This window comes from Phalacrocorax aristotelis, chromosome 1 (genome assembly GCF_949628215.1).
Source record: "Phalacrocorax aristotelis chromosome 1, bGulAri2.1, whole genome shotgun sequence".
Taxonomy (NCBI): domain Eukaryota; kingdom Metazoa; phylum Chordata; class Aves; order Suliformes; family Phalacrocoracidae; genus Phalacrocorax; species Phalacrocorax aristotelis.
Window position 1 is genome coordinate 157,011,167 of NC_134276.1, and position 144,179 is coordinate 157,155,345.

The window sequence follows — 144,179 nt, forward strand, 5'->3', positions numbered from 1 at the left end:
TCCACATTTTAGCTATTAGCCTGCTCAACAGAAATTTTGCTGTTGATTCAGAGTCTGTAAGTGGGATCAGTCGAACTGGCTTCACTAAAATCAACAGTGTATCCTGCTTTATTGAACACCATGCTAAAGCTCCAGAACTTCAGCAACAGCTGAAATAGGCCACATAATTGTAAATGGTATCCAAAGCTGTTACAAAGCAGCCAGTTCAGATACTGATCTTCCAAACTGGAGGATTTTCCTAGTTACTGATTCTGACAGGTGTTATGTGCTACATTTTATATTTAGCAGTTTATGTTTAAATCTGTCATGGGTAATTTTGTGAAGGATGTACCTTGAAGACTGGAACTACTGGTTGTGGATAGGAGAAGAGATTTGGTTTGGACACATCAAGTGGTAGCTGTCACCTTTTACCCAAATGTAACCACTTTGCCAAGTCTTCATTGCCTTCAACAAGGGCCAGATTTAAGTTTAAGAGGGTCCATTTCTCGCACAAGTTCCACCCAAAACCCTGGGAAAATAATGCTGAACTTTCTCATGCTCAGTGAGTTTGTTTTCCCCATTTGCAAACACAAGTCAAAGGGAGCAATAAATAACATTTTAAACACAGGGAAAAAAGAAAACACTTGACAAAATGCTTAAGTATGCTAAAAACCAGCAGCTAGCATAAGGCTATAGCAATAACAATTTTATAGTCTTCTGCTGGAGATGCAGTGCTTGGCCAGCTGCTCGCTTTCCCCTCCTAAGGTAACCTTCACTCAAAATTTAGGACTTTTGTGTCTTGCAGGGCAGCAAGGCCTGCTCAGCTTCAGATTTCCCACACACCATGTAAAAAACTCTTTCCCAAAGACCCCTTTTCTACTTTCTAACCTTTGTCCCCCTTGCTGAAAGTAAATGCCTTAGCTAAGGCCAACATTCCTCAGGCACAGTTAAAAAGTCTTAACTGACCTTAACTCCTCTACACTCCTACATGTATGAACTTTCCTCCTTTATGCTAAAATGCCCCCTTACAAACAGAAATGTTTCTCAAATATAATGAAACAACATACTCAAAGCAAACATGTTTCAGCCCTATCTACCAGTCCTTTCCATTCCTTGTCCCTCTGCTCTGCCAGTTGTCAGCCAGATTCCTTTTCTAGTCTGACTTTCTTTCCCCTGAGGAATTCTTGTGGTGGGAGAGAGTGCCAGAGATTTGCTTTCACTTTGGGCCTCAGCCACCAGTGTTACCCAAAGTTAATGTATATTTAATACGATATAGCCAGTAACCCTTTCTGCCAATCTCTGATCATACACCAGCTGAGGAATGCTGCGAAGTAACGTCCTCTAAATCTCAAAGCCTACGTATAAACTCCTGATTAGTGGTGGGTGAGATTGCTGGGGATGTATGTATATGCCCCTCAGTTTCTTTGCCAGCTGGAACTTCTCCATGCTGTAGGATATCTACGGAAGCAGGCTCCAGAGAACCTTCTGTTTTTGCAGTATGTGCATAAGGCAAAGCTACCAGAGGGTTTTTCCTGGTAGCTTCATTTCCTGCCTCAAACAGTCATGTAACACTTCTGTGCGTGGTTAATTGATGTTCATGATTTACTGGGTGAGTTACGGTGTTTCGATGATGGCTGTAAGATGATCTTCATGTGTGTAGTTTTACATGGAACAATTTCGTGGTTTAGGTTTCTTCAGGAATACACTACCATTTCCATGGAAGTTTGATCTTTTTTGTTTGCTTATTCCTTCATAGATCAGCAGAGAGAATGAAGACTGAGTGTGATGAAGCTTCCTGTCTTGGGAGGTCTCTTTTTTTCTCTCTCTCTTTCTTTTTTCTCTCTTTTTTTCCCCCTCTGGTATTTCTTTAATCGGTTAAGTAAGGTTTACATTCACCAGGTAGTATAAAGGTCAAAATGTTAAGGGAACCAGAGGGAAGTGACTGAGAAGGTCTTTCTGAGGATGACATCTCTGCCTTGTAACACAATACTGTTTCTCATGGGAGTGGGTGGGAGGCCTGCCTAAATCTCCTCCTCCTGTCCTGCCAAATTCCCCAAATTGCATAACTGTGTATTCTCCTTACACAGTGGTACCCTTGGCATCCCTAGTAAATCTGCAGGGAAGCAGTCAAGCAGCTGGAGGCTTGAAGGTGGACCAAAATTGGTAGAGGACAGACTTGGTTAGCCAAAAAAACAAAACAAACCTAAACCCACGAACTGAATTTACTAACTCTCCCATGTATAATGGAACAACATAGTACAGATTTAATAACATACACTATTTTGTTCTAAATGCACTCCATCTAGGAAAAATAAGTTTATCGGGATAAGCAAAGGACCCATAGGGAGTTCATCAGTTCAGTTTCAAGTCACAAGACATGTTTTACTTGGCTTTGGAGCCTTCTTGTGCAAGATTAATGTGAAACTGCTGAAATGCAAACTGACAAAAAGACATATTTTTACTGGTTGGTGCTTTTTCCTCTGTGCCATTATTTTCATTGGGAGGCCCCATCACAGCCTTCCCTGTTACCCCTGCCTTAGACTGACAGGAGTATGAGGTACTTCTTGGCTTCTGTGAGGAAATGAAAGAATGACTATTGGAAGAGCAGCATAATCAGTGTACCTCATAAGGATGTAACCCTGAAGGCTTTTGCTTTGTCACTACACTGAATCAGAAGAGAAGAATTTGGACCTCCTTAGAGGGAAGTGTCAAACATGGCTATCTTGGGGTAGGTTCTGCCTGAGTAAGGAGGGAAAGATTTGCCTCCTTTGGAAAAATGTTTACGCTTCTTAAATGTTCAAGTAGCCAAATTCATTACTTTTGAAGGTTTGCTAAGCCCCACTGGAGCCTACCCTAGCCGTGTATGCTACCTGACTGTCATTAAGACAACAAAAGAGCAAGACCAACAGACGTTTTGATAATCCTGCTCTTATTGTCTGTGTCCAGCACCTTAAAGAGGTTCAGCACTGTCGCTGGGATTGCTCGAGAGATTGGGTACTGCTCAGCGTGTGTAAGGGTGGGAAAATCTGGCTCCAAATGGTTTCTTTTTCTCTCCTTGTTACAGGAACTGGAAAAGACAAGGGTGTGTGGGCGGGCCTGGAGTCCCTCCAAGGAAAGTGTGAGGCCTTGGGCAAAACAAATCCATCAGGTCTCTCATTTCTTCCAAATATAGGTCTGTTCTGAGCAACAGCCAAACTCAAGTCTAAACTCCACATTCAACCATTTCAGAGGGAATGCATGAAAAAGATCCTATGGCCTACAGAGTCCATCTATAGAAAATATTTTGATAGCTCTTCCACTCTGGTATTATCTTCCACTTAAAAAGAAAGAAAAAGAAAACACACAACACTGAAGCACATAGTTCAGTTTTCACTGTAAAACAACTGTTTGATGAAAATAATACTTCTGAAAAAAAAATCTGTTGTGAGCTATCAAACATTTTTGCCTATGCACCAATTGGCAGGAAGTAGACAGATAAATTATTACAATATGTAAGAAAACAAATTTCTCTGAAGAGAAATGGTATTTGTGTGTATGTGTATGAGCAGGATAAGTAGAACTCTATCCATAAATGTATGCTGAGAGGTTATCCTCATTGCAGCAGAAATATACTGTAAGCAAAGGAAGTCCCTTCAGCTCTGGCCCTGTCTGAATCTCTAGCAAAACAGGGTTTATGATATGCAAGTGTTCTCCTGGAGTAGAACAGAAGAATCCTAGACTTAAATGAAAAAAAAAAGAAAGAACTTGGGATGTTCCTGCTGTTCAGAGGAAGGGGTCTTATAGCCATTTTTGCCAAGATACTTCCAAATTTTTCAGGCATCACCACATTTTAATAAAATGGAGCAGTTGCAGCAGCTCCCCAGACCTTGAATGTTCTATTACTGCCAATGGGAAAATTTTCTGAAGTGCTTATAGACATGAAGATTTAAGAGGCAAAATCCCATAACTTTCAGTAAGACAGTTTCTTTAGAGCCTGGCACATGGATAAATTACAGTGAGATAAGTTCTGTATGAAGTAACAGCATGTGAATTGCTCTGTTGCGACTTTCTGTGTACATGCTTCCATCCCACAGTGACCAGTTAAGGCAAAGATGATGACTCTTTTTCCACCAAGAGCCAAACCACCTCACATTTACCTCAGAGTTCAGACCATGTACACTGGCATTTAGTAGACAGCAGTGGACAAGCTTGGTGTCTGCCATGTGCTAAACATACTTCTGAAAAAATATGTAGAGCTTCTAAGCTGCACGGGATACATCTACCATGACATTTGTGGACCACTGTCACCCAGATTGAGCCATGAGATCCACATTGCCCCTGCTTATGCTATACCTGTAACAGGCATCGACCCTGTCTGTTTGCACTGTGGCTGAGAGGGAATACTTCTAGGCATGAGCCTTGTCTTCTTTTTCTGAACTAGTCGTTACTTGTGGATAGTAGAGGGAGAAAGGGGACACAAAGAACATGAAGTCTGGAAAAGGCAATTATGGGATTCACTCTGGGAAACATGACCTGCATGGTATAGATAAATTTCAGACACATCTCAGAGAGGGACTGGAGAGGGACAGAAGATGAGTTGGAGCACATATCTGATATTTTTTCCACAGCAAGGTTATATGGCTGCTAGTGATTGCTCTTAGGTTTTACACTAGATGTCCTGTAGATTTGGAGTTTTGGTTATTACTACAGTCATCATGACATCAATAAGAAATAAAGATTTTTAAAGGTCTCCAGGAGTACCTGTATCCCATGAAAAACCAATGGGACTATATTCCTTAAAGTCTTCTTTGAAAATCCTTCCTTACACCCAAATTTCCTTCCCAGAATTCAAATTTCCCTTTCAAATTGAGCATTCTTGTATGTGACAGAGCCAACGGGACAAATATTCTGTGTTCTCAAATATGACAGGAAATTATTTTGCCATATTTGAGGGCTATTGAGTAAGTGTCTAAAGGATAAATAATAAGCAGAAGTAAAGGGTTCCTCTTACAAACTCTTGCATTTGCACATTGTAAGGGAACCATTCATAGTTTGCGAGCACAATAGCTGATAGTAATTGCTAGCAGAAATGAGCTAGCTGCAAGGACTGCTAACTGTAGGCAGCTAGCCAGCCTAAAAGATTGTGATCATGTCATTTAAGCAGCAAGTAAAAGACTGTGTGGCTGAAGAGCTGCTGTGCTATTTTGTGACAGATAACTTAAAAAGGTCACAGGTAAATAAAAAAAACTTTTAAGAGTCCAATAATACCAAATATATATACTCCAAACAGCTGTAGCTCATATCACCTACCAAAAAATTGGAGTAATTTGGTCTTGTTTGTCATTGAAACATACTCAATAGGAACTCTTCAATGTGGCTAAGTCGGCAGCCTAAATTACAGTGGAAAGATTAGCTTGACAGATGTTTTGTGGGTTAAAGATTTTTTACATGCAACTACAACTTCATCACTAAATCTTCAAGTGCTGGAACTGTCTACAAGTATCTCAGAGCCAGGTGAGATGTACTGCTGTAGTTTTAAGAGAGGTTTTCAAGGGCCAAGCAGAGGTTTTTCAGTTCCTCTTTCATTTGATGGAGTGCCCTCTTGACTTTCTGAGGTGTGTTCATAACCTCTATGCTGCTGGTGAATGGGTCATAGTGCAGAGAAAAAGGCTTCTTGATCTTCATCATGTAGTTTCTGTGGGGGAAGAAGACAGAGCTGCTAGTTCAGAAGCCACTTCTCTAAGTGTAAAACCTGCAGGACTTGATTTCTCACTATGTAGGCATGGACTTATTGGGGAGCAGAAGCTGCTGTGACACCTCCTCACTGTTACTCCTTAACATAGTCTGGTGCAGTACACCCTCCCCGTGGCTGAACTACTTGCAGCCCAAAAGATCCACAGTGCCTGGCTGGCTCAGACCTGTCCATGCTCTTACAGCTCTACTTGAACACCATTCAGAGTTATTACAACCACAAGCTGAGGAATGCAGGAACACAGCATGTCTGCTGCCTTCACTTCCAAGAAATAACCTGGAGTAGCTCTTTCTGCATAAAATTCTAAAAACCTGTTGATACTAGGCATCCTGGGCTATTTTACTGTCTCTATTAAAAGAAAAAAACATGATTGCTTGCCATTTTTGACAATGTTTCCATTAAGTAGATGCTGGTAGGAACCCCCTGTACTACTGTTGCCTTATGTTTTCCGTTCCGACAGATTCTTGTGTCTTTGGTTATTTTGAGCAGCTTTGGCTACACAACTATCTTGAAAAAATGTATGAAAAACCTTCAAGTCTGAGAATAGTGTATTGCTTGTCCTTGTAAGCTCTTTTCATGTTTGCCTGAGTCAAATGCTCTTGCAAGTCGTCTCTTTTCTGCCAGTGAGTTCTCAGCCACAGTTTTATACACATTAATAATTTAACGTGAACCTTCAGATTTAAGGTGAGGGGCCTAATTTGCCATTGCTATAACCCCAGCAGGCAGTGCTTCTGGGGAAGAGGTAGGGGTAGTAGGGAAGAAGTCTGGCCCAGGTTCTCTTCCTCTAATAAATTCCTCACTTCTGCTCCTACATGTTCCCCAGTAGCTCCACAACCAGCCTCCTGCCTCCAGCCAGAATTGGTTGTGTTATTCTAACTGTTGGAGATGAAGGCCAGAATGTGAACCCTGCTTACTTAAAAGAAAATAGTTTTTTTTAAAAAAAATCCTTTACTGCATAACCTAATACAGCCAAAGAAATGTATTCAGAAACACCTCAAGCCAATTTGAAATAATGTTATTTAGGTTGCAGTCAGCTACTTTGTAGAAATTAGATTGTCTGTGAATGCTGATTCCGCATTCTTGTGCAGATATAATCAGAGGAGAAAGGCAATCTTGTTTTTAAGCCCCCTGCTGATCCATGTTAATTCCTGAGTCTGCTATAAAATTTCTGTGTGACCTTGGGTAAATCAGTTCTTCATGACCTCTTATTTGTATGGACTAGCACCTAGGCACCCCAAGTGTGGGATTGCACTCTACTCTCACTATTCAGTTACAGAATTTACTTCAGAAGTTGTTAATATGAGGCATTGCTAAGATGAAGCATGGGACAGGGCGTAACAATATGTAATTACGATTTCCTATGACGCTTTTCTGAGATAAACAATCTTATGTTTAACTCTGTTGCAAAAAAGCCACTGTGCAGATGCAGTGTGCAATGAGATAGCCTGGCATGTTATTGCAGAAGTGGTAGATGCATTTGAGATTACGATTCAAGCCACTGTACCCCCCTTAATGAAAATATGTACAAACACTTTACTTACTGAAGCTTGGCCTTGGCATCTTCCAAATTTTCTGCTATGAAGTAGACAGGCTGGAAGGCTTGATCTTGATAAGGATGAACTGCAGTCACTTCTGGGTCAAAAGGCTTGTACTCTGGCTTGTTTGATAAAGCATACTTTGTAATGGGAACAACATAGGTTAGAGCAAGCGAATGAACATAGCAAGAATTAGTGCCTACTGGGCTGTGAAATGCTCTTTGTGGAATAATTATAGGTAATAATTATAGGTAATATAATTACCTGTTCTTTCACAGGTGAAAGATGCTTTTCATAATTAGAAGTTAATAAAAGAAATAATAAATAATTTTTAAAATTAAGGAAAAAAAAGAAATATGTATTTCCTCTATTGCAGCAATGTACAATTGGGTACCATAGCCGTGTTCTCAGACAGGGAGGGGAAAGTCTATGCCACTGCCCAAAATCTGAATATCTAGAAGAAAAAAATATCATGCTGCTTTTTCAACCAGTATCATAGAAGATTCACAGTCCTGTGCAGCACTCTTTTGAAGTCCCCAGCCCATGGCACAAATCTCACATTTTCTGCTGCACTGAGGAGCAGACAGAATACTCCTGGTATTTTCTGCACAGCTCCCATGCCAAGCAAGCAGCCTAAGATCTTCCCTGAAACCTAAGATATAAATATGCACTATATTCTGTGTGTGTGTGTTTGTGTTTTGGGCCCACGGAGGTTCTTTTCAGGTTCTTCTACATTGACCTCTCAGGCAGACAGAAGGATTATAGGCAACACTTATGTACACGCTGCAGTCCATAGGCATATCTATCATTTGTTTACACATACTGGAGATACCTTTAAACCAGCCAGCAGAAGAGCTGGTGACAGTGTGATTGCATAGGTGTTGGTTGCTTAGTACCTGCACAGGGTCCTGGGAAGGCAGCACAGCTCAGGCTTAAAGTGAGTTCCTGCACAGTTTGTCTGCCCCTGAAACCCAAGTGAGGTAGTTTAAAGCTAGCTCAGCTCCCGTGGCATTTGAACTGCACTGTAGATGTGCCTAAAAGCTGGTTTGGCCTCCAATTTACCAGGCTGGTGAGTGCCATGGCCACTTCGGTGAAGTGTCCTGGGTACAAACAAAAAGGAAAAAGGCAGGTCATCCCAGTCAACATCGAGACCTTTCTTTCCACCCCCAGCTTGGACAGTGGGCCCCATCCACCTAGGGACAGTCTTTTAGTACCCACCCCTTCTCTGAGATCTGCCTGTTTGTCTTTCTTCTCCCCCAGTCTTCAGAAGGCTCCCTTCACTATTTTATGATCCACATGCCAACTCCCACAGTACTTGCAAATAACTGGTAAGAGTGGGTGACACTGCACAAGACTTTCAGCTTAATCTGCTAACTGGAAAAATTCAGACAGCATGCTTAAGCACATTTTTAGATATTTCACTGAACTGAGCCTGAACTCTCCATCACTGGAGGCCTGCCTTAACCAGTAGGCCAATTTGCTGCAGAACTGGTGCAGAAATTAATACACAAACAAGACTATAAAATGCTAAAAGGTGGTGGTTTTCCTGTTCTTAATTTGCAGTGTGTAATTGAAGAATAAACCTTGGAGAGCACTCATACAATCTAAGATGGATGGTATATACAAACATGAGGCTGCTCTTATAATCTTAGAAGCTCTGGGGACTAATGGAAAAAGGTTTCAGAAACTCAAAACCTGACAGGGGTCCCGCTATGCTGTCAGTGTTAAAGCAGAACTGAAATCACATTGATTTCAGTGGAAGTTCAGCTTGAAGCTGGATGGCCTTAAAGGCCTCTACGAGTTAAGTACTTGTTGAGCTGCAAAAAAAAGCATATGTAACATTGAGTGCTGCCAGAAGTGTGGTATGAGCCATAAGGTTTTACAGTATGGAGGACAGAGTCCAGCTGAGTGTTAACAGGAGAAGCATTTTGGATAATGTGGAACAGCTGACAGAATATAGTGAAATAAACAGTGCAATGCCGAGAGCTGTTGGGAAGGAATTCTTACAGTTCAGAGGAGGCAAGGCTGGCCAGCAGTCAGACCCATTACAACTGTTCAGTTTAGACTTGGGTATGGTTATCCTGTCCCTTCTGACACCTAGCTGCTGTCACTAAATTATTTGTTAGATAACATGAATTCAAGTAGAAGCCTTATGCAGAGAGCATCTAGCTCTACCTCTCATCCCCTACCCTTCTCCCAAGTTATGCCCTGAGTTTGGGCAGGATCAGCTCATCCACAGAAAACGACTACCTGAAGCTGAGTTCAGACTGGTCAGAGTGGGTGCTGTGAAGAGGAAAATGCTTTGAAGATTGTCAGGATATGATTCCCTGTCAGGATATGATTCCCTGGGTCACAGTCACATACCCGCAGTCAGTCCAGAGTGCAGTTCAGGGATATTCCCAGGCTCCTTGCTGATGCTAAGTTCTCACATAACTTTAGCTGGACATACTACTGCTCACCCTCTCCAGCTGGTTAGATGTTATCTTCTTGTAGCCAACCACCTAGCCATACTAATATACTAACATACTAACTCATGTCTTTATTGTCTCCTCAGTGACCAAATTGTCCTGGCTATTCCTCGTTCAGAAGCCTTCAGTGATGAGGAAACCCTTCCTTTGCAGAGATTGCTGCAACATGTCTCCTCTGTCACATGAGCCGCAGTGAGTCTGTCTGTGCTAAATATGCCGAACAGATAAATGAAATGGAATTGAGTTTGGGGTCTCCATGCACAAGCCCACATTGGGGCCTATAATGAGAAGACTGGCAGATAATTATCACGATGGATAACGGTTTTCTCCCAAGCAGTACCAAAACTTTTCCAGAGCTTTCTCAAGAGCCAGTCTAAGACTAAAAAATGAGCTTTGCAGGAAACTGAAGGCTATCATGAGCCTCACTATCTTCCAATCTTCATCTTCTCTAACAAAACTGCCTAGCCACAGCTGTATTTCTAAAAAGATCCCTTCTACAATGTAGATGCTGCCCTACATATATTTTGTCTCTTCAGCTGTGAAAGAAACAGTTGGTATACATTTTCAAGTTGCTAGCAGGTGCTGAGGCATAGGACCTCAGCACTTTACTCACAGTGCCACTGTGTATACTGAAGTTAGAATCAGATGCTTATGCAGACTAGAGTGATTAAATGGAAACGTTTCTGTATTTCAGTTTTGTTCCAAATAAAAATCCGTGAGATCAGTCAGCCATAAAAGGAAACTTCAGCACTTAAGGCCATAGATATAATTAATTTGTGTACAAGAAGTTTCAGATGTTCAAGGTGAAGTGCACAGAACCCACTAAGCTGCTGTCCCAAAAGCTACATGATGATGAACTTGCAGAGCTCATGTAGGGATTGTATAGGACACATAGGAGCATTGCTGGTCAACTACTTGCCCATCTTCAGACTATCTTAGGTGCTACATGCAAAATGAACACACTTTTGGAAGGGGGTTAAATTTTCTTCATTACCTACTGAACACAAATGGTATCACATCTACATGTAATTTCAGTAATACAATGGATGAAGGCCTATGTGGACCCAGCTGTATCAAAAGTTTACCCAGCAGCATTACCCAACAACTACTGATAATAAAAGTAATGACAAGAATATGCCATTTATCAACTCAAGGACAGTCACTACTTCCATTGTCAACCTTAGAGGCAGGGAATGTGAGATACAGTTACGTTTTTGTGTTATATAGCAGTTTTGTGAAGAAGTAGTTCTTGCAACTACTTTAATTAAAAGCAGAAGAGCTTGCTGGTGTCTGGTGAAGAAAAGGGTAAAAGAAAGGAGAGAGAGCACAAGTCTGATACACTCAACTCCAGCCACCAAAAGTCAGCATTTCTGACGCAACTTGTACCTTCATCTGTGTCAAAACTGAATAGAAAAAGGAGGTAACATCATGCAGATAGATTCTGTGGTGCATATTACTATGAAAGCTACATAAGTATTGGACACAGGATTACTTCTGCCCTTTAGTACCCTGTTTAACACGTAAATGCATTTGATTTAAAACTATAAAGTATTGAGGCAGGCAGAGTAGAATAAATGTTTCCTTGAACTGTGCTTTGACATTGGACATTTTTGGTTTCACCAGGTAAATAAGAGCAGGCCTAGGTTTCCTGTTTGTTGGCTGTGAACATAGCAAGGGCTAAACCATACTCAGAAAAACAGTAACTTCAGCCTTATCCTAGAACAGACATATGTGTAAACCTAACGCATTGCACTGCATTGTAGGGGAGCTCATTGATCTGCTTTCCAAAACGATATGTTTCACTGTTCTGCAGATCAGTGCTGTGATAGCTCGAGCACACTTCTGCTCATTTTCATGAGCAGTCAGGCACAAGATCAGGTTGCCGTGTAGAAAGGAAGGTATGTTTATTTCTCTAGAGGGCTAATGAACTTGCAGATCTCTCAACTTATCAAAAGAGAAAGTTCTGCAAATCATGTACCATAGAGTTTTCTCACAAAAGTCTCCAAATTGCAAGTGTTGGGAAAAAATCAATTCTAAACTTGGCAGGTGGCAAAATGCAGGTTGATGTCTGGGAAGGTTCCCTTTTCTGTATGTTAACTCTCAACTGCCTCTCTGTTGGGATTCCTAAATGTCTTGAGATATTTTAACATGCTGTTTCTTGCTTCTGTCAATTGACTGGGAAGTGGGCTGACCTGTATACCATTAGGAGAGTTTTGCAACATGTCTTTTGTCATAACAATGCAACTACCTCCTGTTATGAGAGTCCAAGCTGTGCTAATTCAGCCATGGTTCCATATGAATGTATCGTAGCTGGCTGTTAGGCCATCGTGTTTATGTGTTAAGCTTAAAATATATCTCTCATGAAAAAATTGATTTCTGGTTTATAAAAATGCTTGAAAAGAGTGCTTATTATTTTCCTTCTTACTAATTCCAAAAAATCATCCAATATCTGGAGAACCTGAAGCAATTGAAACCTACAGATAGCAGTTTAGAGCTTTTGCACTTAGAAACTGTTCATCTGCTTCAGTGCTCTGTGAAACTGAGGAGAAATTAATATGTCTCAATCAGCTGTTTGTCCAAAGGAGGGAAAACCCATAAGTTTTCTGTAAAGGTGTCAGTCCCTCTTTCCACAGTTAATCTGTCCAGGCAGCACAGTGTCAAACCTGTGTATACAGATATTCATCTACATAAAACTCAAGCTGGGATTAGTTTTGAAATGTATTTAGGAATGTAAAATACTAATGCATCTTCTTTTTGTCAGTGTCTATGCTATTTACATTTTCTTTGCACTTTAATAGGCCCAGTTAGTCAATGCCTTTTTGATTCATATGTGCATGAATGCCAATGGCATGGACGAAGTAGCAGAGTTCATAATAGGCATAATATTGCCCTCTAGTGCATAATTCAGAAAGGTACATAAGTTTTATGTTAAAGTCAACTGTATTACTAGTGGCCAGGAGCAGTAAGAAGCAAATCTAATACTTTATAGGGTGGTTGCTGTCGTTGCATTTCACCTCTTTAGGTGGAAGACAGGTACAATCCTACAGTAGTTTTTCCCCTACTCAGTAGCTTCTGGGAAGGGATAATGAATATTTTTACAAAAGAAAAATCAGTATTTTAAATCATATTGTTTTATATAAGGAAACAATATTTTGCTTTTACCAGAGAGTTCAGAAAACTGGATTATAGAAATCTTTCAATACCGTATGTTTGACACATACCATAAGTTCCCCATAAGACGAAAGCAGTCCTGCCCCATAAGCTTTGATTGATCCATTTTGCTTGCAGAGACCAAACTCCACAGTGAACCAATAAAGCTGGTAATAAGAACAACTTGTGAAAAACAGTCTCAACAGGCAGTTCATTTTTAAGCTTCTCATTTTTCCTTTCATTTTCTTTTATACTTACTCCCTAATGTCTCTGTGCCTTCAAATTTTATAGTTGTGTGTTTTAAGAAAATTATTTTTTCTCTCAACTTATATAACACACAGAGATTATAACACACAATTTTTCAGAACTTGCCATCCTTCCCAGTCTCAGTCCCCAAAAGAAAAAACAAAACTGCTAATGATAATTGCATGGGTAAATAAAGTCATAAAGCCCTATCCCTCCTTTCTTTGGAAGATGTTACAAATTACCCTGCAACCTCTTAGCCCTGAGCTTCTTTATAATCAGTGGAAGCTGACCCATAGTCCCCAGAAGGACAAGTAAACTCCCATAGAGGGTTCACGACCCTAGGAAAGGTGCTCGAAAGGACAGTTTCCCTCCTCCTTTGTCTGTGTGATAGCATTCAGAAGAATTGATGAATGACTTATCCCTTAGCAGCAATGTACCCTTTAAGATTATGCCAACTACATCTTTATCATGCTCCATCAGAAAATAAAGATGTATCTCTCTGGGCTTTTCTTGCAATAAAGCATGCTTAGGACCATACTACCTTTACATGCTGGACAGTAGTGGGATAAAAGCAACTCTTGAATCTGCCAACCTGTTAGCCCTCCCCTTATTATAGCATCTTAGGAAATGGACAGTGGAGAACCAAGTCTGGACACAGCCTGACCCCTGAGCAGCTGGATAGGTGTTGTGCCAAAGAAAGACATGGAAAACATGAGCCATTGCAAGAATATAGCTTTGTGTCACAGCTTTTCAAGGTTCCTTCAGGAGCACATAGCTCTTTGCTGCCTCATACATAGGGATGGACCTGGGCTTCAGTTTAGCCATAAGTATTGCATTCTCAGCACTCTTCTTAAAGAACTACAGGCAGTTTGTAAAATAATGTGAAACTTTATGTTATTCTGTCTATTCTGCCTCTTTCTTTCTTTCTCCCACCCTTTTATGTGTCTTATAATTTTGATTACTTGGGTTTAGCCTGCCAAGAAACAGCATGCCAGGATCTTTCTTTCTGCAGAATCCCAAGCTGCTTTCTCTACAGTTCAGCTAATAACTCTGCATTCTTATTGTGTTAATAATCTTGATTCTTATTATTTTACAGTGAAAAGTCTTTTGAGTATCTCCTCATTTTGCAGGTCTTTTTGACTGGAGAATGACATGAGAGGAGGAGGAATTCTTTTTAGTGTTTCCTTAGATATCCTGTATTTGGCCTTCAGTTAGTGAGGTTCTTTCAGCTCTCACTGTTTTAACAGGGTACAAGACATGGTACTAGTGGCACTAAGTGGACAACGTGAATTTCCCATCTCTTGTGTACAGATCCACCTGCTTAGAGAAGTCCAGGGACTGAATGAAATAATGGCATTTCGAAGTTTGTCTTACAAATGTTATAGACCATAGCAACAAAGTTGAGATTCTTTCAGTAGACTTTAATTAGCTTAAATGTTGTCATATCATCTAAGATAGTTACCTACATTGTCTTTATAATGAACAGAGAATGACAGGGACTTCCAGAGAGAAAAAAGAATTTATGTTAGACATCTATGTCAGGATAGCAGCTATGCTACAAGTTCTTCTCTATCTTGAATTCCTAGTGAAGGAACCCAAATAATAATCTTAGATTAGATGTCTAACTTTTAAACAATTGAAGACTGAGATGTTAATCCAAAATATGTTTGCTGTTCAGAATACTTGAATGGTGCTTAGAAAACTGTATTCTCACAGATGCTGAACTGCAGGTAGCCCTTTCAAAAAGGTGCCCTTATTCTACCTCCCCAAACCCTAGATGATACTACGACAATTTCAGATATGAGACCCATCATTTTTCTAACCTTAACCCTATCTCTAATCTAGTCCTAGACAGTGCAGGGTCAGGGAGGGATGCTTGCAGAGGAACATTATGTAAACCACTGGCCTTCACCCAGTCTCACCAAGACCTGGGTAATGATGCAAAATGTCTCTCCAGGACTCCTAATTCTTTTAACCCTAGCAAAGACATGGATCTTAATCTTACTCTAGTCTCTCTAGACCCAGAGAGGGGAAATTGCAGTGGAAATGTGGATGCATCACTGCTTCTTCCCGCATACTCCCCTTATATCACCAGCTTAGGGCCCGGATCACGCTACAAAAAATTCAGGACTGGTACTTTTTGCTCTCTGAACTCTAAAAATACTGCTTATCTTACCTAGTCCTGACCCAAGGATGGATACATGCAGATAGATTTTAGGTAAGCGATAATCTCCTTCACACAGTGCCTTGTTCCACTTCACTGTGAGTGGGCTGTGGGCTGGGTGAGGAATATCAGGAGTGACAGTCTCCTCCCATCCAACCCCTTTCCTGAACAATCCTCATCCAGCTGGGTGAGGGTAAGGCTCCTCTCTTCCCCAGAAAAAATGATCAAGACCGGGAAATAGCTGTCATTATCAGAAAGAAAAATTATCTGGCCTCCAGCCCACATTAGGAACAGGGTAAGATGGCAGCAAGGGGCTGTATGAGTTGTTTTGGCAGATGCATACAACCTAGTGACTCAGAACTGAATGACAGTACCTCTCAAATTGCCTTTAAGCACTCACCTATTTTATGAGATTAATGAATACAGGGTGAATCTAATTCTGATGGTTCCCTGCACACTTTAACTTGTGTAGGGGAAAATGCAGGAATCACATTGGGTATCCAGTCTGTTAGGTAAATCTGGAAAGTGAGTTGGGACCCTCCTGTGGCTGAAATTGTGGAAACTCAATTTCAGCAATATATTCGCATAGAAGCAAAAAGAACAAGCATTTCCTCAGGTAGAATCACATGCTTCTGGGATCTCCCAGAGGGACTGCAGACACTGCTCCAGCACCTCTCTAACCTGTGGATGAGGAGAAGAGACAGTCCTGCTGATGCTCCCATTTTTGTAGCTAATCTGAGACACTGGAGAAGAGCCTTCCCTGCACAGTAAGGGATATGCAGCTAAAGGTTTGGGTTTTGCCTCCGATATTATGCCATCTGTACTTACTGTGGCCAGTTTCTCAATCTCTGCTTCAGATGATCCAAGAGAAGCCAGTCCAATATCCTAAAGCAAGTAAGCAAGCAGGCAGTGTTACACGAGTGTGATTATTCAGCCCAAGGGAGAGAAAGAGGGGAAGGGGGAGGACCGCATCATTTCTAGCATGAATAGCATGAACTATTCATTGTTTTTGTCACCCAAAATGACCTTCCATGGCTTCCAGGATGCCTACCTCTCCCTGGCCCCCAGCTACATACCACTGGGAGCCACATTAGATGAGTGTTTAATCCTCAGTGTTCTCTGTGTAAAGTTAACCATCTCTTGGTTTAATGCTAGACTATCACTGGCAGAGATTTATAGGGAGGTGTGAGAAAGAAGGACAGCAATGTGGGTTTTATGTTTGCCATTACCTTTCTGTCTCTCACTCTCTTTCTGACGACCCTTATGAGTGGGTCAGATCCCTGCAGGGAGGATTCTGTTTACTCTCATCTGTGCTCCCAGTTAATTGTTATTCTCACAATAGGAATCTGTAGATGGCTCTTCCTAGCTATCCCGGGAGCCATATCATGCAGCAAACAAACAAAATTAAGGCATTTTCACCATTCATCGTCTCATGTTGAATGGAACAAAAAAGAAATTTCATGGGCTGAATTTTGACTGTGAAAATACTTTGGGAAAAAAAAAAAAAGAAATGTGAAAATTCATTTAAAGTGGTCCCATGTTGTATAATCTGCATTATAGACGGGGAAAAAGGAAAGCTGAAAGTTTTGAAATTGCTAAAATCTCTTATTTCTAATGTATCTTCAGTTCTGAACTGAACTGAAGAGATTTCTTCCAGACTAAATTATAGTCCACTAGGATATTTTAAATACTACTCATGTGAATCTGATAAAACCCAACATTTATGACCAAAATGGAAACTGGCATGTATCCAAGTTGATACAACTGGCAACCACATTACATGATGTGAACTGGTTTTCTTTTTAAGATATTCTCACAGGGACCTACATCACGTAACTCCTCTGCTTTTATTGCCAGTTTCCACACTGGCCACTGATTGATAAGCCTAGAATATGAGTTATCTTCTTCCCTCTGCTCTGGTTTTGAGGCACATTCATAGTTCTGAAGTCTTTAATTATACGAGGTCATTGAGTTCACTTGGGTCTGACACTGACTGCTCATACTAAATAGCCCCTTATTGTACAAAGAAGCCCTGTTTGCTTTTTGGAGCCTTCTCACCAGTGTGAGCAATGCTATGAGAATCTGGTGAGTTGTAAAAGAAAAAACAACTCTAATGAATGACAGGGTGATGGACACAATTAAAGTATCATGTGAGATAAAAATGTACATCCAGAGACAGAACCAGCCTGGGGGCTCGATAGCTGTTGCTGGTTAGGTTCATGTGGTGTAGGACAGGAAGCCAGGGGACCAGCGTAGTCAATACAACTCAAACACGCAGCACCACAGAGGCTCCACTGGCACCCTTCTGCAGACTGACACGGCCCTCCCACAAAGAAGTCCCACAAGAACTGCCTGCCCTTCCTCTTACATGATGGCCATAGAGAGCAGTGCTACCACTCCCTTGGAGTAAATGTCTGCTGGGGCACCACTAGCCCAACACCTATGGACGTTACACCCCCGACACAATCAAGTCTTAAAATAGTGTTTCAGGCACAGTGAGCTGCATGACTTTGAGGCACATCTGGCCTGCTATCCAGAGCAGCTGGTTAAACAGCCAGCAGAGCAAGCTTCTTACCTGTGAGAACTGGGCAAACTCTTTGTCAGCTAGCATGGGAACATGACCCAATAACTCATGGCAGCAGTCTCTGGAAAACAAGTGACCTTCATGCTTAATAAAGGCTTCTTTTCCTGCCCTACATGAGCTTCCCATTAAGAACTTTAGCTGATAGACACCCAAAGGGGAGCTAGTGTGAGGGCTAGTCCACAGTAGCTACCTCCATACGTGGCCTGGCAGGGAGCGTGACAGAGCATTCCCTTCTGCCATGGGGAACCAGCTGCCACCCAGTACCTTGGCTATTGTCTCACTTGGGGTGGCACGGGCACTGGTCTCCCATGTCACAACATCTTTGAAAGGCCCCTGTTTTGTCCCAGCATACAACAAAAGCGTCTGTGTGAACTTGTAATTTCTCATGAAATGTAATTGCTGTTGTCTGGCCAGCACTTACTGGGAGAGTTTCACAGCAGGGAATCAAACCCCAACAGATGGTAACTGAAGGCAGGATGAAAAGATTAAACCAGATATTCTGCAGTCTTTTCCTTCCCCAGACAACTTTGCAAGAGAGACAGAGACCCACACCCTCTCATGCATGACTTCCCCTTCTAACTGTCCAGCTACCAGTTTCTCAAATTGTTTCGTTCTGTGGACTACTGGGTAGAGCTCCAGAGCTGTTCCCAAGAGAATCGTCCCCAACACATTTTAGGAGGATGGGATTGTGCCAGGGCATCAAACTTACGGTTCTGGGGAATGCATAGGAGAAGAGAAATGTCTTATATACTGTGTGCTCTGGAAGACGCGAAATGCCAGGCTGGCAAGGAAGTCACGAGCAGACAGTAGTCCTGCAGCTGGTCTCAGCTGGAAACCTGTTCTCTCTGCAAAGAGAAGAGAGGCTGAATTTAGGCCTTTCTAGGGTTAACTACATAGCACACTTCCTTCAGGTAAGCCGTTTCAGAGGACCTTCGTGTTCTGTTGCAGTAACTCCCTCCACCTAAGCATAGTAGCAACATCCTGGCTTACCATCATCGACATGGCCCTGTTCTGTTATGGGTCCAAATCTGCAACGTCAAACCATTTAGCCATGCATCCTACATATATTCACACAGCAATCATATGAGCTATGGGAGTACTGCCTACCCCAGTTTACATTTTTAGCACATTTACACACATTTATCTACTAAGTCCCACAGGTCAGTGATGTGTCTGAGGTCACATATGATTCTTATAATCAAGCAGGGGACAGAACCTGCATTTTCAGTCCTGCCTAGTCTATTAATTATTGGATTATCTCTCTCACGTATAGTGTATGTAAAAGAAAAACAGAAGTTAGATAAGGGATACACACATCCCGCTACCTTTTTCTGAGAGCTCCTGGCTCTTCCCTGATGCTAGGTTACTGTCTAGCCTCCTCCTGCAGACATTCTTATTCCCTGCACTGAAACCCCTGGTTCCTTGCTCTGTGAAGACAGAAGTAGGTGGACCATAGGTCTGCTCCAGCCTGGGCAATTCTGTTCCTCAATGGGTCTCGTTCAAGATATCCCAGTGGCAGAATTGGAGCATAGTATTCAACTTCATTTCCCTTTGTCAGGGCATGCTCCACAAGTATAAACTAGCTCAGCACTGGCAAAACTTGCTATCAATTTTATCTTTCTGCCCCAACTTTGTTAGAATGGGAACACACAGGAGAAAGAGCAAACAGGTCCTTGTCAGAGAGAAGGGTACTGGAATTTGGCACTTAACCATTTAACATCAGAGTTTCCATCAGTGTTCTCACCTATTCTTAATTTCTGGATATTTTTTTTAACATTATATTTGTCTAGAACTAAATACACAGCCTCCCAGTGATGTGTTGTATGCATTTTGCTTTGCACATGTCCACAGAACAGGACAGAAGAATGCAATAATTTTGCACCATGATTTCAGCTTGTGCTATCAGTGTTAGCCAGGACACCCTGTACTACTACGAAAGGTCTGTGAGAGACGACTAACAAAATAACCAGTCTTATGGTCAGCAGAATACAAAATCTACATTTCCATGGGAAACATGTTGGTGGTCTGCAAAGCTAAGAAAATTGAAAATCACTGCTTTAAAAGAGAGCCAATGATAATCTTTTTGAAGTCCTATATTCAAAATCTGTGTTGCATTCTCAGCTCCCATAAATGACATTTCATTTTCTTTAAAGCACAAAAGTACATTTTAAAAAAAATCAGAAATGTCTTTTTTCTCCCTTCTCAATCCATATTCTATTGTGTCATGAAGCCTGGAACTTAATTTATTTTATGTAAACAAACAAAAAAAAAATCCCACCCAGAAACCAAGCCATTTACAAGATTTGTTTTGGTTTGGTTTTTAATGTTTCTTCCAGCATTTCTTGTCTTGCTCTGTCCGGTTATTAGCACTTTTCTCATTTAAAAGAGAGAGAGAGAGAAGAAAAGGGGGGAAAAAAGCTTCACTGGAAGAATTAGAAGTGACAAAACATCTGAAGCTATAGAGGACAAAAATGAGTGGACAGCAAAGAATGTTTTACCTGACAATGTGAGGGACTAGGTGGTTAGCATTTGCCATGGTTATCTTCCATTGCTCCACTGAATTCAAAGCTAATGGGTACAGAACTGCCTCAAAGCTGAACAACAACAACAACAAAAAAAACAAACCCGTAGAGCTTATTTGTTTCTCTTTTTCTATATCTGAGCAAAGGCATCAGAGTTAACCAGGGAATCAGAAGTCATTGTAAAGCATTTTACTATTCTTCCCGCTCCCCAGTTAAGCAAGCAGGGTATTTGGGGGAAGAGACAGACCATCAGCTATGTCTCCTTAGGCACTGGCCAGGACCTGGCACATGAAGGGTACTCCCTTGCTGCTGATGCCATAGTAAGCCAATCCAGAGGAATGTGAAAATCTCAGAATCCGGTCATCTTTGGACTAAATTCTGAGTCTGAGTGAAGTGAAAACTGCACCAGCTGAAAAATATATCAGACAAGGACCAAGCCCTAAGTAACTCAGTTTTGGAAGGACTATGAAAGAGTCTAGGGAAATTTATATTGCTTTAGCATCCATGTTGGAGGAGCAGGAGGGAAAATGAAAATTACAGTTTATGTTCCCTGAGATGCCCTTTTAAATATAGGCCAGTGAATCAGACTGTCTGCTGACGGGACAGACTTGGCCAGTTGCCTTGAAAAGCCATAGGAAAAAGTTATCTGCTGAAGGTAATATCTGCAAAATCTGAACTTCTATTTCATTACTGCACAGTAAAACCAGCAATCAGTAGAGAATTGGGGGTGTGGCTAATTGGACCTGTTGCCCAAAGATGTCTGAAACCAAAATGAGTTGAAGAGAAAGCCTTTAGCAGTTGACCTAAAGTGATCTGTCAGGCTTAATTCTTGGCCTAAAAACTCATGTATACAGGCCTGTGCGTTGTAGTGTGAGCTTGAGTTCACTGGCTGTAATTTCTTCCAGCTGTGGAGGACAATGAATGCCTAAATCCAAACATCTTTCCTAGAAAGAAAGATGTGCCTAGGTTCATCCAGTTAACCCTTTAGAAAAACACTTTTCATGTTAAACGGTCACATGTTTAACCATTTAAACTCCCTTTAAGTAACTGTGAAATACTTATGATGCAGAGTTCCTTTCTGTTCAAACCAGCCTCACTATCAGGCCAGGTAAGACTAGACACATCTTGTAGTTCAACTTGTATTGAAGTCAAAGGGAATTGCTTGCTTGAGTTCATAGATACTGCTGGGTAGAAGAGAAGATGGAATTTTATCTGGCTGTGTGGGATGGTTATAACATGATCATTTTCTTTCCAGGATATCCCTCTCTCTCTCTCTGCAACCCTATAGTTTATTATACTCAAAGCTGTGCCAGCGGAGGTTTTCCAAAGCTGCACCAGGGGAGGTTCAGATTGGACATTAGGAAGCATTTCTTTACCAAGGGGGTGGTCAAACACTGGAACAGGCTTCCTAGAGAAGCCATCGATGCCCCAAGCCTGTCAGTATTTAAGAGGCATTTGGACAATGCCCTTAACAACATGCTTTAACTTTTGGTAAGTGCTGAATTGGTCAGGCAGTTGGACTAGGTGATCATTGTAGGTCCCTTCCCACTGAAATAGTCTGGTCTGGTCTGGTCTATATGAAGTCTTATCACCACATAGGCAAAAGAATGGTCCAGTCCTCAGTGGTAGTATTTAGCAAAGATATGTGCTGGGATTTATGGCCTAAATGGGAGAGTGGGACAGTTCAGGCCTCACCCAGAGATAACCACTGACAGGAGGAACTGCAATATGCATCTCCACATAGGCTGTAGTTGAAATACATCCACTGTATGCTACAGAACTTTGGGAGGCACATCACAGCCTATAGTTTGGTTGAGGTTTGGTTGGTTGAGAACTGCACACCTGTAATGGAGGAAAGAACCTAAACACACAGTTGATTGATGAGTTGTAAGGAGTAAAAATACTGGCCTTGTGCTAAAAGCCACCCAAATTAGAAACAAATCACAAGAACTCCTTATAAATCATACCCCTCACCCAGTGGCTGCTTGGCATGAGGCTGTCTTTAACACAGATTTTACAGACCTTGCAGATGCTTCTGACTCAGACTGAGTTTGTTACAAAGGAACCTTACAATAACGTCAGTCTTCATGCTGTTCTAGAAAGTATTCTGCATAGTGAAATTACCTTATTAGAGGGAATCATTGAAGATAAATAAGATATCAGTTCAAAGCCCCACATAATGGGACTAAAATAGCTTACTCACTCCTAATTGTGTCTAGCTGTAAACACAGTTCTTTTGAACAAACTTTGTTCCATCTATGCATAATCTTTCACAAAGCCTGTAGCCTGGAGGCTAAACTAATCCAGGTTTTATCTACAGTTTAAGGAGGGTGGGGCCAGTGGTCCCAAGAGCCATTCTTTCCATTTTCCTCAGACACTCATTCCAGATGGAATAAAATGCCTCTGAAGTGCCTGATTCTCATTCTCAGTCAGAATAGTTCAGACAATTAGCTTACACTAAACACTCCATGTTTACAGTAGATGAGTTGAAACTTACTGTGAACATCATCTTAACCATTATTAGCAGAATTTTCAGAATTACCCTTTTTACTTTTTTTTTTTTTTTTTTTTTTTGCTTAGGACAATTTGTATGGCACAGAGAAAATGTAGAACTAGAGCCAACAAAAGAAGTGAGCAGGCGAGCAGGCCCAAATTCCAGGCAATCAAATCCTTTCAACCACCATAGGCAATACAAATAGTATTATGACTGGGTGTTCTTACATTATCCTAAATTCTCCCGCTTTGAAACCACCAGATTCACTTATAGAATATGAATATCTGTGGTAATCAAATCAGCATCACATGATTTCTGGAGCTCTCTGCTGTCAGCTACTGTGTAAATGAGATAAGATTTGATCAACTACTTCATGAGAAAAAATAATTATCAGCCCAGTTACTGAAGGAGGGAAGTAAGATGAGCAGTTGAATACAGGGCAAAATACATGAGAAAATACATAACACATCCACGAAAAAAATTCATACAGCTGGATGTGATGGTCTCATGAGAGATGTTTTTCATATGCCAACCCTCCATTCCCTTACACTAAAGGTGCAATAAAAACTTTGTCATTGAACAGCTTAATCTTCCCTAAATATGGCAATGTCTTAGAAAACTTTTCAGCAACAGAAGGCTTATTCAAGCTCACTAGCATCACCTACTGATATATGGAGCAGGTCACTTGATTTCCTGAATACTGTACTTAAATTGAATTTATTTAAAGTTAAGCCATACTTTTTATTATCTATTTCATCATAGTGATCAGCTGTCCTCCTCTCTCTGGTACATCTTGTCACTGAGAAGAAGCAAGGAGGCTTTAAAGACCACCTTTCTTTATTCATTCTTGATAAAGGTAGGCAATCAGCTGGTTGACACAACACTTGGACTTGGGAATCCGTGCAGCCTGTGGCTGCATAAAAATAATGCAGGCTCAGTTCCCCTCCCACCCCTTGCTAGTCAGCCCCCGGCTAACAGCAGGTAGGTCAGCCTAGCAATCTTACGTGTCCTTTCATCTAAGGCTACATCTTCATGCATTTACAGAGTAGCACCACTGCCTTTCTGCTCTCCTGTCAGCCTCACGGTAGGTACCAAAAAGTGTGGCAAGTGGGGCCATGGAAACAGAAAGAAGCAGTGTTGTTTCAAGACAGCTGATGACTGACTAGCAGGACCTCCTGGAAATAATTTCCTCTAGGACACATTGCTATCCTGTCTCATGCATCAGAAAAAAGTGGATTTGAGAGCTATGTGTGTTTGTACTTGTGTTTGGGTCTTACTAGCAACATAGCTATAGAAGCATAAAATACAGCCAAACCCATAGAAAACCTGTGTGTGGAAGTCATGCTAAGCAGTGTGTTACTGTGGCTGTACTGCTGCTAGTACTGGAATTAGCTGGTTAGCGCTACACAACTGCAGCCACTCACAGAGCAAACACAAACTTACTTACGGCTTGGTCCCTAGATATGCCTGGTATTAATGACCTGCGCTACAGCTCATCTTACACAAGGGAACTCTACAGCTAATCCGCTCTGCTGACCAGCTTGGGTCCTACGAAATGGTTAATGTGTGTATGTGGTGTACAAACATATGCAGGAAGCACTAGAATAAACCACAGTTCATAATGACTGACCTTTTAAAAATCTGGAGACATCCTGGAGTTGAGGTATATTATCCTCTTGGTAGCCACAGTATTTCTCCAGCTGCTGGAAAGCATCCAGGTACTGCATACAGGCATGAGTAGGGTAAAGGCTACTCAGCTTCCTGTAGACTTCTCTCCTGAAAAGCAAAAGCCATATAGCATGACCCACCTCAGTAAAGCAGTACTTATCTGCCCTATCTAGAGACCCACAGAGAAGCATAAACACCTAGCATAGGCCACAGTCTAAAAACCTGAACTCAGGACGCCTGGTGCTTGGAAGCTGATGCTTGGGGGGATGTACCAAAGCATAAGGGGTTTTTGTTTCGATTTTTCTTCAGAAGGTGGGTTCTGTTCAGCAAATCTGTTTTATCACTTCCTACACCCTCCTTTAATGTAACAGGGCTCTAATCCTGATTCAGAAGTGTTTCTTGTTTAGGTATAAGGGTGTTGAAGATATCAAGGAAATCCCAGGGAAAAAGCTGAGGCTGTGGCCCTCCCTATGTTGTACAGTTTAGGGATGGAATGAGTTGGGTACTCCCTCCTTCTCTACATTGGGGTACAACTTGAAATGCCGGTCCCTCCATCTCCATGCTGAAACATAGCCTATATTAGACTCTTATAAAGCTCCTCCTAAAAAAGCACATTTTCTGATACTGAAGAGTAGCATCTGGACAAGCAAAGAGGTTCATACTTTTGCAGTTCAAAATGCCTGGCACGGGCTATGTATTTGAAAGACATGCCAACTTCTTGAAGCATTTAGCCCATTATACAAAAAGACACCAGCTGAAGAAAAATATATATAACCAGATTTGGGCACAGGCTTCAAGCTTCTCCCAAACTTGATGGTGCTTGGATTTAGAGCTGTGGTTTGGAATATATTTAGCTGTTGCAAAATAAACAAGTAGTAATAGGATGGCAAAGAACCTTATAGAAACGGTTATTTTTGTTCAGACATGGCCCTAGGGTGTTAACAATTTTATAAACATTGTTTTATGAAAATTGAGATCATTCTTGGAAATGCTGGCTACGGAAAATGACCTTTTGTTGTTTTTGTATTGTATTTTTTTTTGTGATGCTATTGTTGCTATGGAGGTGATAGCCAGTCCCTGGTAATGGCTCTCTTCATTTGTATGAATGTCTTACACAGTGTGGGAGTAATGAACCAGAATGAAGGGGGGGAGGAAAACCTTAGGAGGAAAAAAAACTAAAAGAACAGAGGGAAACAGTGGCTGCTGTCACTATTGCAAAAGCCGCAGGAGACTGGGCCATTTCCATAGAAGAATTAGGAAAAAATGAGGACTAGAGTTCAAGTGTTGCCCTGGCTTATTTCCCCATAGAATACTACTGACTTCAGCGGGATTGCATAGGATCTGAACCAGTACACAGTTCTTCCCCAGACTGGAGTCTAGAGAGAGCAGGCTTGTTTACACTTCTGCACGTATGGTCTTTTTTATGAAAGTATCATTCTACTGTGTGTCCAAACATTGACTACCACAGAAACATAGGCAGTCTTAGAGACTAGTGATGAATTATCCAAAGCGAAGTGTTCCTCCTCTCTAAGTACCTCTAAGGCAATCGTCTAAGTTCACTCCAAAGTAAACAGAGTAGCAGATATTTCCAGACAACCATTTATCTTGCTCTAATGTAGTGTCTCAAATAGATGTAATGCCTCACCCTATGGAGGTGCTATGACTCAAAGGACCATTGAGCTGCTACTCGATGGTACTTCAGTCCAGAGATGGAAAGAGAAACTGCTGAAAGTGCGGTTTTTTAAATACTGTAGGAAGGAGCCTCGTAATGAAGGATGGAGCCAGCCACTTGAAAGACTTTAAAACCAATGACCTCATTTTACATAAATTTCCTTATTCTTCTAGAAAAAAGTGGCATTATTCAGCTTTATTATGAAGATACGACAGGTGCAGCCCCATAATTTTGTCCTAGATTAGCCCTTTTTCTTCTATTGCTTTTACCCATAAGACATTTTTTGTGACTACTTAGTTTCAGGGCCTTCCAAGAAGCCTGCTTGAAAACAGAAACTCAGATCATCTGTACCCTCTGTTTTCAGAAAGTCATATTTCTTCACTTGATTAGTTTTCATTTTTATAACTGTGTTGCTACAAACTGAAGGCATCCAACAACTCTTCAGAGTGAACACCAAGGGAATTTAGTCCGTGCTACAAATTTCCCATTCAATTGCACAGTGCTCAATTAAGTTGTGCTGTAATGCAGCTGACCTCAGGGCACAGCCCCAGGGGGCTGTGATAACCATTGGGAGGTCTAATTTTGGAAACAGCTTTACAGAAGAAGACAACCTGTTTTGCTGGGGCTGGCTGTTTGGGGAAATGGGTAGATACTCCTTTAAAGGTCTATTCCATTACCACAGTGGGACTAATTCTAGGTGGAGAAGGGCTGGAATGACGGAGGTTGGCAACAAAAAGGAAAAACAGGAAAGAACACAAAATTAAATTTGTTCAAATATGACATTCCCACACGCCATCCCATGCCAAGATTGTTGGCTGGTGGTAGCAATCATGAGCATGACACCGACCATCAATCTTTGACAATTGAAAGATGCTATAAAATCCTATTTGAGCTTTATAAAAATGTGACTGCCTGGATGAGTTGGATGCAAAGTTTCTGTGTGATTGTGGGCAACACCCCTCAAGCTTTCTATGGTACAGTAGATTTTATTTAAAATAAAACAATCACTGAATAAGGTGGGATGGTCCTGTGGTTGAGGTTCTGGCATGAGACATCTAGTGTATGGATTTAATTCCTGGTATTGACATAAAATTTGTGCAAAATTTTGGGCAAATCACTTAAGCTCTAACTTTTTTTGTTCCACAGTTATAAAATGTGGTCATCATCTTTCCTTTTTCCCACCTTTAGGCTGTCTTTCTATTTAAACTGTAAACTTTTCTAAACAAGGATTCTTTCTTATTATGTGCACATGTGGCACCTTGCACAATCCCAGGACTCTGCTCTTAGCTGGGACATGTGACCGTATTTATGTTTGTATTATCATACAAATTTGTAATTATTGCTTCTTACTGAGATTTGTTAAAGTTAGTGGGAGAAAGTGGAAATACAGGTATATGAAATAAGAACCCTGCGTTCCTTCCAGCCTGCCACATGGTTCACATAAAGTCTGCAAACACACTTTAGTTGAATTAAGTTTGTTTCTTTGGTTTTTGAGTGGCAAATCTTCAGGAGAAACAAAGCCCCAGTGAAGAAATGCTGCACCCATGTAAAAGTAACTTGTCTTAATTTCATATGACATCAAAGGCCTTTTTACAGCGTAAATAATGTATCCTGGAAGAGCACTCCAAAATGTCCTTTATGTTCAGTTTGAGAGAATGATACCTATTCACGTTAACAGCAATGAATACTTGGAGGAGAACAAGCAAGGCTGGTCTGTCCTATGAACATTGGATTAGCCACATCCTATGAGTGAACTTCCATCCTGTGAGTGGGCATTTTCTCCTGGTAACAGATCTGGAAATGCGATATTTCTGTCACCACCATATCTGTGGTTAATTAGAGGTCACTTAGAAGAAGTTATGCTATAGGCTTCAGGTGTTTTCTGGCTTCTGATATCTTGATGGGATTAGCAGGCCGGGAGATGGTCAGGAAAATGCATTTTGCTCTAGAAAGTAAATAGTTAAGAACAGCCCTGATAATGCTTTTCTGCAAAACGTATGACCAAAGGGTGACAACTGGAGTAAAATCTGAGATGGATAAATATGGTTTTAAAATGTTAAAAGTCTCACATTGCCAGTCTTTCCTGGGACAGCAGTGAGAAGGCCCAGGAATCAGAGTGTAAGTAACAAACTCACCAAGTTGCAGTCTCCTGCGCTGTGTACTCAATGAGAGGCAAAGGGTCTCCTCTGTAATGAAAAGAGAAAATAATGCATGTATCTAAAGCAGATTTCAAGTTCAGTTTCCAAGTATTATTTTCTTTGCCCGCACCATGAATATTTGCTGTAATGAAGACAGAAACAGCAAAATAGCATGTAACTGAGGTTTTTTGTCTTCGTAGGCTCTAATGTGTGCATTTTGTCCTCTCTTCCAATGCATGGAGGAAACAGAGGGATATGGTAAGTAAGGGAGCCATGTTCTGCTTTACAGAAGAAAAAAGAGGCCTTCAGGCTTATTCTTACCTCTGCTGAAGGCAACCTAGAAACCAAAACACAGTGTGTGCCTTCATAGAAAGTATTCATAAACTCCTCAGCAGACAGCTGCCCAGGTATACACTGCATGGTTATCACTAACTTCTGTGATGGGTGGTCTTCTCTCCATTTCCTCACTGTGGCCTTCTCTCCTCTTCCTCACTGTTGCTTCTTTGGTAGCTTTGTGTTGCTTTTGTGCTGTTTTGTGCTGCATTGTGGTATATGGTGGCAGTGAGAAAACTGTGCTCAGTAGAAGTCTCTCAAGGTTTGGTAGATTTCACCAGTTCTTGGACACCACGAGGCTGACAATCCGTAACCAATTCTACCTATTCACCTGATTGACTCTGTCAGGTGGCAGTCTGATTCTGGTGAAGTTTTACACATTAAGGCAGAAACATTTTCAATCACCCACATGAGACCTGAGAAGTTTTTAGGTTTTTAAGAAGCTAATATACATGGCTAGAGATATTTTGTCAAACAAGTAACAAAAATAGTAAATTGCTTTTCTTTGTCAAAAATACGTTCCTAAAGATTGTTCCTTATAGTTCCCTGAAAAAGATTAGCCTCAGCTCAGGAGCTAGTCCTAAAAGAATTGCAAAACTGAAATGAAAGAGTCATTCTGAGAAATCATCTCTGCTAAGATAAAATACAGCACTAAATAAGATATGAATGCAATTGTAAGATTTTTATCTTAAGGCATCTTTGCTGTGTTGTGGGAAAAGTCTATTTCATAGAGAGTGAAAGATTCTGTGGATAAATTCTATTTTCTAAAAGATAGTCCTATTGATACATTGACAGAAGATTAAGATTCTCGTATTTTTTGTACACGAAGATTTCTGAAAGTGTATGTAGACTGCTGAAGTGTCTTTTAAGCAGCTTATACTTACGCTCTGTAATTAAAGGCAAGGTCAGCAAAGAATGCCCTCCGTTTCTTATACTCCAGGTCGGCGTATCCCTGAGTTAGAAAATAATTCAAAAAAAGTTTTACATTAAGGAAGATCTGTGGGCATAAATAAATTTGCTAACAGAAGCATTTAGAAAACCTAGGCCTCAAACATGTTATTTTCTCTGAGGCAATAAATCTTGAGCCTTATGAACGGGGTAAGCCAAAGTCAGTTACATCTGTGAACTTTTGATGAAAACTTGGAGCCTGTGACCAGAATGGAAAGTAACATAGATTGGTGGGAAGGTTTTGGAGATGTTCATAAATGCTACATCACAGACCATTACACTTACAGTCAAATTTAAATGCCTATCACATTAAAAACTGAATTGAAATAGGGGTGTCACTTCTGCTAGGAAAGATCTGAATCTCTGAATCATTTCTTTCCTGCGCTAAGCATGAAGGTTGCAGTATAGGGCTGTGATGGACATGGTGGTACCAAGCCTAGTAACACCTCGCCAGAGAAAGTACACTGCACCTGCACCATACCCTGCCCTTTGGGTGAAGAAGGGGTCCTCCCTGGCTAGAAATCATTAGAACCACCACTGAACCTGTAGAAAGTACAAGCTTTCAGCTCAATCCCCCCTTGGCCATTTACTACCACGTTATGATAAAGACAGATTCAGCGGTATCTGTTTAAAGGGGCAGTTTACTTATTAAATACCAGATTTTTCTTTTCACCTCCTCAGTGTTTACTAGAAGCTGAGCTTCAAGCAGGCTTCTCCAGATATTCAATATGAATAGAGATGTGGAATCAAATTCCTTTGAATTTTACATCATTCATAATAGGAATAAAATCTGAAATCTGGCACTGTGTTACTAATATAACTCATAAAGCAGCGTTGATCAGCATCACTGTACAAATATTTATTATTCTAAAATATTCAGAATTTACTGGAACCACTTTGCATACTGCAAGCCAAATTTCTCCCTTAGGTTTATTCACATAATTTTCAGTGTAGCAATAATACCAGTAACACTGCAGTTAATGAGTATTGTGTGCGTGAATCTGAGGAAAGAACTGGATCCCGAGAGCATGTTTATTTTTGTCATGTGTTATGGATAATATGTTCATTCAGATGCCTCCCTTGCTTGTCAGTAGCTGTAACAAGTCCATGCAAAACACATGGAAAAGCCATCGGGCCAGACTAGGGTTGATGTTGTGACCTGTCAGCTTTGTCCCCATTGTTCCCAGGGCTCTGTACCCACCCTCTGAGCAGCAGGAGCCTCCTGGGGGACCGCTACAGCCAGTGTCAGGATGCCCCTGAGACTGGTGTCACAGTGTCATCGGTTTGCTTTTCTGGCTATTAATGAGGCAGTAAAGAACAAAGTGAAGCTGTTGAGCTGGACAGACCAAATTACCCATTCAGTAGTAAATGTGTATGCAAAATCTCTGCTGAGCCATCCGTGTATTTGATACTTTCCTCCAAAGTGTCTACTTATGAGCCACGCTTAGCAGTATAGTAAATGAGCCCATATTGTGCTCCTTCCTGCCACAGGCAAATGATTTTCAGTGCCTGAGCTAACTTGTTTCAAGTTAGTTTAGGTATCTCTACATTCCACTGCATTCTGCAGTGTAGATTTATCCCCACTCAATGCTTCCGTAACTCTACACCATTGGTGCTTTCTCTCACCCTCTTCAGTGCTCATACTTCCTATTTAGCAAAGTCGGAAGGGAACTTAGTCCAATACAAAGAGTTCCCAATGTGCATTCATTTATCTCATGATAAATGGCCTCAGAGCTAGCTTAGAAAAATGACAAATACTTGGATTGTTTCTATCAGAAAGATGTGAGCAAGAATGAAAGATGTTCTGATTAAGGAGGATATGAAGCCCTCCTAGGGCATTATAGTTTAATAAGTGATTCTCAGAAATAGAGGATAGAATTGGGAAGTTTTTTGTACCACACAGAACTGTACATAGCTAACAACATTAACATTATGTAGGTTAATAAAAGGATCTAAACAGAATTCAGACATTTAGAAAAGGGAGTGGCAAAATCTTGTAAGTTCTGTTAACATCTATCTAAATTTTCCTTGCATTTCTCAATGCAAAGTCTGTCCTTTTTTTCTCCTTTTCATGCATCACTTCTATGTGATGTTTGGCAGAATGCTTCACAACAGTTCTGTGACCTACCCTGTCAGTCAGCAAATGGCCCTTTGGATTCCCTTATTTGTCTATACCTAACTCATATCTCATCTGTACTAAAGTGAGAAAGCTTTGATGAGAAACAAGTGTGTGTTTGTTTGTTCCCAGTACTTTGCCTTAATATTATCATCACTAGAGCAGGACTCTACAGTGTGTTTTTCCTCTTCCTTCTCTTGGAGTTTCTGCTTATGCCAAGGCTAAGAGTACGCACACAAAACTGTTAGGAGTAAAGCCCTTTTTGAAGCCCACGCATAACCCAGACCTGAATCCAAGGGAAACCCCATCACAAATTGTCTAACAATATTTTGCAGAGTAAGATCAATAAATACTGCCAAAATCCTGGCTCCAAAGACCTTGTGAAAAGTCAGATGCAAATTAGGATTATAATCTTTCCAGTTTGCTTCCTATTTAAACTTTAGATGCTTACCTCAGCCGAAATCACTAGACCTCCTGAGCTTCCCCAGTCACAGTTTTATCTCCATTCAGGTATTATATCCATTAATCAGCGCTGCCATGTATTTATCTTATTTTCTGTCTAGACAATTTTTGCAAGGTTAAGCATAATACTCCCCTCTGTGGGATCTGAGGATCTGGTATTTATTAGTGACTAGCTCTTTGCCCCTTGTTCTCATTACCATCCTCTGTACATTTGCACTTGAATGAGATTCCTGGCATATGCAAAACTAAGAATGCAGATATGAACTATCTGAAAGGTCAAAACATAAAAAACACAAAGAGCAGAAGGCTGGGGAACTTGACTGTTATGTGGACTGGCTAGTATGAAGTAAACACACTTCAAATATATCGGGTGAAATAAAAACCAACAGGTTGTTTGTTTTTTTTTTTAACTAAACAATGAAACGTAAACTCAGTCTAAAGAATATTTTAAATAGGAATTACTTCAGCCTGTGTCTGATGTTGATCATATGTACCTTGATAAATCAGGACCCATAAGCTTTTCTCATTATTAAGTTATTCATTCTATAGTCCCTAATTCCACTGAAGATCAGCCTTTATCCAACCCTTCGTTTTTTCTGCCTTTTCATGAGTATTTCTTTACTCCTGAAATTCTCCTTACAAAAATTTCCCTACAGAGAATTTCTTTTTTAAAAATGAAATAACAGTGATGTCAAACTTACAGGGTGACCATGGTCCAAAATGGGATCATACTTAGTGACCAGGTGGTGACACTTGTCCAGATCTTGGATTTTTCTAGGGAACCAGGGCACTGGAGAGAAAGCAGCAAGAGCTGATTGACATTGGATCAAAAAATTTTTAAAAGACACAGAAATTAAAAATTGTGTTGAAGATTACAAGCTTTCTTTTCATCAATATCTAAGAATATTCATATCTACATGTCACCATATGTCAGCAGTTGAATTAATTTGCTGACCGAACCGGCAGACTGGATGAAAAATGATCTGAAACTAATTTGCAGTTATAGTCTCTCACTTTTAATTAGTAGAAACAATTTCTAAAGGCAAAATTATTTATTTTTGGTCCAAATGAGCTGTTCTGTTTTACACAGCACAACAAATTTATTTTTACATTTTGGATTTAAGAAAACACTTTGATCATGTCTAAAAAGTAGTCTTAAATTTTCATATCTTTAAAAGTGAAAGCAAAATTTTAAAAGGAAAACATGAAATTTCTAGAAACAAACAGGCCAAGAAGTATCCTGACTTCAAGTTTTTTCCTTTTGGCTTTTTTTTTTTTTAGCAAAATTTTTCTAGCATTAGCTGAATTTCCAAAGAGTTTCACTCCCCTGAAGTAGGGACCTTTTCTGGTGAAAGGAGGTTGTAGTCAGGAGGGTGTCAATCTCTTCTATCAAGTAACAAGTGGAAGGACAAGAGGAAATCGCCTCAAGTTGCACCAGGGGAGGTTTTGATTGGATATTAGAAAAAATCTTTCTACTGAAAGGTTTGTCAAGCATTGGAACAGGCTGCCCAGGAAAGTGGTTGAGTCACTGTCCCTCGAGGTATTTAAAAGACATGTAGTTGTGATGTTTAGGGCCATGGTTTGGTGGTGGACTTGGCATTGTTACGTTAATGGTTGGACTTGATAATCTTAAAGGTCTTTTCCAACCTAAACAATTCTATTATTCTGTGATTCTCTGAATAAAATAAAAATAAAGTGTGCTCATTTTAATTTAAGTTCCAGCATTTATAACCAATTAATTAAGGAAACACTGAGCAAAGACAAAACTGATACTGCTTTCTGAGGTCAGACTGATGCTGTGATCCAACTTAGTGTGTTAAAGCTCAGAAAAGGTCCATTTGTGGTCACGTTAATCTCATACTTGACAAGAGACCAGGCATCTGTACTGAATGGCAATTTAGCTTTAGCCCTATTATATTATATCCAGGCACAGCCAGTTCACAAAGGCACAAGGCTACAAATACACAGTAATTTGGGGAAATTCCAGTTCTTTGATACATTTATGGCCAATTCTGTGATAAGAAGGGAGAAATATTAGTCTAACAGGTGTCTTACATCACCCCAGAATTATTTGCTGAGCCATTGTCTTTGGCTGTACTAATAGTTCTGCATGCAAGGTGCCTGTTCTGACATTTATGGCCATATCGCCTCAAAATCTGTACCTGATCATAAGTCCTCCAGTGTATGTCCTCCGTACACATCTTGCCTATCCCTTACTGAGTCCTGGGAGAGTGCAGAGAGGCTAAAGGAGAGGGGAGGAAGGACCATGGCAGAACCCTCGGCCCAGTTGCAGAAATGGATGCAGCCAATAAAGCAGGGATGGTGCTTAATTTGGGTAAAGGCACCTATGGGCAGGACATTGTCTCATCACTGTCTGTCAGCAAAGTGCTTGGGAAGGGCTATCTGGTTCACCTAGAAACTCTGAAGAAACAAATAAAAAGTCCATGTGGGAAAAAAAATAGATTAATCCAGGAGCTTGAGCCTCAGGTGACAGGGATAGCCGGAACGTACATATTTGCATCTTCCGAGGAAAATAATTGGTGACCAGTAAGCATGTTTATACAACTTAGATGTCTCCTAGTTACCAATGTGCTCTCACAGGCATCTGCAAACCCCACTAGAAAGTGAAACTACGGCTAGCCTCTTTGAATAAGATGCACTACCACTTTCAATAAGATATATCAGTGAAATGGCCGCTAGCCAATCTTAGACCTAGGGACTAGCTAAGCTGAAAATGCTCTGACGCTTTAGCACCCCTAAATTCACCTCAGTTGGACCAAAACTATGAAGAGCTTTACGGCCAAAACCTCCAAATCCCCAGTTCTTGCTGGTGCCCACAAGTAAGGTGTCTCTGTGGGCCATGAATAACAACTCTGACCTTTTCATCTTGAAGTCAAATGAACTGCTTAGGGCATTACTGAATTCTGGGGTCTAAAACACCCAGAGAAGACTGTTTACAAACTAAGGAGTGTTGTGTGTAAGTCTGAGCTACCTTAGAAACAGAAAGACTCTGGCCATTTTCATACCAGTTATGTTAATTCTAGCATCATTACATCCAAAATAAGACTGATTATTTTTAAGGTTGTTGTTCAAAACCATAAGAAAAAGGAAAATGTGAAGAAAACTAAGTCCCTAATATTCCTCTGCTTTAACCATAAAAACATTGTCTTTTAACAGTCCCTTGTTTTTATTGTAGATCCCAGTCTCAGTAGTCCCAGTCCCTGAAACTAACTGCTAATTCTGAGCATAAACCTCTCAACTCCCAAGGAAATCTTAAAGAAATACTTCTTCTGCTCCAAAACCCTCTTTGGCTCTCCACTTTCCCTGATGAGAGCGATATATCCTTTTGGTATCCCCACAGTTCCTGAGAGCAGCTTGGCACGTTCTGTCTCTAATCACTAGCCTGAAGGTGAATTTCAAGCAATAACCAAAGGCATTCAAACAGGGCTGTATTAGCTAAAGGGGCCCTGGGGACTTCTGCCTGGCCTTGTCAAGGGTGGGAAACCTCATGGCAATTCTGTATTCAGAGAATTCAACCTATGAGATGGACCCTCCTTCATCTCATCTGTCAGGGACACCTCTGGCATCCTTGGGATTGTATTAAAGGTCTCTAACAGCTTGTTGTATTTACCAATCCCCTACCTGCCTGTAAACAGGAAAAATACTGATCTACGTCTGGCAAACTCACTTTCCATCCTGATGACTGATAGGGATTGTGACTCAAATACAGCACAGGCAGTGGAGGAGCCACTTGCAGCACTTTGTCAGCTGAAAAACTGTTCCTAAAGTGCAACCTTTGAAGCTGCACAACTGCCAAAGAGGCTTTTCAGGTGCCTGGCAAAATGTCTGAAGCTCTGTTACTCCAGATTTGGCAGTGGGTCTGTTCTCTACAAGAGCTCATCCCCTGGTTCTCCCAGCCTGCCCTGCAGGCCTTCTGCTGACCATCTCTCCCTCTTGTACTCTGGACACTTCTTTGAGCTGGTTGCATTTAGCTCTTCTCAGTGAAGGAGCAATCTAGCTACAGACAATACTGCAGGATCCAGATGTTTATGGACACCATAAACAGAGAGCTACTGCTTCTTTTAATAAAACTGACACAATACACTACAAGTAAATGAAACATTCAGACCCTCTGCTATACCATTGTGTTCCTGTCAAGTGTCTGTGTTCACCTCGGGGTGGTCAGTTCTCTGCACAGCTCTCAGCTCTCAGCCCATGATCTTCCTGTCATTGAGGAGTTTCCAGTTTCTCCTCAGCTTCCTGTTTTACTCTATCCCTCTCATCTCCCTTTTTGCTGGAATGATTTCCTCACCTCAGTTCCACTGGCTATATGATGAAATGCCTCCCTTTCCATAAAAATGGGAATGGTTCCAATTCAGGGAAAACTGTCATACAGTGAAGAAAAATGGATGTGTGCTCACCTGATTCCCAGACTAATTCAATTACTATTATGAAGCTAATGCTAAAAAAGTTACTACAAAAATAAACAAAACATCACTAACAGATGCATAGGTTTCTTACCTTTGTCTTCTCCGCTAGTTTTCACATCCTCTGCTACTCTCTTTAAGGAGTTGATGAGGACACTAGCATCAGCACTGTCAACTTCACATTCAACAAAAATGTCAAGATTATCAGCAGAGTTCTTGGGCTTTCTGGCTTGTCTGGTTTCAAAGTGATGGATCTGAGTTTCAAACATCTGCAAGAGCCCGATGTTCATATGATGAAGCTTCTCCAAACACTAAAAATCCAGGTAAGTCTGGATACACTTCTACAATGTCTTTAAAAGGTGACTAAAAGAGATCTTAACAAGAAGTGCATGTTAAGCAATGAAGCCTAATAATGCCCTGTTTAGAAGGAGATAAAATATAGGCAGAGGTAAAGATTAAACACTGTAGAATTAGGTAGAGATAGATGGAGATGAAAGATGAGATACTGTTGACTGTAGCATTTCATTTGTGCCAAAATAACGAATGAGTGCCTGGGTAACTCTTAAGACCCTGACAGAATGAAAAAAGATCTATTGATCTATATTAACACCATAATCATTATATAATTGCAAACGATTAAAAATAACAAATGTAATACTTTCATTTTCACAGATGAGAGTGAGCACCTGGTAGGGATACTTCAAGTGCCCTGAATATATAATGCCTCTATGGTTTACAGCTCTTGTGTTCTCTGTATCTCCTGCCCAATATGCAGAGAAAATTCATTAGCTTCTAACATCCCCACAGTCTGAGTACTTGAAATGCTCACATGTTGTTTAGTCATGGCTGGCCACTACAACTACTGGAAAGAAATAATGGATTGGTATATGCTCTAAACAGCCCTTTAATAAAATGATGATTCTTCTAAATTACTATGTCCAACTGCTCCCTCCCTCCAGAGCACTCTCATTCTTCACCTGGAGAGGTCAGCCAACCTCTCTGAGCAGCTGTAGCAAAACAAGGACAATGAGAAAGCGGGAAAGCAGGTGGAGGCATAAGTTAGGCAGGGAGCCGAAGAACAGTGAGAGAGAGGGACATGCAAAGTGGGAGAGATTAAGGCAATAGGGACAGAAGAGAGGGCTCAGGGGAGGAAGGGAATGGTGAGGTCTGTACCTCAAAGACTTTGGCTGCCTTAGAGAGCTCAATCTTCCTCACGTTGCAGAGGGTGAAGGTCAGGATGAGAGTGGTTCTGTCATCCTCCCTGTTGGAGTCCAGGCTGCCTCGCCTGTTCAATGACTCTATGCCATGCATCTCCTTCCTGCTGGCCTCTGACTTTCGGCCTGAGATCCCCACAAAGTCAGTCTTCATTGGGAGACAGGGCAATGAATTGCAATTGCCAGATGTTGAGTAGAAACTGCCTGAGGATGTGAGTGCTTCTTCCTGAGCAATGGACAGGGATGTGGTAAACTGGAGATGCTGTGTTTGTATGTGGGTGGTGAGATCAGAGCTGCCAGACAGCAGCAAAACAAGCTGGTTTCTACTGTGTTAGGTGTAGGGACATTTATGTTGGCCATGCCAGACACATCAAGGGAAACCGCCTGTGTAGGATATGCGCAAGAGCCCAAGATAACCCTCCTCCTCTGGGTAACTTCAAAGCGGGGCCCTCCTGTTCTGTTTGAAGGTGTCTGCAAACCGTTCAACCCTGGAGATGGGCTCCTTTGTGGAGAGGCAATTAGCCTGACCCCCATTTACATCTCCCACTGTGGAGTGCCCAGCACAATGTTTGAGACTGTCCTTCCTCCCCACCCTCTTACCTCACTGGGGCCCCCTCTGCATTAACCATGCCCCCAGGGAACCAAAGGAGCTCTAAGTGGTGTCCCCTCTACACAGACACAATTGTGGGAGTGGCAGAGAGACCTGAGCCAAAGCCAAAGTTCATTGCCTAATTCTGAGCTTTTCCCACCCAAAGGAGCTGACCTGTTCTACTTTAGACCTACAAGAGCTGAGTGCGGCCTCAAGTCTAAGTTCCTCTGCTGGAACTTGTTTCTGTCATTATTTTATCTCCAGTGAGGCAGAGTCTCAAAAAGCCCAGGGTCACATCTTTCTCACAGCTGGCAGGGCAAGCTTAGTGGGGATTCAGGTCTGCTTCTGCCAGGGCATGGCATCCCTTGACATCCACAAACATGTTTCTGGGTATGAGCACCTGTGTCTTCATACCCCAAGTTACAGCGTACTGGAACCCCTGTGAAGGTAATCTTGCAGGCTCACAGAGGAGCCAACCCCTCTGACCTCCCTTTGCAGATGGATCCATTTCTAATATGCCCTTGCTGATCCTGGCTGGGTCACATATCCCAGTGCTGTTGCCCCCTCCCTGGCCAAGGAAGACAAAGACAGTGCCAACAAATTTTTTTCTCCAGAGACCATGACAGCACCATGTTTCCCCTTGGCCCATGACAGAGCACTAGGAAGGTCTGGATTTCCCCACCTATTGCCTGGTGAGACAGAAAACCCAAGGCGAATCTTGAAGCACCGTGCCTAGTAGGCAGGAGCCAGCGTCCTGAGGAACAATGGCCCATCCAGACCTCGGGCACTGCAGGTTTGCACAGCGTGGCAAGTGCCAGCCCGGGAAGAGGTGTCCCCCCGACGCTCCCCAGCCCGGCCCCGGGCCGGGGCGCGGCGGGAGCCGGCGCCGCCCCCGGGCAGGGCAGGGCCGGCCGCTGTCCGCGGTGCTGAACCCGGCCCGGCTCCGGGCCGCCGCAGCCTCCGCCCCGTGGGCTGCCCCGGGCTCCCACCCCCGCCGCCTCACGTCCCGGGGGGCTCCGGGAGGGCAAGGGCACACTTCAGAGGCGGCTGAGTTGCAGCTGCAAACTGCAATTCAGTTTTCAGAAGAAGTGGGCTTTAAGGGGGCAAAAGGCTTTTCCCCCAGCAGTAGTGGCAAGGCTGGGCACAGGAGAACAAGCTGAGCTGAGTCTGACTATCTGAGTCCAAACTGGGCCTTTCCCATGAAGAGTGGGTGCAGGCACCCCCACGTCCACACCACAGGCATGGAACAAACAACAAATGGCACAAGGTCGCCTACTCCAGCTACATGTGGAAAGCCCTTGGGCACAAGATGCACATTTATGGCACTGATCACAAATACTGGCAGAGCAGGGACATCAGAGTCCTACGGCTGTCTTTGTACTCCAGTGTCAGAGCCCCATTTCTGTATGTTTGTACAACACTAGTCATAGTTCTATGTATGAATTGAGGTTTCTTCATAGAGCTAAACTGGACTCATCAGCCAGTGTGACAGTTTAAGCAGCATAGGCAGAACTTACATCACAGCTTTGCAGCCCACTGAGAAACCAGCATAGAAAGCCCTAGCTCTCCAGCTGGTGAAATGTCCTTGCCCAGACAGCGGACACTCCAATACCACCCTGAATCCATGCTTGGGGCAGGCCCAGGAAGGCCTCACCCATGGTGTCATGGTGTAAGTCAGATCTGAAAGCATCCCAGAGTCCTGCTTTCAGCACTTTTGGGGACTTCTAGGACTGCAGGAGGAGAGGTCTCAGGCTGGGTGCTGCCATTTAAAGGGCTATGCAAGGTCTGGACCACAGCGTATCATCCTTTCCCATCAGGACAGGCAGCCTTTCCCTGCAGAAGGTGGAGATCTCCCACCCAAAAGTAGGGTCAGGTCCTCTTCTGCAGCCTCTGGGGTGGGTGCTTTAAAAGGCACTGGATGGTCACCACAAACAACCTGTCCATTTTTTATGAGTTCCCATTGCAAATATCTCTACCCTGTATGATCACAACACTATTCATTTGAGACTGATGCAGCATTAATATTTCTTTTTATTTAGGTTAGTTTAAATGGTTACATTTGAACATGAAGAAAGCCTTCTCTGTCAACTGCCAAAATGGTTTGAAGCAGCAAAAAAACAGGCTTGAAAAGAACTCACTCCTGTGGGCTCATCTTGTGCTTAATCCCTCTTCAACAATTTCTGCATTCTTTGGGGAATAAAGCCTCCCTAGTCCTGTCATATCTAGGCATCTTAAGACACCCAGAGGAGACCACTTCCCTGTGTAACCTGTGCTGACATCTCCCCCTTCCATCACCATCACTGACTCTGGTCAAGGTCCCTGCAAAGGAAAGGGGCCTCACGAGATGGCTTCTTTGGTCACCTGAAAGAGGTGGGGACATCAAAAACTGTGATCATAGTGGGGTGGAAGAGAGGAAGGTTACTTAAAAGAGTAGCTTTTGCTTTTGCTCTGCAGCTTTTTATGTAGAGAAGCATACAATGATGTACAGGGCATGCAAAGGTAGAGCAATCAAGGCTTTGCTGAACATTTATACGTAATTACATACATCCAGAGAATTTTTTTTTAATATCAGTCTCATGATTTTGTCTGGATGAGGTATACTGAGCTCAGTTGGAATCTGCCTCTAATGGGCATTCCCCCTACCCAGGAATTTAATTTGGATCGACCCATGTGGTTACCTTACAGAGAGGAGCTGCACTGGCCAGATAACTTGCCAGTTTGCTATACAACTTTAATTGTCTTTAGCATAGAAATAAGAAGTCACCTATTAAGAAGTACTATTTAAAATGCAACTTATTTGTACTATTTAAAGCACATATGTGCAAGTTAATTTGTTCTGCAAGAAAATGTACTTTCAGTACATTTAAAATATTGAGCATTTAACTTTTTCTCATCTCTCAGTCTTGCTGAACAGCTATGTGAATCTTCTTTGGCTGGAGTTATTGCTTATTTAAACCTTCATTAAGGGACGCAGAATCAGACGTGTGGCATCAATACTGTTCAACCATTCCACCTGCACATAAAAGGCAACCATGAATCCTGGGTTCTCAGAACACTGTAGATTTACTGCTGCTGTCACTCATAACAACAGCCAGAAGCAGGGGAGCTTGGAAAGCTGTCTGAGGATTAGTTTGAAAGACTTCACCCTTGAAATGAAATTGTCTCTTTGTGGTACAGTTACCTTATGGGTCCTGTTATATTAAGCGAGAAAAACATGGGCTACTTTCACAAAGAAAATACATGCCAAACAGGACTGAAAGATCTACACAGGCATTGTCATGAGAAAAAAAGGAAGAAAAAAGAGAGATAAAAAAGCTTACTTCAAAGCACCAAAATGATACCATTTTGCATAAGTATATGTCTATTGAAAAGGGTTCCAGCTGGTATGCTTAGATTAATGTTATTACCCACCATAAATATAAAGGAAACAGCTGTACTTTCTATCTTCCTAAAGGATGATGCTTACATTAAAGCTCCATTGATTTTCAGACTATAAATACAAGAGTAGTACAACAGTAGGTATGAGACTTGTGGACTTTCAAATCCCTCTCCATCTTTGGATCTCTAACAGAAATGTGACTCCTGAATCATGTTAGTAACATCATGCAGAATTGTTGCAACCTGGAAATACTGTTCTGCTTAGCTTTGCTCCATTCTATTCCAATGTACAAGTGCTGATCTCCTTCCTCCTTCAACTAGGGAGCTACAGGGAGGCATTATACAATGTGGACCAGTCCAGGAGGGCATTTAGCTGCTTTGAATGAAAGTTATTGGATAGAAGAATATGGAAATGGCTTTCTGAACAGCCAAGCTTTTCTCTCTTCATGGCTCAGCCGTTGAGTTAAGCTGAACTCACCCTTGCTTCCTTTTGCTGCCTCAGTTGAGCTACAATCCAGGAAGAATAAAACAGCTTCAACCAAAAAAGGGGGATTAAAGCTCAAGTGGGAGAAGGAACGAGACCCCCAAGAAGTATCATGACTTAGGAGCTGTCTTGAAAGATATCATGTTTGGGTTTAAATGCACTCAGACTGGGACACAGCTAACCCAGGCCTTCCATAGCTTTGGTGGGGACTCTAGCCACAGATACAATGAGTTAGAATTTGGAAGACTCTGATGTCTTCACCTGCATTGTAAGAACTGCTTCTCTTCCATTTCCAAGGTGCTGGTATCCACCTCCCGGATTCTGAGTCGAGAAAGTTAGGAGACAGCTTGTAGCAGTGCTGAATAAAGCACTCTCAGAGAAGGACACACACAATACAAGGTAGCCTTCACACATCAGCCTTCTACAGTGAGTAGCTGATTATGTCTATTAAGAGAGGTCTCCCTTTTCTGCAAGATGGCCTGTCCTGAATCAGCTCTGAATCCATGATGTTACACAATATTACAGCCAGCACAGCTCTGAGACTGGACTAATAAGGCCTTGATGGCCTGTTAAAACATCTGCACAGTTCCTTGCTTGCTATTTGATATTGACAAACTGACCTCACATCCAACTGCAAAAAGCCACACAGACTTGCCTTTAGATAACTCTCCTCCAAAGGGATGTTTTATGGGTAGTGTATTGAGGCACAGACTCCATGCTCTGGATAGGCAGTCGCAGTGCCTTGCTTAGGGACTCTGCTCCACAAATCAATGACACACCATGGCATACAGTGCTCTTGACTTGCACAGACATTTTTGGGATTGGTGCTCATGAATATACAGTATATTTATACATGGTGATAAATATTTGTTAATGAGGCTACAGCACACTTGCTGTCTTTTCTGCTAGCATTTGTGCTTTGGGTCAATGGCAACACCACACTCTTAGGGGAAAAAAAAAATTGTTTTAGGATAGAGGTGTGTAAAAGTAGAGATACAAAGGATCAAGTAGTATATGTACACCCCCTGAAAAGTGTAGAGTTTTGGACTCCATGGGAACCTTGCACAAATATGAGGGACTGAGTGGAGAATGACTGTAAGAGAAAGCAAGATGGATTAGTCTGTTAGTCATTACCATCCTGTGTTTGGGCCCAGGGTGGTAATGCAACATCACAGGTGCAGCAGACTAGTTCTAAACAGTGGAGATCTCCTGCTTCTGCTGAACTTTGGCACAAGAAATATGATGGCTTTCCTCAGATTCCCAGAACCGGGATTTTTTGCATTAGTGAGAAAAAATGGATTAGTGTCTGAAGGCCAAAAGAGTCAAGGGTCACCTGTAGGTGTCTCTTTCTCTGCTAATCTGTAGTAAATAAGATATATAACATAAGCATTCATGCAATACACAGGAATATAATAGAGTGAGACTAGATGAAGACTGGTATTTGCACATGGCAGCTTCTAGTCAGTAGCCAGCAATTAACAAGTTATAGTGAATCTTCATTTTATCTTCTGGAGGGCATTGCAAAGGATCCCCATCTCACCTGCAAAGGAAAGAATCAGAGCACTTAATCCTACAGCTAGCACATTTCTAACACTCCTGTATATATTTATCCTTTATATCCATTCCCTGAAAGAATAAGGTGAACAAATAAGTGCTGGATCACACACATTTATTAGGGTCTTACTGGAGTAAGTTTTGCAGAGCCAGCCCTTGGCCTTCATCAGCCACACAAGAATGGCTCACAGAATAAGGGGTTCTGGCTTTTAGGAGGCTAGCCAATGTTAAGGGGAAAACATATCAGGAAAAAATGCTAGAATGGCAAAAGGAAATGTGATTAAAGCCAAGCTTTTCCTTTTCTTCCTTACTGAGAACAGCTAAAGCCACACATTGGAATCCATCACAAGGCCCTCTGGCCTTTCCTAGCACCTCCACTAAAACTGGATATTTCAGATGTAACAAACTAGTCAAGTGGAAATGCTGTTCTGAAGCTTGACTAGAATTGCAAAGCAGTTTTTGAACTAGAAAGGAGATGTGTGCTGCTTGAACTTGGTCAGGTTCAGAACATTACATGCAACCAGGCAAAACCTGCTTTGTGGTTGCTATTTCTGATCCAATTTTTGAGGAATTCAAAGTAAGAAATCTGTAGTTCCTTACTATTGATAGTGTCGGCTAAGTTCTTCAGCTGCTTTGCATTGTCCAAGACTTCAATCCTCTGGGTGTAGGGATTGTACCGAACAGAGAAAGGACGAGGGATCGTTTGAGCAAATTTCCTGAAGCAAAAATACAAAAACACACACAAACTTGAAAAGCTCCTTTTCTCAGTACCTCAGTCTTTTCTTGGTGTTTGCATTTGATGAGGAGAATAAGAAAATCTGTGAGAGGAAATAACTTAAATTCCTGCAGAGTGATCTGAGACCTACAGCATTCTGTAACACTCTTGAATCTGCATTTGTCCTTACCTTTGGTTTTTTCCAAACAATTATGCTATTGGCATGGCAACACTGCTCCTGGTATAGGCCAACTATGAAGCTATTGAGATTTGCCAAACTTGAAAACCTCATTTTCCTTTCAGTAATGCAAAATATAGGATCCCTGATCCAAGTCTGCAGTTTCTGGGAAAGTAAGTTCAAGTACCTATGCCATCCTGGCATACCAAGGAGCAAGCAGATTGCTAACTTCTGGCATGGTTGGTAGTGGCTTCCAGGTTATTGCAAAGATAGGAGCTAGTCAACGGAGTGAAGCATCATTCTTGCAATCCCTTATTTGCAGCTTTCCCTTCTGCAAAATAGTTAATTTCATGGCAGAAACATTAAGATGTTGGTATCTTGGGAAAACATGAATTTACATGACCACAGAACTGTGGAAAGTAGGACTCTGAATGGGATGAGATGGTCAGAGCTATTGTTCCAGGCTCTTTGTAGACCCCAGCAGGATACTGGCTTATATATCTGCTTTGGATTACTGAAGTTATTGCTGAAAGAGGAAGGAAAGCACGCAGGAGTTGATTATGGAGTCCCACAATACAGGCGGTGACTCAGCATGGTAAATCTCATTTGCCCAGAACAGCGGAATATGCCATCACCACATTGCTCCTTCAGTTTAGTCCTAATTATTATCAGCTAAGGCCATTGTCTCAAATAGAGTTCAGTCTGAGCAGGCCACAAGGTGTGACAGTGGAAAAAAAATATCTTGGCTAGGATGAAAGTGTTTAGTGGCATCAGTCTGGTTTTTGTAAGGGGAGAGTTCCACATTAGAAGACAGTCTTCCTAAATCTCAGCTGAAAGTAAGATCCTAGTTAGAAGACGAATGCAATAAGCTGAAATATTTCAGGTCAGCCTCAGAATAATTTTTCAGGGAGGTTTTCCGTTACACACAAACACACATCTCCAGGTGCAAGCCATGAACACAGGCAGTGGACCAACCCCCAGACCTCTATGTCAATGTTACCAGTTTTCCAATTTGATCATCGAAACAATTAAATGAAGCACCTTATAGAGTAAGGCAGCATCTTTCATTTTCTCAAGAAACTTGCTACTCAGTTAGAGAAGTATACAGAGAAGATAGAAGCTGTGGGCAGGGTATTAATGGCACAAACCAGAAGAGAAGGTCATCTTTCTCAGGTATTACCCCAAAGAAAAGGGCAGAAAGAGAGGCTGCAGGTTTATGACAACTGAGGACGTAGCACGGGAGGTAGCTAGGAAGACTATGGAGCTGGGGACCCTAGGGCAGCAGAATATCTTGGGTCTTGGTATGTGTTTACCTGTGGATGAGAGAGAGACAGAGAGAGGAGACTGCTGGTCTGGGACAAGTCCCTGTGTGGCATCTCCAAGTGAAAATTTTGTTGAGTGTGAACCAAGGCTAACCCCCAGTGGCTTGGCTAACATCCAGAGATATGGTGGGGTGGGGTTTAAACAGAAATAGAACCCAAGATGAATCCCAACACAATCTGAGCCATTTCTGTTTCAAGAACCAGAACTGAACCTGGACCACTATTTCAAAGTCTTGTTGAACTGGAACTGAATCTGTATTTCAGTCACAGATGACTGAAAGATTTACTGTGTAGCCTTGTAGACTTGTAAACACACTGCTGGTAACAAGCTGGAGGCTTTGTGTTAAGCTAACCACACGGGCCTCAGGATTGCTTTTATTAGACTTGCTTGCAGTTTTGTTTAGCTGTAAGAGCGGTTGTCTAATGACCATGCAGCTATTACCTAATTTGTTTTAGTTTTGCTTAATTCTGAATAACTGTGCTATAATGCCTATCATTAATAATTTTTATATAGGCAGGAACAACAAGTAGTTACACTGTGCAGAGTGAACTAAGTCTGTGTCTAAGTAAGGCAATGATGCAGTATAACGGAGTACCAGGATGGGCTGATAACAAAGGTCTTAAAGGTGCAAGCACAGCATGATGCTGGTTGTCCCTGGACTATCAACAGCACCGCACTGGTCAGTTATTCATAGTAAAGCTAACTTAGGAGCTGAGGGAAAAATAAACAGTTTTAGGGTGGGAAAAAGGGACAAAGGAAAAAAATATTTAACATAAATAGTAAAGTTAGAAGTAACACAGACTTGCAGATCAATGTAGAAAGATCAAGATGTAAAGCATGTTAAAAAACATAAAAATGGCCCTGAGGAAACCTTGGGCTGAGGAGGAAGAAAGGAAGTATCAACACCATCCACCTTCTCACAAAAAAAAAGGACGAAGCTCCATTCATTAACATCACAGCCTTGCTCCAAAGACCTCAAGATGCCCATTACTTGACGACTCTGACCCCCACCACCAGACTGAAACTTAAGACAAAAAAGAAAGTGTAAGGGTGAGCATAACTTCAGAGGAAAAGGAGTAGATAGCAGGGGATTTCTTTGTACAAGAACTTATAACTACTGTACTATCAAACAGCCTTGTTTTGCATTAATTAGCTATCTTTCACCCTGAGTGTTAGTATCATTGCAGCTGGACGAACAATAATTTTTGCATTTTGGTTATACAGATGATACTCTTAGTTAGACTAACCACGAATTCTTGGCCTCATGTATAAGGTATGTTCCCCTTATTGCCCATAACAAGATTTTGAGAGTAAGAACTCCTTAGTCTCTTTAAGCGTTGCACAAATTTTTCTAATGCCTCTCAAATCATTACTGTCAATCCAAGACTTATTATGGCAATGGGATCCATTGTATTGGCAGTGGACAAGAAACTCGATATTATATGGAATGACTGGATTACCTTAGCTTTTCTTTTGCATCTTTAAAACTTTCAGCAACATAGTAGACAGGCTGGAACTCAGTAACAGGGTATTTCTGCACAGCAGTCTTCTCCAGGACAAGAGGCTGAATCTCAGGCTTACTTGATAAACAGTACTATGAGCAAAGGATAAGATATTCATTTTAGCTAAAAAGTGCTTGAATTTGCTGTAAAAGAAAGACAGAGATACTGAATGCCACCCAGTTTCAGATAGGAAAGAGATGCTCTTGTGGAATACAATGACAATGTCACTTACTAGGAAAGAAGCAGGTATGAGTCCCCTGTATGCGTATACAAGGAGACATTTATTAGACCTCTTCAGTGAAGTATGACGTTTCATGCTAATTTTATGCACAAGTATGAAGCAAAATAAGGATCTGAAGACATTCAGAAGAGAAGTTTGAGTGATTATAAACACCTTTGAAATGTTGATTCATAGAACACACCTGCAGCTCCCCAAATGAAGACAGCAGTCCTGCACCATACGCCTTAAGTGAATTGCCTTCCTTACATAGTCCAAACTCCACTGTAAACCAATAAACCTAGGAAGTAAATTAGACAGAAACATACGATTCCTTGATCAAAAAGAGCAGGCGTACATCATTGATTTAAATATATCTGGAGTTTACATTTCTATTTAAAATGTTGCCATGTATCAAATATCAACTGCATAAATACGATAAATGTCCCCACAGAATGGAATTCTTCACCTGTAATGCTAGACACAGTGCTAGGTTCAATGTGACTGCAAGTCAGTTCAGTTCCCTGAAAAAACAGTTGTGTTTTATTGCGCTTACTTTTGTCAGCAGAACAGAGACAATGAAACTATAGCAATAAAATTCGATTTTGGTTGGCCAACCAAGTTGAAGTTTGAACCTTAGTTGATAGGAGTTTGTGTCCTGTTTCATACAGAGGGTGTCTAGGTGCAGCAGCAAGAGAGGGAATGGGCTGTTAGTGCAACACTGAATGAAGTTGGTGTGTGGTTTGGCTTGACTTCTTGGTCTGTCATTTTGAAGGGATACCTGCTCTGACTCAGAAGAACCTGCTCTGGCTCATCTATCAGAAACAGGAAAGATAGTACAATGCTTTGGCCCAGGTGAGTTGGCACTGAGGACACTAATCTCAGAGGCATATCCTTGTTTTTGTTTGAAGTTTGCAATTCTGAGTCTCAGTAGCCTCAGAACAGGATTCAGGTGAGCCACACTGACTGCAGAGGACGTTATCTGCCTGGCAGGTTTGAAGAGAAGGGACAGTCACAGGTAGAACAACTACTGAAGCTGCCTCCTGAAATTTCTTGTGGGGATCTAGTAATATGTAATCTCTTCTTGCCCAATATGTTTGTGCTGGAGGAAATCTTGCCTGGGCTTCTGTGTTTAATCACAACTGACACTTTGGATAAGGGGTGCCAAAGTTATTTTCCTTTAATGCAACCATTTCAGGGTGGGGTTTTCCAACCATAGACTTCACTCTGTTCCCATTCAACTCTATGGGAGTTCTATCAGTGACTTCAGTGGCAGCAGAATTAAGACAACACAGGGTGCTTTGGAAAATTGAGCCCTCATTTATTAAATTACCGTAGCGAGTTTCTCGATGAAATCATCTGGAGCTCCCAGAGATGCCAGTCCAATTTCCTGTAACAATAAACCATTATTCTTCACGCTGTTTATTGCAAACATTCTTCCTGTCTCGTCTTATGTAATTTCTCACATTTTAAATGTTACCATCACTTACTACCACACACAAATGTTTACAGGACATGTTCCTATCGTGCAACATCAATTTTAAACCAGAAATCTCTCCAGAAACGAACAAAGGGTCCTGTCCAAATGTCATTTACAAGGCATGATCGTTTGTGCTTGGTACAAAGCCCACTGAGGTCAAATAAAATTCTCCTCTTGCTTCGACAGGCTTTTGATCAAGTCTACAATGCACACCCGAGAGAATGATATGGTCAAAAGGAGGTAAATCAGCCATACCCACGCACCTTAAATATTTCTCTTTGTTTAGATGGGCCCTGGTTGCAGGAGTTTTCCTGGAGTCTTGAATGAGTTATTTTTTCTAAATGGCAGGGTGTGATTTGAAAGAACTTACTCATACCTTAGGAGCTAACGGAGACTTTCCTGGGAGGTATGCAACAGCTGGATTCAGAAGACAGCCACACAAGACTGTACATAACGAGGTACCTTTCTTGGTTTGCTCCAGTGAGGACTGTGCAGTGCAAAATCAGAGCCCCATACACAGCCACACCAAGAACATGGGAGCAGCCATCACCATGTCAAATCCTAATAAACCAAGATGTAGTAGGGCTTATCTTGAAGGAAACCCCAGTTTTGGGAAAAGGCAGAGCCTGAGGGCAATACTGAGCACTTACTAACTACATCAAGTCATCTTTTGACTTGTGAGCAGGATGTTACATCAAGTCCATTTTCCCTTCCTTCCTTCCTTCCTTCCTTCCTTCCTTCCTTCCTTCCTTCCTTCCTTCCTTCCTTCCTTCCTTCCTTCCACCATTCTGTCCTCCATCCTTCTTTCCATCCTTCTTTGTCTCTCTCTTTCTTTCTCTTCTTGTCTTTCCTTTTCTTTCCTTTTTTCCTTCTTTCCTTTTTCCTTTCTTTCTTTCTGTCTGTCTGTCTTTCCTTCTTTCTCTTTCTGTCTCTTTCTGCCTTTTCATGTTTTCTGGTAAGACACAGCCAAAAGTTTACTCCTTCACTGAGGTTTGGCTTCTTTTCCAGAGACATTAACACTACCAAAGAAACAGCTCCTCTCCAGCCTTCTCCCATGCTTGCAGCTGGGACAGTTCTCCACGTTATTCAGCCTTCTCTGTGGCTTCAATAGAAAACAACAAAAAATCTTCACTTTCCCTAACATTCAGACTGCAGGGTGGGGCAGTAATTCATCTGACTCATGAACCATTTAATTTTGCTCAGAAGGATCAGCATCTACAAAAAGGTTTTAGATGATGGCTTCACAAAGGGTTTGCCTGTAAAAAAAACAACTCACACAAGGAGTTTGGGTGTATGAGTTCACAGAAGTGATTTGTGTCAAGATTTCAAGCAATAAATAAATCAGCCTCAGCCACTCTTAAACAATATGTTAATAAACACCCCACCCCTCATAGCTCTTGGTTCATCCTCTGAGTTACCTAGTCTCTGGTGTGTTCAATTATAAAAATAGTACAACCACTGAGCAGCTTACCTGGGAAAATTGAGCAAAACTGGGATCAGCAAAAAGAGGCACATGTCCTAGCAGCTCATGGCAAATATCACTGCAGGAAAACATGACATCTGAATAAATTTAACTTAGGAACAGTCCATCAATGCTGGATGAATGCCCCACAGTCAGCACATAGTCAGGAGTGCTGTGCATTTGCTCCCACCAGCAAATAATGCTCCAGACTCATGGGAAAACATTTTTCTCTGAAATTACTCTTGTGATGGAAAGACTTGCACATGCCAGGGTTTTCAGTGCTTTTATCATCATACATCCCTCAGAGGAAGGATTATACATTACTTGTTTTTCCTTACGGAAGAAAACCATCCATTCAACTGCCCACCCAGCTCAGGAAAGCCCAGGAAGAGATCACCCCACCAAAGGGGACATGGAGACTTTTCAGTCTGAAGGACAAGAAACTTCTTTACATGAAGCTCAGGCTACTAAGACAATTCACTATGGTGTCAATATGCACCTCAGAAGGTCAACTCCAGTCCATGTTCAGGCCCACAGCCTCCCACTGACAGGTGGAAGCTCACCCTTCCTCAGGTAGGACTATTTTCATCACAATCTGAAGCTGGCAGATGGACAGGCATATTTGGGGAAGAACTCACCTAAGGATTGCTAAATTTTTCAAAGACAGAAGTCATTTGGTGAGATGGAAAGGGGAGAGGGATGTGCTCCCAGAAGGGCAAGGTGGAACATATCTCAGCCTGGCTTTGTGCACAATGAGAATAGGGTGAGGAGAAGCAGGGAGGAAAATCAGAAGAATGAGGGATAGAAAAATGGAAGGGAAAAGGCCATTGTGTGAAGAAGTAAGAAGCAAAGAAATGGTAAGGGAGAGGAGAAAGAGTTGCAATATGAAGCAGAGGAAGAAAACTGTTTTGGAAACAGCAAGTGGAAAAGGACAATGGACAGGGACAGAGAGAAACATTACAATATAAAACTGAAAAAGAGAAGGGATCAATGATCTGGGCTTCCTCTATCTTACTGCCAGAAGCTTGCTTGTAACATATTGAGTCATTCCTGCACTAGATTTCACACCAGTGTTCGGGTGTTAATAACTAAGCTAAATGCCTTTGTACTCTGCTCTCTTGCCTCCCAGCCACCACACAAGCATGTCTTCAGTAGCAAAACTGTCTGATCGGTCCCATAAGAACTTGCAGAAGAGGATGCCACTTGTTAAAAAGGCTAAAAATCTTCTGAAAATGTTTTCAGAAGAGAGGAATTGCTTGGCCACTCTCCATTAGCTCTGTTCCCAGGAGTGTCCTGGAGTCCCACATGGTCATTATTGGTTGGGCTGACTGTGCTGTTAGTCTGCTGCAACTTTGCATGCCTTCTGTGCCAAAGTACTTACGGCTCTGGTGTGTACATGGGTTTGGACGCATGGCGAATATACTGCGTAGAGTGAAACACTCGGAACGCCAGCCCAGCCAAGAAATCCCGAGAGGAGAGCAAGCCTGCAACAGGACGCAGGCGAAATCCAGTGCAGCCTGAAGGGACCAAAAAAAATGGCATCTTAAAAACAACTAGTGTGCTTGATTTATCCTTATCCAGACTCCTCACAGTTTAGCTGTGAAAGAGCAGGGAATTTTCTTCCCATGTGTACCACCATCACAGTACCTGAGAGTACCATCATACCCCTGGAAGTTTTAGATAGGGACCTGGGCCACAGGCTAAGTGACATGCCCAAGCACCACAGGGACTCTGTGATAAAGCAGGGACTGTTTTTCCATCTCAGGAAGCACCACCTCCACTGACAGCTGAGGCCTTTCATTTGATTTGGTCCTTTTATAAGTTTCAAACTTACTCTGCAAGAATTTTGAAACATCTTCAAGCTGGGGAACATTGTCCTCCCGGTAGCCACAGTACTTCTCCAGCAGTGGGAACACATGGTTGTGTTCATAACAAGCATGAGTTGGATAGAGACTCTTCAGCTCCCTGAAGACTGTGCCCCATGTTTTCTTTTCTTCTTCTGTGTAGGTGACTCGAGGAATAGGTTGGCCACTGTAAAGAAAATGGATACCCTCCATAGGAGTGACAGAGAAAATGTCTGATGCCACCAGCATCATACTCAGGAGCTTTACATGGGCTAGCCAGAAGCTGCTAGTGCAGGAGGGGAGATGCCTTTCATCCGATAGGCAGGTGCAAAAGGAGCCTCACTTGCCCCTAGGTTCAGGCTGGGAGGGACTTTACTGACCTCAGCTGAGATACTGGCCTTTAGAAAACTTCATGCATTAGTGTGGTAAAAATAAATGAGTGCTTATTTGTCTTATCAAAATATTCTTCTACAAATATTTGCTGGCTGTTGGTTTAAATTTATTTGCATTTCTAGATTTGGAGCAGCTGTTGTATTTCTTGATCTAATACACATTATATTAATTGCTTTGGTTACAACACAGAAACCATCAGCTCCAGAAAACTCTGTTTCTTGGAGGGACAGAGAAATTCTGATCTGTGCTTTATGCTGTAACAGATGCAGACTCCAGCCAGTTTGACGTTTTATAATTGCAATGAGTAATTTTGAGTCAAATCCCACCCTCAGGCCTCCATGTGCTTAGCTCATGTTGAAGCTAGCAGGAATAAGACAATCACAAGCAATGTAGTTTGGCCTCCTGTGAATAGTCAATTCCTTAGCAATAATGATAGGGCCATAGGTGAATCCACCAGCTTTGAAAAATCAAAGGGTTTTAAGTAACTTAATAGGGTTAACATCACTGCTGGAATAATGCTGGAGCTTTCCAGGCCCCAGAGACCCATTGTTAAACTGTTGATGACACTCCACTATCTCCCACTCCCTCATTTCTTTCCTTGAGCCCCAGGGCAGCTCCTCTGGAGCACTGTGGTTTTCTGTCTTTCTGTATCAGCCCTCCTTGATCTGTGGAGCTTTAAACATCATGTTGAATTATGAGGATTGCTGGGGGATTGTTGTCCCTATAGCACTCCTAAGTAATCCTCAACCACCTTCCAGGGCTACAGGGGGAAGCTATGGCTTAAAAACCTTTCAAATGTCATTTAAAAAATCTCAGGGATCAACAGGGCCAGAAGCAAAGGAAGGCAGAGGGAAGAAGCAAGCTAAAAGCAAAGAAAAGAGAAGTCAGGGGAATTAAGCATTCAAGAAAATCAATGGGTAAACGTGTCAGGACAGAAGGCAAAAGAGCAAAGGCAGAGTAGAGAGGCAAACAGCAGGAGGAAAAAGGACAAAGCAGGTGCAAAAGTGGGGACACAGAAGAGGATGAAGTTGACGGTGGGAAGAAGAGCACAAGACAAGCAGCCACAGACCCACCTCACCTTTGTAGCTGGGTAGCACCTTCACAAGCCAAACACATTTGCCTTTTCATATACTTCCCATGAAGCCTCATAACTTTGGTTGTCCCTCTCTTCCTGCATCTCTGTATCCCCATACTGGAGACACCCCCTTGACCTCTCCTCCCCACTGTAGACCCTGAAAGGCATGTCCACCAGGTGTAGCACCCAGGGCAAAGACATCACAGATCCATCTAGGCCTTCCCAAATCAACACCCAAAGTCACAAAAAACACATGCCTTCTTTCCACGAGCCCCAGAACTCCAGACATGGGCTTCCACACTCTACTTACTGTTCAGTAACTGAAAAACCTAATTGGAAAGTCCAAGAATGTCACATAAAAGGTGCTTTTCAGACATAGGTCCAGGTCTGTATAGGTTCTGTTTCTGATGTGTCTGAGGATCTGGATAAAAGACTAAATATTAATTAGCTACATTTTGGAATAGAATGGTTTTGCCTTCATAAGATGGTTACAATTTGAATCTTGGGGGACAGGGTGGTTAAGATGTTTTTTGTTTTATTTCTATGTATGGTGAAAGCCTGCAATTATGCAGGAAAGGCAAATCTTCTGTGGGATACCTATAAAAGGGCATTAGATTCATCCATGTCTGGCCACAAAGTCTTACCCATCTTCTTATCTCCTAGCTATAAACTGGGCTCCTGACTTTTTTCACCTGAATGTTTTCACTTTCCATCAATCAGACCAATTTTGTCTCTCATTTTGTGATTAGATTATTAGCTTTTTGGCTCAGGGACTATCTTTTCATCCCAGTCTTGCGCAAAGTACAGCCCTAAATGTACAACATATGTTACCTTATCCTTTGCAATCACAATTTTTACTAGTCTCAGCAAGAATCAGGCCCAGTAGTATTGATGTAAGTGTGTGAGTGGCTCTGGGAACAGAGTTTTATCTCCTCCGGATTTGTTCACTGAAAGCAATCAAGCAAGCCTGTTCTAACTGAATTTATCATCTCTATTCATTTATTTTTCTTGGGAAATGAGAGCCCAGATTGCTGATTGCAGCTGGGTCAGACATGATAAAAGTAGAGTATCAGACGCTGGATTAGCATCAGAACCAGAAGTTATTCATTATTTTAATATTGTATGCAGCTCCTGCTTTAATGTAAATGACAGGCACTCCTCCCCCAGCCTTGGTTTAATGGGGAGAATACCAGAAGCGGCTTTATTCAATGCTCAGGTCTTTGTAGTAGAAACGGAGTCTACTGCTCAATTAGACAACAAAGCCAGGGAAGAGGGGTGTTGTGGGGAAAGAAGGGAGGCGACATTCTCTTCTGAACGTGTGCCTGGAACAATTTACTTTTCTTTTACTGTGATTTGAGGATAAATGCATAAACAGGAATATTTAAACACATGACAGAGAAAAGTCAACAGCATGAGGACGCTTGTGGAAAAATAGGGATTGCCAGCCAGGTGAGAGCCCTAGGAGAGGTCAGGCTTGCTTTCTGCCCACACACTGAGCACTCACTGCCTGTAGTTGTAGGCGATATCTGCAAACTCCTTCCTCCGTGCCCGGTACACAGGATCTTTGAACCCCTAAAGAGAAACAGCAATGGTCAGTCCCTGTGTAAGTGCAAGTGGTGAACAGTCTTCCTCTCACAGAGTGCCCTCGGGCATGGCTGGTGCAGTCCAGGAAGTGCAGGAGGGTGAGTGGGGAAGCTGTGTCCAACCTGCTCAGCTCCTCTCACACAGAGCACTGCTCCTTCCCAGTCTGCAGGGCCGCTAGAGCAGCCGTGCAGCCACAGCCTCCCAACACCTCTCACCCTCCAAATCCTTTCATTTTCTCATATACACTTGCTACAAAAAGGGGAAACATACTCTTTTACAGTGCCAGCAACATGTTCCTGTCAGAGCAATACACCTCATTAATGGCACTCAGATAACCAGGTCCTTCTAGTTTCTTATGAGCTTGTTGCAGTTCCCAACAGAGCTGGGCTGCTTTAGAGGAGCAAGGTGAAACCACATTAGAAACACACTCATCAACTCAGTCAGGCTTTTTAGGTGGGTTTTCAGCATGAACCACATTTGAAGGTGCTCATTTTCAAACTGTTAGAAGAACAGTAGGCACTTAGCAGGCCCAAAAGCCCTATTTGCACTATGAATTCAACCATTTGAAGGGATTTAGTTACTACAGAGAATGTCTAATAGACTTTGTGGTTGGGAGCTTGACCTTTGCAGTTTATTACCAATAAAACCAGGGATAAGAAATATAATCTCTAAATCTTCATCTAGGATAACCTTTCTCCTATCCCAGTGTGCCTGCTTTTTAGACTAAAAGTTTCTCAGGGCTAGGAGTGTCTTCACCACCTGAAGCAGAGAAACGTCCTTCCAAGCTAGGACTCACTTCTGCAGGGCAAAGAGCAACAACTCACTGGCCACTGCAGCAGTTCATTAATCCACCTCTTAGTGGTGCATGACACAACTGGACTGAGTGGCCACAAAATGCAACAAGGTACAGGAGGCAGCTGAAGCAGAGTGGAGATCTAAGAGTGTGAGTCAAAAAAAGTAACCAATGGCCTAAAAAAATGCACTGTCCATGATTAACCTGGCATAGAGGTATCTGTGATTACATCCCATATCACTTAACTACCAAAAACACAGGCTCCTTTACTTTGTCTTTTTCTGCACTCTATGTAATGTCACACCTATTTAGCCCAGCAGTTGGGTTTCCTTTTTAAAGGCATAAACTGCTCACTAAATAATTCTAGGAACTGGAGCAGAGAAGCTTCTTTCCTTTCAATATCTTTTTGTGTGTGTGTGTCTTTTTTCAAATACAATCTTGGTCTATTCCCACATGACACACAAGGGGGCCATTGACTCAGTGTATCTCCTTTCATTCTGCCTTTCATATGACTACACTGAACATCATGAATCATTGTACGTGATACATAACACATCTCGAATTAAGCAATAGGTACTGAATGACTAATCACCCCATCTCAATTAAACTAATAGCAGCAATTTTTGTTGCGCTGCATGTAATTTATTTATAATCACCCTATCTCAATTAAACTAATAGCAGCAATTTCTGTTGCACTGCATGGAACTCAGTGTGTTTTGACAAATGAAAATAAGTTGTTGTTTGCTTGGAGAGGGAATAGAGGCAGAAAGTACTCTTGTATCTAGAAGAGCTGAAAAACCGCTGAATTTTTTTTTTAATCAGCTAAGCCAATGAGCAAAACTTTTTGACTCTATCATTTAAACCACAAACTTTTTGAAACAGACACCCTTTTTTTGTTCTGTCTCACCATACAAGAATCGTGTGAGATTTAACAACCGTGTAACAAGGCACTAAGCTCAATCGTGTGTATGTGATCAAGGATGAAAAAAACAGTCTTCCTATCTCTAGGCTATGATATGCTGCTTCTGAAGTTTTTGTTGCTAGTGATTCACAAAATAAGTCTGAAGTCACTATATCAGAGCCACTCAGGAAAAACAGAGGTGTCCCTCTGGTGGTTCTGTGCTCTGATGACCTCTGTGACTTTTAAGGTCTCCTGGTATTTCTCCAAATTAAAGCAAGCTTTGGTCTGATTTTTTTCATACTAGGGATTGCACTGGTTCTAACTCTAGAAATGTGGTACGTTTCTTGTCCTAAACCATGTGAGACTTATTCTACTAGATTTGTCTTAAAGCAGAGCAAATGTAAATGAGAGAAACATCTGTCCCAATAACTAGAAACGTGGTAAAAAAATAAAGCTCTGTTTCTTACAGGATGGTCAGCGTCCAGTTCTGCTCCATAGCTTAGGATCTGATTGGCAAACCTGTCCAGCTCCTGGATACTTCTTGGGAACCATGGCACTGCAAAACAGAAAAGAAATAGAGACCGGTATGCTTCTTCATTACTTGGTTTGGGGTCTTCTTCTGGTCTTTCCACATTCTTATCATAAATATAAAGAAACATACGCAAGGGGCTAAACTGTTTGGGCAGCAATGGCCTTTCCCTGTAGCAAGAGGCAAAAGCAAACCCTGCAAGTCATCTTGAATTTGTGGCTGTTTTGCACTGTTGGAAGAATACAGAGCATCAGGAATGTCTAGCCCTTGGCACAGAGCTGGCTTGTAATGTTTATGATTTTCTGTTTATTATTCTGGTTTATTGGCTTACCAAAATGTAGGATTTTTTCCAGAGTAGTCTTCCTTTCACAGCAGCTAGAATCAGCCATTTCAAAGGAACAGCAAGAAACCCCACCGCAAGAAGGATACAGTATTATTTCACCCTCTGCAAATCTAAGACCTACTTGGTGGCATCAGTTAAGCTAGGATGCTGAAATAAAATGATAAATGGCACCCTTATACCTCAGACTATCATTGTATTACTGCAGTCATTATACAGTAATGCATTCATTTAATAAACGTTCTGGGCCTGGTTCTCTGTTGCCTTGCAACTCACTATACACACTGCCTATGGCGCAGCCAGGATATGAAATGGGACCACACCGACTACACAGCATGTGATACCCATGTGGCCCTCCCTTTACAGATGGGCATAAGGTGGAGGGCAAGGAAGAATCACAGGGCTTTCCACATGCAATATATTCCGACAGGGGAAAGTGTCTTCATAGCAATTGCACTACGAGGAGACCCTCTTTGCATCTTGTGAGGTACATGGAGCAGTCATCCCAGGTCAGACCTCCTTCCTGGAGCCACGAGTGTATTCACCCAGTGGTCCAGGCAGTCCCCTGCCACATGTCACCTCACCAGCAAGAGGCCTGGCACACATGTGCAGTGGCTGTACCAGGCTGCAGCCCTCTCTTCCATCTCCTCCAGAAGGATTCAGCTGCATACGAAGCAAGGGACCTCCTTGTCAGCCATCACTGGACCCAGCCACCCCAGCCTTCAGAAACACTGAGACAGGGAAGCTTAGTGAAGGGAGTACAGGGATCGTGGGCCCATTCCTCTCCCTTGTCCTGTCATCACTTTGGGAAACTCATCTGTAGGTACCACCATGAGGTACCACTGGCAGCTGGGCATATCCTAGGACCTGCCAGTGCTGCTGGGTTCAACTTGTTTGGCTGTCCATTCTGCTGCCCCATTCTTACATATTTGGCCCTTTGACCCTAGCTGCCTGCCTCTTTTCTTTTTCCCTTCCCTTCCCTTCTGTCTGAGTCAGAGGATACAGCCATGCCTGAATTTAAAAACCTGTGACAAACTACTCACAAATAAAACTAATTGCTCTTTGAATCCATGTACACATCTGTCTCTAGGAAACTCTGAAGCACTGAGCTCTATCATTTCTTTACATGTGATATGAAAATTTACTCCCTTTTATTTTGAACTTGATCATTTGATTTGAGGTTCATTAGTTCCTGCATACAAACATCATTTGTTGTTATTCATCTTTTCCAGGTCACCTGGGATTTTATAGCTCCCTGTCAGATCCTCCAACTACCATCCATCGTCCTGGCTGAGACTGCCTGTGTATTTCAGGCACAGAATCTGTGGGCTGTCTTTAAGCACTCACATCAATTCCCTCTGCACCACTTCCAGTTCTACCATGTTTTTTTTTCTGAGGAAAGGGCACAGGACCTCCATCTATAGATGCACCCCATGCTCAGTCCCTGCAATCATATCCTATACGATCCCCACGCTGAGTACAAGTCAGCTCCATGGACTCTGAGGCAAATGTCACCCAAAGATTTGCTGCTCCAAGCTCAGGGGCTCTGAGCAGTCTCTCTATCAGTAAAACGTTGCATTTCACTTAGTGACTTTCTTGCACGAATAGGTGTCACCTGCTCAGTCAGTGCTCAGAAAACAGCTCGTTCCCCTGTGTGGCTCTCTGCTCAGCTGGGGGCACTGCCTCTCAGCCATACCTCCCCATTTGATTTGGGGTTTTGTGCCAAGTGAACCTGATCCCCAGCCGGCAGCTGCTGCATGAGCTCCCTGCAGCGCCTCGCTGGCGGGGTTTATCCCAGACCTGGATGGAGCACTCTGTTTCCAGGACTATTCAGCCTTGCTTTCTGCTAAGCCTAACAAAAATGGAAGGCGCTTGTGGTGCTAGATTTCTGCGAGGCATCTGCACAAAGGGGCCGGCACAACAACAGCGGATTTACAGGGCACACTTTGGGTGACTGCAGCTCAGCCCCACGCGGAGTGCTCGCTCCCCCTGACCTGCTGTCCCACCACCAGCCTGGCTCCAGCCAACGCTCTCACAGGGAGCCCTCAGATTTATTTTAGGCAGCCCAGGGAAAGCAGGCGGGTGGTGGCTGCCAGCCGGGGGATGTCCCGGGCTCCCCGGGCTGCAGAGACCCTGTCGGGCGGCTCGGCACTGCTCCCAGCTGTGCCTCCCCTTCCACCCCCCAGCAGAAGTGGGTTTTGCCCCCCCCCCCCCCCTTTCCGAGCTGCACGCCGCCTGCTTTGCCCTAAAAACCCAGACCTGAACAAGTCACTAGATGGCAGCAGCAGCTCCAGGAAGATCTTCCCAAAATGACTTTATTTGCCGGGTGTACCACTAGCTCTCGAGTTTCTCCAGGAGTACTCTCTCACCTTGCTGTTAGCAACCATCCTGCACCTCCAGCCCCCTGAGTTAAAACGGTCAGAGGCGGGGAGTAGAAAAAGGTGTGCCTGAGTCCTACAGAGGAGTCACCACTCACACCATGCGAAGGCTGAGCACACGCAGCCATCCTGCCCGTTTTCTATATGGGCAGCTGAGCATTGGGTTTACCTCCCAGCTCTGCCACTGAGCTTTGTGTGATGGTGGGGGAATCACTTCACTGTTTTGTGCTTCAGACTCCCCATTATCAGGCTGGAGGGAAGCACACTGATAAATGTTTTGGGATTAGGCACTGGAAAAAAAAGCTGTCTGGCAGCCCCACAGCAAAGGATTTGTCAGTGTTAGAGTGAATAACCACTATTATCAGGGACACACCATGACCTGAAGGGTCCGGGCTGTGCAGACAGACTGGTAGGGGCTGAAGTCTACAGTGGATTTCAGCAGCAATGTCTGTAGCACTTTGCTGCCCTGAATCAGAAAGTTCTAGGTGGGCACGGTTTGAATCATTGTAACTTTAAGAGGGATAAAACAAATATAAATTAGTGACTTACTTTCATTAAATACATTTTATTCTCAAGATCCCCAAAGTACTTCGTGCAGAGCTCATGACAAACTCTGGGACAGACTGACTCCCAGGCTGATGTGGTGTCAGTCCCATGCATGGAGATGGGTGTCTTGTTTTTCCCCTACACAGGAGCAGCACCTTATCTTTCAGACATGGAGCCCTCATAGGTGCCTGGCCTGTTTTCAGCAAATCTCTGCCCTCTACCCAGGCACCAGTGATAGCTAAGAGAGAACCACTCTGAGCTTGCAGAGCCAGATGAAATAGGCAGGCTGAGAAATGGAAATCCTGAGGATTCTTAGCACTATTTGCACTAGAATAGCTGGTGTTAAGTCAGGTCCTGGAAAGTCCTGAGCTTTCTCAGCTCTCATGGAAACAAGAATTGAAGGTGCTGAGTACAGCCCCAGGGCAGGCACTGCACCAAGTGCATACAGCCCTCACATCAGGAACCAAGGCGCAAAAGGGCTACTAGGTCTTCTGCGTAGCTGTGGTGTGCCAGGAGGCTGTTCCAAGCGCTCCCAGCATCTATTTAAAAGACCAAATCAAATTACCCCCTGGCTGAATCTATCCCATATTTTGTTTGTGACATTCTCCTCCAGCCCCGTTCACCAGACTTGCTGTCTGTCTGCACGGTCATTAATGAATTGCCAGGGCAAGCTGTTGCAACACTGGGCCTCTGTGAAGGTCCGAGGAGCAAATGTGGGCTGATCAGTAATAAATATTGATTTGTCTGTAAGTGAAACAGCAGCATTTATGGGACTGTGCTGGACACCCAAGTGGTGACCAAATTACCATGGGGTCAAATGCTTAGCAGAATGCTAATAAGCCATTTATATGAGGGGCAGCAAAGCAGGGGCAGCGAGGACTTCTGCAGAACTCCTCCATTTGGACCATTGTGAGGAGGGTCAAAGACAGGTCTATGCAATTTATAGCAGTTTGAGGGCCAGGTTTAGCCCTTTTTTAAACAGTCCCAAACTCTTTGGCCAGCCTCAGGGTTTAGCAAACAAGGCCCCTACAGAACTGCAGCCTCCAGCCTGTCTCAGAAATGCAATAAATTGTCTGCATTTCCCTAATGCTGCAACAGAATAATATTTAATTCTTTCTATTCATGGGCTCTGAGTGGTCTGCAGATACTCAGCTTGTTTCCAGAAAGGCCCATGAAGAGATGCCCTGTATTTTCACAACAAATCTTCCCATCTCTGCAAAGGACTTTTGGCCCAGTGACTGCTAGTCCACCTCACCTGAAGTTCTAAAACTACCTTTGGATTTATAGTATTTTCCTGGCTTGCTTTCTGCTAAAATTACACTGTTAATCCAAATTTGGTATTTGTAACAATTTTGGTGTGTAAATGGGAAGCCAAAATTACATTTTGCATTTAAGAGAGGAAAGACCCTAAAAATGGTTAGAGTGCTCAGACAAAACAAGAAGCACTGTTCATTTATACCTTGCCCAATAAAGCACACGCACACATGTTTAACGCTGAAATATAGAAAAGGGGCAAAGAAAGAGCACTGTCCCAAGAATGGCACTGTGTGCTTCCTATAGGAAACTGAGTAAAGCAGGGGGTTTTTGCTCAAATCATGAGCATAAGCAAAGTGAAGCCTTAGCAAAGAAGGGCTAAGAGCATCTTCAGCCAGTGATAAAAGAATCAGTCCCACAGAAGCTTGGACTGCCTTCAGACTAAAACCTTCCCAGCCTTTACCTGCCAGCTGAGAAGAGTGTGACAATGTCCCCATAAACCATATTACTGAGATTTTGCTCCCTGGAGGCATTTAGTGTTTTAGGAATAAAATATCACAAAATCATGCCTGTGGATTATGACCAGATTTGCCAGGGCTCTGCCCTTGCAGCTACCTCAGCCCAGAATTTGCCGCCCGTAGTTCATACCCTAAACAGGGCTGTTTGACCCTTCAAAAGATGGCTTTTTGAGGATTTCAGTTCAACTGGACCCTTACTACTCATGAGAAAAGTTGAAATTGGGGGGGGGGGGGGAAGGGAAAAGTAAACAGCAAAAAGAAATATCAATCTTTCTCTCTTTCCTTGGCAATAAATTATTCCATCTTATACTATTTCCAAATTACTGAAACCAACAAACACAAGTTATCCACTCAAACAGAAGGGAAACAAGTCCCTTTCTACAGCACTGACAGGATAATCTAGCTCAAAAAATCCTTTGATCAACACAGTAACATGCAGTGAAATCCTAATCCTACAGCTGACCATGGGAGTTTTGACTTCTGTGAGGTCAGAATTTCACTCACAAGCCTTTCTTGGCTGATACTTAGAGCTGTATCTCTATCTGACTCTGACCTATGCTTATACAGAAGTTCATTATTTAATAAATTTTATTATTAACTTCTTAATAATAATTAGAAAAGCAAAAGTAATGGCAAGCCCCGCTGGGCCCTGTAGCCCCCAAAAGAGAACATCCTGCATTTGACGTGATCGTACATCACCTAATCAGCCTTTTGTCCCTCTGTCTCATGAATGGAGAGAACTGACTCCAAAGAGTATCTGCCTTCTTCTTTTTCATCTTCAAATGTAATGTCATGGGTAGGACACAAAGGAAATGGTAAAAGGATTACCAGCACTGATCTCAAGAAGGTATTAATGTCCTTTCATGTTGTTCCTAGAAAGGAAGAGGAAGACCCAGGCCTAAAGTATTTAAAGTCTGAAATCCTATTAAAATCACATCTGTTATCTGAAGAGGCATTTAAGTATGTCTCAGACTGGATGTTGGGCAACCACCACTGTATTGAGCAGACTCAACTCCCACAAAAATCTCTAACAATTAGGAGCATGGACAATTCACAAAATCTTTCCTTATTTCCCTCTGAAGTCTGAACTGCGACTGACTTCCCTGGGGTTTCTTCCAGGAACAGAGTTATTCCTGCTCCCACCAGCGTGGGTGGCAGACCCTTTCCAGTTTCAATAGCAGGAGTGAGGGGCATCCAGAAGCCCAAAACATGGAAAGGCAGATGGATGGTGTCAGACTCACATGTACCTGTGTAAGGGACAGTGGGGAGCAGTGGGGATGGTCACCCTGGGGGACTTTTCCTCCCTTACTCTCATCTCAGCCCAGAGGTTCAAGGGTCCTGCAAGGATGGGGCTGCAGCAGCCAGAGTCCACGAGACCAAACTCAGAAAGTAAATCCAGGTGTTTAAAGGGGCATGCCAGCCCAGGAGCACAGGAAGGCAACAACTCCTCCTGCCCCATAAGGATGCCACCGCTTCATGCCAAGCTCTTGGCACATCCAATACACCTCAAGAATTGTGCCAGGTTGATTTGTGAGGTCCCAGAGATATTTGGCAAGGGCAAAGGCATTGCAACAGCACTTCACTGTCATTTTTTTGCTTTATTATGCTGCCCTTTACCAGCAGTTACTACCTGAAAAAGGAGAATCTGGAAGGCAGCTGGACTTTGTGTGAAGGATCTATTGAATAAACAGTTTATAAAGAGTCAGCAAATGAGCAACAACTAGTTTAATAAATAGTTAATTAATTGCTCACCAGAGCAATAGAAACCTTATAGATCATAGTTATACCTAAGTTTTATCTAATTTACTAGAGACACTTCCAAAACGAGCAACAAGACTGGTCACAAGCCCAGAAACCAGGTGCCATGAGAAGAGAGGATGAAGTTGCGCAGGATACATCACCAGACACCAAAAAGACTGGTCTAAAGAGGAAGAGTATCTTCTGTTCCCAGTGTCAAAGGCAGGCAGGAGGGGAAGTCATCATCTCTGTGAGGCAAGTGAGACTGGGTCAGACCAGGGCAGCCCTGCAGTGCAGAGTTGCTGTACAAGACAGTGAAGTCTGACTGGGTTCAGAGGGTCTGTGTATCACATAAAAGTTAAAGAACAGCTGGTTTTCACCTGAGTGCCCTCTGAGAGAAGTGTTCAGGATAGGACAGTTCTACATCTGGAACACACAAGGCACAGGCATTGTAGATGTCTTGAGGGCTCTCTCTTAGTGACCGCCGTTGGGACTCCAGGCAGCCATCCTTCCTTAGGAATCACAGAATCACAGAATGGTAGAGATTGGAAGGGACCTCTGGAGATCATCTTGTCCAACCCCCCTGCTTGAGCAGGGACACCCAGAGCAGAGGGCACAGGAACGCATCCAGGCGGGTTTTGAATGTCTCCAGAGAAGGAGACTCCACAACCTCCCTGGGCAGCCTCTTCCACTGCTCTGTCACCCTCACAGGAAAGAAGTTTTTTCTCATACTGAGGTGGAACTTCCTGTGTTCCAACTTGTGCCCATCGCCCCTTGTCCTGTCATTGGGCACTATTGAAAAGAGTCCAGTCCCATCCTTTTGACACCCACCCTTTAGATATTTATAGGTATTTATTCGATCTCCCCTCAGTCTTCTCTTCCCCAGGCTGAACAAACCCAGGTCTCTCAGCCTTTCCTCATAAGGGAGATGCTCCAGTCCCCTGATCATGTTGGTAGCTCTCCAGTGGGCTTGCTTGAGCAGTTCCCTGTCCTTCCTGAACAGGGGTGCCCAAAGCTGGGCTCAGTACTCCAAGCCAAAAGGAAGTCTTCAATAGATTACATTTTTCCACAAAATGGCATTGTAGAGGCTTGACAGTACTGGGTACTGAACAGGCATAGATTTATTATGAGGATGGGGTGGGAGAGAAAAGGAGGCAGATCAAGGCCTGGATTTCTCAGGGGAATTGATTTACCATCTACAAGCCAAGTCCATGCATGCACCTGCAGATTTTGCTGGAACTGTTTGCTCTTTTAAATTGTGATTGAGTTTATGTGGGCTTTTTGACTCAGGGCAGACAGTAACTAGACAGATGTAGTGCATCCCACATGGAGATCCTTGTCTCTTTTCTTCTAAGTTCTTATGTGGGCAGAGAACATAGGAAAAGGCTAAAAGTGTACAGGCCCTGCAGTGGCTTTCAGTGCTCAGTGGTCCAAAAGCTATGGGATGGTAGTCAGAGATTCAGGGGATATGTCTTTGGGCTTGATAAGCTAATGTATCTGTGTTAAACATGGCAGCTTGCAACCCACCTGCACCCTTGTTATTCCTTCATATTACAGATGTGTGTTAAGAACAAAAGTTGCCACCCTGCATGACTTACCAAAAGCTGTGTATATAAATGCTGCCTGTTTTAAAACAGAGCAGAGACCAGGAGCAGAAAATAGATGTACCTGCAGCTTCCTGCACCATTGCTTAGGGATTTACAAGTTGAGCCCTTATACTGTAATTCCAATTATTATTTGATCCCCATTAACTTCTGCACATAGTGTAACAGGCTACTGCAACAAGGCTGTCTTTAAGAGACTGTGAGTTCTGCCAACCAACCAGACAGATGGCAACATAGCACCTATTCCCAGGAGACCTAGTCAGAACCACGGCAAAAGATGGAGCGTGGCAGTTTACACTGAGAGAAGACCTTCATATGAAAAGGCTTACAACATAGGCAAAATAGGCAGAGGGAGGGAAACGCGGCCATATCAATCCAAGAGAAACGCCTTTGCTACAGGAAAAAGAAGTCATTTAAGTATATGACATAAATATTCCTTGTCAATATTATCTTTGTCAGTGTATCCTTACCAGTGTCCTTCTTCTTCGTTCGTGACAGCTCGTGGACCGTTGCTCCAATATCATTTCTCAAGGACTTGATGATCTTGTCCAGCGCTGGAACATTCTTCCCTTCCAAGTTAATGAAGAATTCATACTCATCTTTGTTGAGACGGGAAGGTCGAGACTCAATGTGGGTCAGGTTTATACCTTTCTCCTATAAGAAAGAGAGATTTTGGTGACACAGGTTTTGGGGGAAGAAATATGACATAAAAACTGGCTAAAATTCATGTGTTAGTCAACAACCCGTACTATACAATACAAATAACTCAGAAGTAGAGACTTGCCTCTGGTGGCCAGTGGATCGAGGACTTCGTAACATGGAGAGAGACAAAAAGGAAGAATGAGAAGGATGTGGGATTCACCCTTGTGCAGAGCACCAACCTAAAGACTATGCACTACATAAAACTTTGAAAAAGCTGGAAGCAGGATACAAGTTTTAAACGGGCTTTGTATTGTAAATGGTGACACCAGTACCACAAGTACATAATGGCAGCTTGTCTGGGTTGACAAGAACATTTCCCCGGGATCAACATAAGGAGTAGGCATTCCACCTGTAGAGAACCCTCTCATAAGAAAGCAAGTGTTATATTTATGAGCATCTTGAAAGGAGGTTGGAAAAGCAAGCAGCTGGGTGCCCTGTGAGATAAGCTTCTGCCAAGCTACTGCACAGTCACCTGCAAAACCACCTGCACAGTTTCCAGGGCTGTGAGCAGGTGTTGGGCAGAGATCCAATGGGAAACATGGATCTGCACCAAAAAGGTAGCCAAAAAGGTTTGTGTAAATAAAAACATGTGTGTAAAACACAATCACAGAATCACAAAATCACAGAATTGCAGTCACTGAGGTTGGACCAGGCCTCTGGAGATCATCTAGTCCAACAGTCTGCTCAGGCAGGGTCCACTAAAGCAGATTGCTCAGGACTCTGTCCAGTTGGGTTTAGAGTATCTGAGTATCTCCACAGACTGAGATTCCACAACCTCTCTGGGTAACCTGCTTCGGAGTCTGATCACTGTCACAGCAAATAAATCTTTTTTTTAGCATGGAAATTCAAATTCCATCTCACCAAATATCTTCACTGATGACCAGCAGCATCTCCTAGCTCTGAAGAAAAGTATCATTGGCAACTGTAGTCTTGATGACTATGGCCAATGGGTACCTGACCTCAGACCACCATCATGTCAATGTGTAAAGAAACAGATAGCTAAAACTCCTCTTTTTCCAGTCACTTAATCACAAGTCCGGGAAAATCTACCTCAGCTTAGCTGAACTCAAATGTTTTCCTGGGCACTGTAATTTGAATATGAAAATTTTACTTTTTTTTTTTTTTTTGAGAGAAACCTTTTAAACAGGTTTCAGTTGGTACTGACTTGAACCACCTGACCTTCCTGTCAGGCTCACACTGGAGCCACGGTCATGGCACGCTGAGGCTAAGTCTGGCCTTCTGTCCCCTGGGAGGAATAGACAAAAACCCTGGAGGAAATTTGGGCCTGAAGATCAATGGCAGAAGAGTCAGAGGAGCTGATCCACAGTGCTCAGCAGCCCTGGAGAGGCTGTTGGTTTGCTGCTTTCAGGCTTAAGAAGACCCCAAACTACATGGGGTGAAATGATAGCCCCCCTGGTGTCAGTGTCAAAATCCTTACTGCACTGGGGTCAGGATTTCATCCCTGAAGAAACACTGCAGGGATCTACTTGTGACCTACAGGAAAGAAAGAGGGAAGCATTTTTCTGTACCTCCCTCTACTTTGAGCTTCTCAAGCCCTTTAAGGTTTTCTTTTCTCCTTTCAGTGCTTGCACAGCACAGGGGGGCATCTGGCCATCAGTGGCAAAGGCCTCATTCACTCCACCACAAAAGGCAGTTTATTACTTGGTAGGAAAGAGCGTGCATGTCATTCCTCTGTTTCCTGAGTGTCACACGCTACAGATGAACTTAAATTGTTTGGCTAGATACCAATACAATAAGTTGAAAAGGTCAAAAGCACATTCGCCAACTGCTGCTCTTGAGAGATGGTGTCCTCATGGGGCCGTCTGGGGGACAGAATGGCTACCACTGTCCTGGACCCCAAGGACAATTTGTTTTAGGCCTCCAAAACCCTGTTTCACAAACAGACTGCACATTGTACTCTCCACTTGGTGAGGCGCTGGGAGATGAGACGGCCTAGGTCTGGAAGTTCAGATGTCTTGGGGCTGGAAAGCTTTTGACAGAGAGCTGGCACAGAGGGGTGCCGGCCCCTTTGTCGAGGCCACACCATGAAGAGCAGTGCAGCAACTTGGGGCTGGCACCTGGAGCCCGGGGCCATGTGGCTGCTCTGCAGAGCCACTCACAAAGGTGGAGAGTGGACCTAAAACCTCCCCCTGTGCAAGGGCTTGGCTCAGGCACACTGGGGTGCTGCTTTACTTTCACCTTGCACTGATGTGTTGGGTTGTTGTATTCCGTTTCTGTATAGATTTACAGAGGAATGGGGTCCCAGACCCTGTTTGGGCTTTCTGTTTTGCAGAGGCTGTGACAACATGGACATCTCTTCAGTGGCCGGTTAGCCCCTGCTTCCCTCCCCCACCCACAAATGTTCATCACTGCCTCAACAACCCTCCCTGGAGATAGCAGAGCTGTTTGACAGATCACACAGATACCTCAACTATATCTTTTTTTTTTTTTTTGGCCAGGTGTCTTTTCCACTGTACCAGGTCTCCAACCTGGCTCAGTGAGCAGCAGTGCAAACCTCAGTGCCCACAAAATGAAGGGAATGGTGCAGGGGTTGGGAATGATGAGACAAGCTGCAGGGTGGGCACAAGGCATGCTTAAGGCAGCAGGAGCATCAATGCCTCCTAAAGTATTACCACAACCTAAGAGAAGACAGGGAGGAAATAGCTCATGGAGAGAGTCATCTTCTTTCTTACACCTGGGATAGGCAAAACAGCCTCCTGCAGAGTGTGAAGCTGGTTTGCTGTTTATTTGAGGGGTGCCTGCAGCTCGGCAATGTGCAGAGCCAACCTGTTACTTTCTTGTGCCAAGGCTCCAGGACCTCACGGCAGAGAAGCTGAAGGGAGAACCCTTCTGGTCACCTGTTTTCTAAGCAAGAATTCAGCAGCATACCTCCAACTCCCTGAGCTGGCGTTCCTGTAGAAACATGCTCTCATACACTGTGCCTTGCTACTAAGCTCCTGATTTCAAAATATTTACAATGGCTCTGTTACTAGAGTTGCTTTACAAATCTCAATTTCATTCTAGTCCAACTACTCCATCTAGTGTTTAATCTTCATAGTTTCACATTGTTCAAAACTTTATTGCATCCTCAGTATTGCCAAACTTTGCAATTGCATCGGATTTCTCACACTAGTTGATGCTTTATTTAAATCTCCAACTTCTGGAGACAAATGGTTACCTGAGAAAGGACAATGGGGGCATTTTTTGGTTTAGTTGTTTATTTTGAGCTGTTTTCAATCTGTCTGTGTTTTTTAGTAGAGCTTGAAACCTTGGCAACGTATGCCCTCAAAAGACAGGTAATAAAAATTTCGTATTTATTTTATGGGACTTGATGATTTCTGAGCTATTTTTTGTGGATGGAACCTAACTCCTAACCTAACTGGTTTTGGAAGACCTGGGCTGTCACATGTTTGGGGCTGAATTCACACCTGAACTATTAACATTGGTCTCTTCTGCCTTTCCTGTTTTAAAGCTGGTATGAATCAGATGAGCTTATGGCTTGACGTTAGATGTGCCTTTGATGAATTTGACCCAACATATATTGCAGCTGCAAAGAACTTGCAGCAGGTTGATGCTTCCCTACTTCTCCTCAGGTTTATGACCAGCATAGAGGTTGAGTCTCTCCTACATGGACACATGCTATCATACAACCACATACCTGCTGGAGTGCTTCTGTGTTGGTAGAGGAGGGGCACCTGTTCACCTTGCATTTATTTCAAAGCAGTGCACTAGGCCATTTCTACTATACTTTTTAGCAAGTATTAACAATTCAGAACAGATTTTGCCTTGAGGACTGATGGTACCATTAGGTTTAACACCTAATGGAGATCACAGGGGTATAGTATTGCCAGATCCCTTGAAGTTAGCAGAAGTCACTCCAAATTTCTTGCATTTTTTTGGTAAAACCTCCACTTCTGGCGTTGAAAGATCTCAGCTTTCATTATTTGAATATCCAAATTAACTGTACCTCTATTAGAGAAAGAAGTCTCAAGATGTTCTCAGAGCTCAAAAATCAAGTTAGAACTAAGTCCATTTTGTGTAAGTCATGATTTTTAATGACAGGGTTTAGTGATACAGATACCAGTTAGCAACAGAGGCAATGGGGGATGCAAGAGGAGATTATCCATCTCCCTGCCTTCCTTACCCCATGGTGCTGGATCTCAGCCTTGGCTCCCTCTCAGAAGCCATGAAGCAGCTCCAGCCCCTTCCCCAGCTTATTCCAGTTATGCCAACCCATGGAGTATCTCCTATGATGCAGCTGTCCCACACAGGCAGGATCAAACCAGCCTGGTGTTGCACTGCATTGGCAGTCTTGCAGAGGCCATTGCCAGGATAATTTAGTCCCACCCTCAGAGAGTTTAGTTGCTGATCATTGGAAAAGAAAAGTTGTGTTTTCATAGCTACATGAGGAAGCTTTCAGTGGGGATAGATACTTTCTGGGAATGTTATGAGCTACTGCTTCCCATGGCGTTCATATGTCCTTCTGTTGACACATTACTAAATGCTCCTGTATACGGTTGCTAAAACTAAGTACAGCTGTGAAATCTGTCTGCAGCTTGTTTTCATGACTGTTGTCATTAAGTAAGTTTGGCTTCAACAGGAGACCCCACACTTACCAGATGAAGAACCGTCGACAGCGCTATGGTGCTGCTAATAAACATTGAGTGAGAACTTGGGTGAAATATCCCAAAACAAGGATTTACTTGCACTTTCCTAATACAAAAGAAAAAAAAAAGTGACATATTCTTTTAACCCTTGTCATTGGCTAGTTCAGGGCTTCCTGAAGGAAGACACTTTCAGAAGTAGAAACTCAGTGCCTAATTTTCACAGGAGATCAAGGGAGTTAGGAAGTTACAGTGATGCCTTCAGCCATAGTTTCCCAAAGTGAAGGCGAAGGCAGCCATCTGGTTCACTTCACTGTCCAAGGGCCTGCTTCTCAGCTGAAGCCTGTGCTTCCTCATTTCCTCTTCATATCTGCTAGTGTCTTCCTCGCATGACAAGGTCATGGAAGCAAGGGGAACCAGAGCTGGCCCATGGCAGCAAAGAGCTCCAAAGGGCAGCTGGCCCTGGAGAAGCCCCTGGTGTCCGTCACTTGGCACTTTTGCTCCAACCCTAAAGTTTTGCATGAGGTGTTCGGCACAATCTAGCCACAAAACATGTGGAGCAGGACAAACCCAAAAGCATATGAGACAGCAAGTGGCACTGCATGAGCACCTAGCAAGAGGGCACTCCTCTCTTTAAACTCATGTTGGTTTACTAGCTCAAGGAGTCCTGCCCTCCTGGCCCTGGAAAGAGAGCTTAGACTGAGGACACAGACTTGGAGCAGTGAGTTCAGGTGTAATAAAATGATTGTAGCTGTGTATATACATATTGTGATGAAAAAAACAAGCCTCTTGGGAGAGGCATGCCTGAGCTGTTCACCTATCACTGCAGGCACCTCCAACACACCCCCTGGCCAAAGTGAATGCTTGTTTCTGCTGATTTGGAAACAATCCAAAACACTGCAGAGCCAGTATCTTTCCAAGGGACAAAGAGATAACAGTCATTTTGGACTTTCTGCTGAATAAATTAAGCCTCTAAACAGAAAAAGAGCAGTCTTCTTTGCTGGCTTTGGAAGTGCAGGGTCTCATTTAGTGCAGCCCATTGCTCTCATCCAGTCCTCCCATGGGGCAGTAACATACTCCAGGAGCAAAATTAATGCGGCTGCTTTTCACGTAGAGCCCTACCCACTGTAAGTAACACCAGTGATGGCTGGACCTTGTACTGAAGTCCTGCTCTGCATTTGGGAAGACCATGTCAGTGAAGAAAAGATGGAAGATTCCTCTCTGAGAATGGGCTGAGCAACCTTGTGACATATTCCAACCCAATGTTTGCCACATACTACAGCTGACATCCTATACCACTTCCAAATCCATCAGGGAAAGAACTTCAGCAGAGATTAATACATTCACAAATTCATGTGGAAAATTTTCAATTAAAACTGAGGGCAATCCTTTTTGCATATTGAAATGCTTAGTTCTGATATTTTTTAATGATCAAACTTTGGAAATGCCAATCTTTGAGGGGGACAAGTTTTTTTCACTTTTTTTCTTTCAGAATGAACTTTGTTGTTGTTTAAAAACTTATCTCAATTTCAATAGGCTTTTGTCACTACGGAGAAAAATAAACCTTTCCATCAAGTGTAACATTTGGTTTAACCCAAAATTCTCTGCATTGCTTATTCAGTTTTGATAAGAAACCTGGAAGATTTCTGTCTTTTTCTGGCCTGGAATTATATACTGCGACTTTTTGATTTGTCTAGAGAATCAAAAAAAGAAACATAACTCCACGATAACTATTCTGTCTTCCTGATTTCAAGCATGATATTCTGTTTGTGTGTGATGTTCTGTTTCAGACTAAGGTATTTTTCCAAGTTTTGGCTTCCTAGTTATCATCTCCTGCAATAGCATGAGACAAATAAACAGCATATGGCTGCACCAAGCAGTACCTTAGCGTATAGCAGGTCCTATTAAAATGAAGTTGGTGTAAAGACTTTGCTGGTGGGTTTATGCTGTCTTGACAGCCACTCTCAATGCCTGCAATGAGGACAGAGGTGTTGCCCAAGCAGAACCTATAAGGAAGTTGTATGCGCACTAGGACAAATAAAGATTATGGACAAACAGGCTTTTCAAGTGCAACATAATTGGGTTTGATGAGCAGAAAGTGAATCTTTACCACATCCCAATATACACACAGAGCAACTAGTGTGGAAGCAAAGTGAATTCAGTTTTAACAATCTGCTTATTGCTGGACACGGTCGAGGTGCTATTACTTTACAGCACATGTCAGAGGGTGAATATGGCCCTATGGATGCTGCCTCACAACGAGGAAGGTGTAGAAGGGAATGCAGGGACTCTACTGTCAGCAGTGGCATAGGGCATCCTGGATACAGAGCAGTCCAGGACGAGCAGAATCACGCAGCCAGGCAAGGATATGCAAAACAGAGGGGAGACAAGAACCAAGGGTCATAAGAGCTTAGGAGAGGGCTGAGGTCTGGTGTTGGGAGGGGTCTTCCTGAGTGCTGCTTATTTTTTGTGTGTAAGACTGGGAAAGGACTCTCCTCCTACCCAAAGTGTTTTTTAACCCCTCCATAGACATGGTCCGGGTTTGATTTTAAAGACAGAAATGCTTTCAACTTAAAAAGTGATATAGTCTTTCTTTTAAAATGTGCCTCCCCTTCTGCGGGTCCAGCCCTTCTTCCATGCAGACTGCTTGCTCTTTTTGGACATTGTGCATTGGCCCAGCACTGAAACGCATTACAGAGCATATGAATCAAGAGTAAACATAAGAAAAAAGTGGATATAATGAAGTACACTTTGGACATAAAACCAGCAGACATAAGGAGCTGAGTACGTAGAGATTGCTCAGAAAAAAAGCCTTCAAGCTATATAGGAGGAATAACAGTTGGTCACTGTAGCCACGTACTTGTGTGTAACTGGGATCTGAACAGAAAACAAGAGTTTGGGTCCTTGAGCAAAAAAACAAATGCGAGAGCATGCAGCACTCTGTCAACTGCACAAGGGATGTTTGAGTAGGACAAACATTAATGTTTCCCCAAAACACATTGACATTCTCTTAAACTTGGTGTCTCGGTTACAGGATGTAATTCTGTGTTGTGAACTCTCTCTCTGTAGCCGCTGGCCTTGTGCCTTCACCTACCCAGATACAAGGCTCCTCTACCTTCTGTCCACCTTGGCCCACAATGGGGCCTCACCCAGTTCATCTGGGTCATGTTTGGACTACTGTGTTTGGAAGGACTACTTCCTTCCCTGGGAGCTTTGGCTGCTGGGCAAGTGCAGATTAGGTCTGGACTGGGGAGTAGCCATGGTGCTTGATTTGCCATCAGTCCTGGACCTCCTGATATCCAGGCACAGGGTCAGGCTGGAGGACAGCGGGGCTCCCTTTGGGCTCTTTCTCCCCATGGACACCAGGTTGTGGTGGGGGCTGGCTGGCCAAGTTCCACCCCAGCACAGAAGTAGAACATGGGCAGGATGTGAACCTGCATTCTGCATTCCAGGCAGGGACACAAAAGTAACTGAACAGCCCTCCCAGAGTAAAAGAAATTTTTTTTCCAGCTTTTAAACCAAGATGATGATGAACCTCCCCAGGTCCACACAGACACCTCCTTTACAGAAAGGCAGTCTGGCTGCTGACAGCACCGTAAGATCTCTCCTTTCTTTAGGCATCCCCTTAATTCCCTGTGTCTCAGTCTGGATCTTGCTTCCACACTTTCTTCCCTTTCTTGAGAGAGGTTTTTTTTTCAAGACTTTCATATTTACAGCTCTCAGTCCTCCTCCTCCCTTCTTCGTGTCCCAGAGTAGTTTTATAAATTGGCTAGAGAAGAGGCAAAATCCTCAAAACCGGTGCTGGAGGCACTGTCCCTTAATCACTTCCAAGCACATGCTGGGAGAAGGAGAGGGTTGAGCTGTGCTCTCCGCCTGCATTCCCACATGTGAGTGCCCAGAGAGACAGACCCTGGCAGCCTGGGCAATCTGCAGCCCCAGCAAGGATCAGAGTGGGTCTGAACATGCCATGCATGACCATCAGCACAAGCAGCCACGCCAGGTCTAGCCCTCTGCAGGGGCCAGCGGCTGCAGTGCCACATCTGCTCCAGGGAAGAGTCTGATCATATTTTGTGGCTTTTGTGTTTTCCTTTTTCCTACTTTATGTGGTTGTGTGAGGCAGCAACAGCCAGAGCAGTGATCCCCATATCTCCTCCCTGTGCCACCCCTCTAAGACAAGCCCTCTGTGTTTCCCCAGGCCAGCACTGAACCAGCAACGGAAATCTTGAAGACAAGGGAATGGATCTCCCTGCCCAGAGGAGCCTGCCAACAGAAACCAACTTCTGTAACTAACCTACACCTCACAGTTGATTTTATCAAGCAGGGAAGGGGTACAAAAGAAAAAAAACCTTTTCGAGGTCATCCTCCTTGTCCCCACCCTCCACCTTCCCCATCTGAGGAAACTGTGTCACTGAGCACAAAGTCCATGTCTCTGAGGCATATGGCCTGGGTGGGAAAGGGTGGGGGGCTGTCTCAGCTATGCATGTCCACAAGTCTTACACAGCTGTACACAGGGCGAGGTTGTTTGCACTGAGTTAGAACAGGCCAAGGGCTGATCTGGTTTACACATCCCAGCACTCATGAATTCATTAATGAAAGCCCTGAGGAGCTGAAGCTGCAGGTCAGGCTTGTACCATTAAATCCCTTCCCTGCAGGCCTACTACACTGCCAAGAGCATGCAAAACTGGCGTAAGAGCTCCAATGCCCGCTCTCTTGTCAAGCCTTGGTGATGGGAGAGGCTGCAAGTTTGCACAGAAAGAATTGGCCTCATTGCAAAGGGAAACCACCGCAGTGCAGACATCTTTAGCTGAGCCCATCCCCTGAACCACGATTCAGCCAGTCTAGTTTAGGTACCTGTTTTGGAGCAAGAAGAGTCATGTGCAAGCAGCAGCTATCTTTGTCCTTCCTATACTAGCTCCCCTGCAGTTTTTCCTTTAAGGCTGATAGCAAATTGGTTAGTAGACAGCAATGAATTTAACAAGACAATATCAACTGGCCTCCTTAGTTCACCTACAGGTATGGACACTGCTGACATACAGACATTTCGCAGGACTGTATTAGAGTGGTCAATTCAGAGATTTAGACTAGCTCTGCTGCTGTTGGTATGAATTTCCTTTCATCTTAATGAATCAAATATGTCCTTTAACTCATAACTATTTTTCATTTGTACTAATACCACACAAACCTTTCATTCCCTAGCCAATTCAGTTTATGAATGGAAAGTATGCAGGCCACAACTTTTACAGTGTTCTATAGAAAAAGCTGCTTTCAGGCACAACTATTACATGATGATGTTCTTAAAAAAAAACACAAAACCAATATAACAGAGTGTATTTGCTTGGGAGCGCAGAGTACACAGCTGTGTGTGTTGCAATGTAGCCATCCTGAATTTCAAGGATTTCGTGCTTTTTAAACAGCATCCATGACATCTGGGAAATATTTTTGGAAGAATAAATAGGCACACAATGTCCTGAAAGGTAAACGGCTCCTTGTTTCTCCAAAAGTTTTCCAAATCAGTCAGCACAAGCTGCTGAGTTCATTTGGAGTGAACAAAGTGCAAAATGCTGCCGTTTTTATGCTGTTTTGTAGGTACCAACCTTCTCTGTAGAAGTACCTAAAATGGGACATGGTGAGCTTATTTATATCAGATTTACTGAGGTAAATAAGGGCTAAGAGGATGGTGGCTGCACCCAGTAGAAATACTGCATGCAACATGTGCACTGCGAGTCACACAGCTCACATGCAGGTTATATTTGCCTTTCTACACACATACACATATCTATATATGCACACACATATACATATAAAATATATATACACACATACATGCATATATACACATATACATACTCAGACATCAATCTCAGGTTATGGCCCAATTCACTTCTACCACTTACTCAAGCAGTTACAGTGGAATATCTCCTTCTTAAATGGGAAAACCAGGACTTTTAACCCCAGAAAAGAAATACACTCTGGTTTCCCCCTTTATGGCAATGAAATGGAATTACAAACGTGACCACAAATACCCTGAGCAAATGTTGCCAAAATGCAAAAATGTAGAGACCTGGACAGGTCTCCTGAAGGAAAATATTTACCTCAAATGTGCGCAGAACTTTAGCCAATGCCCCAACTTCTTCTTTCAAAGAGAATATCAAAGAGATCACACCATTTTTATTTGAGGACTCTTCAATGTACATAGATTCCTGAAAGAAAAGAAAGCAAACGAACAAAAAAAATGTGCACTCACCCTAGGAGTCAGTTTTGCTTTGCTCCATTTCCCTTTTGCATGGCATCATCAATGTAAAGAGGGTATAAAGTTGCTTTAAGTGGGAATCAAGGGAATCTGTTGCTGCCAGAAGTAGAGCAGCTCTGGGGCTGCTCTGATTTATGATGGTACAGACGTAAATCCCTTCTCTCAAACTAGGCCCCATGTGGGACTGAGGTAGTCAAAAGGGCATGAAAATAGCCTAATATCATCTCTGTCTTGCTTCACCTCTCAAGTGTATCAAGCTCAGGGATGACTGGAAATATTACTGCACTTTGGTTTCAGCTACAGTGCAAAGACCTTCCCTCAGGCTCTCTTTTCATTAGCGCTCAGGATTGAGCAGAGCAATGCAGATGAACTCTGTGCAGAGATGCAGGCCATGATCTATGTTTCCCTTTAGTTGGGCTTGTACCTTCTAGGTAGCTCCAGGAGAGGTAGTATTCACAAGAGGGAGATGAACGATGTTTTAAAAATAAAGTAACAACAATAAGGAACAAAAGAAAAGGGGAAAAAATGTTGCAGCGAACATTTCGATCTTCCCTAAATCCCACAGTGAGTAAAGACTCAGTTAGAGCAAGATATGTTTTCATTTATGTTTGTTCCCTTTCTCTTACTGATTTTCTGCTCTGCAAATTCCAAAAGGCAATTTCCAGTATTCCCGAGCAAGGAGAATGTTTATTTTAACTATTCTGATGGTTCTTATTACCAGAATGTCTTAGTATGTCTCAATACATGTACTTCTTTCTACAAAACCCCTGATAAGTAGGAAAGATTTATTCCACCACTTCAGAAACAGGAAACTGAGTCCTGGAGTGGGGCCAGAGTTTCAAAACAAGCTAAGTAATTGATATGGCAGGTAAGTGCCTGCTGAGATTTCCAGAATAGCTTAATTTTTCTGATGTCAGAGTGAATGTGATACACAAACTTTTGGAAGTCACATCAATGCCTTATTTGTTGGGTTGTTTTGTCTTTTTGTTTTAACGTCTACTGGCCTTGGGCGAATTGCCCTTGGTTGGTATTTCAAACCTTACACCAGACATCTGCAGTGCAGATGGATACTGATGTAACAAGTCCTGGGCCAAAACTTGACTCAAGGTATCCATTCAATTTTTCTTTATGAAGATCTGTATCTTCAGTCAGAGCCTGTCCTCATCATAGCTGTTGCTTAATTTAACATATAAATCAGGGTATGAAGAGTCTCAGTTCCCAAATATTGTCCTTAGAAAAGACAGTCTTTGTAGCAGACAAATAGATAATCAAATCCAGCTGCCCTGAAGCCATAAAGCTCTTGGTGGGACTACAGTTTCTGAGGCAGTGTTATAAGGAACTGCCTTCTTCTGTAAAGTAAATAATTGCTGGTTCTTCAGGCTGTCTCCGAGGCTGCTGCTAACATGATAATTCATTGCCAGAGACTAGCAACAGATTTTTCTATCTGGCTTTATTTTCAGAGGTCGGAAAGGCTATCCAAATGTTTTCCACCTTTATAAGGAACCTCTAGTGGGAACTGTGGTAGAAATACTGGTTTTACGCACCAGGGGGAAGTTTGTCACCTGTTCAACTGTGACACTTCTCACAGCATCCCTGTGTCTCCTGGGTCCTTACCCAGCCAGGGAGCCAGCCCAGCTCTCACATGGCAGGGACCAAGAGGAAAAGCACTCAGGAGTGATGTGGCAGCTGGCTAATGAAACCCATTTACACCTGAAGCAAGTACGAGGAAAAACAATGACAGGAGTCTGTCAAAAAGCAAAACAAATGTCAGTATTCTGGAAATTTTCTGATAGTTAGTGTAACCAAGACCATCACCTGCCTACTGTCCATGCGTTGCATTGCCCTTCTGTTTTCCCCTACCACAACCAAAACTGATCTTAAGGACAGAACTGTGCCACACCAGTGTCTGTCCGATGGACCGAGAATTTGGTTTTCACGGTCTGCACTGGAACTGTTTTAAAAGCCATGCATTTTAAAGGGTATTTAAAATACCCTTGCCAAAGCATGCCATGTGGACCAACTTCTATGGCAGGTTGACCTAAATCTGTGTGACAAAGGAAGAATTTGTGGTTTGGACATCAGCAGGGGACATAATGCATGATTTGAGTCTTGCAAGGTAATTCTGATGTTAATTGATCTTTTTATACTGTGAGATTACCCAAAAATGCCTTAAAAACTGTCTTTCCAACTCAGGTAGATTCTCATTCATCACTACCCTTGATGCTTTGTGTTCAGCAACTTTCAATCTGCCCTCACTCATTTTCCCACTCCTGTAAATTGGTTTATGCTGGTGCTTAAAAGTAAGACACATTGCAATAAGGAGTAGGCACTAGGCCTGCAAACAGAGTGATACTTGCGTAACTTCTTGCATCTACATGTGCACTCAGTTCACTGGAAGGTCTTTGTACAAACGTTAGTTCATGCCTGAGTCTGTCCACAGAGCTGACAGCTTGCATTGCAAGGGGAAAGAAGAGTAAAATCATTGTTTTCCTGGTACCCAGTTCTTACCAATATGTACAGAGGCAATATGCATCATTCCACACTGCAGACAATATACAACAGCATATACACTGGAGGTAATACATATCAACGTACACACAGGCACATTTATTGCTGAGCTTTTTGTAGTACCTATGCAGAGTTTTAACTGTTAATCACAGTTCATCCATTATTAATTCTAATGCTAATTTCTTGTTTTTCAACCTGTTATATAGATAGCAATTGCATCTTGGGGTAGTTCTACTGTTATGACTGTGTTTACAATTAAGAGTTGAACAAACTGCTTCATTGACATTGAAATATTGCCTATATGGCATGTGAGGGATAAAATAACCACTTGGCACAGAGATTGATATTGCCTTCCTGATGCGTGGCAGTATTGGAGATCAGTAACACAGACCTGTCATCCTTCTACTCCATTTCTGAGCAGATTAGATAAAGCACTTCAGAGTGCTTTCAGGGGGAGTTTGGACTGCAGTGTCAGTGAGAGAAAAATGTCACCTCTGTGTCGCAAATTCCAGACTTACTGGATGTACAGAATAGTAGGGAAAATTCAGAAAAAAATATATATTTCAAAGGAAACATGATTCCTAAGTTATTTCTGAAGACGGAGCTAGTGTCCAAGTCAGACTTCTTAAGGCGTTTAGATGCTCAGCTCCCACAGATCTCATTGGAACCAAGCAATTGCACAACTTGAAAAAGTAGCCAGGTGAGACCCTGGAGAATCATTGTGGGAGTTCATTCTCACACACAAAGCAGTAGGAAAGCAGGCTTCCTTGGCTGCTCTGCTCTTAAAATAACTTGTAGAAACTGAAGCCCTTTTTATTTTTCCCACATCTTCCCCAGCTTGTCTCTGGCTTCAGCAGCATTGCATAGGACACATACATGCAGAATGTGGTCCTCATAATTAACCATGCTGGCCTCAAGTTACATCGCTTGCCCCTGCAGTAACTAGTGCCTGTAACCAACAGATATGGGCTTCAGGACTTTCCTGTATTTTTAAAAGCAAAGGGTTCAAAATAAATCAGTAAACATTAAAAAAAGAAGATGCCAGAGTAATGATATTTGACAAATAGCTCCACCAGAAAAGCATATAACTTTAGCTGCTTTCCTTTAACAGAAGAAGACAACTTTTCATCACACAGGTTTAAGACCTCTAATTAGCTGCTGGTCTTCTCTGCTTCTTCTATTTGCCATATACACAAGGATACTGTTGCAATGTTCATTTTCATTCTCACTACAGTTTGTGATCACAATTAGCAACAGACAAGTACACTAGCTGCCAAAAGGCAGAACAGTGTCAACCAGGCACTGCAAAGCATTGAGACAGGCACTTTTTTCCTCCCATCTTGGGTCACACTGCCTCTCAGAGAGCAGGGAAAAAAAATTGCAAGCATGGCGGGGCAGGAGGGAGACAGCCACAGCCCTCCCACCCCTCCCCCGCCCCGCCAAAAATGGGAGCACAGACCCCATCGCTTACCTGGAAAGGGTCACCATTCATTTTGCAGTGCTGTGAGTCCATGTTGCAGAGGCAGTGATGCCCACTCAGGGAGGCCCCTTTGGCGCTGCAGGTGAAGCCTTCTGACCCTACTACAGTGGGCAGAGCTCTGTGCAAATGTATTTAAAGTGGAGTAAGTGAGGCAAAGCCATCCCCTTCCCCCCCCCCCATCTCCCTCCCCCGGACACCGTGCCAAGGGGGCGTTCTCCCTACACGCCCCCCCCACCCACCCCTGGCACATGGACAAGCCACTCCACGCCAGCTGGCCCCTGTGAGTCTCACCCCGGCACATAGTGGCTCTCCAGAATATTGTTTCTCTCTGCACCCAACATGGACAGGCAGCATGCTTTTAATTAACAGCCTTCCCCCTCCTGATCAACATCAGCCTCTGTTTTCACTTTTGCACGTCAGCACATCGTCTTCGGTTCAGCCTCCCTCTCGTCCATTCCCACCACTGCGTGCGTGTTCAGCCTCAGGTGTGTTTCCCATGGGGGCTTGCTCCACATGAGCAGAGATCAGACATTCTCCAAGATCTGCTTTTTGGATGCCAGGCACGAGCCAGGAAAGTCTGTGACACAGCACAGCAGCTGAGAGATTTGTCCTTTAGTAGGACCTTTTCAGCTGCATACAAGTGGTCACAGAGCAGGAGACATCACTCCACACACCAGACATTGGAGAGAGACCTGGTGTAAAGGAAGCATGAGACAGGAGTTATCTACATGAACCTCACCGTGGGATATGAGTCTGGACATGGAGAAAGGGAAGAAGGCAAAGGAAAAAAAAGGAGCAGGGAAGAGCAGGTCAGAGCTTGAGGACAGGAAGATGCAGAAAACCTGTGGAAGTTGTATGTGTGATTGTATACAGTGTTCCCCCTCTATTCTGCCCTAGTGAGATCACATCTGGAGTACTGCGTCCAGTTTTGGCCACCCCAGTTCAAGTAGGACAGGGAACTGCTCAAGCAAGCCCACTGGAGAGCTACCAACATGATCAGGGGACTGGAGCTTCTCCCTTATGAGGAAAGGCTGAGAGACCTGGGTTTGTTCAGCCTGGAGAAGAGAAGACTGAGGGGGGATCTAATAAATACCTATAAATATCTAAAGGGTGGGTGTCAAAAGGATGGGACTGGACTCTTTTCAATAGTGCCCAATGACAGGACAAGGGGCGATGGGCACAAGTTGGAACACAGGAAGTTCCACCTCAGTATGAGAAAAAACTTCTTTCCAGTGAGGGTGACAGAGCAGTGGAAGAGGCTGCCCAGGGAGGTTGTGGAGTCTCCTTCTCTGGAGACATTCAAAACCCGCCTGGATGCGTTCCTGTGCCCCCTGCTCTGGGTGTGCCTGCTCAAGCAGGGGGGTTGGACGAGATGATGTCCAGAGGTCCCTTCCAACCCCTACCATTCTGTGATTCTGTGATTCTGTCAGTCGTGGAGAGCTACAAGGGGAATGTGGGGGTGCATGAATGATTTCAGGCAAGGTTGGTAAATGATTGATATAAAAAAGCCCAGATTTGGTTTAGAAAGAGTCACCAAAGGCAGTGAGGAAATAATGGAAAGCTGTAGCCCAATACCGGAGAGCAGGTGAAAAAAAAATAAAAAAGAAACAGTCTTCTGTATCTATCTTGTTATTTGGAAAGATGAATATATATACCAAGATGAATATCTATACCAAGACAAGCTATGTCAAGGCAGGTAATCTTGCTATATTTTTGTGATGAAGATAAGTTCTGCGGAATAGAGAAACCATCTCTTTCTAGTTATTTTAGCCCTGAAGGAAACTCTACTGCATGCACAGGTGCAAACTCAGATTGGTGAACAGTAACAAAGACTTACCGTGAGTTATTGGTAATTACAAAATCCAGTAGCTGCTACATCTGATCAGCATCATAGTAGGGAAACCACACGGAGCCACTTTCAGGGATCTCAGTCCAAATACATGTTGAACCTCATGACTGTGGAGTCAGAATTCAGCCCACTGAAATTACTGAAATTACTGAATAATGTGCACCTGAAGTAATTCAGCACTTTGGGGGTGAATACATACCTTTTTCAGAAGAGCTGCTTTTTTGTGCATCCTGCAGCTGCACGCAGGGGTAGAAAGTTACTTTCTAAAGTGACAAGCAAGCCTGTGGTATGGGCTGGCAGGTCAACGTAGGCAGCCAAATGTGATACACACATAACACACTGGGCCCTGCTGGCACCGTGGCAGGGGATTGGGGCAAGGAGAGATGGGGCAGTAGGAGAAAGGGAAGTTAACCTTGATAATTGCCAGCAGTATAAAAACTACTATTTTTTAACTGCTCAGCCAGTAAGTTCACTCCAGGAGGCAGTATTTTGTGTCCTGCGTTTGTGCAGCAGCAGGTACAGTCCTATCCATGATAGGGAACATTGAAAGCCACCTTGAAAAAAAAAAAAAGCAGTAACATGAGGATGGTGATGACACTGGTTATAGTAGTCCCTGTGCAGGGCAGGACAACCTCTAGCAACTGGTCTTATTTACTTGCCCCACACACCATGCCTCACTACCTGGCATATTTTTCAACTAGATTTTAAAAAACTTAAATGCATGGCCTAAGGCTGGAGAAAATAACTGTAGCATCCAAAGTCACAAACTATTTTCTTCTGTCATTTGTTTGTGTCTTCCTTTTCCTTTCTTTTTTCCTTCTCTTTTCATTAGTCTTTGATCAACCTTTCTTCCTTCTCCACGGCTTTTACATGCATTTAGTCTTCTTTCCCTTTCTTCCATCCCTTTTCTTATGTATTACACCCTCTGTTTACTCAACCCTGACAGTAATGGCAAGGCAAAGTGAAATATTGGGTACGCAAAACACCGCTCATGCCAAATCCTCATGATTATCTATTTTGACTCCTCCTATCCCCTGCTTTTTGTATTTATATTGCAAACTATCTCTTACTCTTATTGCTACATAATCACCAGTGTACTGCCACCAGTTCACTGCTTAATCAGGCTGGACTGTCAGAGGCTGCCGGCTAGCAAGAGGCAATGGCCGGGGGAAGCAAAGCTCCTTCTCGCCAGGAGGAATTCCCTAATTCTGTTGTTCTGGAGCAAAGTTGGGGGGTGGGGGGTGTGTGTGTTTTTGCATGCGTGTGCGTGCACGTGCATGTGTCCAGTGCCATTACAGTATGGACACACAATTGCATCAGTACTGGTTACCTTGGACCATTTCAGAGTCCAAACTGCCTGAGCTTTCCTGTCCCCTTTGAAGTACTAGTTCAGCGTACGGGTTCATCCCTCTGCAGTGACATTTCTAACTGGCATTTCCTTCTTGGGTTTCAAGTTGCCCCATGTGTCTGGCTCCCCGTATGCTGGGTGAGCACCTGAGCTTTGGGTCCACTAGTCCTGCTGTGGCCTCTTGCTGCAGCACTGTACAACCCCACTCCTTTCAATCATATGCAGATATGCACCGATGTCCCACATTGCCTCCATCTAAAAGTACCTTTTTGCCCATGGAAACACACAGCTTCTTGAGGCACATGTGTGCCACACGCATCCATTCCCGGCTGTGCTGCTCAGCCACAACTAAGAGGGCTCTTTGCACTGAAAGTTGGCTGCTTCCCCTGGCTGGCATCATCCAAGTTCAAAGGGCCACGGACTTTGGCTGTTTTTCAGACTGCTTTTTCCCGCCTCTGCCTTTAGCCAGTGTTTGCAGAGCGGCGGCTTCCCTGTAGATGCTGGTTTTCTGGTTTGGGCAGGGATGTCCCTTCCTGTGCAAGGGCACTGGGACTATCCGTGGCCTGCAGCCCCCTGCCTGCCCTGCTGCTTCAGGATGTCCCAGTCGATTTTAGGGAACAGTGAGCAATGGAGAGAGGCTTTTCTAGTAAAACCAGACGCTCCTGAAAATCTTCCAAATGAGGATTCAGTAAGTATCTCAGGGGGTTTGTGTGTGTGTCTGGCGGGGGGGGGGGAGTCTTCCTCATCAATGTGCATACATTTACCAGAGGTCTCAGGGTGCTGCAGCTGTCCATCATGCGCCAGCCAGGCTGCATTTCCTCAACACCCCGGTCTACATCGTGGTTGCAAAACCGCCCAGCCACATCCCCCGCTCCTTGCAGAGCCGGGCTCCCCGACATCTCCTGCAGCCCGCTGCCAAATGCTCTTTGGCCTCACCCCATCCCCTCCCTAGACTAGTTTCCCCGTCCTCTTCCCCCCGGAGCCGGGAGGTGGCACTGTGTCTTCACGGCAGCGGCCGCCGAGCCCGGGAGCGGGGGCGGGGGACCCCCGGCTGTCCCCGCCGCCTGCCCCCGGGGAGGGGGGGCTCTGCCCCCCAGGCTGCGGCAGGCATCACCCAAACCCCCCTCCCGCCGAGGGACAGCCACCGCGGAGGCGCCGGGAGAAACACTCCCCGCAGCCTCCAAAATTTAGCTCTCCAAAAAAGTGGCGATGAGGAGAGGCGGGGGGGGGGGGAGGGGGCAGGGTGATTTATCCCCCGGGGCTGTGATGGACGCGGGACGCGTGGCCGCACAATGGGGCCACCCGGCGGGGCCGGCGGGCGAAGAGCCCCGCTCAGCGGGCGCGGGGGGCCGGGGGCGCCGCGCACCCCGGTACCGGCGGGCGGCAGCGCCCGGAGGGACCCGCGGGAGCGGCGGAGGGGCGAGCGGGCCGGGGCCGGGGCCGGGGCCGGGGCCGGGGCCGGGGCCGGGGCTGGGGCCGGGCGGGGCGGGGGGGGCGACGGCCGCTGCTCCTGTTTCTTTTTTTTCTTTTCTTTTTTTTTTCGCAGCCCTATATGCAAACTGTCACTTCAGGTTAGCACAAGACCTGATGTAGCTCATTAGCATGAGCTGTATCTAATATGCTTAAAACCTCTAATTATTTATTATGCCCTAATTGGCAGCCCGAGAAATGTCTGCAAAGGGATGAGTGTTCATCCCAAGACGCCTTTCGAGAAGAATTCAGCAGTGTCCCTGGTCAAACGTCATTTTTAATTCTTCATTGGGTCGCAGGCTTTATTCCCCTTGTAGACGATACAAGGCTAAGAAAACTCGTACAACTTGCCGTCCCGAGAGCTGGCCTCCCTCCACCACGGGCAGGACGGGCAACAATTACTTACGAACACAGTTTAATACTCAAAGTCCTTCTTTCTGTAAAGGGACGCTTGGGAGGAGACGTTGATGTTTATCACGTATACAAAAGCGTAGGCAGATGCTCCTTGAAAATTACTTACCCGAAGGAACAGCCGTCAGGGAAAAAACACTTTCCTGCCTTCTGAAACTAGCAAAGTTTTGAAAATTATATTCATATAGAAACTGTTTTGAAACAAGTTTACCTCTCTGGGGTCATCCCTCCCCCTTCCTAATTGCCTTTTTTTTTTTTCCTTCCAAGTCTGTACTATGTTTCTTCAGGCTGCGCCAACTATTTATTTATCTTTATTCTTTCTGTCTTTCTTTTCATTCATTATTCTCTCTCCCTCTCCTCTTTTTTTTTTTCCCCTTCCTTGTGTGTGTGGCTTCTCGGTCTGATCTGTAGCTTGTTACCACCCACTGCACGCTCTCTCCTGCAGCCGAGGTGTTTCTATACAAACTTCAGCGTCCAGTTGTCATATTAATTATTACACTGAGTAATGACTGAAATAGTCAAAATAAGGGGAGACTCAAGAGAGCTTTTTCTTGCTGCTCAAAGATTCAGCAAAGAAGCCTTGCAACAAAGCACTAATTGGTCCCCAGAAATACTCTGACAAGGCATGGAAGATAGGTTTCATAAAGCCCAGCAATTGTGAAGGGGGAAAAGATCCTTGAATAGACCCCACGCTTCTTTTCTAAACTCTCTTGCTGAGCAAAAAATGGACTGCTTCTTGAATACTGGACTGATCTTGAATGCTATACCCAGCAGAGAAAAAAATGCACCATTTATTGTAAGTTTTTTTTCCAGCTATTCATGTGTTCTATGTGGAGAATAAGCTGGTTTTGTTTACCATGAAAGACCTTTTACTTTATTTTCACTCTTGGGGGGGAAGCTGGAAAGGGGAGGGGGAGGGCGAGGGGAGGGAGAGAAACACATGTGCCCAAATCCAGACGAGCTGCCTACTGTAACAAAATGGAGTGTAACAAATCCTACAGAAGTCCCGAATGTATCGATTCTTTGAAGATCTATATAGATTAACGACTTTCGTTCTGCTTTTCCAAGACAGCATTTAATCATAACGTAAATGGCCTTTAAAAAAAAGGGGTGGTAAAAAAAAACAAAAAAAAAAAAACCAAAAAAAAAAAAAAAAAACAAAAAAAAAACCACCAGGGCATACCAAAGTTTAAAAAAAAAAAAAGCAAGGACTTCAAAAGACCTCATGAGTGTGGCTACGATTTAGGCGCACAAAAAGGCCACTATAAAATAATGACAGTTCGAGATTAAAAAAAAAAAGAGAGGGAGAGAAAAAAAGGGGGGGGGGGGGGGAAGAAAAAAGAAAAAGCCCAATGAAAAGGGTAAGGGCTATTTATCATTATGTTAGAATTAAGAATTTCAAAGTGCAGGTGCAGGACTGTGCGTATGAGTGGGCGGAGGCAGGGGACCTTGAAACAATATTTATTATCTATAAATCTGGCAGCCCCGGACCCCTTACTCTGCCCAGGCTCACTGCCCAGGCAGGGGAGCTGGCAGGAATGGCATTACCTTGGACAACGCAAGGGGTGGGTTTGTTTCCCGGAGGCAGTGGATGGCGAGGGACCTGCTGGGCAAAGGGAGGAAAAGGCTCTCTCCTCCCCCTCACACCCCCCGCCCGGACCCCGGGGCCGGGGGAGCCAAGCGGAGGACAGAGCCACCGAGGCAAAATTACATGCGAGTTACACTCGTTGACCTCTGGGACTCGTGCCTTTTCCCTTTTTAAGATCCCTCTGAGGCTCAAGAAGGAGGGATCCAGAAACTCCGGCCTCATTCTGCCATTTTGGGGAAAAAGGGCAGGAATTTCCCTGCTGCCAGGCATTTCTAGGCCAGTTCTGGTAGGGGGCTGCTCCAGAAGAATTACTCTGTTTAAATATGTATATAGTTCACAGGCCTGAAATTATTTTGATACTTCTGTTGGTGCTTCCCAAAGCACTGGGATGTGAATTGCAGGGCTGGTTCATTACTGTTCTTTCACTCCTGTAATATCACAATGTGGAGCTGATGATGCAACAACTATTTCCAGCGCAGAGAATTCTGATGTCAGACAAGGGACGTTGAACAAACCACCCGGAAGACTTGGAACTGAAGAAGGAGACCTCCTCACACAGAAAATAAAAATGAATGTTTTATCCTGCTTAGGTCCGCTGTCCCGCCCAAGAGAGAGTAAAATAATTTAATATATTTCACATGCAATGAGACAGTAGGCTAAAGAAACTCAGTAAGCAGTGAAGAGGGCCCTGAACTAAGTATGACAGAGGTTAGACCAAACAGAACTACTTCACCTTTTTCATCATACATGTGCATTAAAATCTGCCACATTAAAAATTACTACAAGACTAGCTAGCAGATGCACATTAAGGTTCTGCCCATACAACATTGCTGCTTATCACTGTTTAAACTCACATGCCCAGGCAGGATCAGGGATGCAGTGGCAGATGAGAAGAAGTGATCTCTACAGCTCCAGTTGCCATAATTGAGGTCAGCAGCACAGCAGGGTTTATTTTTGCACTCATTTCCACTGAAACATGAACAGGGGACTGTGCAGGTCCCTTCTTCCATGCTTTAGGGCTGGTGTGAGTGCCAGGGATGAAAGCCACCTCCCAGGGACTTCCTAGAGCCATAATCTCACCCATGGCAAGACCACCATACCATGGCTCTGCTGTTTTTTAGGAGGTTAGAGAGCACGCACCTCTGAGTTTTCAGAGTGGAGAGGTGCAGAGGAGGTGGAGACGAGACAGAGCTGAAGACAGAAAATGTGTTAAGGTTTACATAGATCTGTGGATATGTGAAAGGCATGAGGGCAGGGAGAGAAGGCTGTGCTGGGGTCATCACTGCTGCTCGGCCCAAGAGCAGGGCCACCAGCATGCCCCAGTGCTGAGCCTGGCCATGTCTCCCAGGCTGCCCATGCCACTGCAGCCCCAAGGGCTGGCGTGACCACCAACTCATGCCAGCCTCAAGCGCTGGCACCTCCATGCTGCTTTTCCACGTTTGGCCCTGAGCCATAAGCGCGACTTCACCTGGTAGCAGGGACAACTTCCCCTGCATGGGCCAGGTTCATCCCGACTCCCCAGTTACAAGCAAATGCCATCACCCACTTGGAAAGGTGGTCACCTGCTCCCACTTTGCAGGGTACCACGGGAGGCAGCAGAGGCGCAGAGAGTTCCCCGGGACAAGCAAGTGGACACCGTGACCTGGGAAATGGGGTATGGCAGCAAAGGGAGAGCTGACTCCACATCTGCTTGCTCTGCTTAGCACACCCAGACTTTGGGCTGCCCTCTGAGCCAAACTTCCTCCCCCCCCACCCCGCCCCGTGCTGGTGGCAGTACTGTGGCACTCAGACCCTCCAGATGCCACCCGCTTTGGGTGCACCCAAGGGGGTTTCACTCTTTCTCTCCAGACAGGCTTGCCCCTTGGCACTGGGCATTTCAAAGGGGTAACTCAGGGTGACTTCTCCCGAGGCAGCGCACCCCGTGTAACACCCGCACCGGTTCACCCGCCGTCGTCGCAAGCTAATAGAGCCATCACGCCAGCCGCGGAGCGTGTGCGATGCCGAGCACACGCGGCTCCGGCTGCTCTGGAGGGAGCGGCTCCCGGGACACTCGCGGAACTCAGGCTCGCAGCACGGGGTGAGCGAAGGAAGCGGTACCGGGTATCCCGGTGCTTCCCAGGGACAAGGACAAAACCGCCCTGTCGCGCTCCCGCACACGGAGAAGTTCCCCTTCCCGGCTGCCTGAGCACACGCACACGCCGCGTCGCAGCGCTGGCAAGGGCGCCTTCTCCCGTGGGCATGCACCGTCCTGCCTGCCCACGCCGTGGGACGCCTCCGCGTCAGCCCTTCTCGCGCGGCAGCTCTCCCCTCCAAACCCTGGCAGGTGCCGCTAGGGTCGCCCCCAGCCCGTCAGCGCCCCGGCGGCAGCCGCGGCAGAGGATGCCCCGCACCTCCCGGGGCTGCCCGCACCTGCCTGCACCCCGGCCCCTCCGGGGAGCCACACCCCGCCCCCCCGCCGCCGTCCTCCCGCCGGGGCAGAGCCCCGCCGCGCACCCCACCTCGGCGGGGAGCGGGGGGACACGGCAGCAAAGTGCGCTCGGTCACCCCCCCGTCCCCGTGCGGGGCTCCCCCCTCCCTTTCCCTTTCGCCTGCACCCCACTCCCGCAGCCACGGCTCCCCCCGACCCTCTCCCCGCGGCGGCCCACGCGCGCCGCCGCCCGCCCCGTCGGGCCGCGCCCGCCGCCGCCGCCGCCGCCGCCGCCGCCCCGCGCGGCGCCCCGGCGCGGGTGTTTGCTCAGGGCCGGGAGCGCGGCACGCGCCGGGCGCACGCACTTGCAACAACAAACCCGCGAGGGGTGGGGGCGGCGGGGGCGGGGGCGGGGGAGCGGGCACCGGGGGGCGGCGGAGGGGGGCGGGGGGAGGCGGGGCCGCGCGGCGGCCAGCGCGTGTGCGCCGGGGGCCGCGGGGGGTGCGTGTGTGTGCGGGGGGGGGGGGGGTGGGGTGCGTGTGTGTGTGCGGGGGGGGTGTCGTGGGGGGGGGGCTCCCCCCCACCCCACCCCCGCGCTGAAAAGGCGGCGGCGCTCCGCGTCCCGCGGCCGCTGGCGGCAAAGCCAGGGAGCGTGGAAGGCGCAAGGTGCAGAGCGTGCGTGTGCGTGTGTGTGTGTGAGCGCGGGGGGGCGGCGGGGGGAGGCTGCGGGCGTGTGTGTGTGTGTGTGTGTGTGTAGGGGGGGGGGGGGCGAGCCCCGTCCGCCCCTTATAAGAGACACAATCCCCAGCCACTTTTTTGCAAAAGGGGCTTTGCAAAGCAGGCTGCGCACACGCGAGCGCCACGAGCCTCCCCGCGGCCGCCGCACGGAGGGCGAGAGGGAGGGGGGCGGGCAGAGCCCCGCCGCCCGCCATCCCCGGCCGCCCGCCCGGCTCCGCCGCCCGCTCCCGTGGGGCGCCGCTGCCCCTCTCCCCCTGCCCTCCATCGCCTGTCTCATTTTTTTAAGCGACCGCCGCAAATTTTTTTGTTTTGCCCTCTTTTTACATTTTTTTCTTTTTTTTTTTTTTCTCTTTTTGGTGGTGGGGGGACGGGGCCCGGCCGCCGCTCGGGCGCCGCCGCCTCGCAGGACGCTCCCGCGCCCATGGCCAGCGGTAGCCCCGCCAGGATGGCCAGCGGCGCCGGGCAGCCGCCCTTCCTGCAGCCGGCCTGCTTCTTCGCCGCGGCGGTGGCCGCCGCCGCCGCCGCCGCCCCGCCGGGGCCGCCGCCGGGGGCGCCTCCGCCGCAGCTGAGCCCGGCGGGCGGGCAGCCCTCGCCGGGCGGCAAGCCCTCGGCCCCGCGGGCCGCCAAGCGGCAGCGCTCGGCCTCGCCGGAGCTGATGCGCTGCAAGAGGCGGCTCAACTTCAGCGGCTTCGGGTACAGCCTCCCGCAGCAGCAGCCGGCGGCCGTGGCGCGGCGCAACGAGCGGGAGCGCAACCGGGTGAAGCTGGTGAACCTGGGCTTCGCCACGCTGCGGGAGCACGTCCCCAACGGCGCCGCCAACAAGAAGATGAGCAAAGTGGAGACGCTCCGCTCCGCCGTCGAGTACATCCGCGCCTGCAGCAGCTGCTCGACGAGCACGACGCCGTCAGCGCCGCCTTCCAGGCCGGCGTCCTCTCGCCCACCATCTCGCCCAGCTACTCCCACGACATGAACTCCATGGCGGGCTCCCCCGTCTCCTCCTACTCCTCCGACGAGGGCTCCTACGACCCGCTCAGCCCCGAGGAGCAGGAGCTGCTCGACTTCACCAGCTGGTTCTGAGCGCCGGCGGCCCCCGCGGCAGGTGGGTGGGCGCCGGCGGAGGGCCGGTGCGCCGCGAGGCGGGGGAGGCCGGGGGTGGGGGAGACACGCGGGGCGGCGGGGTACGCGCAGCCGGGGCGGAGGGCGCGCAGCCGGGGCGGGGGGCGCGCAACCGGGGCGCCCCCGCACCGTGCGCCCCGCGTCCCCTGGTACTTACGAGGGGCAGCAGCCCGGCGCTGCGCTGGTCCCGGCGCGGCTCTGATCTCCTCTCTCTTTTATTGTTACAGGACAGTTGCAAAAGGGGACAAAAAAAAAAAAAATCAACCCACAAAAGTATATCACACCCTGAGAAAGACAGACAAAAATCTACCCAGAAAAGGAAAGGAACCTGTTGCGTTTCCGTCTCCCCCCGCCGTCGGAGGGCGGTGCGGGCACGTCTCCCGGCGGGCGGGCACAGCGCTGCGCGCCGCGGGGGCGGTCGGGGCGGCCGCCCCCGGCCCCGGAGCCCTGGCGGCCTTTGCGCTCCGTCGCGCCGCCACGGACTGCGGAGTGGGTGTCCCGCGGGGGATCCCCCCGCCCCGGGCCGCGGGGAAGGGCGCCGCCATCCCCAGCCTGCGGAGGACCTCTTCCTCCTCCTCCTCCTCCCCGGCAGAAAGGCACCCCCCCCGCGCCGCCGCGGCCCGTCTGAGACCGGCGTTCATCACTCCGTGGACAGCGTTAGTTCCCCGATGTTTGTGGAGATGTGGAAATTAAGCTATGCTGTACTCCAAGCAGCCCCTGGAGCCCCGTCTCCCCCCCTCCCCGCGCCTCTCCCTCCCCTCGCGCCGAGCTTTTCCTCTCATATCCAGCATAGAATGCTTCCAATCTTTTTTTTTTTTTTTTTGGTGAATTTTTTTATTATAAGAAAATCTATTCGTATCTATCCTACCCAGTTTGGGGATATATTAAGCTATTTTTGTACATAAGAGAGAGAGAGATTTATAGATGTTTTGTACAAATGGTTTAAAATGTGTATATCTTGATACTTTTTTTAATATGTAATGCTTATTACCTCTTCATGTTTAGACTCGTAGTCGACATTACCTTACAACTGCCATTTTTGTACATGGTTTTGTAAAGGATTTGGATTTCCTCCAGATGTACTTTAGCACCAACGTGTCTTACTTTATAGAAACTTTGTTAATGTATTAATAATGTTATTAAACAATGTTCAAAGTGAACAAAGTTTATGCAGCTATTGTCCAAACGCAAAATGGTAGCCATTTGTTTTTATATGCTGCCTTTTGAAAAAAAAAAATACACAAACAAACAAACAAACAAACAAAAATCCCTATGCCACTGCCTTTTCTTACTGTTTTATTACAAACTTACAAAGGTCCTGTATAACCCTGTTTTATACAAACTAGTTTCGTAATAAAACTTTTTTAATTAAAATGATCGGCTGCCTACCGCATGCAATTTTTTTTTCTTTCTGCCATTGACAACGATGAATGTAAGGGCGAAATGTTAATGATATTATGCCGGAGCTAAGTTGCGTATGAAGTGTTTGTATCTGATGGATGTAACATATATATCTCTATCTATCTCTATATAAATACGCAAAGATCTAGCGGTATCACCATTGTTTTGTTGCCCTTCTGTGTTGCAAATGTGTATCCAAACCAAAAGGCGAGGGGATGATTAATGATTGCATTGTCCTTCCTGAAATCACTGCACGTTAAAGAATTCCTCCCCACCCACCCCACCCCACCCCCGCCCCCCAAAAGCCCAAGTAAGTCCTAAAAAAGAGGGCGCTCCATCCCGCATTTCGGCGGTGTGACCCCGTCCTCCGCGGCTCTGACCCGGCGGGGCCGAAAAACACGGAGGGGAAGGGAGGAGGGGGGAAGGCACGGCCGCCGCCACCGAAAAAGCCTTTGCAAAGGTAGTGGGTGGATAAATAAAACCGCCGGGGGAAGACGGGAAGCGAGAGGCGAAGGGAGATAAAATGAAATAAATAAATAAAGTAGTAGAAATGGGTGGCAGCTTAGAGACACTGGCCTTTCTAAGCTTGTTATTCTACCCAAATAGCGTGATCTGCCTGTAAAAGTACCCAATTACCAAGACTCAAAAAGAGATTGGACTCACCCCCCCGCTCCGCTTTTTTTTTTTTTTTTTTTTTTGGCTAGCCTGCTTGTTGTCAGTTAGCAAGGACGTGACCAGAATTCGCCTTCTCCTTTTCGCCTGGCTCCTGCATCACTTGCAGATTCAGTTTGCGTGCACCAAGCCAAGCGGAAAGCAAAGCGCAAAATGCATCTTACAAAAAAAAAAAAAAAAAAAAGAAAACCCACCAAAAAAAACCACCCTCCCAACAAAGACCGGGGAGAGCCAGTGTGTTGGACGGAGTTTAAAAAAAATCTAGCCTCCTCAGCTACAAATGTGCCGCCGACTTGCGAGGGATGCGCTATTTTTAAAAAAGAGGAGGGAAAAACTTTGGTGGGGCACCCCGGAATTTTCTCTCTCTATGTGAGTGTGTATGTGCAACTATATCTATATGTGTAGGCACACACGCATACGCACACATGCACATATATACGTGCGCATATCAACGTCTAGTCCTTTCTGCATTGCTTTAAAAGCATACACCCATTTTTCCCTTCACCTCCTCCCCCCACGCCCTGAAATGATCAATATGTGATTTAGTCGGGGGGGTTGGGGGGGATGGGGACGGGACACGCTGGGGTCACGAAATCCCTCATTACTTCAGCACAAACACTCATTGTTTTAACCGCTCGTGGAACTAATGTTTAGTTATGAAAATAATAACCGTTATATGCCTCCGTCCGCTCTCCCTTTACAGCATCTTTTTTATTTACCCACTTTTGCAAGTGTGCAGATAAGGTATGCAAAGAAAGTGTAGCGAGTAATTTATAGCTATGAATATAACATTAGGATAATGTTTCATTCTGTTACAAAGGCGAAATTTCTCTTCCTTGTGTAGACAGGTGTTCTTTTTTGCTCACTTCTGAATAGTAAATATCCAGACTCATTAAACTAAAGGCAAAGTTACGCTGTTGTTCGCTACAATGTATAAGGCAGGCTCAGAAATTCACCACCTCCTCCCTCCCTTTTCCCCTCAGTCCCCTCCCGACAGAAAGAAAGAAAGAAAACACACACACACACACACACACACACACACACAATTTTACTGAAGATAGGGAAAGGGCAAAGCAGGATTGGGGTAAATCTCATTACATCTGCTCTAATCGCTTAGCAACACAAAGCCTTTTCTTGTATTAGTGCGGAGAGCCTTTCAGCGCTGCCTGACAGACAGTATTCAGTTAGCATTAGTAAACTCCATAAATCAGGGACTTCTTTGGGCGCAGTATAAGTTTTAGAGCTACTCAGGGATGGGGGGGCGGGGAGCAGAGAAACGGGGCAGGATATGCAGATGGAGATTGCTGGGCCACGGATTTATTCATTTATTTACCTGTGTATTTATTTATCGTAATGCTGGAAAAACGGCCCGTTAACAAATGTCTCGCCCCGAGTTTTCTCCCCCCCCGCCCCCCCCCCCCCCCAAATCAAGACCCTCGGGCAGCGACGGGGAAGCACGGCGAGACCCAACACGGCGGCCGCGCTGGGCCACGGAGGTGGGCAGCACTTCCCCCGCCACCCACCCCTCCCGCCACGATGTGCGTGGCGGCCCGCGAGGTCCGCGCTCGCGGAGACGGGGGGGGCGGGGCGGGGGGAGCATCCCCGCGGCGTGGGCTTTCCCCTCGCTCCCCAGGCTCCCGCCGCTGCCCCCTCCACACAGGCCCCTCCGCTGCCCAAACTTTTTTCCGCGCGTGGGACTAGGGCCGGCCCTGCGGAGCCTCCGCGTGTCTTCGTCGTGTGTCGTCGTGTCCGTCCATGTGTCGTGTCCCACCCCCGCGCTCAGGTAAGGGGGGAGGTGGAGGCACCCCCGGCCCCGCACCCGGCAAGAGGCGCGGGTACCCCGGAGAGTCGCTCCCCGCTCCTGCCCCGCCTTCCCCTCGGAGAGGTGCGCCGACCCGCACCCAGCCCGGGTTTTGGGGAGTGTGGGGCGCTTCCCCCGCTTTTTTCAAAAACTTTTTTCCACTCTTTTGGGGATTTAAAAAATTTTTTTTGTTTGTTTGTTCCCCCTCCTTTTCCTCCTCCCCCCTCCCCGCGGCGCAGGTCCTGCCTTTTGTGTGCGGGCTCCCAGGGGCACAAAGGGGGGGCTGCGGGGGCCGGGCAGGCAGCGGGCAGCGCTGCCCCCGCGCGTGTCACGCCTCAGCCTTTATTCCGGTGGCGGCGGCGGCGGCGCGGCGGGGGCCCGCCGGGCTCGGGGGCGGCGTGCGCCCGCCGCAGCTGCCGCCCGCCCCGCTCCGCTCCCCTCCGCGCCCCTCCGCCCCGCTCCGCTCCCCTCCGCGTCCCCCTGGCCCGGGCGCGGCCGCGGGTGGGGGCCCCGGCAGCACGCGAGGGGAGCGGGCAGCTGCCCAAGGCGAGGGGGACGCCCTGAGCTCGCCGCTGAGCGCAGCTCCATAATGCAGCGCGTATTACTCAGTGCATTCAGGGATTAGCTCGCCTTGAAGTGAAGGGGGGCTGAGTCTGTGTCTCCCCCCTCCTCGCCTCTTGGAAAGGGGAGCGGGGAGAAGCGCCCCGTCCCGCGTCGTCCCCCCCTCCAGCCGCCACCCCGGTCCGTCCCAGCGCAGAGCAACTTCTTGCTCCCAAGCGAGCTCGCTTTTAGCGTGTCAGCCCGCACAATGCAGGGCTAATTCCTGCTGCAAAAGGCAAGTGGTGAGGAATCAATCGCAGGCTTTATGCAATCAAAAGGGATGATGGGTTTGGGGTTGGGATTCTTTTTTTTTTTTTTTAGTTTTATTTTAAGTTCCCTGCCCCAGACTGAATTTCTCCTGCTCCTTACCCCCGTCCTATTAATAATCCCATGCAGGCGATTGCAGACCGAAGTAAAGCTATCATTTGTATGCGCCTGAAGATTAATTTCCCCCATGTACCAACTCAACGGCATAGTTATCTCTTTAACAGGGAAAACAGTTTGGCTCCATTGTCGGGTTGCCAAGACCGCCTTTTGAGAAAGGGAGCCCGGCTAGCCTCTGATCAAACTCAAAGGTTAGTTAAAAGACAAAAACAGCTGAAAATCTTCATGAATAATGCTGTTTCCCCGAGCCCAGTGTAGTGCAAGCGCACATTTCAATGCCAGAGCATTTTGTTATGCTGCTCGCCTGAGTCAGAATTTCACAGAAAAGGCAGAGAAGAAAAGCTCCAACAATTAGAGGGGGCCTGTCAGAAAACATTAACGCCTTCCTCGCCCAGCCTGTCAAGCGTGCTGGAAATAAAAAACTGGCATAGCGAATCGCACCTCCACCCTCTGGAGCTGCGGGAGGGGAGAGGGAGGGGGGTTAGGGACGGAGAAGTAGAGAGAGAGACAAATGGACAGGCCCAGGCTGTTAACAGTCCCCCTTGGCTTTGCAGTTCATGCAAACGCTGGAAAAAAGAAGGGGAAAGGACCTGCAGCTGGATATTTGCTCTTGATATTTCTCCCTCTGTTTCATGCTCCAGAATTACATTTCCTCTTGGGACCATCACCTGCACTCACACTGTCTCTCTGCACCTTCAGTCCTTTCCTGCGTCAGTCCTGCAAAGCGCAAGCGAGGTGCCCAGTGAAACAGTAGCGTGGCAGAACCGTTACCACCTTTTGCTTTCAAATGTACAGCTTTGGCTACCCAGACACACATGCTCGAATCCTTTCCCCTAGTAAAACACCTACTGGCAAGGACACCAAACTAAAGCCTCCCTTGCGCTGCCTGTAAGTGAACATCCATGCTTTGATTTTCCTTTGACTTGCTAAAGCACAGATTTTTCCAAAGCTTTTAAAATTACTGCAAGCAAAACCTCAGACCACCACCTGAATACCTTTTTTTTTCCCTTGTCATTTTTGTTGTCCCATTGCAAGTACACGTACATGTTAATATCTGATAAGGACCAGATCAGTACTGCGCAGCTTCTATAGCCAGCCTTTTGCTGGGGGGAGGGAGACGAGAGGGGGAAGAGTACTGCTGTGTATTGTCATATTCACATATGGGTATCTCCAAACGTCATCTGAAGTGTTGTAGGGGATTATACCAGAAAAGGGACACAGCAACACAGCTCAGACGATGTGTCAAAGAAAGGCAAGTCAGACTTTGCTCCTCTCTAATGAGAGCCGTGTGATTCCTACACATCCCACGGGGAAGGAGGTCTGGCCTCAGGATCAGGAGTACCAGTCCTCCATCCCACACACACCCTGGAGCAGCACAGTGCATCCAGCCAATATGATGCTTGCTGCCCCCCTTTAGAGAAGACAGGCATTTTCTGCTGCTTTGGAGCCAGATGTGTCCCCAGAAGGAGGTAAGCAAAGGAAAAGCCTCCCTGAGTGCTGGTACTTTCATTGGCTTTGTCACTTTTGTCCTGGACAAACACAAGTAACCAGTAGGAGAGGGGACAAGTTTCATGAGGTCCCTTTTCTCCCTCTTCCCAGCTACCTGGTACTTACTGTACTAATTGCAAAGGAGGAAGTCGGGTAAAAATGCAGGAAAGGGCAGCTAAGGGAAAGCTGCTTTTTGTGACAAGGCACTGATCTCGGACTGAAGCTATCTAGATTCATTGTTGGGTATGATTTGATCCTGTCTCAATCTATTTTAGCCTGATATCCACAAATGCTGAACAGAGACCATGAGTAGTTCCTCACAGGTGCCTGGGGATATGCAGCACTGGGAGAAGGTGAGAAATCTGGCAAGACTGAGGGGGGTCACTGCTCCAGACTCTGCTCTTGCGCAAAGTGCTGTGGGAAGAGCCAGTGCATATTAATAGTCTGGCTTATTTTTCTGGGGGATGGGCAATCCATGTTTCCTTTCATTCCAGTGGGAACAGGATTAAATCCTGCTTGTGCTCTTCACCCATCACCCTAGAAAGGGACAGTTATATATTTTTCCCAGAAGAGCTTCGCTTTCCCTAAAATCTAAGAGCAAACATCTGTATGTTGTCCTATATGTTACCTGGAAGTTGCCTGGGAGCAAAATTCTTTTGAAAATGTCACCCACCAGGCCATGTGTTTCAACCCGCTCTTAGACCCTGTAAACAACTGCAGCAGTCAAGTTGCCCAAACTTTCTGCTGGTCACTCTTAATTGTCAGCAACACATGGCTTTCTTGCTTTCTGGTTCTATAAACTCCTGATGTTGGGTTCCCAATGGCACTGGGGAAGGAGAGGTACAAATCACAAAGACCCCTATAACTAGGCCCAGTGGCATAGCACGGGCCTTTCTGATAGGGGTGGTGATTATCTTCTGAAATGGAGCCTGAACTCGTTTGGTCCAGTTTCACAGAAGCAGATCACAGAAAGAGCATGTGTTCCCCTTTTGGGATGGGGTCCTCCTACCTCCCCCCATCCAGCCGCACCACTCTCTAGTTCTCGCTCCCCTCCTGCTGCTGGTCGGAGCTGTGAGCTATTTTAATTTGCACTTGCTGCACTGGCAGGGCTATATTACCCTGGAACAGGAAAGGAAAAGCCCCATATTAGTAAAGTGCGAAACACAGTTTTGACTGAAAAGGGAAGCCATTTCAACAGGATTATACCATGACAATGCAGATTAAAACCCTGCCATATGGCCTAAGATAGGCTTGCATTTACTTTCAGGTAACAACACGTTGCTAATTAAGTGGCGATGACATTTCTAGATGAAAAAGAAAAGAAGAAAAAAGAAAAAAAAGCCACCTGTATATGAAATAAAGACAGTCAAGTGAAGGGAAGACATTAATCAATGCTAATAATACTGGAAATCAGCCCTCTTTTATCATTGCGGTTTGCTTTGAAAAGGAGAGGGAATTTGTTTGATTTGTTGTTGAGTAAACAGTAATTCACGTGTGCACTCGGAGAAGTGAACGCGGTGCTCCTGAAAGGCGCCTGACTGACAGCGCGGGAGAGCAAAGTCCTGCATCATATCCAGGACAAACACGGACCCGGCAATAGCAAGGAGAGGTTCCCCACCCTGCTTTGCCAAAGGCCTGCAAGAAGGTGATGGAGGGCTTCTCTGAGCAAGGAGGAGGCCAGCCTGCCTGTTTAAGTGTTGGTTACATTTAAGCACGTGCTGAAATGCCTCACTGTACTGGAGATCTTTGCTTTTACATCTCTGAGGATGCACCAGTGAATGATGGTATAACCAGTCAACACAAAACCTACAACCTCTCCCGCATCCACTACTGTGTCATTGTGGGGCAGAAATAGCTTTCACACAATAAACGGGATAATGTCAGACTGTTAGCCTACAAGCAAAGGGTCACTGATTATTAATAACCCCCTGAGCCTTTCAGATGAAAGGTGTTCTTCAAAGACCTGAGACTTTTACTTGAAATTTCTAATGAGTGTCTGTGCATATTTCTCCACGCCATACAAACTGCATTTGGAGCTGCTGACCCAAGAGGCTGAAGAATGGGCAGTGGGACACACTTTGCTTCATCCTGTTTTAACTTTTATAAAAAAACACCTTTTTAGGTTACTATAATACACATCATGTTGGTCTGCCCAGCTATGGGCCCTGACCAAGCAAGAGGACTTAGAGTGTTTCATATCCTGTCAAACTTGGAAGTACTGCCAAAAAAAAAAACACACAAAGCATCTCAGCTTATCCCTCACTGGCTGTGTTGCCACTCAGATGAACCCCAATGTTTCAAGTGGTCCTTACAGATTTTACATGCTCAATGATTTGAAGCTGGAATTGAGCAGCCAGGTAAGGTTCTAGAGAGATGTATGTCCATGGATGAGACTGGCAGCACTTCACACTTTCTGCTGTCAAATGTTTGCTTCCTTCTCCTCCACAGGTTTGGCCTCCTCTTTCGCCTCCATTGCTTCTCACATCTGGGGCTGCAGCAGCTCAAGTTACACCCTGAACCAGCTTCCAGGATAAATACCTATTTGCACACATCTTCATCCAGGCACTCTCACCCCTCACCAGCATAGTCAAGAGAACTAGTGTGAGGTGGAAGGAGACCAGAAAATCAAGAAGCAAGCACAGACATGACTTTCAGAAGCATCTCATTGCAAACACTACCCACCTGAATTCCAAATTCCCTTGGGCTTCACCAAAGATTTGGGTTCTGCCTCTTATGGACCTGCTGGTGGAGATGGTGGCCAACTTCTCCGGTCTCTGAGGCCAGCAAGCCTGTAGAAGATGGTTAAAAATGCTGGCAGTTGCCCCTACCTATGCAGAAGAGGGGACATCATGGATGCTATGGCAGAAAGTCACAGTAATCATGAAAGGGAGAGAGGCTCCCTACCACGCAGCCATGCCACGTGCTGCTGGGCAGGACATCAGCACAGAGCAGGGTTGCTGATGAGCAAAATAGGAGCATAAAGAAAGAGCAGTGCTGGGCAGACAACCCTGAAACCCAAGCAGTGCCAGCCCCAGGAGATGATTCTGTAGCAGCAAGCAACTCCGTGGGGCTCTTAATGGCTCCCTCTCCTCTTGTCCACACATGTCAGAAGAGAGATGTGTTTGTGCGAGAGGCTTGTAGACAAGGCTGGCGGCAGCGTGAGAGAAGCGCAGGAGTAAGCCTCCCCCAGGCCGCACAGCCTCCTGGCTTCCCGCAGTTGGGCGCTGGTTCGGAGGCTGCACTTGCCCATCTTTAATACTCACTGATGGATCTACTCTCCATTCACCTACCTGTTCCCTCTCTGAACCCAGCTATATTTTTGCCTTCTGCAACACCCTGTGGCAATCACTGTTAAAGGAATATGATATACAGACAAACAAATAAAATAGCTGCTGGAAGAAGTGCTGAGCAAACCTCCTCCCTTACTCCCCTGCTCCAAAGTTTCTTGTCAGAAGACCACCGCTGCTGCCGGGGCAGGTGATGAGGACAATGACAGGTTCACGAGGGGCACTCTGCTCAGTCTGGGTTGTCCCTTGGCTTCTCTGCATGGCCAAATCCTGTCTTCTTGGCACATCACTTTTAGTTACCACTACTCCTTCTCACTCTCTGTGTGTGGAACTGCTACTGACCAATGGAGCATTTATAAATAGAACAATGTTTAATTAACACAACAGTAGGACAGACTTGTTGAAATACTTCCCAGACAGCAGGCAAGAGTCCTGACAAGGAGGCTATTATGGGAATTTTAATGAATCCTTCCAGAGTGGGACAGCTTCCATACACCTACATTGCAATGACAAATTTTGTTTGTAAAAATTGTATCGGTAAATGATGCAGAGTGACAATAACGTTGAGGACCAGCAAATTGAATAAAGTCACTTGGTGACTATGTGAAATACTGCCTACAGGACAGAGCAGAGCACTTACTAAATGCAGGGCAGTCATGGGTCCGAGTGCCCAAAAGACCACGTCAGACCCAGTTACAAATGTAGTTTGCATAAGGCAGGCAAAGAAGCAATTAAATAACCCAAACAAGGATCTAGCTGTGCCAGATGCCACCACAGCATGAAAAGGAGCAAGGGCTGCACAACTGCCTCTGTGAGACACGACCAGGAGCATGTGTCTTATTAACACCACCATTAAATTCATGCCTGCTAGCTGCTACTGCTGTAATTGAGACAATGCACACATATCCTTGCCATCTCCCTATTGAAGAAAACAGGAAATTAAAACTGTCTGTCTCAGTGATGGGCCTGTGTAAGGTTCCCATCTACCACAGGACAGCCTACTTCTTCTAATAGGAATATGTGAAATGTGAATCAAGGGGCACAGAAAGGACAAGGTTTACAATGCCAGTGCATTCCCTTAAGTCCACCTTCTCCTAGCTCCACAAACTATTCCTTACCCTCTAGCAGAGACATTGCACACCATCGATAACCTGGTGGCCTTAACCAGTAAGTACTAATGAGCTCAGAAGTTCAGAAACAGCCTCTTGCCCTTCAGGATCTTGAGCAACAGAGCTCCCAGGAAGGCAGTCTGCAATGACAAATGGGTTATTCTTGATTTTGCCAGTTCAGCTGTCCACTGCTGTACTGCATGGACAGTAGCCAGCAAGGTGCTCTCTGCAGACCCTGTTCTTCTGACTTCATCATCGTTACACATCTGACGTTCTTTTTCCCAAAAGATCTAGATATTAAAGGACAGATTCAAGATATGTGTTATCCAGCCAGGGAGCCTGCACACGGCCAGTTTTCTTCTCTAGTTTTGCTATTTTCTCTTCTTTACAGGCATGTGACATTTTTTCCTGGAGTATGGTGAATTAGGTGAGTGCACACGGATTACTGAAATGTGTTGCACTGCACTCCAAACAAAATGGTGTGGCAAGGTCAGCTTTGCAAGGAAGCGTGTGCTAGAAAGTTAATCACATAGTTCAACACAGGTTTTGGTGCATAACTTCAGACATTTAGGAGTAAAATCATCTCTGATTTATTGGACTGAACAATGACACACAGAGAGCTGACTAAGCAAGCCAAGAAAATTATTGCTGAAAACTTTGGTATCGTATATATAAGGATTTCATTGAACTGGAGTGCAACTTTGCAAACTGCTCACCATAAGCCTCGGTTTGCTTAAGGAAGGAGAGGATACATCCTTTCAACTGGTACAGGTGCTGCTGCACTCAGAGGTGCAGGTTGTGAAAACACTGATTATTTTTAGCCACATGCATCTGTTTCCTGTTGAATTCTTCCTTTTGCATAATATGGAGTCTTGCCTGTCAGATTAACGCCGTGCTTCACCCCCAAACAAAAGTGCTGGCATCCAACAAATCCATCTACAGCACACCTAGCTCCATCGGTGGGCATATTATAAAATGTAATGAGCTTGACACTCCCCTTAGCTCCAGCTGCTGTAGCAGCGTGTAATGAGCCCTGCTCTATGGACTCCGGCTCTCACACTAAAACGCCATTGAGAAGTGAGACAGCATGCCACTGAATTTAATTTACTGCTTAGCATCAGCTGGCCCCAGATGATGGAAGGTCATTGGGATGGAGGGTCAAGTGGTATAAACAGCTCCAAATCTCCCTTCTGCCCAAGGGCTCAGAGCTGGTAAGCCCCACGGCAAGCAGGCACAGACCCAATGGGGGCACATCGGCTGAGCAGGCTCCACAGGCAGATTCCTTCGGAGCATCTGCTCTCCCAGATGAGGAACCCCTCCCATTGACTGTATCCCATCAGCATTTTCACAGCAATTTAGGGAAAAACCAATGCAATAGGCCAGGTTCCTTGGAGGAGTTACTGCCATTGTAGGTACTTCTCTTCTGGTGGAGTAACTTTCCTACTTCCATAACAACACAACACACCATATTTTGCTTGTGTGGTATCAAGGATTTTTAGATCACAAAGTATCATTATTCTGTTTCAAGAAAAAAAAAGCTTGAGGGAGGGTCTGAGCCACCCAGAAAGGGCCAATGCCAGAGGCTGAAGAAAAAAAATAAGAGAAGCGTAGCGTGTGGTGATACCACCTTTAGCGGTGTACAGGTCTAGGATGTGCAGAGCCAAAGGCAGGGCTGTTGCACTTAATTCCTCCCAGACATTTTTTCCACCATGGACTTGGAAGTGGCGCTAAGTTTTGGGTGAATTTAAGACCTAGCCCAATCAAAGAGACATCTTAAAAGATTCATTTGTTATGTGCAACCTGAGGGTTGGACCTGTCTGGGCTGACAGAGACTGACCAGTCATTCTGTGCTCCAGGGGATTATGATCCTGGGAGAGCAGGACTGAGAGACACCAGCCTGGCAGAGGAGGGGTGTTCTTTCCCATCGGGAAGATGGGTAATGCTGTTTAAGTACACCCCAGCCTTAAACCCAGAGATGTGACCGTTGAGTAAGAAACAGCACAGCCAGGTCCCATCCTCTGAAAAATGGAAAGCTGCTAGTGGAGCTGGGGGCCTGGGGCATGATGTGCTCCAGGCAATTTCTGCAGCTGCTCTTCAAAGACACTGTCATTGAATCCACCGAGACCACATGAGGAGTAGAAAACCTTCCTGAGCAAGTAACATAGACAAAATCAGACTCCAGGGAGTGGAATATGGAGCTTTAAAAATTTACCTCGCTGTGTGGTGGCAGGTTTCTAACTGGTTTGTATGCCTGGATGCTTGCTTGCATGTCTCTACGGCACAATGCGTGTCCTTGGCTCAGTGCAGCCCATATGTACGCATGTTTCCTCCCCACTTACTGCACACCGGGGGCTTGGTACAGGCCACAGACACACATGTGGGGTTGCGGGGGCCCAAAGACAGATCTGCACAGCTACATCCGCGTGAGCAGCCTGTGCGGCACAAAGGCAGGTACTGCCGCTCTTCTCCCATACTGGTACTGAGTGCACATCTATGCCCCAAATGTTTCTCTTTCTTTGGATATTGCCACCTCTTCCAGCGTGGACAAAGACCTGTTTGTGAGGCTGTGCTCCTTTTCTGTGGGGACGACAGGTGGGAACAGAGTTCTGATATAAATATACCCTGATTTGAAGTGGTTTGTGAGCAGGATCTAGTCTAATTTTCCACCTTGAAGAAACAATTTTATTTTGCGTGAAACTTTCTCCAAAGAGAATGAGCTCAATTAAGAAAACCACAGCAACACAACTTTTAAAAAATACTGTCGTTATTGTCCATGTGGGTTTTGGGTGGGCTGTGGAAATTGATTTACGAGTCAACCACTTTTCTCTTTTCTTGCCATCTCTCGCTTGAGTGGTTTGTAGGCCTTGGCCCTTTCTTTCACTCAAGGAGAATAAGGTTGTCTATGGAAGAGGTCAGCATTTCAAATTGGTGGAGTTCAACTGCACAAATGACATAGAACTGACAAGAAAAGACAGGGGGTTTGGAGGTCATAGACTGCATAGGTCCTGGTTAGGGTTTTCGCTTTGTGATGGGACCTGGCACCAAAATGAATTAAATAACAGGCTTAAGGACTATTGAGGGAGGGCTGAATGCAAATCAAAGATAAGTAGAAGTTTTCTTTCCTAAAAGGGGAATGATTTTTTTCCTTACCTCCCCCTTTCCATATCTGCACAGGCAAGGTCTGCATGTTAAACATGATTTAGCAGGCATTATTCTGGAGCCTTTTCATCAGGTTTCTGCAGTGATTGCCTATCTTGGCCTATGATTAATGATCTGCTGTGCAATTTGGAGGCTATAATGACTCAACAATCCACACACAAACTATATAGTCACATTCCTTTTGCAGATTTGCCAAGCTGTTACCAAGGGGCCCACAACCAAGCAGGATTGTTAGAGAGATAGCTAAGCATTTCTGCAAATGCCATTCTGCCCTTATCTTGCTGAGAAGTGCGTTGGGCAGCAGGCTCATTTACCAAATTCAAAGCCTAGATTTCAGCGGTTCCTTTAAAAAAAATAAATTCTGGACTGAAATAATCATTAAAAAGCCTGGTAAGAAAAGATCCCAGTATATGGCCTCTCAGTGATTATACGGACAAAATACTTTCTTTGTTTCCAAATTTTGAATCTGATTAATTGAGGCCTAATGCTATTAATGCAGTTTGAAAGAGAAAAGTTAATCTTTGGAAACCCATGCCATAAACAAAATCTGAAAATCCAAGCAGATTTTGAAATGAAAGCTTTGTCTTCATTTCAGTTTCCATATAGGAATAGGTTATGAGGATTTATTTACAGGTTCAATTTGATCTGTAGCTGGTTAAAAACCATTTGTAGAATAAATGCTTTATAAACTTTTTTCATTCAAAACATGGGTCCTGATAAGGGTCGTCTTGGAAAATCCGTAGTTCCTGTTTGTGAGGTTGTTTTCAATAAAAATAAGTGCAAACAGGAAAAGTGAGGGCAGAGCTACGCATGGAATCCGTCTTTCAGAAGGATGTCAGCTATTTTTTGAAAAATAATCACAGAATAATCTAGATATGTTTCCATTTCCATTATTAATGACTAGATGCAGCCTGAATAATTCAGTCATAACTGAAAGAGTCCTGGTATTAGTTCAGTGCAGTCACATTCACTTTAATGATTCATGCAGCTTTAGTTTTCTTGTTGTCTGGCTTGAGCGGAGGGGAACTGGAAGGCATATAGCAGATCCATCCTGTACATCATATTACTATCAACATTATTATTACTATGGAAGTGCCTGAAAGCTTTAAAAAAGTTATGTAGCTCCACTGTGCTAACACTGAACCTTCATAGTAATGTTGCAGCCTCATCATGAAAGGTCTGTCTTAGTCCTGTATGTAATACACTGCAACCCTGATTCATGGTTCCATATTTAAGTACAAGTGTAAGGCCTTCTCTGCATCAGGCTTAAGCAATTACATCACACTTTAGTCTATGTCCAGAGTGAAGACCAGGATATCTCCAAACTGTTTGGGAAGAAGGGCTTTCTCTGATCCCACTGCGGGCAACAGCAACCTCCCCCAGCTCTGGCTTCAAAGCCCAACATGTTAGTGCTTGTTTAAAGAAACATTTTAACACTGAATACAAACAGGAAATAAGCAACATGTAACTTGAAGGTTCAGAGCTGTCAGTTTCCTGCTGATGGGGAGGAAGTAGTCAGAAACCTCTGGCTAGGAATACATTCAAACAAAGCAGCATTTACCTTCCCCTCTCTGTACAGGGGCTTTCACCTTTATGCCAAGAGCCAACCCACAGCAATGCACCATGGAGGTCCTACTATTTTGTAGGTTTTAAACTAATCTTTGCCTCAAATGCATACATAAATAAATAAAATCTGCTGTGAACACACTGCTGTACAGCCATGATAGTGCTGCTGTGCATTTAAGTCTATTAATCTATGAATGGTCGTGTAGCTGACACTGCCTTCAGGGCAGAGATGGACTAGATCGGGGTCAACAACCTTTCAGTGGTGCTCTGCTAGCCTGTGGTTATCAGCCCTGAAGCAGAGGTTATGCAGGACAGCAAGAGCTCATCAGTAGCTAGAAGACACTGCCTCTCAGAGAGGCAAAAACCTGCTGCTGCTGTTGGATCATTGACCTGTGCGAATCAACCACTCCTCCTGACCCAGGGAGTGAAGCAAAGGCAGCAGTGGGCAGCCCTTGACCTCTCAGATTTGACTCTCAGGATGCCATGGCCTCTAGCTGCCAGCCTTGCCTGTGCCTCTGAAAATAAGTATCTGTCCTCTCAGGTGGATGGTGTCTCCAAATCTGTTTGGGACTCCTCTTCTTTGGCTTCATGAAAGTGAGGAAACAACAAAACTACACACTTCCTACACGACAACAAAAGGACCAGAGCAGGCCTACCCAGAGGAAATATTTTGTCTGGGAGCCCACAGGTATACTCTGTTGGTTTCGATTGGAACTATGGGGCTGACTTTCCACAGATCAAGCTGCTAGTTTTTGCTGTACTTGTTTTAAGTTGGGCACTGTAATCCAGAAATTAATAGAATAAATAGCAAGGGCTAAGACAAAGTATTTTTCAAAGCTAAGAACAGTTGCGTTATGAGGGATGGATTGAAAATCTGAGCTTCAGATGACCTAGTTAAGGGATCAGAATCACATAAAGGGTTAATATCTGTTCTTCCAGATGTGAACTTCATTAATTTAATCTAAACCATCTTGAGAGATAATAATACACATATTTTCAATTACAACAATTATTTAAACAGCCCTAATCTTGCACTCCATGAAACCATTTACATTCACTCTAATGTCAAGCTCTGCAGGGGAATATGTTAACACAGGAAATGTAGCATCTTCTAATTACAGTACTTCTATAAAACAGAAACAAAACTGTGTTTTGAAGGCTGAGCTGAAAGCCAGGACTATTCTATGGCAGATGGGAATGCAGAAGCACCAGGGTCAGTTGTAGACAGTTGGGTATACTGTATTTTACTTCTCTGTGGAGATACCGGCACACATGCCTGGGAAAAGATGTATTATCACAAAATGTGCCTGTCATTTTGGAGTAAGAACACACTCTCGTTGATTAAGTGGCTTCCATAGTCATAGGCCATAAAAGAGAATTACTATGTTGTTATATGCTCTGATCTTCCCACAAACCTAACATAGCTCAACAGAGAGTCACAACACAAAATCACATGCAGAATGAATTACATCTATGCAATATTTTCAGTTTCTCAGTCAGAACAAGAGAAGTAACTCTGACCTCTGCCATTTACTCTGGAAAGAGCAGCAAAAGGCAGAGCAGTATTTCCTTGTCAGTTAGTCCCAAGGTTATCTGAAAGCACCAGTCGCATTTCATTCCTGGGACTTTTCTTCAGCTCCAAAGGGTGCTCACACAATGGGCGGTTGCCTCAGGTTGGCCTCCTGCATGGCTCTGTGCAGCTCAGCTCTTGGGGCCACCGCAGCAGCTTAGGGGTTACCGCTAAGAAACCAGTCCCCGGGCTAGGGTGTCATGTCGATGTACTGGAGATTTAAAGGACATGTCAGGAAAAGTGGTATGAGTTTGCAGATGAGAAAACTTCAGATTAGCATGCCAGACGTGCTGCTGATGCTGCATCAGTGTGTTGTCCTCCATGGCAGCAGAAATGCACCCACTGCTAGCATGGATATATGGGTGGGCAGCACAGAGTTGTTCACAGCCTACTGAAATTCACTATAAGTTGGGTACCACAGCTGCTTCAGCTGTCTTTACAAATCCTGAATTTACCTTACATTTTCCCATTATCTGATAAGATTTTCCCAACAGCGAAAATTATTTTACTGCTTTGTAGCAGTAACAATCTGCAAGTAATATAATGCTAGTAGCCAAAGGCAACAGTTTACCCTACAACCTTTTGTATGACATGCCACACAAAGACCAAAGACTGTTTCTATCAAGGGAGGCTTGTCATAAAGAACTTTTCTGTTACATCATTACACTCTGTCATCAAAATGTGTATGTGTCTTCTTTGGAGATGCAGCAGCTTAATTCCCTCTTTGAATGTGACTGGACCACTGCCTGTCTATAGCTGACAAACTGACTGCAGAAATGCAAGCGTGGAAATATATCCTTCCTGGATACACATGTGTGTGGATGTGTATATTCAAACCTAGCATCCACTATGAGTGATTACCTCAACTATCTGGTAATGTAACTTAGTGGTGCTATATCTATGCTGTACAGGTACATAACTGTCCCCCACCCCAACCCTACACCCCTCTTGGTAATAGGCCATTTGACAGCAGGCAACACAAGAAATAGGGTGATTCTTGTAAGGGCTCTGGCACAAAAAAAAATCAAATAAAAATCTATCTTAAAATAATGAAGCGATCTTTTGTGAAAAAAGCTTCCGAGGGTAGCAAAGGATCAGCCACCTGATAAACGCCCCTCAACCCACTCTCCAGTAGAAGGGCTCAGTAGTGCCGGGAACAGGCGCTGGGAGAGGGTGATGGGGAGGGATGTGTTTTTTCAAATTGCGATTGTTTGGGTTGCTGATCCAACGTAAATGACAAGAAATCAAAAAACACCCCCAACACACATATTTCAACTAAAGCAGCGCTTGGGATTATTTTTTTCCCCCTCTGTGTCTGTTTGAAGGTATTCTCCCAAGTTGACAAGCACGTGTTTTGGAGACCATTGAAAAGTTTCTGCCATAAATAGAGGAGGCAGCTTGGCTTAAGTGTTGCTAGGGAATACCTGGCAACAGGCAACAATAGCCCTTTTAGAGAGCCCAGGGCAAACAGTGACCGTGGTAATGGGGTGGGCTTAAGGGAGGCTCCTTGCCCAAAGCCCCTCCACTCACACTGTGCCTCCAGCCCTGGGCTGTGTTCCGGAAATTCCCCGCACAAAGCCCCCCATTCAATGGGAGGCGGGCCCGTGCGTGTGCTTTTCTGGCAGGGAGGGGGGCTGCAGAGGGAGGGGGCTTTCTTGCAAAAAAAAAAAAAAAAATCCAAACTTTTTTTTTTGCAAAGGCTAAGAGAAGCACAGAAAGTGCTAAGTTTGTAAAAGAAGCTGAAAAGGTTCAGAAAGGAACACAATGGGGCCAGGGAATGCCCCGTGAATTTTGAACAGAGAGCAGAAAAGAGACCCTAAGAAGCAATTAGTGATGCTGCTTGTCGCTGAAGAGGGAGATTGAAGGAGGTGGGAAGGAGCAAAAGGAAGAGGGCAACTCCAATCACTTAGTAAAGTACGAGGGAAAGGGGGGGCAGGCACAGGGAGAGGGAGACTGGCGCCTTTGGGAATTTTTGTAGTAAAAGTGGATGGAGGCACATGGTGAGGGCAGTGTCCAAGTAGCGCCCAGAGCTGAAGGCACATGCTAAACTGGCTTTTGGCTTCGCGTCTCCTGCTCATTTCTGCAAAATCAGGGAAGCGGCAGAGCCAAACTCTTGTCCCTCAGTGAGCCCAACGTGCTGCAGACTCAGCCTCAAATCCTCACCCATCCCCGCGAGGAGGGCTCCTCAGCCAAGCGTCGCTGCCTGATGGAGGAAGGCAAGGGGGACATTTCTGAAAGACCTCCAGTCTCTCTTCCTCTCCTCCCGCAACCTCACTTCATTTCCAGAGCCATGCACAGATGCCTATTTAGCCGTACATTCCCTGTGCAAAATAAAAATAATGCAGTCTGCTCATTAGCTGGGAGTTGTTAGGGGGAAAAAAGAAGAAAAAAAAGGGCTGTCTGAACAGGGCTGAATAGCTATAACCTTAATGGGTTGTCAGAAGTCTGCTGGCAGCAGGGTGAGGGCAGCCAATCCCCCTCCAGTCTTTTGTCCTAGACATTGTTTAGGATCAGTGGTAGCTCATTAGGTCAGGTCAGTAATATTCCTAACGATCCTGCAGGGCTGAGGCTTCAGACTGTGTCTTCAGCTGTTTTCCTGGTGTCAGTCTGATTCACGAAGAGGTATTTATCTCAACAGAGACACTTTGGTGGGAAGCATTATTTACCTTTCCTATCCTGATTACTAACCTTCAACAAAAGTTGCAGCTGGAAGGGGAAAAGGGGAAGCAGAGGGCCCTGCCTCTGTGAACCGAGGTGTGTTAGAGTGAAAGGCAAGCTGGAAAAGCCAAGGGGATAGGGCCTTGGCCTACAATTTGGCCCTATGGTTTGCCTCCTTGCATTTCAGATTCCATCTGTAAAGTAAGGATAATCACCCATTTTGCATTCTGGGGGTGGCGGAGAAGAAAACATTAGAGAGTGAGGCTTCCAGGCAATGGGTCAGATAAGTAGCTAAAATTAATACCTTTCCTGCATGCAGGGGTCCTAGAAGGGCTGGGCTTTTTTGTTGTTGCTTTGTTTTTACTGGGTTCTAACAAAAAAAATATTCTGAATTAAATTGTAAATCAGAATGGATTTTTTTCACTGTGTATAATTCACCTTACATCCTATACTTATTTTCAGCCTAGCAACATGAATCTGCTGAGGAAGGGAGCAAAGTTAAACCCCCACCTTCCCTCAGGCACCTCCATCTCTGAGATACCGGGTGCAGGCATGGGGCTGAGCAGATCCTATTCACTGATACCCGCCAAATCCCCAGCCTTGATCATATGTGCTGTCCGACAGTGTCATAAATCCAAAATTACTTATTAGTAAAGTGATGAAACTATGGAGTAATTGATCATATGGTAGATTTCTTTGTAATTAGGCAACACGTTATATATCCATTTGTCAGTCTCTGCCCTCTCCAAGACTTTACTTCAGTATTTAAGGCCTCAGGTTTTCTAAGGAAGCTCTGAGAGCTCCGTGCAGCTGCCCTACATCCCTATTAAAAACCAGCCAAACTAACAAATAATGATGAAATGATTTCCTTATTTATTTTGTGTTAGGAAACAGAGTGGACAATGAACTGCTCTCTGAAACAAAGCGGTAAGAACTACTCGTCCCTTTCACTCCAGTAAGAGGATGGTAAGTATGCAAAGGTCAGCATACAGGCACTGAAAGGTTCAAACCAAGAGCACGAGGCAATGGGAACAACATCCCCAAACCCTCGATGAGTGCAAATCCCACCAGCAGCTGCCTCCATGGGGCTCCAGTTCTGGCCAGAGCTGGAGCAGCTGCTGTGGGCATCCTGTGGACCAAAATAGCTCCCCAGTGGCTCTGTCATGTTCCCTATGCTAAGAGCCTGAGAGAGGATTTGGTGCCCTACAGGACACCATCAAAATGGATAGAGACACATACAGAAAAAGGCTTATGGGTTCCTAACTATGACTTAGCTGTGGTTGCATTTGGGTAACTCTGCTACACAGCACAGTAAGCAGGCCACATGTCTCTCAAACAGATCCAGCAATGGATTTCTAACTGGCGGGCAGCAGAAAAAATGCTGCCCAGAGTTGAAGCAATGGGACACATCTCATCAGCTGCAAGATGGGTTTTGCTGTACACCTTTGCCAGGCTTCCTTTGCTGGCTGGTTTCTCTGGTACCACAGAAACAGTCTAAATATTCAAATGGGCTGCAACTGATGCAGGTGTCTGTGCCTGTATTCACAGGAATGAATCAAGCTTGGCAGGCTATAGCAAAAGGGTGGGTTTTTTCAGCAAGTTGTTAAATAACAAGCATCATTTCTATTATGTGACTGAAATACCACAACAACTAATGGGACAAGTTCTGCTGTCTACCAGCACCAAGCAGAGAAAAAATGATCACCAGAATCACTCAAATGTTCCTGAAATATTTCAACCTATTTTAAAACAGACTGTGTGGCACTTCTAACAGGGGAAGTAGAGGGTTATGAAAGCAATAGTAACACTTACTGTTTCCTCTGGCTCATAGTGATTTCTCTATCTTGTGTGGGGTTTAAAAAATGTAGGCCTGTAAGGAACTTCTGAGAGTTGCACTGGGAGTCTGACTCTGTGTCTATAATGATAAGATATAAAAATGATAAAACTTTTAAATATTAATAGTAGAGCTTTGGCTTCTACAGAGAGCTGCCATTATGACAAAAAAAATGATGATGTCTTCTTTAGTGCTGTTTACAATTTTAACAACTCACTATTTTATCATTTCAGTATGTTTTTGAGTGCGACAAAGATGTTAATTCACTGCTAAAGAATTATGCATTTTAAGTGCTATTAAAATGCTTACTCACTGGAAAAATATTCTATTACATAACCAGCCTTCTGTGTGAGCAAGCACATGTTTGTGTGTAGATGTGAACCTACATACTTCCAAGCATGTACACCTGCACGTCTCTGCCCACACATGCATATAGTCAAGCCCACCCAAATACATATGAAAGCGCATATGTTCAGACACAGAGACACATATACACATGCACACATGCAGATAACCACTCACCCACAAGCACACTTGTACTCAGGGATGCACATACGTGCATGCACATGCACACCTAGACACACCCACACGCTTGCGTGCATACACATGCATCCCCACACACACCGATGACCATATATGCACACACATAAACAAGTACACCTCAGAACAGGCACCCACCCGTACACAACTCTGTGGGCGCTCAGGCATTCGCACGCACACATACAGACTAAAAGGCTCATCAGTACAGATGCACCCCTACGTGTGTGCACCCACATAAACATCCACTCATGCTCACCCAAACCAAAGCGCACCCCCCCCCCCACGCACACAGACATGCACAAACAAATGCACACTTGCATACATGTGTGCACACCCACACACATACTCGCACACCTCCACGCACAAACCCGTACGCATACAGGCACGCGTGCACGCCCACACTGATGCACCCTTGCGCACAACCACATGTGCACACACCGGCAGACCCCTGCCCACGCCCTCACACTCATAGGTGCCCCCACACAGACGCACAGAAGCACGGACAGACACACACGCAAGGACACCCCCGGGCACGCAGTAACCCCGCTCCCCCCCGCCCTGCCGCCGGGGCAGCACCACGGACAGCGCCCGCCGCCCCGCCAGCGCCCCGCGCCCCCGCGCCGCTCCCACCGGCCCCCGCCACCCGGCCCCGCCATCCGGCCCCGCCACCCGGACCCCGCCACACGGCCCCCGCCGGGCCCCTCCACACGGCCCCGCCACCCGGACCCCGCCACACGGCCCCCGCCGGGCCCCGCCACACGGCCCCGCCACCCGGACCCCGCCACACGGCCCCCGCCACACGGCACCGCCGCCGCTGCTGCTGCGGCCCCGAAGAGCCCTCTCATCAGAGCACTTGTAGCCGTGCTTGAAAACCATGGGAATGCTTCAGGGAGCAAAAGGCAAAGTCACGCTGAAATATTTCTGTTTCCCTGTAAAATGCACGAGCCAAAATCCCCTCTAAGTGCCTTTTGTTTCAAAGAGAATAGTTTTAGAATCACCTGGCTTCAGCACTTAGGAAATACACCTACCTGGAATCCATTCTTACAACTAGGCACAACAAGAAGAGTTTTATTTCCACACTGCACCACAGGACAGAAAAGGCAGGGGCATTTTCCCTATAATGGCAACAGTTTCTCATGTACATTCTTAATAACTCATGTCCAGCAGGGCAATACAGGCCACAACAATGGTGCATCCCCTCATGCCCCAGTACAAGGCCACAGAATAACTGCTTGCTTACCTGGTGAAGACTTCAAAAGTTATGGCCCTGTTGAGATGATACCCCTAGCTTTCAGGTGATTGTGGTTCTTGCTGAACATGTAATGGTGGAAGAACGTTTAGTGCTATCTGGACACAACAGCTGAACTTCACCAGGTTCATCTTAATACTCACTACTTGGCCACAAAAGAGGTTGTTTCAGCAGCAAGATCAAGTGAGCTGAGCCTTCCAGTGATGGTTAGAAAAGCAGATTCATATGTGCTAGAAGCCGATTTCTACACATGGAGTTGATGTGTAGATATTAGCTCCATGACTGGCAGGCAGGTGTGAGAGACATTGGCAAGTTGAGAGTGACTGGCTGTATACTATGCTCATACTGCATTGGTCTAGACATAGTGCAAGGTTCACAGATTAGAGGTGCGAAGTTTAATCTAACATCTACAACATCAAGGACTCAGTATGTTTATTGATCAACTATACAGACACCCTTTTCTATGTCAAGGCCACTTTTCCTGGTACCAGAAGCAAAAGATTTTGGATGCTACATAGCAGTATTCACCCAGCCAACCCTCGAGCCTAGTAGGACAACGGCTGTGGGACTAAATACAGTTAAACTGTGATTCTCAGATGTTGTGTTTGGTCAGTCCTCCGGGATTTTAAAGATGTATCTAAGAGAAAGGGTGTTCTGAGTCTCTGAAGGTGTACTGTGCAAAGCATGGATTTTGTCCAATGGCCATGAGACCCTTCATACTGCCCTGTGGTGTTCTGCCATCCATAAACACCTCCAGAAACTCTTGGATTAGCAATGCTTATGGGAAATAAAGGTGCATACATGCCAGATACAACCCCTTCACAGCTGTTATACATCTGACAGTTTAAACAGGCACAAGGTGGGAGAAAGGAAGCTTTGCAGCCACCTTTTTACAACAAGCAAACTGCCTGTTCCCCGAGGCAGTTTGAAATAGGGGCAGAGTCCAGGGCAGCACAGTGTCCACAGGGGCTGCACATCTGCGTGGAAGAGCACACTGCCATGCAGGCACACTTGCAACAGGATCAGCAGCTTTATCAGTCTGACACACACACAGGTTTTTCCTCTCAGCCAGGCATATTCACTTGGGCTCAGCACTCTGTCAGCACATGCACAGCCTCGGACTAGCGAGTTTAGAGCCAACAGAGTGTCTTTTCACTGAACTCCCTCACAATACAGCCATGCTCCCTCTCACCCTGTCTGAGGCTCAGCCAAGCACGCAGAATATAAGACCCTCCACTGTCCCTCCCCCTTCTTGCTTTCTGGTTATTTTTTGAGGTACAGTCTGAAACAGGGCAAGACACTTTATTTGCTCCTGTCATTTACCACCAATCCTAACTTTTTAGATTTCCTTGCAGTAGTCCTTCATGACAAACATAGCAGCCGGTAGGCACTGACTTCATTACTGCATTTTTATTTTCAGACTTGTGGCTCTCACTAGCATTTGGTCTAATCCATGGCATCCCCACAGGGGCTGAATGCAGGCAGTACAGAGCTGGGCAGCACAGGATACAGTGTGTGCTTGGAAAGCCCAAGCTGGCCTTTGCCCTGAGAGGAAGCAAGTTTCCAGTAGCCCAATCCCTTAAGCAGCTTATCTCCTCCTCTCTGCTGTGGCACATGGAGGTATGGTGCAGTCAGGACTTCAGCCCCTGCCTGCTGATGTAGAGGTGCCTTGGGCTGGTACAGGGTTAGGTTGTTCAACAGAAATGTAAGAAACCAGAGAGGCAGATCTCTGCTATGCATTATTGGAAAGGAGAATTGAACACACATCTCCCACAGGCAAAGGAGCAGATGCACAAACAAGCTTGGAGGTCAGCATCTCTCTGCTCCAGTGAAGAGCTGGTTAGTGATACAGAGCCTGACATGTCCAACAAATGAATATAGATCCTACGCAGCCTGGTGAGCAGGGCACTCAGTTACAGTTTGAACCTCCTGACTGGGACTGAACATCCTGAATATTACAGCCTGAAGAGCGGAAAAAGCCATAAGTGATTCCAGGCAATCTAGTCCTGCTTAGATAAATCACTGGCAATTAAAACATCATAAACACAAAAAATAAAGTCATATTCCTGACTGGTGCTAACAGCGGCCTACAGTATAGGTACCATATACAAAGTAAAACTCAACACCACATTAGGATGAGCTAAAGCCCATGGTTGGTCATCACTTAAAAAATATATTTCTGTTTTGAAGAATGGTTATGTAATTCCTGAATACAGATCCTGCAATGAACTCCAGAAGAGGTCTTAACCCTTTCCTTTTAAGGGTGGATAGGCAGTTGTGATTTGTAGAGCTCACTGAAAGGAAAATATTGAGACCAAGAAGTATAAAGGCCTTAAAAGACAAATTATCATCTCCCAGCCCAAATCATTAGCCAAGAAACTGGCCAGAAGAGGACTAATCACAGAAAAGCATTTTCAAAACAATCATGAAAGAATACGAAATCTTTTAGGATCAATGTCCAGTAAAGAAGCAGGAATATTGTCCCTCAAGGTAAGCTAGAAAGTGACCACATGAAAGAGAGGAAATGTAATTTTAGGTACAGCCATCAGAAATGAACCTGAAAAAAAGGACCAAACCAAATTGCTGTGTTTATATGGTATGTAAAAGTGTTTTCCACACTAGCTGTGATGGTGGTGTGTGCTGCGCACTCGCCTCATCCCAGGAATGTGTGGCAGCAGCATGGAGCCAGGCACAGGTGGGAGTGCTGCTGCCTGCTCTTCAGAGCTCACATCTGGCCCAGACCCATCCCACATATGTCCATGCATGTGGTCTGTCATGCCTTGAGAATATCCATGTGGAGACCCTCAACAGGCAGCCTGGACCTAAGCTTGTGTTCACTACAACGTGCTCAGTAGCTTCCCTCCACACCCCGACCATGGCAAGGCCAGGCCCTGAAACAAGTCAGCAGCTAAAACACAGCATCTTCTCAGTGGCTGCTCTCTATCATGGGACACTATGTGAACACATTGGTGAAGTAAAGGACAGTCTTGTCCTTGATTTTAAGTAGCCACAAGGATATAGCTCGCAGCAGTGGCAGCCGCCATCCACCTGTCTCAACTAGGAAAAAAAGCTGTCTTTGCCCAGGTAGCAATCTCTACGTGTCCTTTTTCTTTCAACTGTTAGATGAATAAAAGCTTGCAGGTTAGGACAGTTAGACTCTGAAAGAACTAATTCTTGCAGAGGGAAGCAGAGGGACAGATTTAATCTTTCTCTTTGCTGAGGTAAGTACTGCAAAGGTGGGCCTTAATAAAGGCTCACCACTTATTAAGAAAATATGTCCTTTCCCTTTGATGCTGGGGACTGAAGCTAAGTCCATTTTTTTTTCTCCTTAATTCTTCAGTGCCAGAATAGAAAGCCTTATTTGTCCAAGCAAAGTTTCTCTGGCACTGCAATTTACCTGCAGTGATGTCTGTTCAATGGTCACCCACCACTATGGGACAAAAATTCAATTTCTAATTCTTGCAAAAGATTGCTTTCAGTAGCATGAAAGGGGAAATTGAGGAACTCCATATTATGTGGAATAGCAAACCATTAAAGAAACAAGCCACAGATCACTGTTAGGCTATGATATGAAAGATATAGCAGTCTTTACTGAAAGAAATAACCAGTGCTTGTTGAAAATTGATCCTAAAATTTTCATGACCTCTTTTCAGCACTGTTGCCATGTTTAGGGAACTTTTCTTTGCAAGAATTGCCATGTCCTTTTTTATTTCTTTTCTTTTTTTTTTTTTTAAGTTCATAACTCTCTAACTAAAGGCCATTACTGAATTTGGGATTCAAAACCATGCATGACAGCCAAGAATGCTGTCCACCACCTCTGAGCGGAAATCGTGTCTTCACTCTGATCTGCCCCCACCCCAGACAGCTTTACCACATGGAACCTACTCTTTGTTGGAGTTTCTCTTGGCTTACGTCAGTCTCTAAGAAGGAGAAGAGCCTTACTCCCCATCCCTTGTAGTGCTGGCTATTTCCTGTGTGAGATCACTTTGAGTAATTAATTTCTAAAATGCCTGTCCCTGTATTTGCACTGCAAATATACACACTGTGTCAGAAATCTCCTTTCAGTACTTTCTGCTAAGCTTAAACAAAACTCTTGATTTTGGAAACAGGAGACAGGACATTGTAAATCACCACCTTTGAAGGCATAAGGCAATACCTTCCTTTTACTAAGTACACTTGTAAAGCTGCACGCAGACATTTTCCAGAACTTTGAACAATTCAGTCTCCCGGTAAGACGAAAAATGGTTTGCTTAAACACCTGTATGGAAAGTGATATCTAATCTTTTATATTCCCTATTGGAGAGTGCTCAGGTCAATCAACAGTCAATAGAAGGCAGTGGTAACTCTTATTTTCTATTTTATTTTACAGTCAAGGTTGAGTATTTGTTTTTGAAAGATTGGAGGAGTTGGTTGGCAGCGCCAGGGAACCGGACTCTTTTTATCTGCGTGCTTGTTATGAGGAGGAGGCAGGTGCAAAGCAAGCTTTCTAACACCGTCGGCAGCAATAATCCCCACCTGAGCATTGACTGGCCACCTGCTCATCGGGCACAGAGATAAGTCAGGCTCTAAGTTAGTGTAGTTCTAAGTCTCTGCTAAGTAAAGACTCATAAATGACTCAAATTACAGTAACATCAGGGGGTATGTCAATATATCAATATTTGATCACTGAGAGTGATTCCTTCTGGATTCACCCCAAAGCATGCAGTCCAACCCGAAATGGCCTAATCTGATTTAGCGCACCTGTGTTTTATGGAGGACCTATTCCAAACGCCGCTGAAGATGGCACATAGCTTCTCAATAACCCTGATGCCACCAGCTACCAAGCTTATTATTAGAGCCCAGGCATCCTGAAAGCTGATGAACATTGTGCTTATATTTCAGTCAGTAGCCAAAATCCAAAAGCTTTTCACCCAGACCTCGGGCCTCAACTTACAGTGGGATTTATCATTTTAATGGGCAATTACTTTCCCTTGCTTAGTGACACATCCACCTTAAAATACGCAGTGTGAGGCGACTACTGAGAGGCACAGCAGGCAGGAAAACACAGAGATGCGCAGAAGCAAGTTTGTTAGGAGGGAGGGCAACTACTTTTATGCAGGAATAAAAAAAAGAGAGACAAATGAGGCTTGACCTCATTCTTCTGTTATCTAAATTGCTTCATTTATTCCCTGTAAATAACAACTGACTACATGGCAAACATTTCCATGAGCCCGGACCACAATATTCCTTACTGCCCAGTCCTGGTACGATGCCATTCCTCCCCACTGACTGAAATACAGGGCTTTACTCTCCTGAGACACTTCAAAGCTGTACATTACAGAGGTGCCACAAAACGCACCAAGGAAACCACCTGTGGCAGGGGAGCCCTGCAGAAATAGAGGTCTGCACTTAACAGACTGGTTTGTAATCTTTCAGAGGAATATGCTGTGCGCCACTGAAAGACCTGCCAGCTAAACCCCTGTTTACATCGCACTCACCTGCAACGCAGCCATCCCCGGGCCAAATGCAGGCGGGAATGGATGAGCACCAGTTGCTGTGAGCAGTGCTGGAGCTTGAGCTCAGCTGAGAGATTTGGAGGAAGGTGTGAGAAGGAAGAAATGCTCAGCAAATACCTCATTAGCACACAATTAAAAAGCGGGAAGAGTTATTTGAGGCTAATTTTGCAACTATGCCAGGTGAAAATTAAATAAAGGCACTGGCTCCCTGAAGTTTGCAAGGGACAAATTTGTCCATCATGTGATGGACATGCTGAAAATGAGAGTGTAACTGAACTGGTCATTGCTGACTCCCTACTCAGACCCACTCAATTAACCCTGTCAAAATCTCAGTAAAAAATCTAGCCCCAACCATCAGATGACAAAAACCAACTTTGTTTTGTGGTTTGTTTTTTTTTTTTTTTCCATAGGAAACTTTGCTGTGATTCACAACCTACTCTAGGAATTACAGGTGGAGCAAGGAGTTACCAATACCACATTTCACCAGTGTTGTTGGCTTTTTCTTTGGCCCAGAGGGATCCTGATATGATCTGGGATGGGCTGCAGGTCTCACAGTCACAACAGTGCACATAGATAGGGAATGGAGAGGTTAGATGAAATGGGTGGAAAAAAAGAGCAGAGAAAATAAAGCTAGTGGTGGAAATTAATGAGAAGAACGTACTGCTGGTGAAAGGTGGACTCGCATGAAATTGTGAAGTTTTTCATATTCTCTCACTCTAGATTATGCAAAAAGATTCTTATTTTTAAAGTATATTTTAAATTTTAAAAAAAAATTATCAAAGCATTATTTTTTCCACACCACTTTTTCCAGCAAGGGGGAAAAAATAAAATAAATTTTAATAATTTATAAAAATCAGTGACTGTTCTGGTGAAAAGGCTATAAGACCTTTTTATGCTACTATCCTCATTACCTGTAACGCCTCCAAACCTCACAAAAATACTGAAAACATAACAAGCCCGTTCGAAATGCTCCATCAAGAAAATGAAACCAGGGTCTCATGTTTTCTAGGAGCTCTAGAAACTAGTGTTTAAATCTGTAAACACTGTTGGTCAGCACACCACATGTCTCCATGCACCTCTCCAGCCTATTGACATTGTGCGTTCCTTTTGCCAGGGCTCATCTTTCATTTTGTACATACATGATACCTCTTCAAAACAAGAGATGCTGATGGATGATGGAGGATACGCAGGCCATAAAAGTACAGGAAACTGCAGGCACACTGTAACTTACATCACTCCTTAATCAGGAGCGAGGCCAAGAATATTTTAGCATATTCAGGAAGAAGAATAAAAAAGGAAAACAGCATGCAGAGAACAACTATGCTTTGAATGAAGCAGGTACAGTTACTTCATGCTGTATTTATTTCAGCACAGTGTAACAGCTTTCCACAAAGTGGTTTAGATGGAATTCCCAGGTAACTTCTTGTTGTATTTAAATACTGCCTGCCTAGGATTTAAATAAACAGCTCTTATATTAATTAGAAACAAATCCTCTCAATTGGAAGGTATTAACTGTTCCTAAATTGCACCCATAACAGTTACTCAGACTTTGATTCAGTTACATGCTTTTAAATTTGTCAGCCATTCATAGTCTGATATGCTATAACTAGAGTTTACAACAATGTAATGAAATATTTATTCAACTGTTTTGACCTTTCATTGATCGCCATAACATGTAATTAAGTCAGTCTACATCTTTCCTTGGAGCAAGCGTCTCATTGCTAGTGCACCAGTCAAGGTCGATATTTATAACCTAAGCCTAGGACAATTTTTTTACATGTTTTGCAGTAATACATATGCAAATTATCTCTTTATTGGCTTCTGATTAAAGTTGAATCAATGACACCCAATACTATGCAAGTAGGACCCGAATATAGATGGCCAGTCTCTTCACTGGCTAAGTACATTGATTTTACTGGCTGAGAACCTGTCTCAGATGCTTCATATTACACAGACAGCAAAATCCTTGTAAAAGGATCTGTAGCTGCCAGAAAGTACAGGAGGTGCTGTTAGATGCACCTGATATTGGCAGTGCAAAGCTACTAAAAGCAGAGCCACAGGGGTATTTAGTAGCTCTAAAGTTGTTAAAGCCCAGTATCCTCCATAAGATAACAGCCTTGTCTGGCTCCTGGGAACAACACTCTGCTTTTCTTAGCTTTGACCCCATTAGGTAAATCCACATTTCTTTTGTGGCTGACTAGCTGAAACAAGATGATGTTTCTCTCGGTTTACCTCACACCATTCAAAAAAGCTAAACAGATTCTCAAAATGTTTGTGATCAGATTGAACAGGCCAAATGAATCCTTTGTGCTTTCAGCCTGTTTTTCATTAATTAGTAGAAACCCAACCTGACAATACTCAATATCACAGTCACCAGACTAAGAGTGCATTGCTGAGATAAATGGAGAAGGAAGATGTCAGTTCCTGGCATTATCATCCTCCTGTACAATAGCTTTTTGTTTGTTTGTTTGAATATATATGATAGTGGCAGATAACACTTTTTTTTTCCCCCAGAGCCTAGGATATTTCCATGAAGTCATGTATATAAAACATACAGACCAAGAACAGTTGTGTTTGTTCAGCTTTCTTGGAAATCTCTGTAGTCTTGTACAAAACTCTGCTCTTTTTTTGGTGCCTTCACAGACATTTTTATTTCCTGGGTGTACTTTTAGAAGTATGAGTACATAGAACCCTTCTTCTAGGGGCACCTTTTCTCTCTTAAAATGTACATTCACACGGAGTCAATGTTAACCCAGATCTTGGCCTCTCTTAGATGAGCTCCTGCAGGCCACCACAATGAGAGCTGATGATTAGCTTTGGTTCCTCAGAACCTCTGTGCTACTACCATAGTGGCTCTTGCAAGAAAATGTTACCTCAGAAGACCTTAAGAGGTTCTGGTTTCCCCTCTACTTGCACCTGGTTAGTTTGTCACAATGTCCTAAATCCCCCAGCGGGTTGGCAGTGGATCCGAAGGATGAGGGGCAGGCAGGTTAGGAAATTCGGGATACCCAGCTGCTAGGTGTGTAGTAGTGCCCTTCTCACAGCTCTCTCACTTATTCCTCCTGCATTCAGCTCCCCTCAAAACTGCTCCAGCGCTGTGTGAACAGGAGTCCATGTTGCACAGAAATGATTGCTGGAAAACAAGGTGGTTATTTTTCTTATTTAACAGTTTCTTATTGGCTTTGGCTGGATCTAAGCTTGTGATTTCCATTATTTACATCAGGTTTTTGTGAGGCTGTCTTGGTGCGAGTCATAGCTCACACCCAGCATGGTGGTGGGTGGCAGGGCCATTTTCATCCCTTTGATGCAGAGGGCAGCCAAAGGTGAGATGAGATGATGCCTCTGCACCAGACTGAGCAGCCACAGAACTGCTGTAATTTATTCTTTGGCGATACAAACTGCCCACACCAGGATGTGGTGGGATAAAAGCTCTGGATCCACCTGCAGCAAAAACTCAACATCCTGCTCCCACTGAAGGGGTACACAACTTTCATCATCAAAATTTCAAGTCAGAAAAAAATAACTTTATGGCTCTCCAGGCATGTAGAGGAGTGTGTGTGGTAGGGAAGACGGCATTTTTTCATACTTTGCAGAAGTGCTAATATAAAATCGTGCAGGGCATAAAGAAAAGTTACAGGAAGATGTTTCTGAGAGCAATGGCAGAAGAGAAAGGAGTGATATGAGCAGGAACTGTGGACTGTCCTTGCATACACAGGAGAGAAAGGTGATGGGACACGTGGCTACAGTGCTTCCAGCAGGACATTTTGATGACTGGTTCTATAACAGTTCACACAGGAAGAGGACAAGGGCATACCAGCAAGATCTTAGGAAGGATAAGCAAGCCCTTCACCTACAGACTGCACTCCTTCTGGAAAGCAGTGGAGGTTTCCACATCCTCCTGTCTCTGATTTGCTGTTACCGTCCACATAGAAAGAACTTTGAAGATACCTGCTGATGATACAGGAGTATTCGAGGTCTGATAGTCTGAAGGCAGTAGAATGTAGATAAGGAGTAAGGTCTTGTTCCCACGTACTTCCATGGCTGAAGCTAGTTTGAGAATACCTTCTCTACACTTCAGCACACAGATCTATTCTTAGGAAGCATTGGAAATTGTGATGGTGCCTGGACAATAAGCTGCAAGCACAGAGTTAAAGAATTGATAAGATGCCAGAGTTTCAAAGGGACTTCAGTCCAGCTGCTAAATTCTCACCTGCAAACATTCAGGGTGTGCGCGTGTGTGCATGCAGTCTTTACCTTTGCAAATGAACAAACCATTTGCTTAAGCAAATCCACTTGCCCCTATCCCAGGTACCTAATTTATGAGCAGATTTCTGTCTGACAGTTTCAGAGAACATCACCCCTGAACTTATGGGCCAGTGGTTGCCTTCACTTTCTCCTGATCCTGTGGTCAGCCTGAAAAATCACAGAGCATGATGACAACATCTTTTACACCCTTTTTAACATCGCCTTCAGAACAGAAGAAAACACCCCATACCATACTGCTATACTCAATGTCTGTCCTTGCTGCCAAGCTGATTAAACCATACAAAGACAAAGAAGGAAGCTGAACTTGCCTTGAGAGATGGCTAAGCAAGGGGAGATAATACATGGGTACACACTGCAACATCCCACTGCTTCTCTAGCAGCTCCAGCCTTGTGTGCCAGCGGTGGTCTGAAACCAATGAGACCATTAAGCTCAAAAAGAGATGGCATCTCATAGCTAAGTGGGGACAAGCTTAGGCAATACTTGTGCTGACCTATCCCCCATGCAGAGTTCAGTCCCTCCAAATTAAAGCTGAGGGTCACCGATGAGGTTGATTGAGGAAGCTGACACTACAGGTCCAGTGTGCTCTTTGGGACGGCTAAAAGAAAAAGAAGATAAAAGACAGAAAATTGCATTTCACTTGTCTTTTCTGATGTACAGCCTCTCCTGATGCAAATTTGTAAGACTACATAAATGGGGGGGTAGGTGAGCATAATAAACAGGGGTAGTCTGGACTGCTTTTATCTATTTCAGAAAACTTTTTATGGAAAGCAAGTGTAACCTGACAGTGAGAATATGAATACCTTGCTAAGCCAGGGCCTGATGCTGAACTCCCAGAGCCCATTCCCTGAACACCCCCATCACCCTTTGATTTAAGCCTTTAAATCCTGGTACGGGGGAATACAGTGTTTCAGACCACTTTAAGAGATAGACTGCCCCATTGAGCCACTACTGTAACCTCATGGACCCCTAGTCTCCTCTGCCCTGCTGCTTTCAGGGCCCTCAGCCACCCCACTGCACTTTCATTGCTCCAAACACAGCACAGAGGAGTACATTTGTTATGACATTATTATTACCAAGGGGTTGTCTACCAGTTGCAAACTCCAGGCCACAATGCCCATGGTCAGAAGATGACAGCTACAGCTGTCGAACACCCTGCAGCACAGCCTGGCACAGGTCTCAGGAGAGCCAGGCACACACATTACCTGTGTAATCAGCACAAGGTATCACAGTCCCACCCAGACACAATGGTCAAATTGCTAGTGCCTCCAGACTGTGGTCCGATACCCTCACGGCTGATCATATGCAGGTGGGATAAGCTCTTATCTGGCTCATCCCTCCTAAGGCTCAAGCAGAGATCTCAGCTCCAGCCAACTGTGAGAGGTAACGAGGACCATAGCGAGAATATTGTTTTTCTAGATTTTGTTCCTTTTAAAATTAACATACTGGCAAGAAATCTTAGAATTCTTTCAAATGGCTCCAGAAAAAAAAAACACTTTCAAAAACTAAGCTATTAAAAAAAACCTGACCCAACAAACAAGCAAAAAACCCCAACAAAACAAAACAAAGCTGAAACCAGCTTGTCTCCTTTGCAATCCTCCTCCCTTGGTACAGAAGAGTGAAACTTTGCTTCACTCAGGGGTTTGAAAGCCAGCCTACTGGCTTGCAGGGTATTCCCCGCACACAGTGAACAAAGAGCAGGCTGCGGTTGCAAGCAGACCACAGAAACGGTAATCAGAGCCGTCGGTCTGTCAGTGAGACTCGTGCGTGCGGTGCTACGTCACAGCTGCGCGGCTCCCCATCACGAACGTGCCGCATGCTGCCTGGGCAGCGCCGCGTAATGGTACTTCCATCATGCTTCCCAGCAGCTGGGAAGCCTTACTTTTTGTGCCACACAAGCCAAATTGACAGCCAGCACTTTTCTCATTCTGTTTACTCCCTTGTACATCAAAAATAAACAACTGTTTCTCCTTTCCAAGGATCTGTTTCTCCATTAGCCATGTTTTCCCAGGCTCTCACGTTACTTCTGGACAGAGTTTTGCTTACTAAAGTGACAAGTACTGTCCTCTACATGCCATACTTATGCCTGTTATACAGCAGTTTTATAAGTACATATTTTACCTGAATTTTGTACATGTTGTGTAAGGGGCAGGTCTCAGCTCACTTGACCAAGTGCTCTTTATTTACTTTGGAGAAATTCTCCATGCTCTAAATGGGTCATTATGTGGCCAATGTGTCTAAGCCTCACTGACAAATTGTTTAACGGTTGGAGTATTTTGTTTCTGAAAAAACTTCTCTACAGGGTCTTTACTCTTCTACCTTATTTTATGAGTCCTATAAACACACTAACACAAAATCTAGGCAAGTTCTGTGGTCCAGACCTGTTGCTGATGGAAAACTGGGGTCATCCATGCAGAACCACTGATTTGTGACCTGTGGCAACCTGGCTTACACAAAAAGAGATAAAATGGGGTTCTTCAAAGATAGTGCAGAAAAGACTGGGAATGACTTTCTCAGTTTGACCACAAACTGCATTTTGCTGTCATCCTTCTCAGTGAAACATCCCCATAAGACATAGTGTCCCACAAGAGGTTGAAGGAAGAAGGCACTGTCCCAGAAGACCACCAGAGACCTGCACCTGCCTCTCCCTCACCCCCATGTAGATCCTCAGTTGTTAACAGTACAGCTGAGACCAGGCTTCAGACTTTCTTCCCATGAGAAACATTCATCTGGCAGCTTCTGTTCTACCCAGCAGCCAAGTTCAAAAATTAAAGACAGCTAGTATGCAGAGACCTAGAGCCAGCTTACCTGTGCATCACTTCCTAGGGAACAGGGCTAAAAAGGAGAAATACAGAACTTCACCGTATCCATGGTCATGCATTGATTTCCAGTCAAACCAGAAAGGTAGAAATGCCTCACATGGTGAGCTCTACTGTCAGACGTATTTAGTGAAGGACTGCCTTATCTTAGACACCTCAGCTGATCCCAGGTACTGCAGTATCACATATTAAACAGAAATCTCATGAAGGGCTTGAACACAAGGAACATGAAACATTCTCTTACTGGTAACTGTCCTAAGAACCCTGCAACTGGACTTACCCTGCATTTTCAAATTAAACAATTACCCGTTAGGTAATACAGACCCTGTCAAACAAAGCTGAGTTACTATTATTTGTAAAAAAATCAGTAAAAAAATGAAGTCTGTTTTGACAGTACCAAACCAGTTTGTTTTAATAAAGTTCCAAACCATAAGGAAGTGCTATTTATTCACATGTATCAACAGAAATTATAAATTTACTCACAGGAAATTAATTTCTAGTTTCTGACTTTCTGTAAACCAAGATCTGATCTCAGATGACCCCTTTTGGCTACGTTATGACAGACAAAACAAGACAAGAGTGGTCAGCTACTGCCACCACTTTAAATTCAGATAGAAACCAAATCTGATTCACCATAAAGTCTACTGTGTGTATTGTGGGGATCTTTCTGGGACAGGAAAGTGTCAATCCTTCACAACCCTGGCTGGAAGACTTGGAGCATGTCAGCTGAAGAAGTAGCATCAAAACGACAATCAGGAGGGTGACGGGTCTTGCTGGGATGACAGGCAGGGCATGCATGTGGAGTGAGCACATACATGTGTACTCTGTTGCCCCTAAACTCCCCGCTGTCCCCTTTCTTGTGAGCCAGCAGGACACCGAGCCCGCTGAGAGGACTGACTTGTGCAATTTCAATGCCCTTTAGTGATGCACAAGAACAGAGACGACAGGAGAGCAGAGGGGATGGGGCATTGCAAGACTGCTGTTTATTTGCATAGCCATGAAGCCCATGATTTGTTCACACTACGTGATTCAGGGACCAGCAATTTCAGATTTTATACCAACAATTCTTTATAGCAGGTATTCTCAGTAAGTCTCTTTTCAGGGACCACCACACTCTAATTACGAAGAAAAGCCATAGGTCCCTTCAAGGTCTTGCTTAAAATCATAGAAATTCCACTATAGGACATTAGTCTGGGAAAATATCAATATGCCATCCCAGACCTGTCCCATCCCCCGTTACTCACTCATACAGAGCTTCTGCGACTTTTCCTGGCATTGTGGGGAGCAAGGTGGTAGTAACAAGTCTGTAGTTACCTGGAGGTTTCCCTCAAACACAGGGCAATCAATAAGCAAAAATATGCCCCTGTTCTCAGTGACAGGCAACAGATGGAGGTAATGCAGGAATCTGCAAAATGGGCCACTTTCCCCAGTGACCCAGGTGCCTGAAGTCCTGCTTCCTCCCACCACAAAATGCTCCCAAAGCTACCATGCAAGAGAGAGCTTCCCATGAGGAAGACCCAAATGTTCCCTCCTCTCCCCCCCAAATTCTCCTAGATGTCCACATCCAAATCCTTAACCCTTAGCATCTATGATTGTGGTAATTTACAGTAAATACTGAAACACACCTCTTGATACACTGTGTTTCATATTCAAAAGTGGCACCAACAACCTTCTCCTAGTTTAATATTGCAAAGGAACTGTGCAAAAGTACATTGTTATTTTCTGAGATGAAGAGGAGATGAAGGGAAATGCCCACATGGTTGTAATGTACACAAATAAATCAACACACAAAGATAGATTAAAAAGGCAGCACCAAAAAAGAGTAACAAGGACCATGTGCTTATGTTGGCTGTTTTGCTTGTAAAGATATTTTTAACTTCATTTAGCAATGCCTCCCTCTCTCTTTCTGAATACATGTGTGGGACATGCAAAACGAAGACATGGCTAGCAGGATCCAGTTTGCAAATGGAGCTATTGGCAAGCAGGTTTCAGAGACCATATTATTCTTATGAGTCACTTTGTCCGCTACAAAATTATTCCAATGAAAAGATTTTTTTTTTTTGAGGTGAAGCACAATTAAGGTTGACCTCCTTTGCTTAAATTAAGACAGGAGTGAAATGAAGAATCTGACTCATTCCTCTAATTTTACAGGCTCAATAGTAATCTAGCCATGCTATTCATTTAGAGAAACCATTAATTTTGCTATGTGGCTGAAACTAGAAGGCCTCAGCTTTCTTTCTCTCACTTTTCCCCCCTCTTTTTGCTCTTTGTCTGTGCACCTGTTTGCACCACTTTACCATCCCATTTGAAAAACTTTGGGTAATCCTCTGGCACTAACCCTGGTGTGATAATACTTTTGTTATTCAGCAGCATAATTACAAAGGACAACACAGATAAAACATGTCTTTCACTTCTGCTGTGAATATGCCAGTTTTGCCAATCTTCAAGGTGAATGATTTCTAAACCCTTCTGTATTTAATGTTAATCTAAATTCTTCACACAATGAAACTTCCAGCACCTTAGGGAAAAAATGGTTACTTTTGACACATCAAAGTGAACATTAATGGTCAAAACTTTTACAGCAGCTCTCTTAGCAGCAGCACCTTCTCCAAATCACTTTACAAACCTTGATGAATGGACCTACTCAGAGACAGCTTAGTATTAGGTCTTGCTTTCACATGGGGAAACAACGGCAGAGGGAAGTTAAATGCTGGGGCCAGGTAGCAAGCCAGTGACAAAGGCAGAAACAAAGTCTTTGACTGCTGCGTCATAATCCTTTGGGCCTGGATAGTGTTACTACAATTTACCAGTCGGGTAATGTTTGCTTTCTTTCAATATTTTTTTAAGAACTTTGACTAACTAAACTTCTAACTGCAAGAAAGTTTGCTACCCACTAAGTGTGTGGAAAGATCAAGACAGCATTAAATATTACCTAGTTGCCTTGTTAGGAAAGGGAAAGTCAGCATCTTCACGCCCCTTTTCCCCTCCCCCTTTGACCCTCAAGAGGGAAGGCCAAGCTTTGCTCCCTTTCATGTCTCATAGCACATTTGGATTCATCAGGGCTGGTATCAGGGTGGAAAAGTCCTGGTAGCTTGGCTGTCTCCTCACAAACTCCAGTCTGGCAGCCACTCTTATAAAACCCACAGGAGCATTTGCCTGGATGTCTTATGTGGGTGCAATGGCCGAAGATGACCCAGGAAGAGTGCAATGGCTGAAAGATGACCGAAGAAGAAATATCATTCAAACAGGTAGGCAATAGGGAGCTCATGGAGGGCTATAAAACAAGCTAAATTACCCCATGCTTTCTTTTCAATAGCCTAAACAAATCACCTACGTTTAGAACCAGTTTTTCTCCACCACATACATATCACCACAGGATAGACAAATACTGTTCCCTTATGTTCCTCTGGCTTGTTGTTTTATTTTTCTCAGACTGTTGAGCTATTTGGAGAAGGACAGCTGCTTTAGACCTGTGCTTAGCTATGGGTCTACAGCTAGACACAGTGATTATACAATGGCGACGACAGCAGCAAATTTGACCTTCCAAAAAATGGGCTCCTTTTTTTGGGTGGGGACTTTCATCTGAAAGCATTACACTTCCATGCTTTAAGAGCATCTGGCAGCAGCTCAGATCAGACCCCTGCCTCGTGCCTTAAAACCTTCCCCACTGAATCACAAATTAGCACACACCCTCACTGACTCTTTAAAATATTTGTCAATTTTTCTGGCACGTTTGCCCATCTGTAACAACATATTGTTTTGCTTGGTTTTACTTCTACCCAAACATAGCCAAATGCTTGTCATCCATGCTTAGGCCTCCCTCAAACCTGGTAGATGACAAAAAGTGCAATTTCCAGCAGCACTGACTAGAGCTAATGAAACTGAGATTGAGAAATGAGGATAATCAATATGGCTTCTTGACCCCTGCCTATCTCACCTAAAAACCCCATGGACACACTTAACCTAAAGAGTGGCAACAAGAGTCACAGAAAGTCCCCAAGGACAGCGGTTTGAGGGGCAGGAACCAGCTCTTGTGACCTCTGGGACAGAAGAATAAAGTCATTGGTCAGTGCCTAGAAGCATGTTAACCACGTCCTGTGGTCCAAGTCAGCAGGAAGAGCTTCATATATTCTCTAGATCATATCCCAAACCACCAGACATTACCCTGTCCCCCAGAGAGACTGAATAAGGCCTAAGGAAAAGGATATCTTCAGCCGATTCTTCACAAATTTTTCTACAACCTTTTTAGCCAAAATAGGAGAATTATTATACAGGAACAATAAACAACCACATTGTCAGCAAAAGGTAAGACAAAAAAGAGGGAAAGATCAACCTCTCCAGCTATGGGTTTTGCTCTTCAAAGCCTGTCCCAGCATCTCAGATTGCTCTGTAACACATCTATTCTAAATCCAACTATATGCAATGGAGAATGGATCTCCATATATTCTTTACAATACTTGCAGAAAGACAGTGATCATTGCCAATTCCTGTCCTTTTCTGCCTGAGGAAACATGGTATCTCCTCACAATAGCAGCTATTTGGCACCAGCTAATCTGGTTAACCAAGACGTCCAATGTTCAGATCAAATCTGCTGATCAAGAGTTTGTGGGTGATAGGTATGGATAAAAAAAAATTATTTTTTCTTTCCATGCAGCGACAGCACAATATTTAAAGCACACTTATGAGCCTTTCAGTCAATGCTGACATAACACTTCCATTTCCAGATGGCGATACCCTGTCCTCTGAATCAAACACCAGTCCTGTGTACACAACAGGATCTAAGGGCTCAAAAGGCAGAAAAGCAAAAACTTTGTGGAGATGGTAGGAAGCCTTCTTTGACTCACTACACTCAGAAGACAAAGAGGATGCCTGGGGACCCTTCAGTGAGAGGTGAAAACAAAAAATCTTCATACAGCAGTCCTGAGTAATCTCCAGGGTGCTCCCCTAGAGCTCTCTGAGGTAACTCAGATGTCATTAGTTGACCAAAACAGACAGCCTGTAAGATCAGTAGTAGAGGTCATAGCCTAAAGTGACAGGCCCTCATCATAATAGATAAAATGTTCATTTGTCCCACTCTCACATTGATCATGGGATTGAGAATGAGTTTCACCTTCTGAATCAAGACAGAAACTATCTAGGTTTGCAGCTTAGCGTCCATGAAATCTTGAAATGTATCAAAAAATTATCCTGAAGGGAACACAAATAGCCTGTGTTCATATTAATTCAGTGAGGAACCTTGCAAGGTCAAGCAAGAATAGCATCTTCTGCACAAAGTGGCAGAAGAGAAACTTAATGATTTCTCTGTATGTAGGTTCCTCAGGTAAAGCATGTTGATTATCTTGTGGATAGGCATATTTTCAAATTTTCGATTTAATTATGATAATTTTCTAACAGTTTGGCTGCTCATCAGAATCTCGTCAGGATAGAAATTGGGCAAAAATCCTTCTAGAACAGACCTTATTGTGAGAGATCTTTCATTCCATGGTCCTAGCCAGCTGGAAACACTGTGAATAGCCTCTTCAATGATATTTCAGTCTCCTGCTTTTGGACCCAGCTGAAACCAGGAAGTGCTGCAAAACCATAAATACCATTAAAAGACAGAGGGAGAAAGATTAACCAGATTTTGGCAAACCTCCAAAACTCTGCATTTCAGTTTGGGGCAAAGGTTCAGGCTGGTTTTCCCAGATCAGTTAGTCCACCGTAGTTATTTCCCGCCCTTACGTGGTATAAAGTACATTCGCTTATCTTTCACTCCCTTATACATCAGGCATTGCTCATACTCCTTATACATCAGGCAATGTGTGTGCAAAAAGCGCAAGAGGACTGAAATCATGGCAAGACTCCACCACTAATTTGGGATCAGAAATGGTGGGCGGGAGAAGCTGATTCCAGCTGCAAGGGGTTATATGGAAATATCCCTCTCCATTTTTCAAAGTCCTGTCCCATGTAGCACTGTTGTTCATTAATTAGAAATTATAATATGTATTATTGGTCACAAATGAATGGAGAAATTCATTGCATAGGCCTACTGAGGGGGAAAAAAATAGCATAAGGCTCTTTGGTTTTTGTTCTGGTTGTTAACAGGGAGAGGGGTGAGGAGGGGTCCATTCCCACTCACCCGGTCTCGTGTCCCAGGAGTCAGGCACATGGTAGGAGGCAGCAGGGGCAAGGAAGAAGGGCTGCTTACCCCTTAACCTCCTGGGTTTTAGAACAGCTATTCAAATACCTACTGAGCAAAAATGTAAGTACTGAGCAGAGATTGGTGTCTGCTCCTAAGTTTAGAGACAAATTCTTTTCAGGTGCGGAGCAGCTCCCGCACGGACAAAGTGCCTTCAGCACCCAGCCTCAAGCTGCAGTGTGGGGCACTGTCGCAATATTTGAAATTGTCTAGTAAGATCATCTGAATGGGATAAACCAACTACACTAGGGCCCAAAGGGCTCCTGTGAAAGTATGGCCACAGATGCTGAACATACCTCACGACACCGCTGAAAGAATACAGAGTGGACAGACACCTCCAGAATAGACTGAGGCAACATCAACAAAAATAGTAGGTAGAAAGCAGTGTATGATTTTTCAGAAATGATTTTCAGACAAATACATTTACTTTTCCTTTTGGGGAGGAGGGGAAAAAAAAAAAAGCGAGCTGCATGTCCTTTAGAAACAGTGCTGGTATTATTCATGCTGCCAACCAAACCACTTAAGCTACAGAACCTTTGCAGTACCACAAGTGTAATACAAAAAACCACCAAAACCCACTTACTTCCTTTTTTTCCCCCCTGAGTATTGACATTCTTGTGCAGTATTAGGAGAGCTAATTTAGCTTCCAGTTCTAAGAATTTTTGAATCTATAGCCAGTAATTATTTGCATTCAGGGGTACAAAAGAGGAAAACAAAGCCCACAAATTCTAGCACATTCATGTGGGATTGGGAGTTGAATTAGGATCCTCACACCCCATTGAATTATCGGCCCCCCTATTAGAGCCTTATTAAAATGGTAATGATTATAATGCCAGTCATAGGCAGGCTGTCGCACCTGTCAAAAAAAATACCCCGATTATCCTGTTCATTCAACTGTCTGGCACTCAAATCTGTGTCTCAGGTTTACTATTCTGTGAAGTTTTTCTTTTTCTTTCTTTTTTTTTTCCTTTTTATGAGGAAAAAGAAAAGATACAAGAACAAACACTTCCACAAAGGTGATTAAAAAAAACCCCTCTAATTTAGCACATCTACTACCCATGTGGTGTTATGGTATCTAGGAGAGCGATCTGAGGAAATAGATACTATTTCACTGGATTTCTCTATAGCGAGGAAGAATACAGAGGGCTACACTAAAATCTCTTTATAAAAAGGAACATTGGTTTTTAAGAACAAAAAGAACAATTGTCCTTCCTCCTTCTATGCATACACACACCATTTCTACACACAGTCAGGATTATGTTACTCAGAGCAGTAAAGTCTTTCTTCACATACAAAATAAACACCTTGGATGGTTTAAAGGGACAGTCCTCAAAAGGCCAACATTAGGCTCTGTCTACAAGATTTACTACTGAAGAAACCAGTCATTTTCTCTTTTAAAATTAGTGAAAATATAATTTGAACTAATCAGCACAAATCTAGGGTCTAATCCTGAACACACATTTAGCAAAAGGACACTGAGTCTTGGAGACTTCACCCAGCTTTCAATTTTAAATCCTACAGGGATTATTCCAATTGCTGTTGTTAATAGCAAGAACAACAATAATTTTAATAATAATGAAAAGACACATAGAAACTTGGCTCCTCCAAAGTAGAAAACAAGTAGAAATGACGCACAAAACAAGTAGAAATAGCACATACGGGTTCCTGAGAATTTTAACTGATAATCAGATGGAGAGAAGATTAAATATTTTCCACCCTATTCAAAAGATGCCATTCCCCTTTCCTCTACCCCAGTCGTATGAATTTGACAAATACCACAGTATAAAAGAATGTCAGTGGAAGAGCATTTAGGGGCTGAATGCCTTCAATAGCATCTGAGACAGATGCTGTGTAACTAAGTGCCTGGGACCCTTTGGGAAATGGAGCGACCAACAAAAGACTGGTTGGATTCTGTTTGTTTTGGTTTGTTCCAGAAAAACATTTTTGATGAAACATAAAAAATAGCTAGGGTTTTCTTAGCATTGGGAATAAAGGAACATGTAAGAATGGCACTTAACAGGCGTCAGCTCCTGAGTGGATGAAGCACTAGATTTGATCCTGTTTTCACTGAAGTAACTAGAAAAAAATGCCTTTATTTTGGAAGCTCACCTATTAACCTGCATGATTCCCACTCTAAGATGATAGGGATTGTAGCTACACTTTAGTAGAAACAGTGCCTAAATATCGTTGTTATTTAAACCATTCATTGTGTTTCTAAGTATAATTTCTCTAAGCTCACAACAGCTCAAAGAATGTTTCTTAAGGTGAAAGGGAAGAGAGAATTTGAAAGGATGTTGTAGTGAAAAACAAGAAGTGACCATAAAATTGTGGCCAATAAATGAGTGACTAAACAGTGTGCAGCTGTTATCTACCACCTCCTTGGTCTGAACGCACACATTTTTATTTTGGACCTGATACTCCTCAATAATTTGTTTTCTATTTTTTTAGCTGAGAAATACTCTAAGAGTAGGGATGGATGCTGCTTGTTCAGTGCTGGCAAAGGGAGCACTGTGCCTTTATGAGAACTTTGGGTTCTTTAATGATGCAGTGATTAATTTTTTTTTTAACTCCAGTTATCTCCATGCAAATAGAGCTGGGCCAAGCCTGAACACTTTCAGAAAACCTGTCTATAAATAATCACAATCACTTAGTGCAAAATCCCTCATTGCCTACACAATCAGAGACATCTCAACAGTGTGGCTGAACAGTGAGAAATAAGCAGCCTACACGTATTTCCATTCTCCACTCCTAAATTCAAGGGGTGACCAGAAGGCTGAAGCAGCCTTTGGATCAAATTCAAGCAGCTTTAAGGTCACCTGAGCTTTTGCAAAGGATTAAGGATGCTCTGAGACCATACCACTAACCTCATAGCATGTGCTGCCCTGACTCTGCTGCCTACTCACTTTTTCTTGCCTTAACTTGCCTCTGCCAGCTCGGAGCTCCCCACCCTGCCCTGTCTCCTTAATGTGCGAACTGCTGTAATGAATATCATCACTCCTTCATGCTGTCCTCAGGAGAGCTGCAGCACCCAAACTGACAGCAGGGAGCTGCAGTCTCCTGAGGGAATGAGTGAGGCTATATAGATGTTGGGGAGACTGGGGCAGGCTGGATGCAGGTGTTGCCTGACTGTATTTCTGCAGGTGGCACATTGCTTGGACCTGGTGAGGAGCAGAGGAGGCAGTGGGACCACAAGCTGTTTCTCCAATGCAGAACAGGGAGAGAGCCCTGGGGTGAGAGAAAGAGACAGAAAAGGAGAAAGAAGAGGGTGTCCCCTAGCTTAGATGCTTCAATCAAACAGCTGCAGCAAAATTCAGCAAACTACCTTCTGGAAGCATTACTGCAAGAAAACCAGAACTGATAAAACACTACCCTAGCAATGGCAACAAACAGCTCCACTGAGAAGGGTCTTGAGATCGCTTCACCAATGGTTTGCTTGCCCAGAATTCACCTCCAAGTAATCAAAATGCAAATATTTAAGGAGATGCTCCAGATTGCATCCTCCTCTTTCAGTCATTTTCCTGCTTGAATTTCACCAATACTCGTGTGGTCCTGCGGCTTTTCAATTTGAATAAATGAGTGTTGCCATCCTTGTTGATGTGGTAGCTAGAGAAACTATCCTTTTCTTAAAAAAAATCCTCAACCAAAAACAGACCACCTACCCGTTATTAGCTGGGGTTACCAGTTAAAAACATATGAAGAGAGTCACATGAATGGAGGGCAGTGTGCATATTTTATTAGTTTGAACAACAAGGGAATAGATGGATGAAAGATAAGGTAATGATTTGTGACAGGGGTCCAAAATTTGATTTCAACAATTAAATTACCCTTCTAAGAGATCCCCAAGGAAATCTATTAAAATACCATCTTCCCCTATCCCCAAAGTATACAAAAGCTGCCTAGTAACTGTCCAGTATCACTTCCTTTGTGACATGTTGGATGATTCCCAAGACAAAAACCATATGCTGCCCGATGAATGGTAGAGCAATCAGCAAGGAAAGGCTATTCTTTAAGTTACTTGCCCTAAAAAAAAGAAAAAAAGAGACAGAGAAACAGAGAAACTAACAGTTATGTAACAAAGTTTGTGCTAGAAACATAGACTTTGGTTTTGCTCACTTAGTTTTTTACTGGACAATCAGAATAACTACCAAGTCAGAAAAAGCAAGATCATATCCCTAGAAAGTGTGATGGGAATCGTACTTCAAAGGCCATGAAAGCTCTGCACCAAAGGCAATCCACCGTGTTCAGAGGAGCATGCAGCAGTGAAAACTGGGTTGGCTCATGTTTGATGAACATATTAACTCTTTTATCAGTTCCCTGAGGCTAGTATTGAAGCCTAAGCTTTCTTTCTTACCACCACTCTCTAGCTGTCTTACATTGTTGATATACCTAAGGTTACCCTACTTTATAAATGTCGCTATTCAAACCTAGGAGCTCCAGATGTGAAACATGGAAGAGATACCAACAAAAGAAGGTAGAATGAACTTCTGCGTCATGATAGAGATATGGGAGATTTTTATTTGACTCAACCTAGACATATCTTTTGGGCCTAAAAATAATACTTGTGGCCAAATATGGAATGTGAAGCAAGACATTGAGCAATACAGGACTTAGGTTCTTATATATCTACATCACATCTCAGGTGCTCAATTTACTTACCACTGAATAATGTATCTGGTGATGACAGGAAAAGAAGCCATAGTGCAGATGTGGCATTTTGAAATACCAGCACAGTATCTGATACTAGAAATCAGTATCATGCACTAATGTCATCAGTATCAGGGACAAAGCCTGCCCCCAGCCAGTTGCTCAGTATAGTTCAGAATACTTCCCTACATGCTATTTTTGATGTTGTCTATAATTTCATTATAAATTATATTAAAAAAACGACTTTCAGTCATCAGCCCTGTATAGTGAATCATTCTATGTTCAGGTGTGATTTTGGAAGCTGTGAAGAAAAAGCATTTTTTAATAAGAAACTCCCACTTTGGGGGGCAACCACACCTCTCAGTTTACTGCTTTGTCAACACACATGCCCCAAATCCACAAATTTAGGCATTCACATAATTTTCACTATATTTCCCTTTCAGAATAACTAAAACTCATTGCAATGTGCAGAGTTATAAACAAATGAGTGGTTTATGTTTAGGCAGATGCATACAGTGAAGTATTTGCAGGACCTGGACTTGAGAGGAGGTCTGGTATCCAGCTGTAGAAGACTACATGAAACTTAGGGGGAGCTTTGTGAAGAGCACCAGAAGGCTGGCACATCTTGCGTTCCAAGGCCTTCAAGTCCATGCAGTTAATCAACAATCTCATAAAATTGCTGTAAAATTCAACAACAAGAAAAAAAAGAGAGACATTTTTACATACCATGATACCCCTTCTCTTAGGGAAAACTTCCAAAGTTTAGAAAAACTAAAGACATTTCAGAGACTGCCACCTATACTTTTTCCAGATATACTTTTCCCTCTATATTACTACTTACGATTCTGAAGCCAAAACCCCAGATCTGAACAACTGCTCTAACCATCTTCAGTCTGGCTCCAAGTCTAGTTAGCATTCAGTTCAGAATATCCTGCTTTGACTGTGAAAAGAAGCAGTTACCTCTTTCATAAGCTGCTTTAGAGGGGGGGGGGGGGGAAAAGGGAAGAAAAGAAAAAGGAAAAATTCTGTCCTTGAAAAGCTTGAATAGATGCATGTCATTATGGCTCTGGTAGGAGTGACTGGGGAAAGTACCTGAAAACATACTGAGGCCAAAACCCTGTCTGATTTACCAAAGTCAGGATTTTGCTCCATTGCTCCACAAGACACACCTGCACATAAGTTCTGCAAAGCCACTGCCTAACCCCAGGGACAGGTGGGGTCCCTGTCTAGTATTTCTAAGGATCTCTGAAGATGTTGTGTTGAACATGAGCATGCCCATTTAAGTACCTGGCAGCTGCAATGCACCTAGATTACAACTAAACCTGCTGAGATTCCTTGTTGCAATGTTCTCCTGCTTATCTTGTCTGCAAGACTTGACAATCAGCATTTCCTGTGCCCATCTACCAGACCAGCCACATGTGAAATGCAGCAAGAGGGTATCTCTAGCCTACATGGTTCCCTGCTTAGCTTTTGTGGTTTCCATTCCTGCCTGCCTTTGTCTCCTCAGTCTTACTTACAGAGTGTCTGCACCTAACTTGGGACTGTGGATACCGCTGGGTGATGAATACCCTGGGCCCTTGAAGGTGCAAGGTTCAGTTTATGGACATAGATGTGAGTCCTTCACTCAACAAATCCCTGCATGGGGGCCCGCTGTAGCTGGGACATTGACTCCATGGTATTTATTTTACTGTGCTTCATAAAGATTTTACCGCTTGGTGATGACTCACCCAACAGTTATAAGTGGTAATTACCAGGACAAGTGGAACTCAAGGTTTTCATGCAAGAGTTTGATTCCTCACAGTTGTAGAGACCACATATGAATGAAATCAGTGGGATTATTCCAGCCCAGTTTCAAAGTTAAGACTGGATCAGGCTCATTATTTTATACCCAAACTGTAAACAGCACTGAAGCATACTGCAGGCAGGGGTTTTGTTTTGAGTATTCCTGCTTTACACCATGGGAGGCAAGAAGAAACACCTGCCCTGCTGCAGTATCGGTTGGGTGTAACTATACCAAAATCAAGAGAGAAACAAACAATAGATAAGTAGGAATCACACACAGCCTGCTTTCCAGAGTCAGTCCCTCATGCATTCAGCAGGTCTTAGTAGGATAACAGGAAACCCAATATTTACAAAATTAGTGGTTTGTGGCTGTTTTTGAATGTCAGTGATCACATAAAACATGGCCTAAAAATGTGCAGTGTTTTCCATTACCTTCAGTGGTGGAGACTGCTCTAGCCCTATACCCAAAACTTTTGCCAGGAAATGGGTTTGACATGCATGCAAAACTTCTCGGTACTTTTATAACAGCCTGGGCCATATAGCAGGGGTACTGTCCTGTTGGGAAGAAAAGAGTAAAGCAGTCAATTTTTTTTTTCCATTCTAATTATTGTAACAGGCAAAAAGAGAACTCTCTAGTCCATATACAGTGGACAATGGTATAGAAGATCATTCCCAGGTGTTTGCACAGAAAAGCATCTTTTGTTATGGTTGTGGTTTATGACAAACTTAAACTTCCAGTGACAGGCAAAAAAACCCAAACACCTTTACTTTTCTTATGAATGCTTTTTGTCCCCTTTTAACTTTCTGGCTTTCTTGCTAAAATGATGAGGAAGAGGCTGTAAGATACCCACAGAGATTTCAAAATGATCCTAAAATCAAATCCTTTTGACTAGGAGTCAGCTATTAGTCCTTAGGCAAAATCAACACAATGTAAACTCCATGAAACAGCACACAGTAAGGAAGAGGTGGAAGTGTCCAGCAAGCTCTCTACCATGTGCTGCAAACATCTGATGACACTGTTATGTGTGTTATCACTGTGTACTCTTTCTGCATCACCCAAAGTGGAGCATTTGGAGGATGCTTTGGGTGTATTGAGCATGTCCAGACAGTAGCCAGTACACAGTAAATGAATGTCTGTTTTGCCTGTCATCCAAGCAGGCAGGATTCAGCCCCATCACTTCAGATGTAGGGAAGAGCATGGCACTGTAAAAGAAATACATCAAAATAAACTGGAACACACACGCTCTAGCTTTGATTCTCATCTCTGACCTTTACTGTGTGGCCCTGGTAAAGTCACTACATCTCAGATCTCAGGTGTCCAGATGTAAAACATCCATTCACTTTCCATTTAGCACAACAGGGGCTAAATGCTAGCCTAATACAAATAATAAGCAGCAGGTGTACGCTTCCAGCAAGCCTTTTGCCAGTCATGTTTCCAGTAACCAGGAAGAAATGTTGGTTATTCCCATGAAAGGAAGGAGGAGACAGGGTCTGGGGACCTCATGCAGAGGCGCCCTGTCCCTGTGCCTCCTGGAGCCCAGCGACACAAGAGCTGCCTGTGCCCCTTCACAAAGCCAAGGGATCGTTTCCAAATCTGTGAGCCAAAAGTGTGATTACACTTTTTTGGACACACCTCCATTTCCCTGGCTGCTCCTTTCTCCACCTCTCGTTCCAGTGGCAATCTCATTGTCTCTTATCTCCCCTCCACAGGATATTTTCTTGTTTTAGCCAGAGCGATGTCAGGTTTTACTTCCTCTTCTTTCCCTCTGTCCAGCCCCCTCACTGCAACTCCCCTCAACCACCATTCTGTGCATTTGCAACAAAAGTGTAAACTTCAGAAACTATTTGTATTTCATGGGCATTCACACATTATGCCAAAACGATGGCCCAAAAGTTTGGCGGGTAAGCTCAACCCCAGAATTTGTGAGCTGATGATGAATGGCTGTGAAGCCTTTGTGATTGCTCAGGCTCCATTGTGGCTGGAACAATGGAGGAGGACACAAGTCTGGCTCAGGACAGCAACGGATAAAACTGTTGGGGAGAATGGCGGGCTCCTGCCGACATGACCACTTGTTGACATTGAAAGGATTCAAAAACAAGTGAGCAGAAACAGAAACGATTCTGTTCGGCGAGGCTATTAGTTGCAACGTGTGGCAGTGGAGCGGTCACTCCTGATGTGTTTCCTCGCTAATGAGCCCTGAATGCCCTATTAAACTGGGATGCTATAGGCCCAGCGTCACTGGGGCAATGCTATGCATGAGCGACTCCCCCAGCACCTATTGGCTGCCTGCATGAAGGAAGCAACTGGCAACACTCAGATTTAAACGGGACTGACAGTACAGTAAAATGATCATTAATTAGAGTTGCTGAACAGATAGGGACTCAAAGCAATTCTTAATGACAAGATAACAGTCCAGCATTACTCAGCTTTGAGCAAGTTCAAGGTTGCACCCCATCTTGGTCTTTGTACTGTACAGACGGGTGTCAAATTGATTTTGGTTTCTTTCATGTATTCACAAACTATAAGAAATTCTGACTGCATGTTGAGGCAGTATTAGAGACTTTTATATGCAAATATGAAAAACCTCCTGTGTTAAAAGTAGCTTTTATGCAGAAAAACTCACATTAGAAAAAGGAAAAGAGAACAGTAAAAAGAATCACTCATCTATTAACATGTTTGGAAATGAATCCATAAGGAAGCCACCACTCACCCTTTTTACGTGTTTTCATCAGCCTCTGTCCCCAGTACTTAACATACTCTATTCATCCAACCTTCAACTAGAACTCCTGGTTTGCTTGACCAATCAACTGAATACTCATCTGGGAAAATAAGACAACGCAGCATCAAAGTATCAAAAATTAGAAGCAAAAAGTCAGAACAAGAAATCAACACTCTAGCTTGAGGGCATCACCCCATCTGCCAGCTTGGGAAGAGCCTCTCCCCAAGAGCACATTATCTCTTAATCACCAGCTTCTGGG

At 44.5% G+C, this 144,179-nt stretch overlaps 3 protein-coding genes and 2 long non-coding RNA genes across 5 annotated transcripts; 2 read left to right on the plus strand and 3 right to left on the minus strand.

The window, feature by feature from the left end:
- Nucleotides 1-5,493: 5,493 nt before the first annotated feature.
- Nucleotides 5,494-38,005, minus strand: LOC142055354 (tyrosine 3-monooxygenase-like). Its single transcript, XM_075089250.1, has 12 exons — nt 37,811-38,005; nt 36,732-36,906; nt 32,912-33,000; nt 29,569-29,636; nt 28,349-28,399; nt 24,504-24,649; nt 18,567-18,702; nt 17,849-17,918; nt 16,102-16,158; nt 12,935-13,030; nt 7,252-7,385; nt 5,494-5,653 (listed from the first exon to the last, which is right to left on the minus strand). The coding sequence occupies exons 1-12, from the start codon at nt 38,003-38,005 to the stop codon at nt 5,494-5,496; spliced, it is 1,377 nt and encodes a 458-aa protein (XP_074945351.1).
- A 2,448-nt stretch (nt 38,006-40,453) lies between these two features.
- PAH (phenylalanine hydroxylase) lies at nt 40,454-82,393 on the minus strand. Its single transcript, XM_075074985.1, has 14 exons — nt 82,065-82,393; nt 81,765-81,891; nt 77,628-77,735; nt 66,700-66,883; nt 57,791-57,879; nt 55,550-55,617; nt 52,568-52,764; nt 52,115-52,250; nt 50,743-50,812; nt 49,125-49,181; nt 47,997-48,092; nt 47,533-47,666; nt 44,457-44,572; nt 40,454-43,842 (listed from the first exon to the last, which is right to left on the minus strand). The coding sequence occupies exons 1-14, from the start codon at nt 82,112-82,114 to the stop codon at nt 43,799-43,801; spliced, it is 1,476 nt and encodes a 491-aa protein (XP_074931086.1). The 5' UTR covers nt 82,115-82,393; the 3' UTR covers nt 40,454-43,798.
- Nucleotides 82,394-83,445: 1,052 nt separating this feature from the next.
- LOC142048287 (uncharacterized) lies at nt 83,446-85,365 on the minus strand. Its single transcript, XR_012657444.1, has 3 exons — nt 85,236-85,365; nt 83,822-84,176; nt 83,446-83,729 (listed from the first exon to the last, which is right to left on the minus strand). It is a non-coding gene; the product is annotated as an uncharacterized LOC142048287 (long non-coding RNA).
- Nucleotides 85,366-85,429: 64 nt separating this feature from the next.
- Nucleotides 85,430-89,024, plus strand: LOC142048280 (uncharacterized). Its single transcript, XR_012657443.1, has 2 exons — nt 85,430-85,658; nt 88,914-89,024. It is a non-coding gene; the product is annotated as an uncharacterized LOC142048280 (long non-coding RNA).
- A 2,559-nt stretch (nt 89,025-91,583) lies between these two features.
- On the plus strand, nt 91,584-94,078 carry ASCL1 (achaete-scute family bHLH transcription factor 1). The gene is given in 3 exon segments (XM_075074997.1): nt 91,584-92,453; nt 92,456-92,683; nt 92,928-94,078. Coding segments are annotated over 2 exon segments (654 nt in total). The 5' UTR covers nt 91,584-92,005; the 3' UTR covers nt 92,662-92,683; nt 92,928-94,078.
- The last annotated feature ends 50,101 nt before the right edge of the window (nt 94,079-144,179 follow it).

Excerpts from the sequence above, each read along its gene's own strand:
- LOC142055354 (XM_075089250.1), bottom strand. The coding sequence starts at position 38,005 with ATGAAGACTGACTTTGTGGGGATCTCAGGCCGAAAGTCAGAGGCCAGC. Across the intron at positions 36,907-37,810 it reads AGGCAGCCAAAGTCTTTGAG|ATGTTTGAAACTCAGATCCA; the intron begins GTACAGACCTCA and ends GGGCTCTTGCAG. Across the intron at positions 17,919-18,566 it reads CCTATGCATTCCCCAGAACC|AGACTGCTGCCATGAGTTAT; the intron begins GTAAGTTTGATG and ends CTTGTTTTCCAG.
- PAH (XM_075074985.1), bottom strand. The coding sequence starts at position 82,114 with ATGTTGGGTGCAGAGAGAAACAATATTCTGGAGAGCCACTATGTGCCG. Across the intron at positions 77,736-81,764 it reads TGAATGGTGACCCTTTCCAG|GAATCTATGTACATTGAAGA; the intron begins GTAAGCGATGGG and ends CTTTTCTTTCAG. Across the intron at positions 44,573-47,532 it reads GATGCAAAAGAAAAGCTAAG|GAAATTTGCTCAAACGATCC; the intron begins GTAATCCAGTCA and ends TTTTTGCTTCAG.